Raw genomic sequence first — 144,179 nt, forward strand, 5'->3', positions numbered from 1 at the left:
AATAGGATGCATGACCAATTTCTCAGAATGAGCAATGAGAGAGTCTTCAAATACTCCTCTGTTTTGTACCACCTTTTTCTATATTTCCAGTCAGACAAGTTTCCATTCACCCTGCAGAAGCTTGATACAAAAGGTCAACCCAGATCAGTGATTTTCTGGACTCCATTGATCCATAAATATCACTCCCCATATTCATATACAGACTTCATAGACCTATTTGTACATCCCATTGTGACAATGTTGATAGGAAGCCCTCCTCCAAGAATCAGTTCAAATATAAAGAGAATCCTGCAACTCTCAAAACAATCCAAAGTGGGTGATTGGTACTTGTACCAAAACCACACTGAGATCAGGATTTATGGCTGTGAGCTAGCCCCATACAAACTACCTAAATACCTCCCAATGAGGTTATTTGCTCTGGAGTACTACAGGCAGATAATAAATTCAGATGAGGTACACTTTGTTAAAGCCAAAAAGAAAGCCCAGCTCAAGATCAAAGACCAATTAGGTCCCTTTATTTGTAATAGCAGAGAAGCTGGAAAGGAGGCAGACCTAATCCTTCAAAGATTAAATCTAAAACAGAGCTTCATATGGAGATATGATCCCTTGGACTTCATCTACAAAAAAAGGCAGAAAAACAAGATGGCTCCCTATATTCATCACCACATCCCTGAAATAGAAAAGTATGCCAACCAATTGCAATGGGTAGAAAATTATTTAGAGGACGGGGATAGTACTGAAGTTGTTGTGGAAAACACATTGATTGACCTAGAGAAACAACTTAATGAGGGTTCTTTCCTGCAGGTGCCAGAAGGATCACAGGTACCAGAAGAATCGGAAGCACCATACCTATCAGAGGTACCAGAAGAATCAAAAGTACCAGAGCAATCAGAGAAAACAGATAGACCAAAGGCCACCATGAGTACCCCTCCAGTCTTACAGACTCCTCTAAATGAGGAGAAAAGCCTCAAGAGAAACGGGGAAGGGGCCACTACTTCAGAAAGAGAAACATCACAAGCCTATGCAGAGACAAGCCAGGCTAAGAGACAAAGAGTCAATCTTGTCTCTGAACAGGAATATACAATGGAGATAGCTGAGGTTACAAGCACAGAAAGAGATGGGAGTAGGCTTGCCACTCCATCTGGAGGCACTCTAGAACCTTCCACATCACACACTCAGATGTTGGAAAGGCAACAAATTGTTGAGATATCCTCTTTCAGAATGCCAGCAGATAAAGACCAAGACATCAAAGAGAGATACAAAGAAATAAAGGCTAGAAATGAAAGGATGAAATCCCAAACCTATGCACAGTATCTGAAAATGACCCCTACCAATCAAACAAGGCTTATGTCAGCCTATGATGTTAAAGAGGGGAAAATGCAGATGACCTTCATCAAGTCAACCACTCAGCAGCCAAGGACAACAACAGATTTTAAAAGAGTAGATTTTGAAGTACTGGCAAGGGATATTCATCCCATTGACCAGATTGAGCTGCATAAGCAAACAAGTGAAATGATTTATTCTACATTGACAGGGAAAGCCATAGCAGCCCACCAATTGCAGAACTCTTTAAACAATATGTTAGCTCAGTTTCAGTTGGAGAAGGCCTCCTCACAAGCCAAAGATACAAGAATCAAGTCCTTATAGGACTTAGTGATAGAGTTAGGGCATGATCCCAAGGATGTGAAAGCAACAAAGCAGCTAATTAAAAAGAAGAATGATGACATTGTTGCACTGAAGAAGCAGCTCAAAATTCCCCAACTGCATCACCCTTAAACAATGGAAGTCCTAAAAGCACAAAAAGGACATGAAGAGCTTATGGACCTAGTCCTAAAGCTAAATGATCCGCTTAAAGAAACAGAGAAAGAGTTGGACACTTTGATTCAGTCCAAGCAAAGTGACCTGGCCACAACTTCCACAACTGCCATCCCCACAGTGACAACAGCAGTTCCTTCCACAATGGCAAGCATCATTGGCACCGCTCCACTTGCCACAGCACTACCAATTACAACTGAATCCACTACAGTAGTAGGTACTTCAACTGAGAAAACAGTAGAACTGTTAAAATTTATGGAGGAGATGTCCATCCAAGCTACAGAGCTCAAAAGATTAAATGAGAAAGTGGCAAGTTTAAAAATTGATTGTAAACTTGCCCAAATTCAGCAAAGAGAAGAAAAACAGAAAGCCATAAGGATGGGTGAGAAAATCAAAGTCCTAGAGAAAGATTTGACACTACTGAAGCCACTAGGACAGACTAAAGAGATGCTCTGGGCCAATATCATTGACTCTGTCAATGATAGTTGGCCATCAATCCAAGTTATATTTGAGTAGATAGAATTAGTGAAAGTAGCCACTGAAGTTATCCAGAAAGTAAGGGAAGAATTAGGAGATAAACCTAAGGATGCAAATCGACTCATCCACCTCCTGAACAGTAAGAACAGATATGAGCTCCATGAGCTTGGCATAGAGGATAGGACTGAAGCCATCCTAGAGATTAAAAAGGTTCTTTCCAAAAGAAACCTCATGCTCAACTTAGAAGAAAAGTGCCATAACATGCAGGTAGCCATTGACAGGTTTATGGCTAAATTTCAAATTTTGAGGGACAAAGGCCTTCCCAGTCCTATGGTCATCAATGATAAACTCATGACCCAATTGGACTATAGTGATAGACTCAGGAGGTTGGCCAAGGAACAAGCCAGCTCTTCAGGCATTAAAGCCCTGCCAACTGGAAAAGTATTGTATGATACTTTGGAGAACCTGTTTTTCCTAGAACATGAGGTGAAACATTTGTTTCTCACCAAACCAAATTTTGCAAAATACATAGAGGTAGACGAAATTTACAGAAAAATGTTGAAAATGAGATTGCCTGAGACAGAATGGTGGGAGAAAATGATAGATTTACTATGAAAAAGTTTTACACCAGAAAGTTACCACATTAAATCTGAAGGCATCCAGGTGATACAGGTAAAAGACAAATCAGCAGGGTCAAAGGGTAACAGAGTCAAAGAGTATCAATAAAAGATCAAAGTAAAGGAGATTCCAGCATAGAAATACCACAACTATCAGCCAGCTTAAAGGGCTCCAACTCAACAGAAACAGCTAGCAACACCATAATAACAGGGACAGCAAAAAGCAGTTTTACATCTGTCTCTATCTTCATGCAAGAAGATATTCTTTTTCCCTAGATTAAGTCTCAAGTTGTTTTGAGATATTTTGTAAATATTTTTGTATAAATACTTCACATTTCGAAGTATGTAGGGTGGATTCCAAGACATTTCTATAGACCTTTTCTCTCAAATCAAAATTCTATTGTATCAATGACTGGATTGGCTTGTTGGATCAAGGAATAAAGATCAAATATTTTACAGGATTCTTGTGGAAAGCAAAATACAAATAACTATTCTTCCATGTTCGATATTGTTTTTCCTTATGTTTTTTCCATAATCTTATTTGTTTTTCTAAAATCTAAATGTATAACAAGGAATGATATTTCAGAAATTGCTTGAATGCACTGTCTTGATTGTTTTACATTCTGAATGTTTTCTCCTTAACTATCTTAGCTAGGGAATTCTTAACTTCTCCTTAGCTTCCGTAGTTTTTCCTCTAGTCTATAGCAAAGGATTCTTAATTGCCCTTTGTTCATGATCACCCTTTGTTCTTCATTCTGATCCCGGTCTAAGGATTCTTAAGTGCCCTTTCACCCTGGTTAGAATCATTTCATCCATTAGACCTGAAGATTTTCCTTTTGCTTTGCTACCCTGCCCTGTGAACATTCCCTTTAATGATCTGGTCCATTTATGCTATCCATTTATTGACTCCATAGCCCAATGGCTTGAAGACCTAGCTCTATCCATCTACTCTAAGAATTCCACCACCCAACCTTCAATTCAAAACAAAACCCCATGAACACTAAGAACTAGCCTAAAATCCCATAAAAACAAAGCTAAATTATAAAGAGAAAGCCCTCTCTGGACTTAGGTTGGCTAGAACCTAAGCCTAAAAGATTGGTTTGTGGTTACCTCAGATGATTCCTTCTTTTGATAACTTCTAGGGAAAACTTCTAAGTGATAACACATGCCAAAGAAACCCTTGAGTTTTCCCAACCATCCATGAAAAATCAACGGAAGTCCATGATCAGCAATCTGCCCTACAACAAACTTTTGTTCACCAGGGTCTCCACCAATCCACTAGAACTCCCAGCCAATCTCGCTGCCAAGGCAGTCAAGACCACATCTCCATGTCTTCAGCTGAACCCTCTCCTCAATGATCTAGACACTCACAACTCCTTCTGATTTGCTTCGTTGTGCACAGTCTAATTCGCTATCCCTCAAAGTAGCTCAGAGCTGCTTTGATACCATGTTGCTTTTCCACGATCCTAGTGTCTAGGGTAGAATCTTAAATCACTGACGCTACGAAACCAAGAATCACAATGAAGTTAATTTGCACAACATAATATAAACAATAGTAAATCTACTAGCGTACAAAATATAGAAAACTCTTTACAAGTTTCAACCGAACTTCGTTATGTTAATCAACATATAATACAATAGTTTAGGGCTCCCATACTAGGGATAATGGCCCTCAAATATCCACTAGTACAAGAATAAAAAACTTGGGCTTGGTTTCAGTCCATCGAAAACCAATCTACCCTTAACAAGATACTCTGACCTTCTAGCTGATGAAGTCGACTCTCTCAGCTCCCCTCGGTCATACCCTGGACTTGCCCGGTCCTTCAGCTCCCGATCTGTAGCACCTGCCTCTATGTCCATCTGACCACTAAACCTTGACTGTAAATTTTCTCACTAGTTGATCGTTGGTCCATCAACACATCGAGACTCTTGTCGAGTTGTTTACAACTCCACTTATGAACAACTCTCAATCTGCCCACTATTTCTCTTCATCTATTCAGGGACTTCAACCCATTATGGTCTTCTTGTGCTACTCCAACGAAGACCAACATATGGCACGTAAGGCTTCCACCTATCACTACAAGGTCTCCATCTCCCACAAAGAACATGGGCTAGGAGGATTTCCCATCATCTACTATAAAATTCCTTCTCCTCATGCAAGTCTAGGGCTGCTCAACTACTCCTCTAGTTCATCAACCCTTGAGCTCAACCACTGCCACTTTAGCAACAACTTTTTTCCATCAAAGTATTGCACACCGAGCTCCAACTTGGACACTATCACGTTGTCCTCCAGTAGACCATAAATTCCCAATCACTATCCACACTTGGTCCACTCTCATGATGCCTTCCAACAATCCACAAGCGACCAATCCTTGTTGTAGCATCTGCTCCTATTTAGGGCATCCAACACCTAGGAAACCCCTCCACATGGCTGCTAACATACTTCCAAACTGTCCTATCCTAAGACACCATCCACTAGCATCAATTCAACCTTAACACATCAATCAAATATATATTAATCCTTGCTTGGCTTCTGTGTCACCCTAATGCAGTCTGCTACATGCTCGACCCTCACTCACGCTACCTACACTTGCGTTCCTACACTCGAGTTACTACACTCGCGCGTTCTTGCACTCACGCGTTCCTACACTCGAGTTGGATTTCTTGATGTGTAGACTATGAAAGATGTTTCTTGGATGTTTTAAATGACTCTCCTCCACCTTATATTTATACACAATACAAGGGCTCCAACAAATTCTTCCAAGAGGGCTTTCCAACTGTTATAAGGTTACTAAAACACTAATTCGACCTTAACTTTGTATCACAAGCCCACACAATATGTTCAAAAATTCATAAATCCACTTTGAAAATGCAAAATTCAATGATTCTCGATTTGTTGGAATCGTCTCGACATCCTTTATCATTTCCATCCATCACATGTCAAATCCTCATCATAGTTTGGGCCCAAACATCGATGGGTGAAAAACCCCAGGCTTGGGTTTCAAGCCCACAGCCACTTGTAGAGCTCCTTCCTCCAAACCCTCGATCCTCAAGGCTTGGAATACCTCCCAAGCTACAAATATAAGCACTCCCTCTTAGCGAGGGAGGTACTTCCAAGATTAGGAAGTAACCATCATCATCTATGGCAACACTAGCCCATCTGGGATCAATTACTGCATCATACCCTGTAGAATGAACCCGATAATCTCGGTAGTGCCTCTACCTCATCACATTTGAACCTGAAGATCCCAAAATCTCCATAGGGCTTTGACCTCTGAGGCTCGACTCCCTATAAGGCTACACGATCTCTACTGGCTCAGTCCTGCAAGAACTCATCCTCCTGGATCAAATACTACTCATACAAATCCCTCCAATCTCGGATATGCAACATCGCGATCTGAAGAAGACTCTATCCTGCCAACTTTTTGTCCATCACAAGAAGCCATCTCAGTCAATATGATCTCGTCTATGCGAAAAAAACCCTCAAGGTGTCCCAACCATCCATGATAAATCAATGAAAGTCCATGATCAGAAATCTACTCTACAACAAACTTTTGTTCACCAAGCTCACCACCAATCTACCAAAACTCCCAGCCAATCTCGCTGCCAAGCCAGCCAAGACTACATCTCCATGTTTTCAGCTGAACCCTCTGCTCGATGATCTAGACACCCACAACTCCTTCTGATTTGCTTCATTGTGCATACTCTGATTCACTGTCCCTCAAAGTAGCTTAGATACACTTTGATACCATGTTGTTTTTCCACGATCCTGGAGTCTAGGATAGAATCTTAAATCACGGACGCTACCAAACCAAGAATCACAACAAATCTACTTTGCATAGCGGAATATAAACAACAATAAATCTACTAGTGTACAAAATATAGAAAAAAAATTACAATTTTCAACCCAACTTTGTTATATTAATCAACATATAATACAACAGTCTAGGGATCACGTACTAGGGATAATGGCCCTCAAATATCCACTAATACAAGAATACAAAATTGAGGCTTGGTGTTAGTCCATTGACAACCAATCTACCCTCAACAAGATATTCTGACCATCTAGCTGATGAAGTCAACTCTCTCATCTCTCCTCAGTCATACCCTGTACCTGCCTGGTCCTTCGACTCCCGATCTACAACACTTGCCTCTATCAATGCTCCAAGTCCATCTGACCACTGAACCTTAGTTGTCAATTTGCTCACTAGTTGATCGCTCGTCCATCAATGAATCAACACATCAAGACTCCTGTCGAGTTGTTCACAACTCCACTTGTGAACAACACTCAGTCTACCCACTGCTGCTCCTCGGCTACTGAGGGACTTCAACCCATTATGGTTTTCCTACGTTGCTCCAATGAAGACCAACATAGGGCATGAAGGGCTGACACCTATCACTGCAAGATGTCCATCTTCCACAATGAACATGGGCTAGAAGTACTGCCTATCATATGTTGTAGAAGTCCTTCTCCACATACAAGTCTAGGGTTACTCAACTACTCCTCTGGTTCGTCAACCCTTAAGCTCAACAATTGCCACTCTAGCAACCACTTTTGTCCATCAAAGTGTTGCACACTAGGCTCCAACTTGAGCACTATCACGTTGTCCCCCAGCAGACCATAAATTCCCCATCACTGTCCACACTTGTTCCACTCTGATGCTGCCTTCCAACAATCCACAAGTGACCAATCCTTGCTGTAGCATCTGCTCCTAGTTAGGGCATCCAACACCTAGGAAACCCCTCCACATGGTTTCTAACAGACTTCCAAATTGTCCTCTCCTAGGACATCATCCACTAGCATTAATTCAACCTTAACACATCTATAAAATACATACAGAGCCTTTCTCAGCTTTTGCATCACCCTGGTGCAGTCTGCTACATGCTCAGCCCTCACTCACGTTTCCTGCACTCCAGTTCCTACACTCGCACATTCCTTCACTCGAGTTGGCTTTCTTGATGTGTAGACTATGAAATATGCTTCTTGGATGTTTTAAATGGCTCTCCTCCACCTTATATTTATACACAATACAAGGGCTCCAATGAATTCTTCCAAGAGGGATTTCCAATTGTCATAAAGTTACTAAAACACTAAGACGACCTTAACTTTGTGTCACAAGCCTACACAATATCTTCAAAAATTTATAACTCCACTTTGACAACTCAGAATTCAATGATTCTTAATGCGTTGGAATCGTCTTGACATTCTCTATCATTTCCATCCATCACATGTCAAAATCTCATCACGGTTTTGGCACAAACATCGATGGATGCAAAACCCCAAGCTTGGGTTTCAAGCCCACAAAGCCACTTGTAGAGATCCTTCCTCCAAACCCTCGATCCTAAAGGCTTGGAGTACCTCCCAAGCTACAAAAATCAACTCTAAGATTACTAGATCCTCATCTAGGAAGCTACAAATCCAAGAGGAGAAGATAGAGGTAGATGAGGAGAAAAATACTTTTAACAGGTTGAGAAGGCAATTGAAGGAGGCTCACAGAGAGATCTCTAAACTCAAGCAACATGATGAAAGGACCAGGAAGAAATGGAGTGATCTTATGGACATCTATCAACCAACCATGGATGATGCCAAATACATGTTGAGCAGATCCCTTCCACTTCACAGGCAAATGAAGAATGTATGCAGGCAGAATATATCTATGAGGAAAGAACTAAGAGCCACCAAACAACAGTTAAGGGAGTTGCAGGAGAAAGACAAAGGCAAGTTAGACCTATTGGCTGAGGCAACCAAGATTTGAATGATGGAAGGGGAAAAGTAACACAATTTTGTTTTTTGAATCTTACCAAAGTATGCATATTTATAGGGTTGAGGTTCTAGATGATATTGTTTTGCACAAATTTCCTCTAGCAATTACATCTAGTCAGAACTCTAAAGACATTTTTGAAGAAACAACTTTATGCATTTGGTGCCCTACCTAGTGTTCCGCTTTTTCGGTATGGAGTTTACTTTTTGGTATTTTGATGTAGAAAGGATTGTAGGGGGTTTGTAATATGTTCATTACAGTGTTAGCATCATCATCAATGTTCATATCTTGTCTACAAAGATCACTGGTCACTCAAACTATGAAAGGGATAGCGATGGGCTTCTAAAACTAGTGTTGCGTTGTTGGCTACATAAGGGTTGCTGAATTTTGAGTTTTGGTACAGCAAGGGAAGACTTCCAAAGGTGAAAGTATCCATATGCAGGTTCATTTGCAAGTATTGGAGCCATCAATCAGTTCTAGAACCGACTAGAAACACCTCAACCATAAAGCGTTGTGTTTCTGCGTTTCTGGAGTTTTAAGAGTTTGTGAAGTGCTGGCGCTACGTTTCTATACATGCTTCTTTTTTAGCGAGTTTACCTTTCCAAGTTTGGCTTTCAGCAACAGTATCTGACTACCCATCTTCTATGTTTCTGATGCACATCATGTGGATGTTCTATTTGAATCTGTTCAACAATGTGCAAATTCTTACTTTGATGTACATGACACGAGAAGAGAACAATTTATTGCTTATTCATTTGAGAATGACCTTGAAACTGAAGACATAGACCAAGACAAACCAGCAGTTAGGAATGAAGTTTGTCTTTCTGTCTTAGCTCATCAAAAGGAGGTGATTTTTCATGTTTTCCAGGATCCTTTTGCCAGTTTATTGTGGTCATCAGAGAAGGTTGGTTTTGTGTTATTCTCCAACATAGGGATTAGTTTCAGATGGCAGATTGAGTTGTCATGTTTCAAATTTTTATTTATGTTTGGAGGAGTTGAAAGCAAAGTGCAATCAAGTAGCCATTTATTTGATTGGCTATATTGGAAATCTGCTTTTACATGATTGGATTGATTAGCTGGATAGAGTAGGATATAGGTGCCAATAAGCTCAACACTTTGAGCATATTTTTCAGAAATTCTTAATTCAGTTTTCAAAATGTGTTTTCAGATTGAAGCAGTAGTTGTTTTGAGCATTTAGTTACAGTTTAGTTTCAATTTGGATTTCAGTTTTGGTTCTCAGGCTTGTAGAACAAGAACATGTTGCAGGATTGGGAACAGCCCAATGGATCAAGCTACTAGTCTATGGTGTTATTTGGCACCTCACAGGGAGGATGCCATCCCTATTGGAGTCAATGTTAGAGTCTTATGTTATAGTAATCAAAGTCAAACTTAGTATTTGCATCATTTTGGTCAATTTGTAAAAGTGTTGCTATGATCTCATAGAGATCAAGTCCTTAGTTTTTGTGAAGAGTGTGAGATCAAGTATTTAGTGTCAATTTAGGACAGGATATATTAAAGTTTTTGAGTGATGAAAGACATCAAGTCATCGATTTCATGAAAAGTCTAGGTTTAGTAAGTCTAGGGTTAATGTGTCATCCAAGTCATGGATAAAGGTAATAGTGGGTTTGGTTTTTCATCATTGGGACAAGTTAGTGGTGTCTTCTCAATCAGTTACATAGTCAAATCAGATTGTATGTCATATCCTTGTCACCACTTGCAAGTACCAAAGGTGTAAGGTTGTTGTTGTGCTTCTCCCTTGTGTTGTGCTTGGACATTTTTAAATGTGAAAAGTCATCATTACACTTAAAGAAAGTTTTGAACTACATGGAGGGTTATAAAGACATGTTTTGGCTTTCAAAAATCCATCGAGTTCTTTATTCATCCTCCTGAGATGCCCTGGATATCAAACGAGAGCTTGTTGCATTTATACTGCAAGGGATTTGTTGCATTCCTGCTGAAAAGGTGGTGGTTTAAAGAACAGAAAGAAACTAAGGGGTCTGAAGGTCCTAAAGAGGTTGATGAAGCTCCAGACATCATCTACAATCTATTTGGCTCAATTAAAGTTGAAGGAAATGCTCAATTTCACAAATGACAAATTTGTTGTGTTTCCACTACGTTTTTTCTCAAGAAGTGTGTTGCTGATTTTTTATTGTTTTAGCAGTCAACTTCAAGATTAGTTTTTGACAAAATGGAGATGAATTTTGAAAAACCAAAAGAGGTTTTTGTCAAACACGAGCTAAATAACAAAAACCCTCCTTCAATTTCTTCACAGGGGTAATGACTCTTTACAACCTATTTTTTAGATTTTGTCATTTCCTGTTTTAGTCATGATCTTTGGGTGCAGATTCTGAGCTGGAGAAAATTTTCGAAAACTGAGAAGTTTCTCTCAAGCACAAGCTTGTCTACAAAAATATCCTTCAACTTTGTAACAATTGTCATGATTCAAGAGATATGATCTAATCTTTGACCCCTATTTTCCATAATTTGATCCCTAAATCTTCATGTAACTAACTCTATCTTTGGGGAAATGGTTGAACTCAACCTCCTTAGCTTGGGAAATAGTTTTTCCTTTATATTTTGTAAATTTCTATGAGAAGTGAGTTGGTGTGTGATAAAGAAAAGACATTGTGCAGCTCTATTTAAAAATTTCAATGAATGATAAAGGTCGAAGTCTACTTGTTCAAGGATTCCTGTGTCAATGATTTATGGTGATGTTTATCTCTTGTTTGTGTTTTTGTTTATCTTCTGTTATGGCCATGCTTAAATGTTATGTCTTCAGTGCTTGGTTAAACAAATTTATTTCAGAATTCAGTTTCAAGTGCTCTGTTGTAAGTAACTAAACATTTTAGTGTTTTTCCTCCACCATAATATTTAAAATTCATCATCTAAATGTTTGAGATATTATAAATTTCATTATTCCTCTACTCACCTCTCTACAACGAAATTTGACAAAGACACCATAAAGGATTGCCTACCTTGCCCCTGTCTAAGGATTCTTCATTTTCCCATCATAGCACTGAAAATCTTTAGCTTAATTTGACTCCATGCCCAATGGATTTTCCCTCTCCCCTACCATCAAACTATTAAAATTATTCTACCTTGATCTATAGACCTAGCCTAAGATCCAGAAGATTTCACAAGAGAGAGCCCTCTCTGGGTTTGGAAGGGCTAGCTTCCAACCCTAAAGATTGGTTTGTGGTTACCTTTGGGTTCCTCTCCTCAGCCTGGAGGAATTACAAAGTGCTAACATAAAGCATGGGTTTCGTGCTTGGGTCATCATGTTTTTTAGATCAAAGTCCCCATTGAAGACTTATAAGTTTTATATTAAGCTATTGTACATTTTATGAGACCTTTCTTGGGCTTTTGAATCATGTAAAAAGATTATTATTTAGCAAAATAGGTCATTTGTCACCTCCACACCAAGTCGACCCTTACCTAATCAAGTCGGCCTACATGAAGGTAATTTGAACCCCATAAAAGGCTATATATACAGTGCAGTTCAATTCATTTGGAGCACTCTTTCACACAAGTTCAATATCCAAAAGGAGGAAGAATTGTTGGGAAAGCCAAGATCAAAGTTTTTGAGCCATTTATCTCTCACACGTGTGAATTTACTGGGCTACTGCTGGAAGATCTAAGTCTCTACTACTGCATCAGAGTTGTTGTTTCCATATCGAAGTTGTTGTTGTCAGGTTGAAGTTGTTGATAGGTCGAAGTTGTTGTTGAAGAGTTACCATTTGCATAAGAAGGGAAGGGTTGACTTGGTTGTTAAAGGGAGTCTGTGTCTAGGTCAAAGAGTCGTGGATTATCTCATGAAACTATTGAAGGAAGAGTTGTTGACTGGATTTTCCCCCAGATAGGGGTTTTTCCCTGGCTGTCTACCTATATCTGATGTCTTTGATCTTCATGCTTTGGTTTTAGTGATTGCTTGATGAACTAAGATAAAAGAAACATACAAGAAAGTTAATAAAAACATAAGAATATCACAAGTAATTATCAAGATAAAGAAAACCTTTCTGCCTTTCTAATTTTCTAACATGGAATTAGAGCTAAGTTGAAAAAGAAGGAAAAAGGCAGCATGAAGATCTATTGAAAAGGGAATAAGGAGTTTTTAAAGGTTGAATAAGGGTCATCAATGAAAAGGATCATATAAGAAAACAAGCCTACTATCTTCAAAAACAATGTCTAACTCATTAAAAGGAAAAACAAATTAGAAGAAGCCTCAAATTACAGGGCATGGAAAAAGAGGATAGGTCTCACCCTCAAAAAGGATAAAGTCTTGGATCTATTCAAAGGTAAAGTAAAGAAGCCAACAAATGAATCAAGTGATGTAGATAAAGCAAATTTTAGAGAGTCGGAAATATTGGCCATCATGTTTTTAGGTCAAAGTCTCCATTGAAGACTTATAGGTTTTATATTAAGTCATTAAAGTCATCGTACATTTTATGAAACCCTTCTTGGGCTTTTGAATCATGTAAAAAGAATTATTATTGAGAAAAATAGGTCATTTGTCACCTCCACACCAAGTCGGCCCTTTCCTGATCAAGTTGGCCTTCATTAAGGTAATTTGAACCTCGGAAAACGCTATATATACAATGCAGTTCAATACATTTGGAGCACTCTCTCTCACACAAGTTCGATATCCAAAAGGAGGTAACAAAAAAGTGTGAAGTTGAAAAAGGACGAAGAATTGTTGGGAAAGCCAAGATCAAAGTTTTTGGGTCATCTATCTCTCACACGTGTGAATTTACTAGGCTACTGCTGGCAGATCGAAGTCTCTACTGCTGCATCAAAGTTGTTGCTGTCAATTGCTGTCAGATCGAAGTTGTTGTTGCTAGGTCGAAGTTGTTGTTGTCAAGTCGAAGTTGTTGCTGAAGGGTTACCATTTGCAAAAGAAGGGAAGTGCTGACTTGGTGTTTGGAAGAAGTCGGTGTCTAAGTCAAAAAGTCTTGGATTATCTAGTGAAACTATTGAAGGAAAAGTTGTTGATTGGGTTTTCCCCTAGATAGGGGTTCTTCACTGGTTGTCTACCTATATCTGGGGTCTTTGATCTTCGTGCTTTGGTTTTGGTAATTGCTTGATGAACTAAGATAAAAGAATAATACAATAAAGCTAATAAGAACATAAGAATATCACAAGTAATTATCAAGATAAAGAAAATATTTCTGCCTTTCTGATTTTCTAACACATTTAACCACTTATATACCCCCATTACAAATAGTTGTTCAACTTGCAAAAATAATTCAAAAGCATTCAACAAGCATTGCAGAAACCACCATTTTTGGCAATACTTCATATCGAAGTATTCAATTAAAGTCATCATTTTTTTTCTCTGGGATAACTGTTGATACTATCATAGTTTTCAAAATCATTTTCCCTATATAATTTAGAAGGCTCAACAAAGTATATTGTTTCCAAGCTTCGAGCAAGATTTTTTCACTTCATTTGCTAACTTCATGTTCATGGATAATAGAAAGTGGAACAAATTGTCAGCAACGGAAATCTCATTGTCATTTATTAAGAGATTGCAATAAGAAGACATCACAAAGACAACCACTACAAAGCACATTGGCACCTTTAAATGATGTTATAGTACTGAAGCAAGGGAGGATGCTATCACATCAACCTGGGGACCTGCACCCTAAATCGAGCTTCTGGATTGGCAAAGCTTTCAGTTAGTATAATAGTAATAAGCCATCCCTGTCTCAATTTTGTTGTCAATGTAGTTTCTCGTTAGAAATTTACTCAAAACCCTACCATATTTGGCAGTTGCAATATTGCAGAAACACATATAACCAATGATGTAAAACATAGTGGCCGTTCATCAAACTTAATCTCAGCAATGATAAAATATTGGATCATAATCTAAATCAGCGTATCCACAAATTGAAACATTATGTGTAAATATTTATTGGATGAAAATTGACAAGATTTGTTCAGCCCCACAAGAGCCAATTTTAAATCCTAATGCTCTTATGGTTTACGTCTCATTGCAAGCATTAACTTAGAGCAGAGAACTAATATATCAATCTTAATAAAATTGCTACCCGACCTCGACTGTTGCATTTGAGTGACATTATTAACCGGCTAAAGCATCCAATGTTCTGACCTTTTTCTCCTTCACTTCAGGCTCTGCATAAAGCATACTCAGGACGAGTTAAAAGGGGCAATAGGCTTGATGTAAATAGAATGGAAATGTAGTATAATAAAAAAATAAGGTCAACAACAGCAGAAAAGACCTGAAAATACATGTTAAATCTGTGAATCTGTATCAACATGATGCTAAAATATTTGCAAGGAAAATACCATTCAATTGAAGTACAGTCAAATTCATGAAGTATAGTTTTAGCAAAATACTTGATATCAGTGCCTTCGGCCTTGTCTTGAAGAGAATTCTCTGCTTAATGATGCCCACAACTTCCAATTCTACTTTTGAACTCTTGGTTTCAGGGATGTTTAAATGAGATTCCACGACCACCCTATCAGAATTCTTTTTTCTCAGAACTAGTAGTGGTTTCTTCAGAGGAACCTTCTTTCCTTCTAGTTGATGATATCCCACAGTGAATAGATACTTGTCCTGAGACATCAGGATAACGATGAGAATAAAAAGTCTAATTAAAGGTTTTAATATTACGTTCAATGAAACCAAGATTAAATAATGCAAATGACAACCCATGATTCTAATTTTTCTCAGAGAATCATTACTCTGAGCATATTTTCTATTTAGTTTCTGTTAGCCAAATAATGTAGAAAAGTAGGTGATCAGTGTCCCAAGAACATTCAGTAAGTACAGAAGACCCGGCTGGATTCCAGCATGGTGAAGATTAGGATTGCAAGATAAAAGTTTTGGTCCTTAAAGCGGCATCCATTAATGATCCTATATCCAGCATTGTATCTCATACAAGGCTTTTGTGAGTATTATGGGATTTGAGCTATGCCTTTTAAATAGATATATTTTTCTTTGTGTCTGTTCTGTTAGCCAAAAATGTAGAAAAGAAGGTAACCAGTGTCCCAAGAACATTCAGTAAGTACAGAAGACTTGGCTGGATTCCAACATGGTGAAGATTACAACTGCAACAGCAAGATAAAAATTTGGTCCTCATAGTGGCATCCATTAATGATCCTATATCCAGCATTGTATCTTGTTCAAGGCCTTCGTGAGTATTATGGGATTGGAGTTATACAGTATACCTTTTAAATAGATATACTTTTCTGTGTCTGTTCTTTCTGTGCAGTCTTATCTTTCGATTATTTCTGTAATATTCATCCTCACTAACAAGCATGTGGTAATAGAAAGTGCATGAAATCTTTTACTGATTTTAAAATATTTAACCTGAACGCGCTATTCTGATCTGTTCCCAGATTATTAACAACAAAGATAAGTTGACATTGCCATGGCTTGGTGATTGACTTGTTACCTACCATTTTGTAGGTGACATCCATAGGAGAAATTTTTTCTCCATGATGGTCCTCAACCAGCAGCCAGCAGCCCCTTGCAGCCACCAACTAGTTCGTTGTGCCATTTCTCCGCCACCTGAGCCAGCCATGTGGTCCCTCACTCATCTGTCATGATCGTATGTTTGAAGGTGGGCCTCCCGAACCTAAAGGTATGCCTTGTCATTTGGTGATTGAGTATCTTAGTTTACTTATCATGGAAACTTTTGGGCATGGATTAGTGGAGGAATTCGGCGAAAAGAGTGGACTAGGTCTGTGCTCTTGTCCCCTAGGTCTCTTTTGGATGTTAACTTTGAACTCTACCCCCGTGGGATCACTTTTATTGACCTTTGGGCTTTAGGGATGGTACCATAGTTTTAAAACTCCGACTCGGCCGAGGATCGACTCCGACTTCGACTCCGAAACGGTAATGACTCGGCCGGCTCGATTTCAATGACTCGGTCGTTGTAAAAAATACATTAAATATTTATTTTTTTATTAAAAAACATAATTTTAAAGATTTTCATTCATGTTTCCAAACACACAGCATTATAATATAGATGGAAGACAACATATGATCAAAGTAGGCTCATGAACCAATCCATTATATCAAAATGGTACCCAATGGCAATACATAGTCAATTGTCATACATGATCAAAGACTCAAAACAAAAAACACATAACCAAGGAGGCTAGAAATGGCCTCTACAACAAAAGTAAACTGTGACCAGACTCCAGTACTAGTACTACTGGCTAGTAGCTACTGCCAGAGGAGCCAAGATCATGTCGATCAATCTCTGGATCATCATCAGAGTCAAACAAGGGGCCCCATGGCTCCTCCTCATCATCATCATCTCCAACTGCAACTGTAGAAGTGGTACCACTAGCAGGCTGTGCAACTGCAGCAGATGCAAGCTGAGATAGAGTAGATATGCGGCTGCGCTTCTGTCGTGGCTGAGCAGAGGAAGCACCTACAACTGGAGTCCTTGCTGGCTGTGAGACTAAGGTTGGTGGATTGGGATCTGCATTCAACTGAACAGCATGTTCAAGTTCAACTGATGTCTCGATATCTAAATCTAAATCAAGATCCTCATCAAGATCAAACTTTGCTGGACGACTCTCCACTACCCACTCTGATGTTGGATCAATGTCTTCCAACACAATGGGATCTAAATCAGGTCTTTTGTTCAGCAAATGGTTTCGTCTGAGCCGGAGGTTGTATTGGACATAAACTAGATCATTTAACCGTTTTTTATCCAAACGGTTTCTCTTCTTTGTGTGAATCCTCTCAAAGACAGAACAATTGCGCTCACACCCAGATGCACTGCAAGTTTGACTCAAAATACGAATTGTAAACCTTTGCAATTCAGGACAATGGCCACCAAAGGCCTCCCACCATTGTGCTGCAAAAAACATAGGAGTGTAATGAGTTAGCTCAACAAAATTACAAATTATATCTAACTTTCAAATTATAAACGATTTAACAAACTTTTAAAAAAAAGTAAAACTATTAAGAATTTGAAAATTGAAATTTTTGTTTACCTGGCTCATCTGCTTCTCTTGCAATCTTTGCTAGGTTCTTCCCAAAGGTACCTGATGCATTGTTGAAGGTTGTGACCTGTCGGTGTATCTCCAGCTGATCAGACCCCAATGGGATCATGCGATCAATGCAATCAATCAGTCCATCTCTGACCTCCCCCCTTAAAGCTCATGACTCCTTAGCTTTATAATGATACCGTGGGTTCAAAAAATACCCAGGTGCATGTATAGGTCGATGGAGTTGATTGTTCCATCTTTCATCAATGATTGCCCAAATGGGCCTATACTTTGCCACTCTATAATTGTATACCGTCTTTATTTTCTCCTTTGCTTGATCCATAGCCTCATAAATGAAACCCATAGCCAACCTTTCCCCATCCACCAACTGCAACACCTTAACTAGTGGCTCAGCAAGCTTCACAATCTCTGCTGCCTTTCTCCAAAAAGTTTCTTCATAGACTTTCCTTTTCAATTCTTTGCCTTCCAGTTTGTTAGACCAATTGCTTTGATTCCATTCATCACTAGAAAACATCTTTTGCAAGTTTCTATGTTGGGAAAGCATAGATTGCAATGTCAAAAAATGTGTAGCAAATCTAGTGATGGCAGGCCTAATAATATCCTTGCCCCCAGTGTGTTTCCTCATGAGGCTCAAAATCAATGTATGACTGTAGATAAATTTTGTTATGCTTTTGGCATGATCTATAGTGTTTTTGACCCAATCTATTTTTCCAATATCCTCAAGCATGAGGTCTATGCAATGTGCAGCACATAGGGTCCAAAAGATGGTCTTGTGTTTTTCCTCTAACAGTTTACCAGCAAGAACATAGTTAGATGCATTATCTGTGATGATTTGAACAACATTAGCCACTCCCACCTCCTCAACAATCTGATCCAATAGGTTAAACAACAAGTGGCCATCTTTTACCTTATCAGATGCATCAACTGATTTTAAAAACATGGTTCCCCGTAGGCAGAAGACAAGAAAGTTTATGATGGTACGGTTTCTTTGATCAGTCCATCCATTTGACATGATGGTACATCCTATTCTTGCCCATGGGTCCTTGAACTCTTTCAAATACTCATTAATGGATTGAATTTCTTTCTACAAACGATACCCCCTTAGCTCATGCATAGTAGGGCCTTTGAAGCCTTTTCCAGCAGCATGTATGGCATCAAACATAGGCTCATAATATGGTGAACGAGCAGCATTAAAGGGGATATCAGCATCATACCACCATCTAGCTATGTACTCACAAGCAATCTCCCTCAATTCTTTCTTCCAATGGTCATCTAAAGTGGGCTGCATTTGACTTTTACTAACTTCAGGACCATGTGCATCTGATGGAGAGGAGGGAGTGAAATAACTTTTGATAGTCACATCACCATTTTTCATTCTACCCTTTCCCTTATCTTGAACAGAACCAAAAGTGGGAGGAACATATCGGAAAGGGTTGGATGTATCAGTTTGAGGGATAGAGGAAGAACCCTCAAAATCATAATGGGGGTTGGTAGCCATCATTTTTTGTATCTCCCTCTTGCTCCCAATTTCAACCTGTATGTCTCTTTGCCTAGCCTTATCATCTTTAAATTTCTCAAAGCTGGCCAACAATTGCTTCCTAATCTCCCCAATTTCTGGTGAGGTACATGGGGTAATTTGGCCTCTAATCCCTGCCAAGTGTTGTTTCAGCCTATTAATGCCCCCAGGACCTTCCTTAATTTTCCTATGGCAAAATTTGCATTGCATTTGACTATCAACCATTTCAACATATGCCCAAGCAGGATCTCTCGCTCTAGGTGCCATTTTTTGACTAGGAAATGAAAGCAAACAATCTGAAAATGAAAAAAAAAAACATTGATTCAATGTTCATTTCTTTGACAAAAACCACTCTCTAGGCTTTCTAGATATGCACCTAAAATTTAATAAGCAAAAACAGATTTATAGAGGTGAAAAAAAAATACCTCTAGGCATAAACTGCCTCCTCAAGCTTGCTCCAAGAATCAACTCCTCAATGCTGCTCCAAATGGTTGCCTAAGAAGCTCCTCACTCCAGCTACAATGCTCCCCCAAGACTCCTCACTGCTGCTCCAAAAACAAGCTCAAGAACTACTCACTAACTCTCAAAGAAGTTCTCACTCAAATGCATGAGATTGTTGTGAGAGAATGAGAGCATTTGAGTCTGTTAAATAGGGTTTGGGAGGGGGAAATGGACCCCAAATAACATTTAGCTAATTCATATAGCACCTTGGAGTCCAAACCAATCAGAAAACACCTTAAAAATTCATTAAAATAATGTTAAATTGTTGTTTTACTTGGGTTACGGGCCGTTGTTTGTGACTCGGCCGAGTCAATACGGAAACGGTCAAATCATTCAATGACTCGGCTGAGTCATGGCTGACTCGGCCAAACGAGTCGTTTCTTCAACCGAGTCAATCCTGAGGGCAATGAAACGGATCAACTCGACCGTTTCTGTTTCGAAACGACCGAATTTTAAAACTATGGATGGTACTACATGGGAAACCCTGATTTTGGTTGCGTGGTCCCGCTTCCCAATCCATATATATCATTCCCCTTCCGCTCATTATAACCCCATTCATCATATCTTCCCCCTGGGTCCACATCCTACACTAGGTCCACAAAGAGTCAACCAACCCCTCCGCTTTGCCCACACCTTGGGTCGAGCTTGGAACGATGCCCGGAGGTTGATGCAGCTGAAAAGAAAAATAAAAAGCATAATTGGCCACATTCAACAAGAAATTGTACCACAAAATGCAAAAGATGGTCAAAACAAAAACATTTATCACGTGGGCAAAAGCCAATACATGAGCTTTACCCCATTCCATGGCTATCACCCAGGTTCCTATAGGCCCTAGATGAGTCTCCTCTATCATTCAAGAACTCACGATTGTCCCAACCCTTGGTGGGCAATGAACTACCCCACCTTAAAGGGGGTATCCATTGTTATACTTTGCACGTCACACTCTCATCCCATTGAGCCTCGAGCAGTTAATCAAAGAAAAATCATAAAAGGCAAAAGGCATATGAAGAAGGATGGAAAAATCAAGGCTCGGGTAACTCATGTACCATGATTGCTCCCTCCTACACGTTATTTACCCAAGTATGGGATTCCCTTTTATTAGTTGTTCTTGTACCATGGCATGTGACCCAAGATTTCCCCTTCATCCCCTACTCCATTCCATCACTTTATCACATGCCACCATCATTTGAAGGATGTACCATGGACATACCACTCCTTTTAGAGGCAGAAACCACCTAATAGGGTGCTTGGTTAACCCCCCCTTGGAACTTGGAGACGTTAGCACATACCAAAGCCCACTATGGAAGGGCATGCCATTATGAAGTGCCCACCTGTTTTCCATGGTTTTGTAAACTCCTTTACTTGATTTCTCTAATGACTTGGTACATTGGAAGGCAAGGGGACGCATTGGCCTCCATTTTGGGTTTAGTCTCTCCCTATACAGGGTCCTAACCCTCTAAAGGGCTACATTGGCATATGTAGGGTGTGCGTAGAGAGCCATGGGCATCCACAGCAGCAGACAATGTTTCATGGATCCCCAGAGTCATTCAAAGATTGCTCATGGTTCACCTATTGGACAAAGAAGATGCACCTGGTTTACCATGCCCAGCTGGCTCCACAGTTACACCATACACTTGGCAGATGGTCTGGGATCTATATGATGATGTGGCATCACTTATACCATCATCTTAGCCTTTGCAGATGGTCTATAGGCATCTTCAATCTGTTTGGAGACCCATGAGGACACTTGTGTACCCCCACATCCATTTGGGAGCACCACAGGTTTATTACTTGGAGAACAACGGTCCAACCCCTTGTCCACTGCTTTTGAGAGTCCTATTTCACATGATGGCACCCATGGACTTCAATAGGCCTCCTATAAGGCCCAACGACACATGTTATTGATCATCGACCCTCTTGAGAGGCTTACTCCTTTGTTATTGAGCTAGTTTGGTGGGCTTGTCACCAAAAGTTAGTGTTATTATGCACATTATTTTATTCCAAGGGCTAATTAGGCCTAATTAGCTAAATCGAATTCATTAAGAAGTGTATAAATAGAAGTGTGATGGAATCATTTGATTATCATCACTTGGATTGGAACATATCTACATGTGAGATTTTCGCTATCTTATGAGGATGAGATTTTTGGGATGAATGGATGAATTTCAATGTTTGGTTAATCTTTTTTGTCTTGGAGCTTCTATGATTGGCATATCTTGGTGATTGGATATATTCTTCTTACATGTAAGTACTATGTTAATGTTATTTTGATTCTTTATGTTGTTGCATTCATGATATTGGGATTTTCGCTATTTTAGGGTTAATTTGTTGCTTTTCTTGGAACGAAATTGTGGAAATTGAATCTCTAAATAGTGATGTATCATGTACAGGGCATGTTTGAATGAATGAATGTTCCTAGAGACATTTTGTCTTGACAAGTCACCACATATTGTTGAACGAAGTATAAAGACCTTGAAGCTCCTTCCATTAAGCCCTAGTGCCCAACGAAGTTGCTTTTTAGCCCTCCTTGACAAGTGAAAATAAATCCAAACTCTAAATCTTCCATGACTCCATTTCTCCCAAAGGAATAGGCACTGGTTCTGCATAGGTATCACCATAAATCATATTCCTTATCACCTCTCCTTCCTTTTTCTAGGCTTAAACTCCATAGGTCACCTAGGGCATTAATTACCTCATAATCTAGCTATCCAAACACTTCAATTTTTGGTTCACAATTGCGTTGGTGTGTCTCCTAGAAGCCCTCCAAATTTTAAGCAATTCCGACAGCGGGATCTTGAAATATTGCAATCCCTAGCTTGGGGACTATTTCTTGCCCTAGGATTCCCTTGGCTAATGACCTCACTGAGATCATTGTATTAACTATTAAGATTGTTGAAAATTCCTTCCTTGATCTCTTTCTCCTCCTCAATTAGGTCAAGCATACCCGTGATTGATCAACTCCACCCCCTTGACCTAATTGTGGGTCCACTTGGTCCCGTGTAGTCCCGCAACCTGTTAAAGACAACTTCACAAAGACCCCTTGGAATCCAAGTTTCCACAAAGATTTCTTGGACTAGGCCCCTCCATTACAAGTCTTCTTTGCAAACCCTAGCCCTTGAAATCCCTTGCTTTTCAGGCAAGCAAACCACAATTTGAGTCTCTCTTGTGAATAGGCCTTTGGGAATCACTCTTTCTCCCTTTACTGACTCATTTATTTAGTGATTCCCTTCATACCTGGTCTCCTCCCATCGGTGAAAGTCCGTAAAAAGTAGGGAACTCTAGCTGAGGTGACAGTGGGCTATTGCCCCATTGTTGCCCTTGACCTAGCAGTTGCCCCTCCAAGATCTCTTTCTAGGACCCCTGCTAGTTTGAGAGGTAACATGACCAAGGTCAATTTCAAGTCATCTTGATGCCTCAACCATTCCATTCAACATTGACACAACAAGTGAACTTGTGAACAAAGCATCCAACCAACAGCAAGCTCAGTCATTATGACAGTGACAGGCGTTAGTGTCAGAGGTAGTAACAGAGGTTGTTATTTCTAATTGTAATCAACTTCTTGCAATTGAAAGCTGGTCTAACTCAGTAACAACCTAATCATATAAATCTAATCCTTCACTCCAGTGGAAGCGGTTTGATATCTTGGATGGTCTTCAAATCTAATCTCAAATCATCTAAAAACACTCTCAACTGAGGTTCAAAAAAATTTAGCTTAGAAATAGATAGGCAATAGAAGATTAGAATTCAAACACGTGGTTCTCGGAATTGTAATTCCTACCTTGTAGATTTTATATTCAATTGAAAAGCTTGTGCAGCTGAGAGAACCTGAGCTCTGTCATTATACATCAGATTCTATCACTCAATTGCATTTTTTCTTTGTTTTCCTGCAAATGGTTCTTTTCGACCATATTGGTTTGATGTGAGTGTTGAATCTGCCAAGAACACACACGCACTCTTCCCGAACTATGTATCGACTCAACCCACCAAGGTTGAAGCATAGACTGCAATATCAGAAGCCAATATTGGCCAAATTTGACCACCCATCTACTATCAAAGCCCAATCCTATTACATCAGATCATTCTGTTATCAGAACCCACCAAGGTTCAGATCAGTCGGTATCCGAACAGGTTTTGAAATCAGCAGATTACATAACATTGTGAAATAAATGGCCTGGAAACGAAGTTATTACTTTGAAACTAGAGACCAACCCATGAAGCCAGAGACACCTGGTAACAGAATGCTGCGAGGAAGCATCAACCCCCCAGAAATCGTATCTAAGCTTGAAGAGATGTTCCCCAGAGAAAATGAAAATATTGAGAGCCAAGTTTATTAAGACTACAATAGAATTTCATGGACATGCAAACCTTTGTTGAAGATAAATTCAATCGATGGATGCACTTGACATTGCTGAATTTTAGCAAATGTATCTAACCACTATTCGATGGCCACAAGCAATATAGTGATTATTTTTTCTAATGATATCTCTATCCCCCTAGTCCAGTAGACAGTAGTAGTCATAACTGTGAATAAGCTTTTCGAATGAAGACCATAATCAAAAGTGACCCACTCAATGGTGATCTTGATGATCATTTGTTCTAGTTTAGGTTCTACCTCCATAGTCCAGCTGACACTGCTAGTCCTAACCACTGAATAATACTTTTAGAGCAAAGGCCAAAGTTAAAAATCCCCTTTCAGTGGCAATCTTGATGATGACAAACTCAACAACTGGCTAAGGCAACCTGAGACATATTTCAGCATACAAGGTTATATTGACCTACAAAGTATTGCATTTTGCCAAGTTGAAAATATCCAGAAGAACCCTATTGTTGTGGGATGGTTTTAATGAGCGATAACAAGAAGGTGAACTACCCATCATTAGTTGGCAGGAATTACAGCTAATTGTGAGGCAAAAATGCCATCTTATAGTGTAAAGGCGCAACCTAAAGAACACATACCGGCATGGCAAAATTCAGGCAAAGAATGTTGGAATACAGCCAAGGTTTTCATCAATACATTACAAAATTGACATTAATTGGCAATCAAGAACAAATCATGCTGAAATACATCCATTGACAACTCCACACACTAATCTAGAAATGAAACCAAGAAAAGTAAGGGAAAGAGGAACCACATTTGAAATCAACACGTGTTGACTGACGTCCACAAGTCAACCCATCTAATCAAGTTGACTAGTGCAAACAACTTGACAATGAGGCCAAAAGTCCTAACACTATAAACAAATCAAGCATAATCAAAAAACTCATTTATACGTGCATCCTACGAAGAAACCAACTAAATCCCTAGAGACACGAGTTGTCAAAGAATTGATGAAGACTCATGTTTTTAGTGAAGAGCAACCCAACAGAACAAGCACTCAACCAAAGTAAGCAATTATTTAAGATAAAAATCCAAGTCAAGAAGATGTTTATACCATATATTGTCAACCCTTGAAGTTATAAGAATTTGACTCTGATGTCCACAAGCTAACCCATCCAATCAAGTTGACTAGTGAAAACAACTTGACAAAGAGGCCAAAATTCCTAACACTGTAAACAAATCAACCATGATCAAAAAAATCATTTATATGTGAATCCTAAGAAGAAACCAACTAAATCCCCAGAGACACAAGTTGTCAAAGAATTGAAGAAGACTCCTCAAAAAGGAATTGATGCTAGCAAGAAGCTTATGTTTTTACATTTTAGTGAAGAACAACCCAACCGAACAACCACTCAACCAAAGTAAGCAATTATTTATGGTAAAAATCCAAGTCAAGAAGATGTTTATACCATATATTGTCAACCCTTGAAGTTAGAAGAATTTGATTGTAGAAACTTGAGTGAAGCAATTTAACCTAGAGACAACACCGCATTAGAGCCCATACTCCTTGGATTGGCTACACAAAGATGCAAACATGTCCATCACCATGAAGTGTCCATGGATTCTCGACCATGCCCATGGATGTTCAAGATACACATCCAAGACAACAAGATGGTGCTACCAGGTATTACTGACCCTAGAAGTTACAAGAACTTGATTGTAGAAACATGAATTAAACAATTTAACCTAGAAACAACACCACAGGAAAACCCGTATTCTTTGAAATGGTTATGCAAACACAACATTTTCCATCCCAAAAAGTGTGAATTTTGAATCTCAAGCATGCCCAAATATGCTAGCAATCAAGTGTGATGTAGTTTCACTTGAAGTCAATGAGGTTGTGTTTAGAAGCCCATACCCATAGGATCAACATGTCAAATTTAAGCAAATACTAAATTAATACAAGTTCATGAAAGATGGTAAGAGATTGTACTTGATTTGAGAAAGAAATAAAAAAAACTCAATAACTCTTATTATAACTACATAACCTAAGAGTTAATTGATGTTTACCAAAAATTAGTTTTGTTAGAGATCAAATCATATGAAGCTCGACCTATAAACTTCAAATTGTTAATGGCTAAGACTAGAAAATACGATTGATTGTCTACAACATCTATTGAAGTGATGATGATGCACAAGGAACCAACTAGGCTACCTCCAATATGAGCAATTGAGAATACCATCGATCTACAACATAATGAAGTAGAATTGAATAAAGATTACATTGAAGCTCAATATTATAGATTTCAAAAATCAAAGGATAGCAACATGAGATGATCAATAAAGGACATGTTTGTTACCAATCAAACCTTTATTTTTTGTGATAAAAGTCCTAAAGAACATGTTGACCTCTACTGGTCAACTACCCATGCAGTACACCCCCCTTTTTTGTGCAAAAAGGGGCAACACCTGATCAGCGTGTCCGTGCCATCCTGCAGTCATCAGCAGCTTAATCATTTTGATTGTAAACCCAGTCTGCATGTATGAATTGTAAATAATCTTAGCAGACATGAGTCGTGTATGTGTATTGCCTAGGTGGACCTAATTTTCTAGTGGTAATCTACGTCCCGGAAGGTTTTTCGTCTCACCGATCCATGGATCGGCAGAGTTTTCCTTCAAACCTGACCCCAAAGCCGGGATGGATTTTGTCATTAGAACTTTAGGAGAATCCTAGTGTGTTGATCTGCTAGATTATAATTGTATCGCAGAACTGGGTGTTTTGTGAGGGTCTGTATTAAGTGGGTTTGTCCCCTTGAGATGTAAATTGTAAAAAGTCATCATGAAATGTGTCTTGAGGGTTGAAAATGTTTTAAATCCCTCGTGAGTCCTAAGTCCTAGGTCCTAGGTGATGTTTCCGAAGGCTGAGTTCGATGATCCATTTAAAAAATGAAATAAAATAAATAAAATAAATAAAAATTAAGAAATTTTAAAATTTTAAAAATGAAATAAATAAATAAAATAATAAAAAATTAAAAAAATAAAGCAAAAACCCTAACTAATAAAATAATAATATTTTAAGTGAATAAATCGACGTATGAGATCAAGAGATGTCTTGATCCTCATCAACGGTCGAGATCATCTCTACATGGATCACTCGAACTAGCCATTGGATCATTTCCTTTAAATAGGGTGCTAGGGGTCATTTCAGATCATGAGATCTGTGAGTCTTAGACTGAAGAAGCTCTCTTGTAAATCTGTTTCTGGTTAATAAAAGAAGACTTTGGGGTCCATATCTTGCTGGTGTTACTCTCTTGAAATGTTGTGAGATTGTTTAATTTTCTGCATATGTTATTTTCAGCCATTAATAATAGCTCTTTTGTAGAGTATTGTGAGCACAGGTATCTTGTTCACTTGCTAGGGTTTGGGTGTTGTTAGGGTTTCTAAAGTAATGGCAGGTATCTCCATTACTTCCTGAGATCTAGCAGCATTTTTGCCCTCTTTACTGATGGTGGTTTTGAGCTGTGCAGAAAACATTTTCTGAAGGAAATTTGTGGGCGTTTGGGGAAGTTCTCGGCTGAACCAGCCAACTCCGACAAGCATTTTTTGCTGAGCCCAGTTGGATTTGATCCTGGGTCTATCATTCGGTTTATTTTTCTAATTTGCATGAGAGATTTTCTGAAGTTCTTCACAGCAATGTTTTACAACTCTGACTCCGACTCCGACTCGGTAATGACTCGGCCGGCTCGATTTCAATGACTCGGTCGTTGTAAAAAATACATTAAATATTTATTTTTTTTATAAAAAAACATAACTTTAAATATTTTAAACATAATTTTAAAGATTTTCATTCATGTTTCCAAACACACAACATTATAATATAGATGGAAGACAACATATGATCAAAGTAGGCTCATGAACCAATCCTTTATATCAAAATGGTACCCAATGGCAATACATAGTCAACTGTCATACATGATCAAAGACTCAAAACAAAATACAAATAACCAAGGAGGCTAGAAATGGCCTCTACAAGAAAAGTAAACTGTGATGGTGACCAGACTCCAATACTAGTACTACTGGCTAGTAGCTACTGCCAGAGGAGCCAAGATCATCTCGACCAATCTCTGGATCATCATCATCAGAGTCAGACAAGGGGCCCCATGCCTCCTCCTCATCATCATCGTCTCCAACTGCAACTGTAGAAGTGGTGCCAGTACCACTAGCAGGTTGTGCAGCAGATGCAAGCTGAGATAGAGTAGATATGCGGCTGCGCTTCTGTCGTGGCTGAGCAGAGGAAGCACCTACAACTGGAGTCCTACTCCTTGCTGGCTGTGAGACTGAGGCTGGTGGATCGGGATCTGCATTCAACTGAACAGGCTGAAGTTGATGTTCCAGTTCAAGTTCATCAAGATCCTCATCAGGATCAAACTCTGGTGCACGACTCTCCACTACCCAATCTGATGTTGGATCAATGTCTTCCAACACAATGGGATCTGAATCAGGTCTTTTGTTCAGCAATTGGTTCCGTCTGAGCCGAAGGTTGTATTGGACAAAAACTAGATCATTCAACCGTTTTTGCTCCAAACGGTTTCTCTTCTTTGTGTGAATCCTCTCAAAGACAGACCAATTGCGCTCACACCCAGATGCACTGCAAGTTTGACTCAAAATACGGATTGCAAACTTTTGCAATTGAGGGCACTGGCCACCAAAGGCCTCCCACCATTGTGCTGCAAAAAACATAGGAGTGTAATGAATTATGAGTTAGATGAAGGCTGAAGCTCAACAAAATTACAAATTATATCTAACTTTCAAATTATAAATGATTTAACAAACTTTAGTCTTTAATAAAAAAAGTAAAACTGTAAAACCATTAAGAAATTGAAAATTGAAATTTTTGTTTACCTGGCTCATCTGCTTCTCTTGCAATCTTTGCTAGGTTCTTCCCAAAGGTACCTGTTGCATTGCTGAAGGCTGTGACCTGTTGATGTATCTGCAGCTGATCAGACTCCGATGGGATCATGCGTTCAATGCAATCAACCAATCCATCTCTGACCTCCCCCCTCAAAGCTCCTGACTCCTTAGCTTTATAATGATACCGTGGGTTCAAAAAATACCCAGCTGCATGTATAGGGCGATGGAGTTGATTGTTCCATCTTTCATCAATGATTGCCCAAATGGGCCCATACTTTGCCACTCTATCCTTGTATGCTGTCTTTATTTGCTCCTTTGCTTGATCCATAGCCTCATAAATGAAGCCCATAGCCAACCTTTCCCCATCCACCAACCGCAACACCTTAACTAGTGGCTCAGCAAGCTTCACAATCTCTGCTGCCTTTCTCCAAAAAGTTTCATCATGGACTTTCCTTTTCAATTCTCTGCCTTCTGGTTTGTTAGACCAATTGCTTTGATTCCATTCATCACTGGAAAACATCTTTTGCAAGTTTCTATGTTGGGAAAGCATAGATTGCAATGTCAAAAAATGTGTAGCAAATCTAGTGATGGCAGGCCTAATAATATCCTTGCCTCCAGTGTGTTTCCTCATGAGACTCAAAACCAGTGTATGATTGTAGATAAATTTTGTTATGCTTTTGGCATTATCTACAGTGTTTCTGACCCAATCTAATTTTCCAATATCCTCAAGCATGAGGTCTATGCAATGTGCAGCGCATGGGGTCCAAAAGATGGTCTTGTGTTTTTCCTCTAACAGTTTACCAGCAAGAACATAGTTAGAGGCATTGTCTGTGATAATTTGAACAACATTAGCCACCCCCACATCCTCAATAACCTCATCCAATAGCTGAAACAACAAGTGGCCATCTTTTAACTTATCAGATGCATCAACTGATTTTAAAAACATGGTTCCCTGTGGGCAGAAGACAAGAAAGTTTATGATGGTACGGTTTCTTTGATCAGTCCATCCATCTGACATGATGGTACACCCTGTTCTTGCCCATGAGTCCCTGAACTCTTGCAAATACTCATTAATGGATTGAATTTCTTTCTGCAAACGAAACCCCCTTAGCTCTTGCATAGTAGGGCCTTTGAAGCCTTTTCCAGCAGCATGTATGGCATCAAACATAGGCTCATAATATGGTGAACGAGCAGCATTAAAGGGGATATCAGCATCATACCACCATCTAGCTATGTAGTCACAAGCAGTCTCCCTCAATTCTTTCTTCCAATGGTCATCTAAAGTGGGCTGAATTTGACCTTTACTAACTTCAGGACCATGTGCATCTGATGGAGAGGAGGGAGTGAAATAACTTTTGATAGTCACATCACCCTTCATTCTACCCTTTCCCTTATCTTGAACAGAACCAAAAGAGGGAGGAACATAACGGAAAGGGTTGGATGCCTCAGTTTGAGGGATAGAGGAAGAACCCTCAAAATCATAGTGGGGGTTGGTAGCCATCATTCTTTGTATCTCCCTCTTCCTCCCAATTTCAGCCTGTATCTCTTGTTGCCTAGCCTTATCTTCTTTAAATTTTTCAAAGCTGGCCAACAAATTCTTTCTAATCTCCTCAATTTCATCAGAGGGACATGCGGTAATCTGGCCTTTAATCCCTGCCAAGTGTTGTTTCAGCCTATGAATCCCCCCAGGACCTTCCTTAATTTTCCTATGGCAAAACTTGCAATGCATCTGACTATCAACCATTTCAACATATGCCCAAGCAGGATCTTTTGCTCTAGGTGCCATTTTTTGACTAGGAAAACAATCTGAAAATGAAAAAAAAAAAAAAATGATTCAATGTTCATTTATTTGACAAAAAACACTCTCTAAGCTTTCTTGATATGCACCTAAAATTTACTAAGCAAAAACAGATTTATAGAGGTGGAAAAAAATACCTCCAGGCACAAACTGCCTCCTCAAGCTTGCTCCAAAAATCAGCTCCTCAATGCTGCTCCAAATGGCTGCCCAAGAAGCTCCTCACTCCAGCTACAATACTCCTCCAAGACTCCTCACTGCTGCTCCAAAACAAGCTCAAGAACTGCTCACTAATTCTCAAAGAAGACTCTCACTCAAATGCATAAGACTGCTGTGAGATCATGAGAGCATTTGGCTGTCTTAAATAGGGTTTGGGAGGGGGAAATGGACCCCAAAAGCATTTAACAATTTACCATTACCCTTTGGAATCCATAAACTGAATTGCACTTTACCAAAAATCACAAAAAAAGTTAATTTTTTTCATCTTTAACGCTGCCCAGCCGTTGGTTCTTTGACTCGGCCGAGTCAATACGGACCCGGCCGGGTTGACCGAGTCAACTATGACTCGGCCGAGTCATTGGATGACTCGGCCGAGTCATTGGATGACTCGGTCAACCGAGCCGGGTTGCTGGCCGGGTCATAAAAAAATGGTGCTGGCTCGGTTCGAAACGGCCGTTTCCGAGTTGACTCGGCCGGGTTGTAAAACACTGCTTCACAGTGACAGTCTGAAATTTCTGTTCTTTAAAATATTTCTGTGCTTATTGATGAATCTGGCTGTTAAGGGGCCAAATTTGTAAATTAATCAGCTGTCTTAGAGTTTCAAATTTTTTTTGTTCTAGGGTTTCAGATTTTTGTTCAATTTTCATTAGGGTTTTGTCTCCTTGCAATTGCAGGACCGCTGTCAGAGATCATTCACGCATTTTCTTCCTCTGGCTGAGTATCATCGTTTCGGTTCCTTGGGTTCTTCGAATGTGTACATATCTGCGCAGTGCTCAGATCAAAATCATTTAATGTTTTGAAGGATTTTGCCAGAGGCGTCTCTGTCTACATTTCGAGCAGTTTCCACACGGGTTTCTCACGAGTCATGTCATAAGAGCCATATTTACCGCCGGCAGCAGCAGTTACGATTCGTCACCATAGTCAATCTCAGATTTTTTCCTCTTCGCTGGTGGCTATCCGCATCTCCCTCAGCTGCCTGCGGATCTCTATTCATCCTTTCGCCGCCATTGGGTGTCTGAGTTTGTAAAGCCAGCGGATCCAGTAAATAAGCATTTCAAATTTTATCTTATTTACGCCTCAGAAACAGCGTTTAAGAGTTTTACGCCTAGTATCATTGTGGTTTGTTTGCAATCTCAGCTTCTATTAGATCTATCGTTTCTGCATATAAGGTTCTGAAAATCCAAAGAACGCGTGGGCATCGAAATTTTTTTTTATATACGCCGGCAGAAGGATGTTCCATCAAGCCGGCGTATTCAAGACCACCATCACTGCGTTCTGCTGCGTGGGCGTAACAAAGCCAGTTTGCATAGTCAGTTTCGATACCATTGAATAGCGTCTGCACAGCCAAGCATTTCCGCCGACAGAAGAAACCACAAACGCATCGAAAGGGCATCTTTCAGGTGAGTTTCGCACTGTTTTACCATCGCTGCGTCTTCAGGTAACGTATTGCACAGGTGATATCTTGAAACGTATTCCTATTCTACATTTGCGTGGGCATTGAACTTTATTCACGCCAGCAAAAGACAAGAGAAATCGAAAAACCTGAGTGCATGGGCGCCATTCCAATTTACGCAGAACAGGTAATCGAATTTGGGTCTACGATCCGGAACAGGTAAATCGAGATTTTTTTTGTGGTTATATAACTCGTTTTGGGGTTTTATGTATTTACGTAGGTTTACGTTTTCCATAGGTATAGCTTAGTTTTTTTTTTTTTTTTTTTTTTTAGTTACGTATTTTTTTAGATTTTAATTCTTTAGGGTTTCTTTTTGTTAATTTCAAATTCATAAATCAAAAATATTTATGTTTAGGACTTAGCTTTTTGTTTACAATTTAATCTTGTTTAATTTAGTTTAGTTTTTACTTAGATTTTAATTTATTTTTTTTGGTTTAGTTTAGGATTTATTTTATGTAGATTTTAATTAGTCCTTAGATTTAAGTTTAGACTTTTATAGTTTTTAGTTTAGATTTTTTTTTTAATTTTAGTTTTTTTAACATTTTCATTTTTATAATATTAAAAAATTAAAAATTAAAAAAAGATTTAAAAAATTTCGAAAAAATATAAAAATTTTGTGGAAAATTTTCTTCGTCAGATCCAGTCATTTTCGGGATTTATCATCTTTCATGCTGAGATCTAAAATTTTCAAGTCGAGATGCGAATATGATATCTGGTTAATAATTCATGATTCTCATGGTGGTTTAAGGCTTTCATCTTTTCAAAATTTTCAGTTGCTGGATATCGTTTTGGTCATTTTAAGAGCATTGTGATTTAGCTGATGACAAATGATTGCTGTTCACGATTCATATTTTTATATCATTTAACAAGTAATCGTTTTAATAACAATCTCTTAAGGCACTGGTCTGCTAATTTAGTCAAATCATTTTAGTGCTTTTTATATCGTATCTCGTGTCTCCCAACCAACTGGTCGACAGTTGGTCTCATCATCTCACAGGGACTACCCCCCTTAGCCGCGGGAGACAGGCTTAAACGGAGGGACCGGGGATCAGAGTGACAGCCCCCGGTCTGAGCGTTGTCGTGTCAATCTGCGCGACAACATTTTTTGGCGCCGTTGTCGGGGATAGAGTTTTTCTGTGCTTGGTATTTCAACATCTTTTCATCATTCATCGTTCATCTGTCTATCATTCGTTTGAGCCGGCAACGACAACATTTTTTGGCGCCGTTGCCGGGGAAATTGTTTTCTCGGCATTTCAACGACAATCATCTTTATCATTTCTTATCTTTTCATCTGGCCCGGCAACGACAACATTTTTTGGCGCCGTTGCCAGGGATAGAGTTTTTATGTCCTTGGTGTTTCAACATCTTTTCATCATTCATCGTTCATCTGTCTATCATTCGTTTGAGCCGGCAACGCCAACATTTTTTGGCGCCGTTGCCGGGGACACTTTGTTCTCGGCGTTTCAACGACAATCTTCCTTCTCATTTTTATCTTTTCATCTGGCCCGGCAACGCCAACATTTTTTGGCGTCGTTGCCGGGGAAATTGTTTTCTCGGCGTTTCATCATCTTTTCATCATTCATCGTTCATCTTCCTATCATTCGTTTGAGCCGGCAAAGCCAACATTTTTTGGCGCCGTTGCCGGGGACAGAGTTTTCCTGTTCCTGGAGTTTCATCGACATTCATCTTCTCTTTCTCATCTCTCATTTGAGCTGGCAGATTCAACCTTTGGGGTTATCATTTGGATCTTTCATTGCCTTATCAGTGTCTCTTCGGTGTGTTTCTTGTTTGGGTGGCGACTCCACTTTCTCATTTTTCCCAGACAAGAAGCTTCCCTCATATCTGCTTGTGATTACTTTTTGGATCCTAGAATCAGATTCATTGTTCAAGTGGCGACTCCACTTCTTTCATCTCTTAATTTTCTTGAGCAGAAATCTCTTTCTATCATCCATCTGATCCCTTACTGTTCATCATGGATTATTCATGTAAACCATGTCATTTTACTGATAATCTCCATGATCTTCCGAAAGAGGCCATTTCTAAATTATTTAAGTTTTCGGGTGGTGATTCGGTCACTGTTAAACAGCATTTAAACATGTTTACTTGTGTAATGATCTTATATTGTAGATTTCCTCAATATAATCATGAAGATTTCAAGATGCGTCTATTTGTCCATTCTTTAGAGGGTGATGCCTTGAATTGGTTTAATAATTTTCCTAATGATTTTTTCACTTCTTTACAAGACATTCTCAATGCTTTTAAAAATAGATATGGTTATCCAAACAGCTTGCCTTCTGCCTCTAAAATTGTGCAACAGAATGAAAGTAATTTGATAAGAGGTCCAGCTGAAAGATCCCAAGACGATTCATCATGTCAGAATGTGTCATCCACCGGAAATATTGCAGATCAAGTTCATGATAGTGAAAAATCAGGGACAAATGACAATGAAAGGGAAGAGCAAAAACAAATTTTACGAAATCTAATGATGCTGGTGAGAAATATGGAAATCAATCAAACTAATTATGTCAATGATGTGAAAGCTTTATGCACCCACCTGGAAAAACGTAATAGGGAGATTGAGGTCACACAAAATCAGCATGCTAAAGAAATTGAGGCCATGAAAACTAAATATGAAACAGAAATTGGAAACATGCATAGCAAGATGTCAGTCTTAGAGGAAAATATGGTGACCATGAAAGCTGATCATGATAAGGAAATTGACTCTATGCAAAACAAGTTATTAACTATGGATGAGGAAATGACTATCATGACGTTCAATCATAATAATCAGTTGGCTGACATGCAAGCGAATCATAAAGAAGAAATATATTTCATGCAGCACTGCTTGATGGACATAGAGGAAAAGAACGATAAAGTAATAAAAGATATGCAAGAACATCATGCCAGACAAATCAATACTATAAAGGTTGAACACTCTAGTCAGATGGATGCCATTAGAATACAGGTTCAAAGGTTTCAGCAATTGGAGGATAAGAAAAACCAGGGGACATCAATAGATCAGGAGCCTTCTCATTTATCACAACAAGTTCCATCTTATTATGAGGAGGTCATTGGTTCAATAGAAAGATGGTTAATTGAAGGTGATCCGGATAGATTTAAGAATGATAAAGATCAGAGGCGGGCTAAAGAAAGACATATCACCCATACTTCATCTGATAGTTTTGAAACAGAAAGTTCCAGGTCATCAGTAAGTCAACCTGCCAGAAGGAAGAAGCGCAAAAGAAAGAAAATGAGACGAAGATTTGACGCATCAGACGGCCGCGAGCAGCTTGATTTTCGGATAGGAAAAAGTCCTACCATATGCAAAATTGGACATGGCACATCCGACAAGCAGCCGACAGATTTGCCTGAAAGCAGGCAAATGCTCAGTATGCACTATATTGAACACATCTGATGCCATAGGGCATCCTTTGTATCGTATTTCTAACCCTACTCCTTGTTTTTTCCGCATTTTTATTTCTGCTTTAGATAGTTAATAAATGAAGAGCTTTTATCTTTCCTGTGCTTAATGTATATGATGATTTTGGATGGACGCTACTTATTCTTGTTGTATGGATGCAGATTCTGGATTCTCACATTCCTGCAAGCAGCAACGTGTCCCCAAGTAGAGCCAGATGTTGACCTCTACTGGTCAACTACCCATGCAGTACACCCCCATTTTTTGTACAAAAAGGGGCAGCACCTGATCAGTGTGTCCGTGCCATCCTGCAGTCATCAGCAGCTTAATCATTTTGATTGTAAACCCAGTCTGCATGTATGAATTGTAAATAATCTTAGCAGACATGAGTCGTGTATGTGTATTGCCTAGGTGGACCTAACTTTCTAGTGGTAATCTACGTCCCGGAAGGTTTTTCGTCTCACCGATCCATGGATCGGCAGAGTTTTCCTTCAAACCTGACCCCAAAGCCGGGATGGATTTTGTCATTAGAACTTTAGGAAAATCCTAGTGTGTTGATCTGCTAGATTATAATTGTGTCGCAGAACTGGGTGTTTTGTGAGGGTCTGTATTAAGTGGGTTTGTCCCCTTGAGATGTAAATTGTAAAAAGTCATCATGAAATGTGTCTTGAGGGTTGAAAATGTTTTAAATCCCCTCGTGAGTCCTAAGTCCTAGGTCCTAGGTGATGTTTTCGAAGGCTGAGTTCGATGATCCATTTAAAAAATGAAATAAAATAATAAAATAAATAAAAATTAAGAAATTTAAAAATTTTAAAAATGAAATAAATAATAAAAAATTAAAAAAATAAAGCAAAAACCCTAACTAATAAAATAATAATATTTTAAGTGAATAAATCGACGGATGAGATCAAGAGATGTCTTGATCCTCATCAACGGTCGAAATCATCTCTACATGGATCACTCGAACTAGCCGTTGGATCATTTCCTTTAAATAGGGTGCTAGGGGTCATTTCAGATCATGAGATCTGTGAGTCTTAGACTGAAGAAGCTCTCTTGTAAATCTGTTTCTGGTTAATAAAAGAAGACTTTGGGGTCCATATCTTGCTGGTGTTACTCTCTTGAAATGCTGCGAGATTGTTTAATTTTCTGCATATGTTATTTTTAGCCATTAATAATAGCTTTTTTGTAGAGTATTGTGAGCACAGGTATCTTGTTCACTTGCTAGGGTTTGGGTGTTGTTAGGGTTTCTGAAGTAATGGCAGGTATCTCCATTACTTCCTGAGATCTAGCAGCATTTTTGCCCTCTTTACTGATGGTTGTTTTGAGCTGTGCAGAAAACATTTTCTGAAGGAAATTTGTGGGCGTTCGGGGAAGTTCTCGGCTGAACCAGCCAACTCCCACAAGCATTTTTTGCTGAGCCCAGTTGGATTTGATCCTGGGTCTATCATTCGGTTTATTTTTCTAATTTGCATGAGAGATTTTCTGAAGTTCTTCACAGTGACAGTCTGAAATTTCTGTTCTTTAAAATATTTCTGTGCTTATTGATGAATCTGGCTGTTAAGGGGCCAAATTTGTAAATTAATCAGCTGTCTTAGAGTTTCAAATTTTTTCTGTTCTAGGGTTTCAGATTTTTGTTCAATTTTCATTAGGGTTTTGTCTCCTTGCAATTGTAGGACCGCCGTCAGAGATCATTCACGCATTTTCTTCCTCCGGCTGAGTATCATCGTTTCGGTTCCTTGGGTTCTTCGAATGTGTACATATCTGCGCAATGCTCAGATCAAAATCATTTAATGTTTTGAAGGATTTTGCCAGAGGCGTCTCTGTCTACATTTCGAGCAGTTTCCACACGGGTTTCTCACGAGTCATGTCATAAGAGCCATATTTACCGCCGGCAGCAGCAGTTACGATTCGTCACCATAGTCAATCTCAGATTTTTTCCACTTCGCTGGTGGCTATCCGCATCTCCCTCAGCTGCCTGCGGATCTCTATTCATCCTTTCGCCGCCATTGGGTGTCCGAGTTTGTAAAGCCAGCGGATCCAGTAAATAAGCATTTCAAATTTTATCTTATTTACGCCTCAGAAACAGCGTTTAAGAGTTTTACGCCTAGTATCATTGTGGTTTGTTTGCAATCTCAACTTCTATTAGATCTATCGTTTCTGCATATAAGGTTCTGAAAATCCAAAGAACGCGTGGGCATCGAAAAAAAAAATTTATATACGTCGACAGAAGGATGTTCCATCAAGCCTGCGTATTCAAGACCACCATCACTGCGTTCTGCTGCGTGGGCGTAACAAAGCTAGTTTGCATAGTCAGTTTCGATACCATTGAATAGCGTCTGCACAGCCAAGCATTTCCGCCGACAGAAGAAACCACAAACGCATCGAAAGGGCATCTTTCAGGTGAGTTTCGCACTGTTTTACCATCGCTGCCGTCTTCAGGTAACGTATTGCACAGGTGATATCTTGAAACGTATTCCTATTCTACATTTGCGTGGGCATCGAACTTTATTCACGCCAGCAAAAGACAAGAGAAATCGAAAAACCTGAGTGCATGGGCGCCATTCCAATTTACGCAGAACAGGTAATCGAATTTGGGTCTACGATCCGGAACAGGTAAATCGAGATTTTTTTTGTGGTTATATAACTCGTTTTGGGGTTTTATGTATTTACGTAGGTTTACGTTTTCCATAGGTATAGCTTAGTTTTTTTTTTTTTTTTTTAGTTACGTATTTTTTTAGATTTTAATTCTTTAGGGTTTCTTTTTGTTAATTTCAAATTCATAAATCAAAAATATTTATGTATAGGACTTAGCTTTTTGTTTACAATTTAATCTTGTTTAATTTAGTTTAGTTTTTACTTAGATTTTAATTTATTTTTTTTGGTTTAGTTTAGGATTTATTTTATGTAGATTTTAATTAGTCCTTAGATTTAAGTAGACTTTTATAGTTTTTAGTTTAGATTTTTTTTTTAATTTTAGTTTTTTTAACATTTTCATTTTTATAATATTAAAAAATAAAAAATTTAAAAAAAAGATTTAAAAAATTTCGAAAAAATATAAAAATTTTGTGGAAAATTTTCTTCGTCAGATCCAGTGATTTTCGGAATTTATCATCTTTCATGCTGAGATCTAAAATTTTCAAGTCGAGATGCGAATATGATATCTGGTTAATAATTCATGATTCTCGTGGTGGTTTAAGGCTTTCATCTTTTCAAAATTTTCAGTTGCTGGATATCGTTTTGGTCATTTTAAGAGCATTGTGATTTAACTGATGACAAATGATTGCTGTTCACGATTCATATTTTTATATCATTTAACAAGTAATCGTTTTAATAACAATCTCTTAAGACACTGGTCTGCTAATTTAGTCAAATCATTTTAGTGCTTTTTATATCGTATCTCGTGTCTCCCAACCAACTGGTCGACAGTTGGTCTCATCATCTCACAGGGACTAACCCCCTTAGCCGCGGGAGACAGGCTTAAACGGAGGGACCGAGGATCAGAGTGACAGCGCCCGGTCTGAGCGTTGTCGTGTCAATCTGCGCAACAACAGAACAAGTATGAACCTAGGGGCAATAAACAAGGGCAACCCACTATCACCACGGTAGCTCATTCACACAATTTTGGTCTACTCTTCATTAGTGCGGTTGGGGCATCCCTAAGGAATCCTAAGCCAAACAAATGATAGTCACAAGGAATGGAAGGGAAAGGCTTAGGTAACAAATCTGAATTCTGACCTGCAATTTAATTAATTTCAAATTTGTAGACAGCAAGAAAGAAGTTGATTTTATCAATTTTTTAAGTGGTTGAAAGTGATATTAGTGCTTGTTACCCACCAAAAGTGGGTAACCCATAGGAGAAGATTTTTCTCCTCATTTGTCAGCCAGCCAGCTAGCCGGCAGCCCTATGATGGCCCCTAGATAGCTTTACAACAAAGCTCTCCACTTATGGTCCATTCAGTGCTCTCTCCCATACGGCATCGCTTCTCAAATAATGGTGGTCATTTATCAAAAGGTGCATTAACCATTCTTGTAATCACATGCTTTCATCTAATGTTTTGCTACATACTCATATGGATTACAGGCCCAGCTAGATAACTGACCGCTCTTGATTGTACCCTTGTTCCCATGCTTCACCTGGAAGGTTATCCTTTACCCATAGGATAGTGTGACCATCCCGAGCTCCTTCCTTCAGGAGGGGCACTAATAAGAGGCACTAATTGAAGTAGTGTGCCCAAGGTAATCCATACTTACCACATTCCATGTTTCCCTTATTATCCACATCCATTCTTTGGATTGATTGTCATTTGTTATTAGGACTAGCACCATACATCCTTATCTCTAAGTCAAGGCCTAGAAATTTTCCCTAAGAGGATGATGCAGTTGAAAGAATGATAAAAAGCATATAAAGCCACAACTAACCAAAAGAAAAATGCAAAAGATAGTTGGGACATAGTAATCCCATGAGCAAAAGTCTAGCATGAGCTCTACCCCACTCACTAGCGATCACCTAGTCCCTCAACATTTCATGCTACATCTAAAAGAAACTCTTGAATGTCTCAACCCCGATGAGCAAGAAATTGCACATCTTTAAGGGGTATTGGAAGAGCCTAAATAAAGTTTGATATCCTACTTTACGCAATAAAAAAAGATAAATCATTTAAGTAAAAGGCGCACCAAAGAGGTGGAAAAAGTGAGTCAAGTAAAGGGGTAACTCATGCCTCCACGACTGCTCCCTCTTCTCATTATAGTACTTGGAGATGTTGGGCCCCCTCTTGTTGGTACCATGGCCATGGCCATATTCCTTGAAGCCTTGCCCACTTCATCACCATCATTATCACGTACTCATGGATTGATGGGTCTACTGTGAAATGCCCTTCCCCTTGGGGGTAGGAAGCACCTAATAGGGTTGGAGGTATAATCATCTCTAACATAAGCGTGGTGACTTGTCTACAAATCCTAAGCTAAAAAGATGTTGGAAGGCAAGGATTGTATGAACTATTTTTGTGCCCCTAACCTTGAATATGGTTCACAATGATACTTTAATGGTTTTTGTCCCTAAAGATGTTGATCTCACTTGATCTTGAGGGTATGTTTCAGGTGGTTCATTTCTCATGCAATAGAGATCCTTTGAAGGATGACTTGACACTTATCCAGCACCACCATTCAAAGGACTTTTTTCCCATTGTTGAAAGTAAACATCGCCTTGTAGCCCCAACATTGCCGTCATGAGATGGACAATGAGTTTGTTGAAATTTGGTACCGGAGGACAGGTGGTTCCCTAAGGCTTTGATCTTTGCCCTAGGGAAAAGTGTTTAAAAGAATTTAATTTTTCTCCTAAAGTGAATTTATAATTTTTATAAAGTTAAATCTAATTTAAAAGTAACTTTAAGTGATAAAGTTACTAAAGTCTAATTTTAAAGTGACTTTATTAAAGTCAATGTAAAATTAGAAAGGAAAAGTGACTTTGGAAATAAATGACTAAGTGGGTCTTTATTAAAGTGGGGCGAATTAAAAAATAGAAAGTGAGATTTAAATGAGCATTTAATCTCAGCCATAAATCTAAATCTATTTCAGCCATTGGATTTAGGGATCACCCAAAAGTCACTTAGGATTAGATTAAAGGAGGAAAAGGTCATTCATTCTTTTATGAGCAGATTGGGAGAAGGAGAGCAAGAGCGCAAGAGAGATTTCTGAGCAGGGAGGAGAAGGAGACAGCAGCTTGGCACACATTCAAAGGCAGCAGTTGAGCAGATTTGTACAACTGATTCAGCACACAGTGAAAAGCAGATTTTGGCACGATTTTCGAGGAGTGGTTTGCACAAAAATCGAGGAGCAATTTGTTGGTTTTTCTGCACGCAAAACAAGGGCCGTACAGCGCATTTATTGCAGTCCATACAACGCATTTAATGTTGGCCGTACAGCAGCATTTAATGTTGAAAGTGGGCACAAAAGTCGAGGAGGCCGTACAGCATTTATTGCTGTCCTGTTTGCTGTAATTTCCAGATTGTTGTGAGGCACGGGAAAAGAGATAAGTTGTAAATTTGCTTGCTGATTTTCGCTGAATATTTCTCATTGTAAAAAGGCAATTTTCAGAAATAAAGAAGAGCTCTCGAACTGGTTTTCCCCAAGAGTTGTAGGGGGTTTTTCCAGGGTCACCTTGACCAAAAATCTCTGTGTTTAAATGTGTTTTAATCGCTGCTTGTAACTGCTGAATTTTATTTCTGCATTTTCCAGCATTCTGTAAAATTTCCAGAATCTCTGTTTTCAGCAAAAATTTAATTTTTCAGTGTTAAATGTATGTATATGGGAATGGGCATTTAACTATATGGGAGAAATAAGGTGAAACTGGAAACCGGGGTGGGAAAACAGAAATTTCTACATGGGATCAGAGCTTGAGTGCTAAAGTGCAGTTTGGGACAGCAAGGAGAAAAATTACAGCTGCTGATTTTTCACTCAGAAAATTCCAGCAAGCTGATTTTTCACAAACAACAGTTTTATATTTACTACAGCGGTGCTATTTTTTCAGTTTTAGGACAACGGAATGTCATTGGGATTGAGGGTGGAGGATAGGTTGGATGGGCATACAAATTACAGCATTTGGAAGGAGAGAATGCAGAGTATCTTTGAAGAGGCAGAAGTCTGGGATATCATGGTGCATACCACACGGAACCATGTTGTTCTGCGTACTGATGCTACTCAGTTGGCTAAATATAATAAAAAGAACAACAAGGGTAAGAGGCTGATTCTAGACGAAGTCAAAGACCATTGCATTACTCATGTGAGAGGAAATAGAAATGCCCATGAGATGTGGACAGCATTGTCCAATCTCTACCAGAGTACTAATGAGAACCGGCAAATGGTCCTGAAGGAGAAGCTGAAGAACATTAAGATGGGTAATGAAAGTGCAGCTGGATATCTCATAGAGATTACTAATGTGAGAGATGAGTTGGCAGCAATTGGAGAGGCCATTCAACCCACTGAGTTGGTGCGGATTGCAGTGAATGGCCTCCCCCGTTCATGGATGAACTTTGCTGATGGGGTTTGTGCACGTGAGACCCTTCCCACATGGGAGAGGTTTTGGGATGATTGCATTCAGACAAAGATCAGGAAAGGTCAGCTTGGGGCAGCCAAGCCAGTTGAGCAGGATGAGGATGTAGCACTGTCAGCAGGAAGCAAGAAATGCAAAGGGAAGAGGCAGGCTTCCACAAGCAATGGTGGGGGCAAAGGCAAAGGTAAAGGTAAACAGGGTGACACACAGAAGGACTATTCCAAGGTGAAGTGTTGGAATTGTCAAAAGATGGGACACTATGCAGTTGTGTGTCCGGAGAAGAAGAAGAAGAAGGGGAAGAACCAAAATGTGGCAGCTTTAGTAGAGGTTGAGGACTTTGCAGTTCATTTTGACAGAGAGTTTGGGTTCACTGCGTATGAGTCCTCTAGTGCAGGATCACCTGCCACACAGGTTCAGAGGGAGCATGCTTTTCCCTCGATTAGCGGAGCATCTTCAGGTATCTGGTATGTGGACAGTGGGGCTTCACGTCACATGACAGGAGTCCGTGAGTACTTCTCAGAGCTTTCAGAGAGTGGCACTGATATAGAGGTAGTACTCGGTGATGACAGAGTTGTTAGAGCAGTCGGGTTGGGAACGCTGACATTTCAGAGGGAGTGCAAACCTCCCTTGAAGGTGTCAGATGTTCTTTATGTGTCAGGGATGAGGAAGAACCTCATATCCGTCTCAGCTTTGGAGGACAGAGGATATGAGGTACTGTTCAAGGGAGGACAGGTGTTGATGTATCCCAGGGGCACTCCAGCTGATTCAACTAGAGTGATAGGTGTACGCCATGCAAAGGTGTACAAATTTGCATTCCAGTCCCTTGTGGCATTGAGCAGTAGTACTGACAGCAGAGCTAGCAGTTCTGAGCTGTGTGAGATTTGGCACCGCAGGATGGGACATATGTATCATGGAGCCTTGAGGACATTGCGGGAGATCACTACAGGTGTGCCAGATTTCAGTACTGATCACTTTGATACTTGCAGAGGATGTGTGATGGGCAAGTTTGCCAAATCCCCTTTTCCCAGCAGTGACGGCAGAGCGACTGGGATACTTGATTTGATTCATTCTGATGTGAGCGGTCGGATGTCTCATGTTTCCTTGAGTGGATATGAGTACTATGTTTTATTCATTGATGATCACTCCAGGAGGACCTGGATTTATTTCTTGAAGACCAAGAGTGAGGTCTTCAAGCGGTTTCAGGAGTTTAGAGCTCTTGTGGAGACACAGACAGGTAGGAAGATCAAGTCCCTGAGGTCGGACAATGGGGGAGAGTACACCCTTGGAGAGTTTGTTGACTATTGTGTGGAGGCAGGCATTAGGAGGGAGTTCACTGTTCCTTACAACCCCCAGTAGAATGGGGTTGCGGAGAGGAAGAACAGATCCACTGTAGGGGCTGCCAAAGCCATGTTACATGATCAGGGGTTGCCATTGTTCTTGTGGGCAGAGGCCTGCAACACAGTTGTTTACTTGCAGAACAGGAGTCCGCATCGTGCCTTGGGGCACATGACTCCGGAGGAGGCTTTCTCTGGGAAGAAGCCTTATATTGGTAATCTTCGTATCTTTGGATGCATTACATACTCCTACATACCCAAGGAGAAGAGGACCAAACTAGAGCCCACCACAGAGAAGGGTATCCTTGTGGGCTACAGTGAGACCTCAAAGGCCTTTAGGAGGTCACGGGAGTTAGAGTATCTGGATCAGCCAGACCCTCAGCAGCAGTTGATTCAGTCGCAGGGATCTAGTGGGCAGGGATCAGGAGGATCAGGAGGTACATCTATGAGGATGTCAGGTCCATCAGTGAGCAGTGGCTCACCGAGCCAGAGGGGTGGTGCTTCGGGCAGCATGCAGAGCAGTTCACTAAGGAGTCCACTGATGGACAGTTCACACGGTACCTCAACTTCTACAGGTTCAGGTGTTGGCAGGAGGACAGAAGACAGACAATCAAGAGTTCAGGCCCCTGATGATGATGAGGAGGAGGAGTTTCATTCTCCAGTGGGAGAAGTGCGCTCAGGGAAGAGGAAGCCCAAGTGGCTTCAGGACACCTTGAGAGATGCCACATCTATTGCTGAGCCGAAGAGGCCGGTCAAAGAGAGTAGACCACCTGAGAGGTTTTGTAGCTATATGGCAATGGTTACCAGCATCCTTGACTCTGAGCCTTCTAGCTATGAGGAGGCAGCTAGCCAGCAGGTCTAGAGAGAGGCCATGCAAGAGGAGTATTCTTCTATCATGAAGAATGATGTTTGGGAGGTGGTGGCAAGGCCTGAGGGCAAATCCGTGGTTACTTCCAGATGGCTTTACAAGGTAAAGCATGCTGCAAATGGCAGCATTGAGAAATTCAAAGCGAGGTTTGTGGCTAGAGGGTTCTCCCAGGTAGAGGGAGTTGATTATGAGGAGACCTTCGCTCCCGTGGCTCGATATACTTCGATCCGCTCCATTATATCGATAGCAGCAGAGGTGGGTTGGAAGATCCACCAGATGGATGTGAAGACTACATTTCTCAATGGCTTCATACAGGAGGAGGTGTACATTGAGCAGCCACAGGGCTTTGAGGTGCATGGGAAGGAGTCCCATGTGTGCAGACTGAAGAAGGCCCTTTATGGCCTGAATCAAGCTCCCAGAGCTTGGTACTCCAGGATAGATACATACTTGCAGGTGATGGGTTTCACAAAGAGTGAGGCAGATCCGAACGTTTACTTTATTGTGATAGGTGAGGAGCCTCTCATTCTGGTGATGTATGTGGATGACTTGGTCATTACAGGTGCAGAGAGACTCATAGAGCACTGCAAGAGAGATCTTGCGGCGGAGTTTGAGATGAAGGACACTGGCTTGATGCATTACTTTTTGGGTTTGGAGGTGTGGCAGGAGGAGGGACATTTCTTCCTGGGGCAGGGGAAGTATATTGTGGACATCCTTAGCAGATTCCACATGGGGGATTGTAGACCCATGTCAACACCGATGATCACCAACTGGAAGAAGCTTCATGCTTCGGATTCCGAGTTGGTGGATCCCACATTGTACAGGCAGCTGATTGGTTCCTTGATGTATTTGGTTAACACTAGACCAGATATCTGTTTTGCAGTCAACGCGATGAGTCAGTTTATGTGTGAGCCTCGGAAGGTTAACTGGGTGGCTGCAAAACACATTTTGCGGTACTTGCAGGGGACATGTAGAAATTTCTCATTTCCCACCCCGGTTTTCGGTTTCTCCTTATTTCTAACATATAGTTAAATGCCCTTTCCCATAACCATACATTTAACAAGCTGGAAAAAATAAATTTGCTGAAAACATAAATTCTGGAAATTTTACAGAATGCTGGAAATTGCAGAAATAAAAATCAGCAGTAATAAACAGCCATTAAAACACATTTAAACACTGAGATTTTTGGTCAATGTGACCCTGGAAAAACCCCTACAACTCTTGGGGAAAACCAGTTTGAGAGCTCTTCTTTATTTCTGGAAAATGCCTTTTACAGTGAGAAAATTTTCAGCAAAACAAATTTTTCCAGCAAGCAAACTTATCTGTTTTTCAGCCTAACAGACAATCTGGAAATTTGTTGTACGAGCTGTACGGACCGTACGGACTGTACGGACGGACCTCGGTTTCCGTGCAGAAAATCGCCTCCTCGAAATTCGTGCCCAAAAATCAGTTTTTCTCTGTTTGCTCAGCAAAAATCTGCCTTTTTCTACTTGTTCTTTCAGCTATACGGATTTGCTGAAGTGCTGCCTTGGTATGTGTGCCAAGCTGTTGCCTCCTTCTCCTTCCTGTCCAGAAATCTCCCTTGCTCTCTTGCTCTCCTTCTCCCAATCTGCTCATGAAAGAATGAATGATCTTTTCCTCCCTTAATCCAACCCTAAGTGCCTTTTGGGTGATCCCTAAATCCAATGGTTGAAATAAATTTAGATCAATGGCTGAGATTAAATGCTCATTTAAATCTCACTTTCTATTTTTAATTCACCCCACTTTAATAAAGACCCACTTAGTCATTTATTTCCAAAGTCACTTTTCCTTTCTAATTTTTCATTGACTTTATAAAAGTCACTTTAAAATTAGACTTGGTAACTTTATCACTTAAAGTCACTTTTAAATTAGATTTAACTTTATAAAAATTATAAAGTCACTTTAGGAGAAAAATTAAATTCTTTTGGACACTTTTCCCTAGGCCAAAGATCAAAGCCTAAGGGAACCACCTGTCCTCCGGTACAAAATTTCAACACTCCCTCTTACCGAGGAAGGTGTTCCTCACCACACCCATCTTGTCTCTGAAGTAGACATGCTTGCCCCGTGGTAAGGCTTTGGTAAGAATATCTACAACCTGCTCATCAGTGGAAATATACTCAAGCTTCACAGCTCCCTTCTGACATAGTCACTGATGAAATGATATCTGATCCCGATATGCTTTGACCTGTCATGAAATACTGGATTCTCCGTGAGTTTAATGCAACTCTGATTATCACAGTAAATCACTGAAGGTCTCAACAAATGACCAAATAAGCCAAACAACATCTTGCGAAGCCAGATCGCCTCACAACTAGCTAGACTGGCTGCCATATACTCTGCTTCCGCTGAACTCAGTGCTACTGACTGTTGCTTCCAGCTGAACCATGACACTACTGCTGAACCCAACCCAAAACAGCACCCTGAAATGCTCTTCCTATCAGAAGCACAACCTGCCCAATCAGAATCAGTGTATCCTGCCAATCTCACTCCATCCCCCTGCCTGTATTCCAGACCATAATCCACTGTCCCCTGCAAGTACCGCAAAATGTGTTTTGCAGCCACCCAGTGAACCTTCCTAGGCTCACACATAAACTGACTCATCGTGTTGACTGCAAAACAGATATCTGGTCTAGTGTTGACCAAATACATCAAGGAACCAATCAACTCCCTGTACAATGTGGGATCCACCAACTCGGAATCCGAAGCATGAAGCTTCTTCCAGTTGGTGATCATCGGTGTCGACATGGGTCTACAATCCTCCATGTGGAATCTGCTAAGGATGTACACAATATACTTCCCCTACCCCAGGAAGAAATGCCCCTCCTCCTACCACACCTCCAAACCCAAAAAGTAATGCATCAAGCCGATGTCCTTCATCTCAAACTCCGTCGCAAGATCTCTCTTACAGTGCTCTATGAGTCTCTCTGCACCTGTAATGACCAAGTCATCCACATACAGCACCAGAATGAGAGGCTCCTCACCTATCACAATAAAGTAAAGGTTCGGATCTGCCTCACTCTTTGTGAAACCCATCCCCTGCAAGTATGTATCTATCCTGGAGTACCAAGCTCTGGGAGCTTGCTTCAGGCCATAAAGGGCCTTCTTCAGTGTGCACACATGGGACTCCTTCCCATGCACCTCAAAGCCCTGTGGCTGCTCAATGTACACCTCCTCCTGTATGAAGCCATTGAGAAATGCAGTCTTCACATCCATCTGGTGGATCTTCCAACCCATCTCTGCTGCTATCGATATAATGGAGCGGATCGAAGTATATCGAGCCACGGGAGCGAAGGTCTTCTCATAATCAACTCCCTCTACCTGGGAGAACCCTCTAGCCACAAACCTCGCTTTGAATTTCTCAATGCTGCCATCTGCAGCATGCTTTACCTTGTAAAGCCATTTGGAAGTAACCACGGATTTGCCCTCAGGCCTCGGCACCACCTCCCAAACATCATTCTTCATGATAGAAGAATACTCCTCCTGCATGGCCTCTCTCCAGACCTGCTGGCTAGCTGCCTCCTCATAGCTAGAAGGCTCAGAGTCAAGGATGATGGTAACCATCACCATATAGCTACAAAACCTCTCAGGTGGTCTACTTTCTCTGACCGGCATCTTCGGCTCAGCAACAGATGTGGCATCTCTCAAGGTGTCCTAAAGCCACTTGGGCTTTCTCTTCCCTGAGCATGCTTCTCCCATAGGAGAATGAAACTCCTCCTCCTCATCACCATCAGTAGCCTGAACTCCTGACTGTCTGTCTGCTGTCCTCCTGCCTGCACCTGAACCTGTAGAAGCTGAGGTACCGTGTGAACTGTCCATCAGTGGACTCCCTAGTGAACTGCTCTGTGAACTACTCTGCATGCTGCCCGGAGCACCACCCCTCTGGCTCGGTGAGCCACTGCTCACTGACGGACCTGACATCCTCATAGATGTACCTCCTGATCCTCCTGATCCCTGCCCACTAGATCCCTGCGACTGACTCAACTGCTGCTGAGGGTCTGGCTGATCCAGATACTCTAACTCCCGTGACCTCCTAAAGGCCCTGTCCTCCTCGAACTTCACATCCCATCTGACAACAACTCTCCTCTGTGCAGGAATGTAAATCCGAAAGGCCTTTGAGGTCTCATTGTAGCCCACAAAGATATCCTTCTCTTCGGTGGGCTCTAGTTTGGTCCTCTTCTCCTTGGGTATATAGGAATATGTAATGCATCCAAAGATATGAAGATGACCAATATCAGGCTTCTTCCCAGAAAAAGCCTCCTCCGGAGTCATGTGCCCCAAGGCACGATGCAGACTCCTGTTCTGCAAGTAAATAGCTGTGTTGCAGGCCTCTGCCCACAAGAACAATGGCAACCCCTGATCATGTAACATGGCTTTGGAAGCCCCTATGATGGATCTGTTCTTCCTCTCTGCAACCCCGTTCTGTTGGGGGTTGTAAGGAACAGTGGACTCCCTCCTAATGCCTGCCTCCGCACAATAGTCAACAAACTCTCCAAGGGTGTACTCTCCTCCATTGTCCGACCTCAGGGACTTGATCTTTCGACCTGTTTGTGTCTCCACAAGAGCTCTGAACTCCTGAAACCGCTTGAAGACCTCACTCTTGGTCTTCAAGAAATAAATCCAGGTCCTCCTGGAGTGATCATCAATGAATAAAACATAGTACTCATATCCACTCAAGGAAACATGAGACATCCGACCGCTCACATCGGAATGAATCAAATCAAGTATCCCAGTCGCTCTGCTGTCACTGCTGGGAAAAGGGGATTTGGCAAACTTGCCCATCGCACAACCTCTGCAAGTATCAAAGTGATCAGTACTGAAATCTGGCACACCTGTAGTGATCTCCCGCAATGTCCTCAAGGCTCCATGATACATATGTCTTATCCTGCGGTGCCAAATCTCACACAGCTCAGAACTGCTAGCTCTGCTGTCAGTACTACTGCTCAATGCCAAAAGGGGCTGGAATGCAAACTTGTACACCTTTGCATGGCGTACACCTATCACTCTAGCTGAATCAGCTGGAGTGCCCCTGGGATACATTAACACCTTTCCTCCCCTGAACAGTACCTCATATCCTCTGTCCTCCAAAGCTGAGACGGATATGAGGTTCTTCCTCATCCCTGACACATAAAGAACATCTGACACTTTCAAGGGAGGTTTGGACTCCCTCTAAAATGTTAGCGTCCCCACCCCAACTACTCTAACAACTCTGTCATCACCGAGTACTACCTCTATATCAGTGCCACTCTCTGAAAGCTCTGAGAAGTACTCACAAACTACTGTCATGTGACGTGAAGCCCCACTGTCCACATACCAGATACCTGAAAATGCTCCGCTAATCGAGGGAAAAGCATGCTCCCTCTGAACCTGTGTGGCAGGTGATCCTGCACTAGAGGACTCACATGTAGTGAACGCAAACTCCCGGTCAAAACGACCTGCAAAGTCCTCAATCTCTACTGAAGTTGCCACGTCCTAGTTCTTCCCCTTCTTCTTCTTCTTCTCCGGACACACAACTGCATAGTGTCCCATCTTTTGACAATTCCAACACTTCACCTTGGAATAGTCCTTCTGTGTGTTCCCCTGTTTACCTTTACCTTTGCCTTTGCCCCCACCACTGCTTGTGGAAGCCTGCTTCTTCCCTTTGCCTTTCTTGCCTCCTGCCACCAGTGCTACATCCTCATCCTGCTCAACTGTTTTGGCTGCCCCAAGCTGACCTTTCCTGATCCCTGTCTGAATGCAATCATCCCAAAACCTTTCCCATGTGGGAAGGGTCTCACGTGCACAAACCCCATCAGCAAAATTCAACCATGAACAGGGGAGGCCATTCACTGCAATCCGCACCAACTCAGTGGGTGGAATGGCCTCTCCAATCGCTGCCAACTCATCTCTCACATTAGTAATCTTTGTCAGATATCCAGCTGCACTATCATTACCCATCTTAATGTTCTTCAGCTTCTCCTTCAGGACCATCTTCTGGTTCTCATTGATACTCTGGTAGAAATTGGACAATGTTGTCCACATCTCATGGGCATTGCTCTTTCCTCTCACATGAGGAATGCAATGGTCTTTGATTCCGTCTAAAATCAGCCTCTTACCCTTGTTGTTCTTTTTATTATAAGCTGTCAACTGAGTAGCATCAGTAGGCACAACAACAGGATTCTGTGTGGTATGCACCATGATATCCCAAACTTCTGCCTCCTCAAAGATACTCTGCTTTCTCTCCTTCCAAACGCTGTAATTTGTATGCCCATCCAGCCTATCCTCCACCCTCAATCCCAATGACATCCTGCTGTCCTAAAACTGAAAAATAGCACTGCTGTAGTAAAGATAAAACTGCTGTTTATGAAAAAAATCAGCTTGCTGGAATTTTCTGAGTGAAAAATCAACAGCTGTAATTTTTCCTTTGGATGTCCCAAACTGCCCTTCAGCACTCAAGCTCTGATACCATGTAGAAATTTCTCATTTCCCACCCCGGTTTTCAGTTTCTCCTTATTTCTCCTATATAGTTAAATGCCCTTTCCCATAACCATACATTTAACAAGCTGGAACAAATAAATTTGCTGAAAACACAAATTCTGAAAATTTTACAGAATGTTGGAAATTGCAGAAATAAAAAGCAGCAGTAATAAACAGCCATTAAAACACATTTAAACACTGAGATTTTTGGTCAATGTGACCCTGGAAAAACCCCCTACAACTCTTGGGGAAAACCAGTTTGAGAGCTCTTCTTTATTTCTGGAAAATGCCTTTTACAGTGAGAAAATTTTCAGCAAAAATTTCAGCAAAACAAATTTTTCCAGCAAGCAAACTTATCTGTTTTTCAGCCTAACAGACAATCTGGAAATTTGTTGTACGAGCTGTACGGACCATACAGACGTACGAACTGTACGGACAGACCTCGGTTTCCGTGGAGAAAATCGCCTCCTCGAAATTTGTGCCCAAAAATCAGTTTTTCTCTGTTTGCTCAGCAAAAATCTGCCTTTTTCTGTTTGTTCTTTAAGCTGTACAAATTTGTTGAAGTGCTGCCTTGGTATGTGTGCCAAGCTGCTGCCTCCTTCTCCTTCCTATCCAGAAATCTCCCTTGCTCTCTTGCTCTCCTTCTCCCAATCTGCTCATGAAAGAATGAATGATCTTTTCCTCCTTTTCCTCTCTTAATCCAACCCTAAGTGACTTTTGGGTGATCCCTAAATCCAATGGCTGAAATAGATTTAGATCAATGGCTGAGATTAAATGCTCATTTAAATCTCACTTTCTATTTTTAATTCACCCCACTTTAATAAAGACCCACTTAGTCATTTATTTCCAAAGTCACTTTTCCTTTCTAATTTTTCATTGACTTTATAAAAATCACTTTAAAATTAGACTTAGTAACTTTATCACTTAAAGTCACTTTTAAATTAGATTTAACTTTATAAAAATTATAAAGTTACTTTAGGAGAAAAATTAAATTCTTTTGGACACTTTTCCCTAGGCCAAAGATCAAAGCCTAAGGGAACCACCTGTCCTCCGGTACCAAATTTCAACAGGACAGTGGATTACGGTCTGGACTACAGGCAGGGGGATGGAGTGAGATTGGCAGGATACACTAATTCTGATTGGGCAGGTTGTGCTTCTGATAGGAAGAGCACTTCAGGGTGTTGTTTTGGGTTGGGTTCAGCAGTAGTGTCATGGTTCAGCCGGAAGCAGCAGTCAGTAGCATTGAGTTCAGCAGAAGCAGAGTATATGGCAACCAATCTAGCTAGTTGTGAGGCCATCTGGCTTCGCAAGATGTTGTTTGGCTTATTTGGTCAGCCGTTGAGACCTTCAGTGATTTACTGTGATAATCAGAGTTGTATTAAACTCACGGAGAATCCAGTATTTCATGACAGGTCAAAGCATATCGGGATCAAATATCATTTCATCAGAGACTGTGTTCAGAAAGGAGCTGTGAAGCTTGAGTATATTCCCACTGATGAGCAGGTTGCAGATATTCTTACCAAAGCCTTACCACGGGGCAAGCATGACTACTTCAGGAACAAGATGGGTGTGGTGAGGAACACCTTCCTCGATAAGAGGGAGTGTTGAAATTTGGTACCGGAGGACAGGTGTTTCCCTAAGGCTTTGATCTTTGGCCTAGGGAAAAGTGTCCAAAAGAATTTAATTTTTCTCCTAAAGTGACTATAATTTTTATAAAGTTAAATCTAATTTAAAAAATAACTTTAAGTGATAAAGTTACTAAAGTCTAATTTTAAAGTGACTTTATTAAAGTCAATGTAAAATTAGAAAGGAAAAGTGACTTTGAAAATAAATGACTAAGTGGGTCTTTATTAAAGTGGGGTGAATTAAAAAATAGAAAGTGAGATTTAAATGAACATTTAATCTCAACCAAAGATCTAAATCTATTTCAGCCATTGGATTTAGGGATCACCCAAAAGTCACTTAGGGTTAGATTAAAGAAGGAAAAGGAGGAAAAGGTCATTCATTCTTTCATGAGCAGATTGCGAGAAGGAGAGCAAAAGAGCAAGAGAGATTTCTGAGCAGGGAGGAGAAGAAGACAGCAGTTTGGCACACATTCCAAGGAAGCAGTTGAGCAGATTTGTACCGCTGATTCAGCACACAGTGAAAGGCAGATTTTGGCACGATTTTCGAGGAGTGGTTTGCACAAAAATCGAGGAGCAGTTTGCTGGTTTTTCTGCACGCAAAATGAGGGCCGTACAACGCATTTATTGCAGTCCGTATAGTGCATTTAATGATGGTCGTACAACAACATTTAATGTTGAAAGTGGGCACGAAAGTCGAGGAGGTCGTACAGCATTTATTGCTGTCCTGTTTGCTGTAGTTTCCATATTGTTGTGAGGCACGAGAAAAGAGATAACTTGTAAATTTGCTTGCTGATTTTTGCTGAATATTTCTCACTATAAAAAGACAATTTTCAGAAATAAAGAAGAGCTCTCGAACTGGTTTTCCCCGAGAGTTGTAGGGGGTTTTTCCAGGGTCACCTTGACCAAAAATCTCTGTGTTTAAATGTGTTTTAATGGCTGTTTGTAACTGCTGAATTTTATTTCTGCATTTTCCAACATTCTGTAAAATTTCCAGAATTTGTGTTTTCAGCAAAAATTTATTTTTTCGGTGTTAAATGTATGGATATGGGAATGGGCATTTAACTATATGGGAGAAATAAGGTGAAACTGAAAACCGGAGTGGGAAAACAGAAATTTCTACAGAGTTTTGATGACACTCCACATGGTTGTATACCCCTTGCTACACTTCCAAGCGCTGAAATGTTGTACCAAGGAGCCAAGGTGCTACCTTATTTGACGATGTGCCCAAATGGACCAAGGATGCCCCCAGGTTGGCCTTGATCCTATTTGATGGATGTTGCCTTGTTCCAGAACCCAGATGAGGATGGTGATCACTAAGATGACTTGGGAGAGCTAGCACATTATACCTAGATGCCAATGCTTCCCTCAAAACATGCCACAACATCTTTAAATGCCTTAGAAGGGTGACGTGAGCCTTCTTGAAAATCACATCAGGGTGGAGGAGGGGATATTTAGAGTCATACCCATACACAGTGACGATTTCTTGAAGTGAGGAGAACTTGAGCCATTTATCACTTGCTTGATGGAGATTGTCCACTTTGAGAGGATGATGTCATCATCGAGCACAATTATTCCCACATGTGCGGGAGATATTGATGTATTTGATATGTTTAAAACTATCTTAAGGTTGTCTTGTGACCTTTAGGCCTAGTTGAATGCTCCAACAAACTTCTAGGGTTTTTACTTGTAAATTTATGAAAAGTGACTTGGTTACCCTCCTAGCAATAGAGGGGAGTCACTCTCATTTGTATCATCACACATTCATAACACTTCTCTCTCTCTCTCTCTCTCTCTCTCTCTCAAGAAGTGTGCACTAGCTCTCTTGTCTTTTTCTCTTGGTCGCTATGGATGAATAATGGAGCAAATTGTCTTGGGAGGTGCTGCATTCAAATTGACAAAGTTCAAGGGAGGCGGAAGTACCAACTTTTTCAACACAATCAGATCACATATCAGCAATCCATGTGTCATGGTTGTCTCATTCTGTAAGTTATGTAATGTAAATGATCTTAGTAAAACCTTGAGTCTATGTAACAACCTAGGTAAGCCTATAATTTTGATGACGAATTTCATCCTAGGAGGTTTTTTAACCTCCCTGATTACCTGTGTTTCTAAACACGGCTAATCAGAAGAGTTTTTTCCCTCCAGTTTACACCCCAAAGCTAGGGTGAAATTTATTGTTGAATTATTGTGTTTTTAATCGAATCTGATGTAAAAGTGGTTCAGGAATAATTTAAGCTAGTTGGCTTAATTATTTTATTACAAATCACTTGGTTTACTAGATCATATTGTGTCACAGATGGGTTATGTGTCTTGAGGGTCTAAGCCAAATGTGTATTCCCTCTTTGAGTCTTGTAAATGTAAAATCTTATGTATTAGAGGGTCAGAAAAATATTAAATCCCCTCATGTGTAAATTAATTAATTTTTCTAGAAAAATAAAATTAAATCCTAAGCCAGAAAAATTAATTAATTAGAGTCAAATTTAAATTGTCTTAGGAAAATAAATTCTCCAAATGGAAAAATTCGTGGGTCTTAAAAGAGTCAATTTTTAAAGGTCCTCCACCAAGGGAATATTGTATATTTCAAGAAAATTTGGACCCTTGGACCTTGGTGGTTAAGTCAAAGTCAAACTTTTTAGGAAATTAGCTCAAAATTAATTAGAATGGAATTAAATGATAAATTCGAAAATTCTTCGAAAATAAAAAATCAAGGGCCAAGATTAAAAAATCTTTAAGTGTTTATCAACAGCCAAGATTATTTTGACAAAGATCAAAGAAACTAGCCATTATTTTTCCATTTGGAGGATTTATCTATAAATTAGAGAGTCATTTGAGTCTCTAGCATCTTGATCTCTGGATAAAACATTGTTGTTGAAGCATTTTTGTAAACTATTGTCCCGCTATGAACTATTTTTTTGTTGTAATAAAAGACTTTGGGGTGCAACTCGAGGTGTTCTTGCTTGTTGATCTGTGGTATGTATTGACTACAGGATTCCTATGTTGTGCTTTACGTGATTATTTTTAGATAGTACATAGTGTTTGCAGGTACTCAATCCTTGGTCTCCAAGTTCACGGACTATGGGCAAGTATCATTTTGCTTGGATCCTTAGTTTTTATATAGTGGATTAAATCTTCGCTACGACTATAGTGAGCATAAATTTTCTGAAGCATTTTTTGCCATTCATCAAAGGAAAAATATTATAAAAATTATTTTCTCACTTGGGTTGGGGTTTTTAGATTTATTTTGTATATTTGGGGTTTGGATGTTGTATTTTTATTTTTGTAGGTTGGATCCAAGGATCAAGTGAAGGAAGAGCTAGATCTAGGCCCTTGAGGGTAAGATCTAGCCTCTTGAAAATTTTGCAGGGCTATTCACTGAATATTTCACAGCAAAACTCAGATCCGAGGAAGAAAAAAAATTCCAAGACAAGGGTTTTCATATTTCGCACCTCCCGAACCTAGATCTAGCCTCCTCAGCCCTTGCGTCAGCCTAATGACCCCCTGCGTCAGCATTTTTCAGCTCTTTAGTGCTGTTTGTAAGGCCTAAAGGCCTCCTCCTTCTCCCTCCTTCCATGCACAGAGGATTTTAGCCCTTCTCAAGGCTAGTCGTAGCCCTTTGGGGCCTCGGCCTCCCTCTGGAAGGCTAGACGGCTACCCTTGAGGGTTTTTCGTGACCTTTTGAGGGCCAAAACCTACGTTACCGGATCCGACAGCCGATGGTCACAGATCTCTTTATCCTCGGATCTAATCCGGATACAGAGAAATACGTGGAAAATACGGCACGTGGCGGATGGCAATTTTTGGAAACGGCTCCTCCTTGCCAGAAACGTATGCCTAGTAGAATGCCAGAACCCGCATAACTTTTGCCTAAATTCTGAAACCCGAAAAAGCGAAAAAGTAAAATCGCTGTATGCGTTGGAGTTTAGGGTTTTTGCTTTGTACACTAGTTAAAGTTAGGTGGTCCCCCTTTGGTCGGCAGTGCACCCAACAGGCGGAACAGAAGCGTTTGGCGTTTAGCTTTCAGTTTTTTGGCGTTTAGCTTCAGGGGGCCCAGCGTTCAAGTTCAAGTTTCAACGTGTGTCGGCTGGACCAAAAAACCGCGCAAGGTATTTTAAGTTTTTTATGTTATCGCCATTGGAATGTGTTGAAGCCTGAAATCTTTCCCACGACCGCATTGTTTTTATATAACCACAGCCGCATTGTTATTACCAGAACAATAAAATATTAAAACCTCCCTGTAGCAGTTCGAGGGTTCCAAGCGACAGTTTGAGGGTTATTACCAGGACTGCGATATAACCATAGTTATAATTTATCAGCATTGTTACGGTTTACCACAGCCGCGTTATTTTTTTTAATTATCAGCGTTTACAACTTTACGGTTTACCCATAGATTTTATAAGATATATATTATTATTATCTGCGTTTAGTAGTTTACCCACGGGAGCGTTTATTGGTTCGGACAACGATGATGCTTGTTTGATTTGAGGGAACCACTGGACCTTGGGGATGGGCACATTTACATAAATAAAAATATTATCCTTGTGTACATTAGTATTTGTCTAGTGGGATTTTCTTAAAAATCTCTTTCTCATACTTTGTGTATGGAGTAATTTATTTTTCCAATTTTTATTGATTTTATTAACGTGGACTTCTATTTTTAGTATTGGTTGATTTGTGGCTTTAATTTACATCTCTTCTGGATGACACATTGGGCATATCGAACTGGCCTTTGTATTTACTCTAATAAGCTTTAGCAATATGTTTTTAATGAATAAACAATATTTTTGTTGTTTGTTTACATTGATTTTGTAGTTTGGCAAAAGTTTCATATTGTACAGAATGATTGAAACTAGTAGATAAATACACATTAAATAAATTGTTGTTCATATATTTCATTAATTAGATCATGAATTAACAATCGAGGAGTTTGCTCTTGAAGGTTGCAATTTGTGAGCTGCCCTTCCATCCGATTAGCTCAGAGACCATAGGAGGTGTTGGTGGAACCGTATATATAATATTATCAGCGTTTATAAATTATTAATTTATTACTATCAGTTTGATAAATTATCAACGTTTATAAATTATCACTATCAGTTTGATATATATATGTAGCTTTCAAATGAATATTTAATTTTTTAAAATCTCATATATATTTTAGTTTTTGTCTATTGATATATATATTAGTTATTTAATTCAAATTGTGTATGGATAATTATTAAATTTTAATACATTATATTTTGAATTTTATATGCAGTTGTGAGTAACGTAATCTATATATCATTATGGAGCCATCACAGCGCGAGCAGAGTGAAGGGGAAATCATCAAGACAGACCCAAAATCTCCTCTATGGCAGTATGTGGAGATTATTGGAAAAAATCCCGGAGGTGGTTCATTTAAATGGAAGTGCAATGAATGCCAAGATATAAAAAATGGCTCATATACTAGAGTGAAGGCCCATCTCACTGGTCAAACTAACACAGGGGTGCAAGCTATGTTGCCGGGGAGCGCCCCCCCCCGGCTCCCGCTCCCAATCTGCGCTCCGGCCGGGAGCGGGTGGGGAGAGCGCTCCGAAAATCACTCCCAAAAATGGAGCGATTTCGGGAGCGCGCTCCCTAAAAAATTTTCGCTCCCTGCCTTTTCAGGAGTGTTTTGCCTTTTTTGCATTTTTTTTTGTAGTAATGTTCAAAATGCAATTTTTTTTGAAAGAAACATATAGTTTTTGAGTGGGGCAGCTTAATGATCAAGTCTAGGCCCTAGTATTGATATGCTATTCATGGTAATGTTAAATTCTTAAAGTAAAAGTGACATTCTCCTTAATCTTCATTTTCATCCTTTTACTTAAATTTTTAACATTACCATGAAATGACTCAAGATGTTTGAGAGTGGTTTCGTCCTCATTGGATTTCATATGGAGAAAGTAGAATTTTAGATTTCATTCAAAATCCAACAGACTTATCAGTTTTTCAGGATTTCAGGATTGGGGGATTGCAATGTTTCCATTGAATTTTGTCATGTATTAGGGTATGGAACTCGTATTTAATCAAGAGCACCAATCCCTCTATGTACCTTGATGTTAGTGACATTGGTTGTTGAACTCCTCTATCATGACCCTCCTAAAAATGTACGCATCACTCAAACAAAATCTTGACTTGACATGCTATGCTTTTTCTATCTTATGTTAATGCTTAGAAGGTGATATTAATGACAAAGATCTCTATACAGATACAAAGGTAATGATAAAGATACCTCTGGATATTAATGCTTGGAGGGTGATATTAATGACAAAGATCCTGATTTTGCAACAAGACAAAAAAAATTAGACATTTTTGGTGGTGGCAAGAGGCCCAAGCATAAGAAATAGATAACAGATTTACTTCTCTTTTCTAGTTTCTAGTAGCTTTTATAACTATTGACTCTTTCATATTTATTATGATATTTATTTAAACAATATATGACAATTTAAGTTTGAAGTTGGCAATTATAACTCATTAGTAATGAATTATGAATATAATGCTTCATGAAAGTTGAAAGTTGTTTCATTTCATTTCATTTTATAACATTTCATTTCATGTTAGATATTATTTGTTGTAATGGTTACACTTAGCTTACAAGTACAACTTTGGTGATCAATGATGATAAATGTTATATATTGAATTTTGAAAGCTTGAAACTTTAAGATTGATGAATCATGAGACTCAATATGTTGTATGTTACTATGTTACTAACTTGCGGACGTGGTTGATGAAGATTATAACTTTTAGATGATTGTTGTTATATGGTTCAATCTATGTTTTTTTATGTTTTTTATATCTAATTCATCATTCTACATGTTTTTGTTGACATATATGTATCAAAAATTAAAAAATATAAAAAATATATATATTTTTAAAAAATCGCTCCGAGATTCGCTCCCAAAACGGGAGCTTTTGAAAATGGTCGCTCTCGCTCCCGTTTTCGCTCTTGCTCCCCACTCCCGTTTTTGCTCCCGCTCCTGCTCCCAAGTAACATAGGGTGCAAGTATGCACCGGACCAAAAGATGCAAATGGCAAACTTGGCAAAGGTTTGAGTCCTGGAAAAATGCAATTCTATGCATCTTTGCAAGACGTTGCTGATAGGAAGCATGCTAAGGGAAAATACCCTGTGCAAAGCTCTACAACTAGGCCTCCATTGCCATCTAGGCCTACTGCCACAACTAATAAAAGGCCCACTCTAGGCCCTCTTGAAGCAGCATTCAATAATCAAGGTAGAGAGATAGCTGATGAACATGTAGCTCGTTGCATCTATGCAAATGGGCTAGCATTCAATTTGGTGTGTTCCCCTTATTGGCAACAAATGATTAAAGCAGTGAATGAAGCGCCGAAAGGGTACAAAAGCCCTAGATATGAAAAGGTCCGCACTACTTTGTTGGCATCAGAAAGACAATCTGTGGATAGACAGCTACAAGCAATCTGGGATACATGGGCAGAAACAGGGGTGTCCATCATTTCTGATGGATGGAGAGATCAAAGAAATCGTCCATTAATTAACGTTGTTGCAGTATGCCCCCAAGGGGCAATGTTTTTGAAGGTTGTTGATTGCAGTGGAATAGAGAAAGATGCATCTTTCATATCCACAATTCTTATTGAGGCAATAGAAAGTGTGGGGCCACATAATGTTGTCCAAGTCATTACGGACAATGCACAAGTTTGTAAAGCTGCAGGTTTGATTGTGAAGGGTCAATATGATCACATCTTTTGGACTCCATGTGCAGTACATTCACTGAACCTTATGCTTGCCAAGATTGGTGAAATTGAATGGATTAATGAAATATATGTAGCAGCAAAGGAAATCCAAATGTTCATAACCAATCATTCAATGTCCCAGGCCATTTATAGAAGTTTTGCAAAGTTGGAGCTACTAAAGGTATTTTCTTTTAATCAATATTATTTGTATTGGAAATTCTTTTAATTGCAAATTTATATATGATTTCTCATTTCAATTTGAGATTTGTCTTTTGTACTTTTTGAAACTTGTAGGTTGTTGAAACTCGTTTCGCCTCCCACACTCTTGTCATAAAGAGGCTTGTGGAGGTGAGACAAGCATTACAAGCAATGGTCATTGACCCTCTTTGGGAATCATGGAGGACTTCCACTTCTGATAGAGGGCAAAAAATCAAGTCCATCATTCTTGATGATGCATGGTGGGACAAGGTCCAATATCTTCTACGGTTCACTGAACCAATCTTGACCTTGATCAGGGCATTTGATACAGATACACCTTGCTTGGGGAAAGTTTATGAAAACATTGATAGTATGTTAGAGAGGATAAGGGAAATTATCAGGGAAAGTGAAAATGACCCTGATGAAACATTCTATTATTTAGTGAAGGACATAGTTACAGAAAGGTGGAACAAAATGACCACACCATTACACCTTCTGGCATATGCATTGCACCCTAAATACTATCATTCCAAAGTTTTGTCTTTACCAGGTAGAACAGCACCAAACAAGGATGCTGAAGTAGTACAAGGATACAAAACAACTTTGAGGAAAATTTATAGAGATATGGGAGTTGCAATGGAAGTCCGCCAAAAATTTGGAGGGTTTGTACAGTCTACAGGTAGCTTTTCAGATCCAATAGCTATGGACGATCGAGGACATCTTAATCCTATTACTTGGTGGGGCTTCCATGGTGGGGATAGCATTCATCTCTCTACTTTAGCCACCAAGTTAGTATCACAGGTTGCTAGTTTGTCATCAGCTGAGAGGAATTGGAGTACATATGGCTTCATCCATTCAGTGAAGCGAAACAGGCTGGGAGCGGCAAAGGCTGAGGATCTTGTTTATGTTCATTCCAACCTCCGTCTTCTATCACATGTTGAACCAGAGTATAAAAAAGGTCCGAGCAGGATGTGGGATGTGGAGCCTGAGATCTCTGACTTGAACCTGACACTAAATGCCATGACTCACCTCAACCTACTTGAGGATATTGTTCCACCACCAGTCCAGCCTACTGATGCAACTTCCTACATTCCAGGACCCCCATCATCTATTCATGATGTAGAGTTGCAATATGCAGAAGATAGAGATCCATTTGAAGATATGTAAATGTATTTACTATTATCATTTATGATATTATGATCCTTTTTGTTACTTTGTATGACGGATGATGCATCATTTCAGTGTTTCAGTCTTCCTATTCATAATATATCTAATGGTTTCGGTTCTAAAAGTGTTTGATGGTTCAATGGAGTATTTGATTTTTGAACTCTAAAGTGTTTTTTTAAATTTTAAAAATATTATTATATTTTATTTTTTTGTACGTGACGTATCCTTGCCGTATCCGGATCTTGGATTTTCAAAAAACTAGCAGATCTAGATCCGGATCCGTATCCGTATCCGTATCTGAATCCTGGTAACTTAGCCCAAAACCCTCAGTGTCCTCCCTTTTGAGCCTCAGTTACCCCTGCATCAACCCTTTGAGGCTCTTTCTCCCCCAGCGTTGCCTCCTTTCGGCCTCCTCTTGCCTTTTCTACCCCGATCTATCATTCTAGCCCCCTTATCCCCAAATGTTGGCCTTCTTTGGCCTAGTGTTGGCTTTTCTTGGCCTCTTTTGCCCTAATATGCCCTAAAACCCTCTGATTTTTCAGCATTGAATACTTGGTGGTTTTGCAAGTTTTGAAGCTCAAAAATTCTATTTTTTAAGTGGCAACTTGTTAAATTTTGGTATGTTCTATGCTTAGAGCAATATACTTCAATTTTTCATATTAGCCCTATAACAATATTCAGATTGGCAATCACATCAGCATGATAATAAAGTGCAGATAGAACATAAACATAAACAGCAGAAGACAAGCCAAGACAAGAGAATGCAAGATGTGGCACCAGCCAAGGACAAACCCCAATGTGGGGAAACCCTTGATCAATTCTTCTTATATTCTTCAATAGTTCAAGAGAGAGAGAGATAGTACAAATACATTTGAAGTCAATACTTGACTTGCCAAAATAGGAGATCAGACATCAGAGATCTTCATCATGAAGATGATACAATGAGGTTGTAGATCTGATGACAAGGACTGAAGATATGCAGCAGATGATAGGCCTAGAACAACTCAACTAATTACCCAAAATACTGAATCTTTCCTTCCATAAAACTCTTCTTCCTTTGTTGCTTCACTGTTCATGACAGGGTTGCCCATCTAGCAACTTGTATACGTTGTAAGGACTGAAGCATATCTTGGCAAACCTATTTACTAACAAACTCAGTGTGCTACAACACCTACAACACACCCCACAGTCCACCTATAGTCAGTGACTAGCCTTCATACAGTCGTCCAATGAAACACTACATTATAGGACTGCTTGCCTTATGAACGCAGCTCCTAAAAAAAGGTCTCCAGCTGCTGGCTATGGCCTGCGGCCTAGCCCAGCAGTGGACTGTAACTTTGATCCCTTCAAATAGCGACCCAATCAACTGTTAAACTACAGTCCATTGCTCCTTTCAGCGGCTTCTTCTGCCCAGCTTACCGAGTTCAAGAATAGCTTGATCATGCCCAAAACAGTGCACGTTGTCACCTACAACAATGTGACTTTAATGCTGATGAAATACTTCCTTTTGTTGTAGCATAAGTCCACTCTTCTTGCTACATCTTAGGGTCCCTTGTAAGCTGTGATAAGGGCTCTTCTAACTGTGGCTTAGGTCTTTATATGTTGTTGATTAGAGCCTCTTCTGTTGCGGCTAATAGGACTACGTATAAGGCTTTTTCATGACAGCAAATAGGAGCTTCACAAGACTTCATATGGGTCTCTCTTAACAATAGATTTGGGCTGCCAATTAGGTCTCTTGTTGCTGCGGAATAGGGCCTGCATTTAGGACATTAGGACACCTCTAAGACAACGGTTATGTCTCCCCCTTTAGGATTGCGTTTAGAGTAGCATTAGCCCTTGCTTGACAATGGATTAGGGCACAACTGAACAACAACTATGACACTTGTTTGGACTGCGGCTAGGGTTTGTTAAGGCCTTTATACAACGTATAAGGATCCTCCTTGACTGAGTCTAGATGTCTCCTTCATAACTGTAATTTAGGGCAGCGTATAAGACTAGGGCACTCCCTCTAAGACGACTCCTTTTGGACTGCGTCTAGATCTCATTAGGGTAGCGTATAGGTCTCTCCATGGCTGAAGCTTGATCTTCATTAGGGCAGCGTAGAGGACTCTTTCATGGCAGCATATAGGGCACTCCCTTTAGATCTTTCTTTCACCAAAACCCAAACAAATGTAGAGAGAGATCACAAGAGGTGTGTGTACAAAATGACTTGAGGTCCTCTTTTATTTATAATAAAACGTTGAGGATAGGTTGGGGTAAACTGGATTGTTGGCCAACCTTGACGAATTGTCACATAACACAAATAAATTCATATCTCCATGAATACATGTCGGAATCGGATGATCTTTAGATCAATCCTACACCTCTCGATGAGAGGAATCCAAGAAAAATATCCGCTGCCATAGATAAGAAGACCCACATGGAGTTTGACCCTAGTTGCCAATTTTAACACTCCCTCTCAACCAATGTTTTAAAACTTCGACTCGGTCGAGGGTCGACTCCGACTTGGTATCGACTCGGCCGGCTCGATTTCAATGACTCGGTCGTTGTAAAAAATACATTAAATATTTATTTTTTTTATAAAAGAACATAATTTTAAAGATTTTCATTCATGTTTCCAAACACACAGCATTATAATATAGATGGAAGACAACATATGATCAAAGTAGGCTCATGAATATATCCATTATATCAAAATGGCACCCAGTGCACTGTCCAATGGCAATACATACATGATCAAAGATTCAAAACAAAAAACACATAACCAAGGAGGCTAGAAATGGCCTCTACAACAAAAATAAACTGTGACCAAACTCCAGTACTGCTAGCTAGTAGCTACTGCCAGAGGAGCCAAGATCATGTGGATCAATCTCTGGATCATCATCAGAGTCAGATAGGGGGCCCCATGGCTCCTCCTCATCATCATCATCTCCAACTGCAACTGTAGAAGTGGTAGCACTAACAGGCTGTGCAACAAATGCAAGTTGAGATAGAGAAGATATGCGGTTGCGCTTCTGTCGTGGCTGAGCAGAGGAAGCACCTGCAACTGGAGTCCTTGCTGGCTGTGAGGCTAAGGCTGGTAGTACAAGTGGATCAGGGTCTGCATTCAACTGAACATCATGTTCAAGTGATGCCTCCCTGTCTAAATCTAAATCAAGATCCTCATCAGGATCAAACTCTGCTGGATGACTCTCCACTACCCAATCTGATGTTGGATCAATATCTTCCACCACAATGGGATCTGAATCGGGTCTTTTGTTCAGCAATTTGTTTCGTCTGAGCCGGAGGCTGTATTGGACATAGACTAGATCATTTAACCGTTTTTGATCCAAACGTTTTCTCTTCTTTGTGTGAATCCTCTCAAAGACAGACCAATTGCGCTCACACCCAGTAGCACTGCAAGTTTGACTCAAAATAGGAATTGCAAACTTCTGCAATTCAGGGCAATGGCCACCAAAAGCCTCCCACCATTGTGCTGCAAAAAACATAGGAGTGTAATGAGTTAGCTCAACAAAATTACAAATTATATCCAACTTTCAAATTATAAACGATTTAACAAAATTTAAAAAAAAAAACTACTAAGAATTTGAAAATTGAAATTTTTGTTTACCTGGCTCATCTGCTTCTCTTACAATCTTTGCTAGGTTCTTCCCAAAGGTACCCAAGGCATTGCTGAAGGTCGTGACCTGTCGATGTATCTCCAGCTGATCAGACTCCAATGGGATCATGCGATCAATGCAGTCAATCAGTCCATCTCTGACCTCCCCCCTCAAAGCTCCTGACTCCTTAGCTTTATAATGATATCGTGGGTTCAAAAAATACCCAGCTGCATGTATAGGGCGATGGAGTTGATTGTTCCATCTTTCATCAATGATTGCCCAAATGGGCCCATACTTAGCCACTCTATCCCTGTATGCCCTCTTTATTTGCTCCTTTGCTTGATCCATAGCCTCATAAATGAAGCCCATAGCCAATCTTTCCCCATCCACCAACTGCAACACCTTAACCAATGGCTCAGCAAGCTTCACAATCTCTACTACCTTTCTCCAAAAAGTTTCTTCATTAACTTTCTTTTTCAATTCTTTGCCTTCCAGTTTGTGAGACCAATTGCTTTGATTCCATTCATCACTAGAAAACATCTTTTGCAAGTTTCTATTTTGGGAAAGCATAGATTGCAATGTCAAAAATGAGTAGCAAATCTAGCGATGGCATGCCTAATAATATCCCTGCCCCCAGTGTGTTTCCTCATGAGGCTCCAAATCCATGAATGATTGTAGATAAATTTTGTTATGCTTTTGGCATGATCTACAATGTTTTTGACCCAATCTAATTTTCCAATATCCTCAAGCATGAGGTCTATGCAATGTGCAGCACATGGGGTCCAAAAGATGGTCTTGTGTTTTTCCTCTAACAGTTTACCAGCAAGAACATAGTTAGAGGCATTATTTGTGATGACTTGAACAACATTAGCCACCCCCACCTCCTCAACAACCTGATCCAATAGCTGAAACAACAATTGCCCATCTTTTACCTTATGAGATGCATCAACTGATTTTAAAAACATGGTTCCCCGTGGGCAGAAGATAAGAAAGTTTATGATGGTACGGTTTCTTTGATCAGTCCATCCATCTGACATGATGGTACACCCTATTCTTGCCCATGAGTCCTTGAAATCTTTCAAATACTCATTAATGGAGGCAATTTCTTTCTGCAAACGATACCCCCTTAGCTCATGCATAGTAGGGCCTTTGAAGCCTTTTCCAGCAGCATGTATGGCATCAAACATAGGCTCATAATATGGTGAACGGGAAGCATTGAAGGGGATATCAGCATCATGCCACCATCTAGCTATGTAATCACAAGCAGTCTCCCTCAATTCTTTCTTCCAATGGTCATCTAAAGTGGGCTGCATTTGACTTTTACTAACTTCAGGACCATGTGCATCTGATGGAGAGGAGGAAGTGAAATAACTTTTGATAGTCATATCACCATTTTTCATTCTACCATTTTCCTTATCTTGAACAGAACCAAAAGAGGGAGGAACATATCGGAAAGGGTTGGATGCATCAGTATGAGGGATAGAGGAAGAACCCTCAAAATCATAATGGGGGTTGGTAGCCATCATTTTTTGTATCTCCCTCTTCTTCCCAATTTCAGCCTCTAACTCTTTTTGCCTAACCTTATCTTCTTTAAACTTCTCAAAGTTGGCTAGCAATTCCTTCCTAATCTCCCCAATTTCTGGTGAGGTACATGGAGTAATTTGGCCTCTAATCCCCGCCAAGTGTTGCTTCAGCCTATTAATGCCCCCAGGACCTTCCTTAATTTTCCTTTGGCAAAATTTGCAATGCATTTGACCATCAACCATTTCAACATATGCCCAAGCAGCATCTTTCACTCTAGGTGCCATTTTTTGACTAGGAAATGAAAGCAAACAATCTGAAAATGAAAAAAAAAACATTGATTCAATGTTCATTTCTTTCACAAAAAACACTCTTTAGGATTTCTAGATATGCACCTAAAATTTAATAAGCAAAAACAAATTTGTACAAGTGAAAAAAAATACCTCCAAGCACAAACTGCCTCCTCAAGCTTGCTCCAAGAAATCAACTCCTCAATGCTGCTCCAAATGGTTGCCCAAGAAGCTCCTCACTCCAGCTACAATGCTTGCCCAAGACTCCTCACTGCTGCTCCAAAAACAAACTCAACAACTGCTCACAAACTCTCACTGAAGTTCTCACTCAAATGCATGAGATCGTTGTGAGAGAATGAGAGCATTTGAGTGGGTTAAATAGGGTTTGGGAGAGGGGAATGGACCCCAAATAGCACTTAACCAATTTTTAAAACAACTTGGAGTCCCCAACACTCAGCAAAATCTTAAAAAAATTTAAAAAAATATAAAAAAACGTTGTTTTTGGGGTTTACTGGCCGCATGAACTGACCCGGCCGAGTAGTTACAGATCCGGCCAAGTCGGCCGAGTTATGACTGACAAAGACATTTGAAGTCAATACTTGGCTTGCCAAAATAGGAGATCAAACATCAGAGATCTTCATCATGAAGATGACATAATGAGGTTGTAGATCTGATGACAAGGACTGAAGATATGCAGCAGCTGATAGGCCTAGAACAACTCAACCAATTACCCAAAATATTGAAGCTTTCCTTCCATAAAACTCTTCTTCCTTTGCTGCTTCACTGATCATGACAGGGTTTCCCATCTAGCAACTTGTATACACTGTAAGGACTGAAGCATATCTTGGCAAACCTGTTTACTCACAAACTCACGGTGCTACAACACCTACAACACACCCCACAGTCCACCTATAGTCAGTGACTAGCCTTCATACAGTCCTCCAATGAAACACTGCATTATAGGACTGCTTACCTTATGAACGAAGCTCCTAAAAAGGTCTCCAACTGTTGGCCATGGCCTGCGGCCTAGCCCAACAGTGGACTGTAACTTTGATCCCTTCAAACAGTGACCCAATCAGTTCTTAAACTATAGTCCATTGCTCCTCCTTTCAGCGGCTTCTTCTGCCCAGCTTACCGAGTTCAAGAATAGCTTGATCATGCCCAAAACAGTCCACGCTGTCACCTACAACAATGTGACTTTAACGCTGATGAAATACTTCCTTTTGCTGCAGCATAAGTCCACTCTTCTTGCTGCGTCTTAGGGTCCCTTGTAAGTTGTGATAAGGGCTCTTCTAACTGTGGCTTAGGTCTTTATATGTTGTTGATTAGAGCCTCTTTTGTTGCAACTCATAGGGCTACGTATAAGGCTTTTTCATGACAGCAAATAAGAGCTTCACAAGACTTCGTATGGGTCTCTCTTAACAATAGATTTGGGCTGCCAATTAGGTCTCTTGTTGCTGCGGAATAGGGCCTGCGTTTAGGACATTAGGGCACCTCCAAGACAGCGGTTATGTCTCCTCCTTTAGGACTGTGTTTAGAGCAGCATTAGCCCTTCCTTGACAGCGGATTAGGGCACAACTGAACAGCAACTATGACACTTGTTTGGACAGCAGCTAGGGCTTGTTAAGGCCTCTATACAACATATAAGGACCCTCCTTGACTGCGTCTAGATGTCTCCTTCATGACTATAATTTAGGGCAGCGTATAAGACTAGGGCACTCCCTCTAAGACTCCTCCTTTTGGACTGTGTCTAGATCTCATTAGGGCAGCATATAGGTCTCGCCATCATTGAAGCTTGATCTTCATTAGGGCAGCATAGAGGACTCTTTCATGGCAGCATATAGGGCACTCCCTCTAGATCTCTCTTTCACCAAAACCCAAACAAATGAAGAGAGAGATCACAAGAGGTGTGTGTACAAAATGACTTGAGGTCCTCTTCTATTTATAATAAAACGTTGAGGATAGGTTGGGGTAAATTGGGTTGCTGGCCAACCTTGACGAATTGTCACATAACACAAATAAATTCATATCTCCATGAATACATGTCGGAATCGGATGATCTTTAGATCAATCCTACACCTCTCGACAAGAGGAATCCAAGAAAAATATTAGCGACCATAGATAAGAAGACCCACATGGAGTTTGGCCCTAGTTGCCAATTTTAACACAACTTGATCCCAAAGTTTCAACACATTTTGACCAAATGATCTTCAAGGCCTTCGGCCTAGGGTTTGACCTCTAAACCCTAGTTTTATCTATGTTTTATTCCAGCAATCAAATCAGTAATAACGAAGTCCTAAAATCACATGTTTAATGGTTAGAATCACCTAAAATTGTAAAATCTAAATTTTCATGAGTTTTGGCCACTTTGGCATCTTAGATCAAGCCTAGATCTAATTTTATGCTTGCTGGAATTTACTGCATAACTGAGAGTTTCGGACCTGGAGTTTTTTAAGCATACACTTAATAAAGGTCAAAAATTTTGAATTTTCAATTTCCCGCAAAATTTTACCATTTTTTGGCATTTTGAGCATTGTGCTTAGTATTGATAGCTTGTTGATCTGTCCTCTGTTTACTGCTGTAATAAACATATCAGTTCTGAAATTCGTTGAATCATACTCTCTAAAAGCCCTACAAATTGAAAATTTTCAAGTTTCAATGCATTTTTGTTATTTTTGGGCATATTGATCATTTATTTTTGGCATCATTAGCTTGTTGATCTGTGGTTATTTATTGTTGTAATTAAAAAATCAAATCTGAAATATCACTGAATACATCATCATAAAGTGGGATTAACAAGTTAGATTTCATTGGCTGGTCATCAGAAAATTTAATATTTCATGTGTTGGGCAAATTTCATGATTTGAAGTGGTTTCCTTATTGCTGTCATAACATTAACAAAATCTGGAATCTTCTAAGTATTATTGCTGACTAAATTGTCATAAATCTGAAATAGGCTTATCTCATCTTTATCTCAAAGGTTATCTAACTTTGCAATTAAAATCGGAAGTTAATCTTGTTGATGAATAGAGTTAACTTGGACTTCTAAGTTTAAATTGACATAATATCTTGTGTTGATAATCATTGGTGGACAAGTTGATTTACTTAAGCATCTTGTGGATTGACCTATAGTTGAATTTTGCACTTGTATCCATTAGCATTTATCTTGTTTAAGATTTTCACCTCAAATATTGTCAAGTACTCTTGTAATAAGTTGATTCTCAGTGCATACTTAAGTAACTTAAACAATCTTAATTCAAGATAAATTTGACTCGTCATCTTGCATTAAGCATCCTAGATCTAGCTTGCATTGATTATTTACCTCCTAGCATAAGTTGGGTTGATAGAAATATAGGGCAACCCTTCTCACCTAGCTTGAGGGGCTTGGCAACTCTTTGGTTATTAACACGGTAACCTTGCAATCATCAGAGCCAGAGTCTCTGTAGCGCCAGAGGCATCGGGTGATAGGAGCACAACAGAAGGTATCGTTAATCAGGCCCTATCCTGCTTCTTGTTGGCCTCCTTCACACAACCTACCTTGGAGCCCAGCTTCAAAATAGTTAAGGGAAGGTTAAATTTAGCCGGGGCATATAATCTAAAACTAACCAAGATCCTTACACTTCATGTAGATTTTAGGACTTCATTGTTTACCTAACCCTTGCTTGTCTCTTGGTAGCCTTTGCTCCTTTGTTGATCTTATCATTAACAAGCTATTTCTCACGTTGTTTATGCCATTGTATGCCCTAAATCTACATATCATAAAAAACCTAACTTATAATAAATTCTAAATCATAAAGGTCTTAGGAAAGTGTACTTGAACTTTTGCAACTCTTATCTCAATCCTTCCAAGGTTTGGTCGATACCTTTCCCTTCAATCATTAGACCTTCCATCACCTTTGAGCCCTGGTTTGATGAATATCTTGTTGGTCATTTCTTTAGGGAATCCTCCGTTGTGGGATGACATCCACCACTAAACAGCTAGAGAGAGGCCATTGAGGCAACAATGGTGGTTATTATCTTGTTGTCGTAAGACCTAGGTCACCTAGTGAGGCTTTGCACTAGGCCTACTAGACTTTGCAGTAACAGTGCCTAAATTATTATTGGGCATATGGAGTCTGAAAAGCAATAATTTAATAAGTTTTTTCTGTAGTAATAAGGGAATACCAACTGGAATGAACAAGCTACAACATCCTTATCTTGTTGTCCACAAGTATAGAAATTGATCCCAATAACATTGATGGAGGATTATCAAACATCAAATGAGGGTATATTACAAATGTAGATTCCAGCCACTTAGAATTAAAAAATATGGCTTTCATTAAAATCTCCAGTAGCAAGCATAAAGAACTTAGAAGGGAAATCTACAACAAATAAGTTCTTCCAGACATGGAATAAAGTTACCCCAATTAAGCCCTCATAACATATTTGGAAAGATAAAGTTTCTAGCATTCATCTTTAGTAAGCAACATCCAAGTACATAAGCCTCAAGCTCCAAATAACCTTCAAATTATCTCAAGCTATAGTCTCAAGTGTCTCCACAAACTTTCAACAAACCCAAAACAATAGAAAGAGCTTCTCTTATATAGAGAAGAGAGCCCAAAACCTCTTTTACATAAATAATAATATCCATATGTGAGATCCTAGATCTCTCTTAGGAAAACATAAACAATAGTATCTCTTAATAAACTTCTAAGTGACAAGTCAAACAAATAATAACAAATGCTTAGTGGGAATGTCCCATGTCATATTCTCCAAGTGGGACGTCCCCTCCTCAATATGTCCATAAGCTTAATCTCCATAATGTAACAACCTTCAAACCAAGTGTCAGCTAATAGATCCATAGAATGAGGAGTTAATGAATCAATATGCTACAATGACTCTAAATACCTCAAAGTAAGCTCTAGATCCCAATAGTAGGGAGACAACACCACCAAAATATGCAATGTGAAGTGGTTAGGCCTCAAATATTGTGCCAAGGAGCAAGGAACAAGGGAGCACTCCACACATGTATATTCAACCACCCAAAGTTCATATCTTTGTGCTAAAATAGACACATAATCTAGGGTGCACCTCCATCAATGAAAACAATGTATAAAATATGCACCAAGTAGCCTTTGGGAGGCTACATCTCATGAAAATAAATGCCAAAAGGAGGAGCACTCTCTCAAGTGATGAGTAACCATGACAAGTGTGCCATCAAGTTGCCATAAATGCCCATATGTTCTAGGGCAATGGCTACATCAACATAGAAGATTGTGCCAAGGAAGAACGACCCAAAGCCATGTGCAATGTAACATCCTCGTGCCTCCAAATATGTGAAAGATGGCCAAGGAGGTGGAGCACTCCATCTCCTCAAAAGGTTGATCACTAGGAGAACATCAAATCACTATCCTTTAAGGTGCTTGTTACCGCCAATGTTATTAGAACCGAACAAGTGATCGAACCGAAAAACCTTGTAGACCAGGAATTGGTCAAAACTGGTAAAAATCCAAAAAAATCATGCTACAACAAACGCCTACATATCATCAAAATCATTACCTATTATACTGGGGTCTTCGTCATCAATATAACCATTTAGGCATTAAAATAAGATAGAAAAAACGTAGCATGTCGTGTCAAGATTTTGTTTGAGAGATGGGTACATTTTTAGTAGAGTCATGATAGAAGAGTTCGACAACCAATGCCACTAACATCAAAGTACATAGAGGGCTTGGTGCTCTTTATTAAATACTAGTTCCATACCCTCGTACATGACAAAATATAATGGAAACATTGCAATTCCCCCAATCCTGAAAAACTATTAAGTTTGTTGTGTTAATTTTAGGTATGTTCTATGCTAGAGCAATTTATTTCAATTTCTTTTCCACATTAGCAATCACATCAGCATAAAGTAAACTACAGATAGAACATAAATATAAATCGCAAAAGACAAGCCCAAACAAGAGGACACAAGATGTGGCGCTAGCCAGGAACAAACCCCACAATGTGGGGAAACCCTTGATCAATTCTTCTTTTATGTTCTTCAAAGTTCAGCATAGAAAGTGAGAGAGATAGTACATTTACAATAGAAGTCAATCACGTTGACTTTTGATATCGTCATGAGATCAGTTGAAGACATATTGCTTCAATTGATTCTCTAAGGTGACTCGTTCACCTATCATAGTGATGCATCTCACCTATTTGTTGCACGTTACCGTGTGACACCTTGCTATACTGTCACATGTGTTGAACCTTGATGACTGAGCTGCTTTCATCTTCATGTTGCTCATCATGCTGCATCTTCCATGGTCTTATTCATCATCAAGCTGCCCATGCTCATGATCTCATTCATCATTATGTTGCCCATGCTCATATCATCATGCATCATTATGTTGCCCATGCTCATATCATCATGTTGCTTATTATGCTGCCCATGATCTCATACATCATGTTGCCTTCCTTTGGAGACAGATGCTCCGGCTGTTTCGGCAGTTCCGGATTTTCCAGCAGTTCCGTCAATTCCAACATTTCCGGCTTTTCCGGATTTTCTGGTATTTCCGGCTTTTCCGGCAGTTCTGGCTTTTCCGGCAGTTCCGGCTTTTTCAGCTTTTCCAGCTTTTCCAGCAATTCCGGCATTTCCGACTTTTCCAGCTTTTCCGGTATTTCCGGCTTTTTCGACTTTTCCTTAGGATCTCTCCTCCTACTAAAACCCAAAGACAAGTAGAGAGAGGAAGAGATCCAAGTGTGTGTAGAAATGACTTGAAGTCCTCTTCTATTTATACTAAAACGTAGAGGTTGAATAGACATGACTGTTGGGCTTCTGAGCCTACATAAGTTGCTGGCCAACTTAACAATTTGTCCATAACATAAATAAATTCATAACTTCATAAATACTTATCGGAATCGGATGATCTTTAGATTAATCCTACACCTCTCAATGAGAGGGATCCAATAAAAATATCAGCTGCCATAAATAATATGACCCACATGGAGTTTGGCCCTAGTTGCCAATTTTAACACTCCCTCCCAACTAGGGAGAACTCCATCCGCTGATCCATATGTCCAACTGTACTATCTCTACCATCAATACCCTGCACTGCTCTGCTAGCTCTACGCAGCTCTACTGGCTCTACTTTGCTCTGCTCATCTCTGCTTAGCTCTGTTGGCTCTGCTCTGCTCTGTTGGCTCTGCTCTGCTGGCTCTGCTCTGCTGGCTCTGCTCTGCTCTACTATGCTCTACTAACTCTGCTCAGCTCTACTGGCTCTGCTCTTGCTCAACTTAGCTCTGCTGAACCATGAAGAAGAAGAATTGATCGAGAATGTGTCATACCATTCTCCACTGACCCGAAGTCAATCTCAGAGTGTGTACCACTGGTCCCAGACCAGTCCTCAACCGACCCGAAGTCAGTGTCATAGTAGGTACAACTCCTACCACTGATCCCAGACCAGTACTCTACTGACTCGAAGTCAGTCTCAGAGTATGTACCACTGGTCCTAGACCAATCCTCAACCGACCCGAAGTCAGTGTCATAGTGGGTACAACTCCTACCACTAGTCCCAAACCAGTACTCTACTGACTCGAAGTCAGTCTCAGAGTATGTACCACTGGTCCCAGACCAGTGCTCAACCGACCCGAAGTCAATGTCATAGTGGGTACAACTCCTACCACTGGTCCCAGACCAATATCATTGATCCCAGATCAATGAAGGTCATCCTAGCATAGGGAGTACGGTAGATACAGCGATGCGTCCATCGGTACTACTATGGTCCCTATCCTCATTTCCCTGCTCATTGATCAGATGAGAGGTACTTCCCATGAGTCCCAGACTGCATGGGTAGGATGCCTCAACAGGAGAACTTAATCAATCATGTCCTCACAGGAGAACTAATCATCCTGCTACACAATCACCATGGAGAACACATCATCCAGGCCTCACAGGAGAACTAATCATCCTGCTACACAATCGTCATGGAGAACACATCATCCAGACCTCACAGGAGAACTAATCATCCTGCTACACAATCGTCATGGAGAACACATCATCCAGACCTCACAGGAGAATTAATCATCCTGCTACACAGGAGAGCGAATCATCCTGTCCCACAAGAGAGCGAATCATCTTGTCCCACAAGAGAGCGAATCATCTTGTTCACAGGAGAGCGAATCATCCTGTCCACAGGAGAGCGAATCATCTTGTCCACAGGAGAGCAAATCATCCTGTCCATAGGAGAGCGAATCATCCTGTCCCAGTGTGCACCACCAGGGGAGGGTGAGTCACCCTGTGGTCGTATGTTGCTCCAGTAAGAACCGCAAGCCCCCAGAGCTCCCAGAGCTCAATGTATGCAACATGCAGGACCCTTTTACAAGGGTCTCTCGACGACTCCAAGTCGTTCAGGAAAATCACAAATTTGATCTTTCCCCGGGGCTCTGACAAAGTGTAGCGACCTGTACATCATCTCAGTGCGATGGAGCCTCCTTGCTCATCGACTTACCATATCCCAGATAAGGCAGTATCTGATGTCTATCTGCTGGAGCAATCATTGAATACGAGATTCCTCAATAATTGAATCCCACCTCTGGTTGTCACAGAGAATCACAGTGGTATTCATCATGTGTACTCACTAAAGAGTTTCCACAACCAAGCAACTTCATACGAGGTCATACTCGTAGTTATGCATCCGATCTCGATGGTACTTATAACAACCAATTTTTGCTTCCTGCTCATCCATAATATCGAAACAGAATCCAAAGAGAAGCAGCATTGAGAAGTGCTCTAGTGATCCTCCACACTGCCTGCCCAGTCAGCATTCGAATAATCATGCAACTTTCATATTTCTGGCAGTGTATCTCAATCCATGAGAGATTGTGCCCTAAAGATATCTCAGAGGATTCTTGGCACCAATCCAGTGAGGCTCAACCAAATATGAGCTCACCATGCTAACTGCAAAACATATGTCCAGACGGAAGTTCACCAAGAACATCAACGTGATTGAGTTTATGAAACTCAGAGGCATTTCCCAAATCTGGTCCGACATTACTACCATATAACTTCTGAAAGTTAATATCCTCGAGGTAGTCACAGGCTTGCAGTTTATCATTCCACATTCGGAATCCAACTCCCTCTTACTTCTGCAAATGAGAGGGTCTGCACCTATCAGAAATAGGTCGTCCTTATGAGGTGCCAGTATGAGAGGTCTATCATCCACAACCTTCGAGTAATGGTTTGGATCGGTTTCACTCCTAGTGAATCTCAGCTTCATCAAACAGTTATCAATCCTCTCATACTACGCCCGGGGTGTTTTGCTTCAAGCCATAGAGGGCTTTCTTCCACCTGTATACATGAGATTCCCGTTCATGAATCTCAAACTCCACAGGTTGTTCCAAACCTGTGGACCTGCTACATGAAGGGAATGGTCCCCTTGTAAAATTTTCCTTCGGTATATCTCAGACATGTACCTTCATGCTCTTTTTGAATTCAGGGATCTCGATCACCATCTGACTCACAGACCTCCGATGCTGAGTCAATGGACATGGTCCCCAGTGGACTTGATACAACCCTAAACTCTAAAACATCTTTGAAAAATCTATTTTCAAACACGTACCTTTCCATCGATGAGTGCCACCCTGAAACCTTAAACTTCCATTTCCGAGATGGACACCAGGTTCTTCTTGCGATCAGGTACATAAAAGAGATTTTGGGGTTCCTTGCTTTCTTTGAAGAGTCGACCATTTCCTTGATGACCTGCATTACTTATCATTCCTCTAATCATTGAAGATGTCCCTGGAATGATTGTTATCTTCATCAAGAAATGTGTCTCTGCTATTCGAAGACTCCTTTGCATGATGGCCGAACTTATTGCAACCAAGGCATCTGCCTTTCCTTCCACCCTTAGATCTGAACTTCCCAATGAAGTGATCTTCCGCTCTACCATTCTAATAATATTCTCTGCTTCCACTTCACCCTTAGCGAACTTAGAAGAGAGATGTGGAACTCATTGATCCTTTTGTCTTGTCCATATTGTCTTTGGTGATTGCTCTTTCACTCTTGCTTGGGCACTGTCTTCACCTCAGCTTTGATACCATGTCAATTTCTTTTCCACATTAGCAATCACATCAGCATAAAGTAAACTGGAGATAGAACATAAATATAAATCGCAGAAGACAAGCCAAGACAAGAGGACACAAGATGTGGCGCTAGCCAGGGACAAACCCCACAATGTGGGGAAACCCTTGACCAATTCTTCTTTTATGATCTTCAAAGTTCAGCAGAGAAAGTGAGAGAGATAGTACATTTACAATAGAAGTCAATCACTTTAACTTTTGATATCGTCATGAGATCAGTTGAAGACATATTGCTTCAACTGATTCTCTAAGGTGACTCGTTCACCTATCATAGTGTTGCATCTCGTCTATTGTTGCACATTACCGTGTGACACCTTGCTGTACTGTCACATGTGTTGAACCTTGATGACTAAGCTGCTCTCATCTTCATGCTGCATCTTCCATGGTCTTATTCATCATCAAGCTGTCCATGCTCATGATCTCATTCATCATTATGCTGCCCATGCTCATATCATCATGCATCATTATGCTGCCCATGCTCATATCATCATGCTGCTTATTATGCTGCCCATGATCTCATACATCATGCTACCTTCCTTTGGAGACAGATGCTCCGACTGTTTCGGCAGTTCCCGGTAGTTCCGGCTTTTCCGACAGTTTCGGCTTTTCTGACAGTTCCGACATTTCCGACTTTTCCAGTTTTTCCAACTTTTCCGACTTTTCCAGAAGTTCTGGCTTTTCCAGCTTTTCCGACAGTTCCAGCTTTTCCAGCTTTTCTGGCTTTTCCGGCAGTTCCGACAATTCCGGCATTTCCAGCTTTTCCGGTATTTCCAGCTTTTCTGGCTTTTCCGGCTTTTCTGGCTTTTCCTTAGGATCTCTCCTACTACTAAAACCCAAAGACAAGTAGAGAGAGGAAGAGATCAAAGTCTGTAGAAATGACTTGAAGTCCTCTTCTATTTATACTAAAATGTAGAGGTTGAATAGACATGACTATTGGGCTTCTGAGCCTACATAAGTTGCTGGCCGACTTAACAATTTGTCCATAACATAAATAAATTCATAACTTCATAAATACTTATCGGAATCGGATGATCTTTAGATCAATCCTACACCTCTCAATGAGAGGGATCCAATAAAAATATCAGTTGCCATAAATAATATGACCCACATGGAGTTTGTCCCTAGTTGCCAATTTTAAAAGATTTAGAGTGAAATCTAAAATTCTACTTTCTCCACATGAAATCCAATGAGGTTGGAACACTCTCAAACATCCCGAGTCATTTCATAGTAATACGAGGGCCATAGGCTTGAATATTAGGCTAGCTTAGGGGAAAATTAAAAGTGGGTCAACCAACTAAATAGTAAAAAAAAAGGCATTTTTTTAACGTTGGCCTACATAGGTACAAATTGCATGGAACCGGTCCTGAACCGGTTGGTTCTATTCGGACCAGTTTTGGGCCAAAAACAATTGGACGGCCAGTTCCACCGGTTCCGGTCCGATTCTGATAACACTAGTTACCGCTCAAACTTTCTCCTAGAGGGATATGTCCTAACCCCAACAAGAGAGCCTAGAGGCAACTCTTAGACAAGCGACCCACTATCACCTCAATGGCCTTGGCCCACTCTTTAGGCTGAAGTAAAGGGTCCGAGTTAAGGGGGGAATCCTTGAAGGTCAAGTTACGTCAAGCCATTGAGTAATCAAGGGGAGTTCTAAGGCTTGGCTTGACTAAGCCACGAAGTAATAAAGAGGAGTTCTAAGGCTTGACTTGATCAAGGGTTTTGCAAGTTAAGACTACCCACTCTCAAGGTAAGGTTCAAACATAGGTGTATGCGAATAGCACATCAATTTATCAATTACCAACAAGCTTAAATGTGTTTAGCTTAGACAAAAAGTACTTATTCAAAGTGATGCTTCGAAAATGTAAAAATTGAGCATTGTGAATTTCCACACAAGTTTTCAATTGCATCATGAAGCTTATAGCAAGAACGGAACATGTATCCAATGGAAAAATAACTCTAATTTATGTCCAAATGAAAAAGTCATAAATCATTCATTCACCATAGTTGTAGACATCACCATATACCAACAATGTTTGTTTCAAGGCAACAAACTTGTATAAAAGTTATACCAAGAGAAACATTGATCCACATGTATGTTTAGAGTATAATTATGATGTTGAAGAATACTTAGAACCACAATGAAAAGTCATTGCCTAAAATGCACTTGACAACAACCATTCAAATCAGACCATAACCAAACAGATCCCAAATAGTGATGAATTAATCACACTTGCAGCAGTTATGATATGCCATCAACGAAGTGCTTGTATATGTGCATGATTTTAGAGTAATTGTAACCAATGGGAGTTGTTACCACTCAATCTAGCTGGGGTCCTAGGAGGGGTACCAAGGGACAACTACTATACCAAATGTCAGCAATGGGACACAAACCCACTGTCACCTCAGTCTTGTCCCCTACTCTTTACAGAATTTCACCGATGGGAGGAGTCTCGTTATGAAGGAAATCACTAATGGTGATAGGATCAACAATTAGGTGCTATGTGATTTCCAGGGCCCATTCAAAGGAGAGGCTCAATTACTTTGACGAAGCTTAGTGGCTCTACAAGAAATACCTACAAGAAGGCCCAAACCTAGGAGGAAGGGTTATTCAATTATAAGGGATAATCCTAGACCTAAGGCTTCCTAAAGAGGCAAGCCCTCTCTAAGGGCTTTATAAGATGATTACCATATAACGTTTTAAGACAAATAGAGAGACCTAGGGAAAAATCCAAACAAGGCCTAGCGCTTTGAATGATTGCAAGAGAATGATATTCAATGTAATTACTAATTCAAGCGAGGAGAAAGGGGAAGGTCGAAATGATTAACTTCCTTTGAGTTTTCAAGTGCAAGTGACTTTCAATGCAACCACTAACCATAGAAGTTCAAGGATAAGATCAATGTTGGAGCTAGGGCTCAAGATTTCTCTCAAACTAGCCACAAGAATTGTTTTAAATTTGGAGGAATAATAAAGGACACAACTACACAATAGCCTACCAGCTCGCTCTCAAAAATACCCCTCCTAAGGCAATCCGCACAAGGCCCTAGTTGACCTTCTAGGGTTAGGGCAGAATTTTGTAAAGGATGAAAAGAAAATGGTTTAAGGTTGATCACCTAGGATTAAGACCAGTGCCTAGTCCTTTTGGGAGAATTGGAGTCAAGAGTTGCTTTGTTTCAATAATTTCGCTCTTCCAAGGAGACCTATTGCAGCTTTGCTAACCCTAAAGAGAAAGCTTGAAGGTTGTTATAGATTTTTATACTTTATTGACAATGGTTTGATGGAGTTTCGAGAATGCAAATGCATAATAACCCTCTAGGAACATTCATTCAACATCATCTATGAATAATGCATGTAATACTTCCATAATCTTAGTGTTCTTCACAAATTCGCATCAAATTAGGACAAAATCAAGATTAAGAAATGACATTCCATACATTAGACATTCATCAAAAGAAAAGAAAAAAGTACATCATCAAAGTACTTACAAGACAATGAGAATATATCCATCCATCCACAACATGCCAATAAAAGCTCCAGGAAAATAATGCGAAATAATCCAAGTGTCAAAGTGCATCTAAACTCCAAAACTTGTCCAAAATTGCAAGTCTGAATACTCAAGAAGAGAATTTGAAATCCAAAAAATGATCATCCAATACAAAGTGAGGCCTCCTTTATTTATATGAGGCTCCTCAAGTTCGATTTGTCCTAATTTAGCCTAATTAAGCCCCTACTAGTATTTTAATATGCAAATAACATCCCTTTTGGTGACAAACCCACCAAATAGCTCAATAAGTGAAACATATGCCATCCAAAGCTAGCCAAAATGATAGAACAATGACCAAGATGATTGTTGGAAGGCCTAAATGAGTCCTCAAAGTGTCATGATGAAGAGGAGGGCTCCATAAATGATGATCAAGGGGGTGGCCCTTTGATTTCCAAGCAAAACATGTTGTTGTGCTCCCAAGTGGTTGTGGGGCACAATCAATGGTCACATGGGTCTCCAGTGGCTCAATAACAAGCCGATGCTCCATAAGTGAGGGCTAGAAGATGATGCTTGTTCTCCTGTATCTCTCTGGATGAGACAAAACCCCATCTAGGCCCTAAATTAGCTGCCAAGTGTTGGGTGCAAGTGTGTGGCCAGTTGGGCAACATGGTCCAAGTGCATCACCATCTTTGTATGGTTAGGGCACGAACAAGCAATGTGTGGTGCTGAAGAAGCCCATGGTGTGGCAATCAATGCTCTGTTATGGTGGAGGCCCATTGCTCTCTATGCTCACCCTACAAATGCCATTATGACCCTCTGGAGGGCTTTGATCTCATATAGGGAGACCAAGCCCAAGATGAAGACCCACCTATAATCTTGTGTAAGATCAATGTGTCTCCTTTGTTGATTTGGGGTAGCGTCGGATGTGCTCTAGCCACGAATTTGGTGGAGAGGTTGGGGCACATGAGATCTCCAATACCCAGAAAGGGTTTTGGCAGATTCTAAACAGATCAAAAGATATTAAAATAATTAATATTTTTAATGGAGTCCCTAAGTCTAAACTTAGGGAAAATAAAATATTAATGTGTATTAATATGAATCTGTGTTAGATTGGTCCAAAAGACATGGATCAAGCCAAATCTAATCTTAGCCGTAGATTAGGGACTTAATCTCGACCGTTGATATGTCAACAGGAAAAGTATAAAAGGAGGCTTGAGGGTCACTTGGAAAATACACCAGAGTGATCAATCATTCTATTCTCTATAGTGGGGTTTGCTAAGAGAGATAGAATCAGTGATCGGGAGAGCAGCTGAGGGGCATTGAATACAGAGAAGGCAGAGATTGTGCCGAGAGAGCAACACAGCAGCCAAGGAGAGTGATGCAGAGCCAGCAAGGGCTCACACAGGGCCACGCAGAGGAAGCCAAGTGCTGCGCAGAGCACTAAAGAGGCCAGTGTGTCTGACACAGAGGCCCAGAAAGCTGACGCGGGGCCTCCTGGGCAGTGTTGCACGAAGCGCCCCCCCCCCCCCCCCCGGTTCCAAGCATCCCGTACGGAAGCGCCTAGGAAGCTTGGCCGGAAGCGGCGCTTCCAAATTCGGAAGCGCCGCTTCGGCTTTTTTAGCCGCTTCCTGGAAATTTGGAAGCGCTGGCGCTTCCGAAGCGCCGAAGCGCGCTTCGTACGGCGCTTCCCAGACGCTTCCCAGACGCTTCCCAGACGCTTCCGTACGCTTCCAGAAAAGCTTCCGGAAAAGCATTTAGAAAATCGTTTTTTTTTTTTCAATTTTTTTTTAAAATTTAGGTGAGTTTGCTTGTTGGGGGTGGGTCCACCTTGGGTTAGGGTGACAAATGAAAGCAAAAAAAAATATAAATATAGCAGATGCTCCCTCATGGTAGTGTTAAATTCTTAAAGTAAAAGTGACATTCTCCTTTATTTTTCATTTTCATCCTTTTACTTAAATTTTTAACATTACCATGAAATGACTCAGAATGTTTGAGAGTGGTTCCAGCCTCATTGGACTTCATATGGAGAAAATAGAATTTCATATCCTATTCAAAATTCAGCAGACTTAACAGTTTTCAGGTATTCAGGATCAATGGGATTGTGGCATTTCATTAGATTATATCAAGTATGAAGGTATGCGATTAGCATTTAATCAAGAGCACCAAGCCCTATATGTACCCTGGTGTTGGTGGTGTTAATTGTTGAACTCCTTTGTCACGCGACACGCCCTTAGCAAAAAATTACCTTTCAATCAAGTCAAAATCATCGATCAAACATGTTAAGCTTTTTCTACCATATTTTAAGTCTTGAATTAGGTAGTTTGATCAAAATTGGGCAATGTTGACTAATATCCCTAGACAATCGAGGTAGAGGCAAAGGCTAGACAAGAGGAGAAGAATCTAGATTCTAGATCATTAATGTACAATGGATGTTATATCTATCTTGATTTATGCAAAAATATGCATGTTTTCATGTCTTCTACAATTAATTTGGTATTTGGGATGTTTGTTTTGAGTATAAATGCAAAAAAATATAAAATATATATATATATATATAGCAGACGCTTCCGCGGACGCTTCGCTTCCTAGATTTTTGGAAAATGACGCTTCGGCGTCCCCGCTTCCAAAAAATGCTTCCGCTTCGCTCCCGCTTCGTGCAACATTGCTCTTGGGGCTGACGCAGAGCCAGCATGAGACAAAGAGGGGCTGACGTAGTCCAGATTGAGCAGACGCTGGTGTTGCAGAGCAGTTTTGTGCTGAGGAGCTGCCGAAAGGATTTTCCGGGTTTCAGCCAGGAGATTTCTCTCAAACTGTGAGGTATAGCTGCTAAGGAAATTCTCTGTTGGGTAGGCCAGTTTCGGCACCCAAATTGTACTCTGATATTGCTTAATAAGAAAACCCTCAGATAGTTGCACCAGTTTTTCCGCATTGGGTTTTTCCGGGGACATTGGTCCAAAAATAATGGTGTCATGTGGTGTGTTTGTTCTTGTTTCTTTTAGTTGCAGATCTGTAATATGTTGAGCATGCACTGGTGTTTATTTTCAGTATTTACTTTGTAAATAACTTGTTAAAGAAAAATAACAAGTAGGTAGGAATAAATCAGAAACTTCAACATGGTATCAGAGCGGTGATTGCAAATCACAGGAGGACTAAAAGACATCAACCGAGCGGAGCAATAGCAACAGAAAACAGTTGTCCCGCAGGGACGAACGCTGTTTCTAGCAGCGCAAAAGCCATGAAGTGTGACATAGAGCCAGCCAGAGCCATGCAGAAGAAGCCAGGAGTTGCGCAGAGCCTCAGAGGGGCCAGCGTTGTTGACGCAGTGGGCCAGAGGGCTGATGCAGGGCATCCCAAGGCTGACGCAGACCCATCTAGGGTGATGCAAAGACAACGTGAGGCAGAGAGGGGCTGACGCAGTTCACAGAGAGGCAATTGCTGGAGTCTAGAAGGCTGCAAAAATATTGCGAAGTGGAGTTGTTGAGGTACTATAGTCAGAACAGTACCTGACAGAGCAGGGCCAGAGGAGTTGTTACTGAGAGTTTCCAGCCGAGGAACCTAGATCAGCAGTGCAGTTGCACAAGACGATCACAGTAGGGGGCATCTCGACAAGCAGCAGAAGGATTTCCAGGAGGGAAATCAAGACTCAGAGGGAGTCCAGAAGAGAACTTCCAGACAGGAAGTAGAGGCTCAGAGGAATCGACAGAGAACTTCCAGGAGGGAAGTAGAGGAGCTTCATGGCACTACACGGGGTGAGAGACCAGAATAGACTGGACGAAGCATCGAACTTTGCAGTCTGGAAGGCCAGAATATTATCAGTGCTTGACAGGAATCATGTCAAGAACTTCACCTTGAAGGTTATAGCTATCCCAGTCGACCCCAATGATAACGACAAGTACGAAGAGGCGATGGCGAGGGCCAAGTGCATTATCGTTGACGGGGTCAAGGATCATGTGGCACCACATATAGCCAAGAAGGAAACAGCAGTTGAGAGTGGGAGGCTCTCGAGAACCTGTACCAGCATACTTCTGTGCAAAGCAAAATGTTGCTCGAGAACCAGATGAGGTCGTATCAGATGAAGAAGGGTCAATCGATTGACACCTTCCTCGGAGGATTGAATGAGATTCGAGACCAGTTGACTGCTATAGGAGCGACACCGGATCAAGAGCTTATGGTGAGGACAGCCACGAATATTGTCTCAGAAGATTGGGAAGTGTTTGTCCAGAGTATCCTGGGCAAAGGGACTCTCCCACCTTGGGACGAGATGTGGGCATATCTTCGCCAAGAAGAGATCAGACGAAAGTCGAAGATAGGTAGCAACAACAAAGGGATCAAGGTCAAGCAGGAGGAGGAGGATGTGGCCCTAGCATCTGAGGGAAAGCAGGAGAAGCGGAAGAAGAAAGTCTCTCCAAGATCAAGTGCTTCCACTGTGGGGAGATAGGGAGTTCCCAAGGAATAAGAGTAACAGAGAGTCTTCCGAGACTAAGGCAACGCCAGCACGGGCAGAAAAGGAAGTTTTAACAGACGATGATTGTGCCATGAGTGCTCCGCACCACTTGAGCGGAAGTGGGGAGACATCAAGTTGTAGTCAGGTGAGCTACAGGCGATTAGAGGCAGGATCCTCGAGGTACCCAACCTCTTGGGTTAGACCTTGCTACAAGAGCCCCATCAAGGAATAGAAGGACTGGCTGAGTCAGGTAAAAACGGATACGGATGGAGCAGCAGACAGAGCTACAGTGCAGGAGTCCCGAGACAGCGCGAGGCTAGCAGACTGCAGCAGTGCGAGAGGCATAGGAGTGTTGCACCAGTGCAAGACAACACAAAGAGGTGTGCAACGGTGCAAGATGCAGGGAATTGTTGCAACAGCGCAGAGGTCAGAGAGGGAGCACTTGTCAGCGGCAGAGGGAGCTTCAGCATTAGTGGGTGTTTCTAGCCCAACAGGGAGGTCAGTTGGGAGATCAGTTACTTACTTCTCAAAAACTGAGTTGCAATGCAGCAGTGGGCAGCACGATGCAGCATGATGAGAGGAGGTGCAGTGCTGGGAGAAAGGACCAACGGCGGCACGGATGCAAAGGGAGTTGTCGTACAAATGCAGCAGTGGCAGTGGCAAAACCATGGGCGACAGTATAGGATACAACAATGCAGAGGATGTTGGGCAGGAAGGCCTAGCATCAGCATAGGTACCGATGTCGGATGATCAGAGTAATGCTCAGTGAGGAGTATTACTAGAGCACAATCCTCGCTAAGAGGGAGTGTTGATTTGGGGTAGCATCGGATGTGCTCTAGCCACGAAATTTGGTGGAGAGGTTGGGGCACATGACATCTCCAATACCCAGAAAGGGTTTTGGCAGATTCTAAACAGATCAGGAGATATTAAAATAATTAATTTTTTTAATGGAGTCCCTAAGTCTAAACTTGGGGAAAATAAAATATTAATGTGTATTAATATGAATCTGTGTTAGAAGGGTCCAAAAGACATGGATCAAACCAAATCTAATCTTAGTCGTTGATTAGGGACTTAATCTCGACCGTTGATATGTCAACAGGAAAAATATAAGGAGGCTTGAGGGTCACTTGGAGAATACACCAGAGTGATCAATCATTCTACTCTCTAGAGCAGGGTTTGCTAAGAGAGATAGAATCAGTGATCGAGAAAGAAACTGAGGGGCATTGAGTACAGAGAAACAGAGAAGGCAGAGATTGTGTCAGGAGAGCAGCACAGCAACCAAGGAGAGTGACGCAGAGCCAGCAAGGGCTCACGTAGGGCCACGCAAAGGCAGCCAAGTGCTGCGCAAAGCACCAGAGAGGCCAGCGTGTCTAACGCAGAGGCCCGGAAAGCTGACGCAGGACCTCCTGGGCTGACACAGGCCAAGAAAGGCTGATGCAAGGCCAACGTGAGACAGAGAGGGGTTGACGCAGTCCAGATTGGGCAGACGCTGGGGTTGCAGAGTAGTTTCGTGCTAAGGAGCTACCGGAAGGATTTTTCGGGGTTTCAGCCAGGAGATTTCTCTCAAACTGTGAGGTATAGCTGCTAAGGAAATTCTCTGTTGGGTAGGCCAGTTTCGGCACCCAAATTGTACTCTGATATTGCTTAATAAGAAAACCCTCAGATAGCTACACCGGTTTTCCCGCATTGGGTTTTTCTGGGGACATTGGTCCAAAAATAATGGTGTCATGTGGTGTGTTTGTTCTTGTTTCTTTTAGTTGTTGATCTGTAATATGTTGAGCATGCACTGGTGTTTATTTTCAATATTTACTTTGTAAATAACTTGTTAAAGAAAAAAAACAAGTAGGGAGGAATAAATCAGAAAAAGTGCATGAAGGGTTTCTTAACTAAGTAAACTTAGAAACTTCAACATCCTCACCTTCCAGTACAACATTCCATTAGTGCAATTGAAAAAATAAGCTTACTAATCATGGACAAAAGTGGACAGTTCATAGTGGCATGCCCTTCCAAATGGGATTTAGAAAGTACAGGCGTTACCTTGCTCGACAAGAGAGGTTAATAAAGGACTCTATTAAGTGGTTTCAACCTCTAAGTGAGTGACAGGTCCATGGTACATCCATCAAATGGCAGGTGTCATGTGAAGTAATGATGGAATGAAATGGAGCAATATGGAAGGCTCCAAGCCACATGCCATGGTACAAGGGTAGTTATAATGAGGGAAGACCACACATTGCGCGTATGGATGTAGGAGGGAGCAATCATGGAACATGAGTTACCCTGGCCTTTGTTTTTCCACCCTTCTTAATATGCCTTTTGCCTTCTATTGATTTTCTTTCTTTTACTGCTCGGGGCTCTAGGGGATGAGAGCATGATGTGTATCATGTAGCAGTGATTACCCCCTTAATGTTGGGGAGTTCATCGCCCACTAGCGGTTGGAACAATCATGGGTTCCTTAATGATGTAGGAGGCACTCATAGGGACCCTAAGAACTAGGGTGATGACCATAACGACAAGGGGTAGAGGCTCATGTTTGGCTTTTGCCCACATGCTAATTTTTTATGTCCCGACCATCTTTTGCATTTTGTGGTACATTTCTGGTTGTAAGTGGCCAAATTATGCTTTTAACTTTCTTTTTAGCTACATCAACCTCAGAGGCAACGTTCCAAGGCCGACCCAAAGTGTAGACAAGGGAAGGGGGAGGCTAACACCTTGTGGACCCAATGGACAAATGTGGACCCAGATGGGTCAAAGTGTGAAAAAGGGTTATAAATTATAATGATCGGAGGGGAGTGAGTCTGGGTAAGAAAGCTCATGCAATCAGAAAAATAGCACCCTTGTGAGGATGTCTCTAAGGTAGTTACCCCTTGGGGGATAACAATGCTCATATGTCAAACCCAAATATCATGCCACACCAATGCCAATGTGTCAATCCCATCTATAGTGCTCCCCTACTAAGTAAGAACATGTCATGAATAACGTACCACCATAATCACCAAGGGACTAGATCACCATTTATGCATGGAGTACTTATCTAGGATGGCTAAGAACCATGATAATAAGACAAACATGAAGAGGGTAGATATCACCAAACAAAAATGCCAATAATAAAACACTAAAACAATCCCCTCATGGTGATGTACTATAAGGGATAGCAAGAATAAGCAAGAGTGCACTAGTTCACATTGCACTACTGGTGAAGTTATCCAAGCTTGTGATTTGGGGGGGGGGGGTCGAGAAAATAGGGTACTTCATACAAGATGAACACTTTCAACACCCACTCACACAACCAAATCAAAAATCATAACACCAATATTTTTACGTGGTTTAAACCCAAACACTCCATGGCCCCAGCCAACAAGGCCATTTGGGGCAACTTTATTAATGTAAAAGAAAATTTGTACATAAGAGAGTTTTTCACAATAAATCATCGGCAATGACCCTCCGTGGTCTTTAATAGAGATCATGGACCAATTGAGTGTTAAGCTACTAATCCTAAGTCGTAAGTATTGAGGAGAATATGAGTCGTTGGTTCACTCTATGTCTAGAAGATATTGTGATCATCATATTACAATGCAACTAATGCATAATAATGAAACAAACTTTTACTTAAAGACACATTAGACCAAGTTGAAATTAACTAACTCCCAAGTGTCTAACTATCATAACAGGGGGAATGTCTGTGAGTCCCTAGAAAATCACAAAGTTCGAGACCACCTTTTTCTGAGTTGTTAACCTTTTCTACCAATGAGGAGTTGTCATTATCCAGTGATGATGCATTAGTGAGATCTAGATCTAGAGGTGGTCAACTACATGTACTATAAATTGACATCATGGGATGAATACATGTGTAAAATATGGCTTAAAGCTTTTGCCACCAAGTTCTTGTCTTGTGTCTTCTATCCTATTTCCTAACAGTAAATAATAACTACACAAGCATGTCCTGAGAATAGAAGTAGAAGTACCAAACGATGAAAGCCACACTAAAACCAATGTTAAAGTCCACTCTTCTTTAAGTGTCCAAGCTTAAAATGCACCCATATTCATGCTATCCACAACATTATAAGCAAGATTAAAAAATTTGAAAACATCTCCAACATTTGACCAATCTTTGTTTCTTTTATTAATGCAATAATTGAGACCCCCAAATTCTCTATCATTACACTCTCTAATAAGGTTATTTTTGGTAAGAAACTATTAGAAACCAAGAAAGAAAAATAGTGAGTGCATGCCTTTCCATTGATAGATTGAATAGCCCTCCACTTGCATATATTAATGCTCGAGTGGATATCTTAAAAATGACAATTGGTGTGCACCATTCTCATTGTTAACGTGCAAAGGTGCAAGATATCTCTTTGGTCAATATAGTCCATGTTCCTATTATAAACCCATCCTCTCATAATAAATACTTTTCTAAAGGTTCTTTCCCATCTCCTAGAATGGCTTTTGGGGCCTTTAGTATTTGGAGAAATCAATGATTAAAAGAAATTTGTCATTGTATAAGGCCATGCTTATACCTCATTCCTCAGCAATCGCTAGGGTGTTACACCAACTCTCTAAAAAGGCTTTTTATGGCCTTTTTGTATTAGGATAAAATAGTTATTAAAAGAAATCCACCATTGTACAAGGACACGTAGAATAAATTAGTTATTAAAAGAAATCCACCATAGTAGAAGGACATACTTGTACCTCCAAAATTACTAGGAATTAGCCCAACCAAATTTTTCAACAAATCCATCCCAAGAGTTTTACGTACAATTTCATTCATGTCAACTACAGTTCCAGCATGTCATGATAATAAAGAATTGTCTTTATATATCTATGTACCTTGACCATTAATATAGTTTTTAGTTTTTGTTTAGATTCTAGAATAACATCCTAGGGGTCTTGTGTATCCACTTTTTCCACTTTTCAAGTGGTCTTTTGTTACAATCCACACCTACAACATAAGCATAAACAAAAAAGGAAAATTATGGTGATTATTAGCATGCAACACATGTCAGTTCGAGCAACTATGGGAATGCAATGAATAAACCTTGCATTATCAACAAAATGAACAATCCTTGCACCGGTGAGGTAGATTATGTGAAACTCAAAGCTTCAGCAACGATCCTCTTCCAAAGATCAACGCTATAAGATCATACCCTACCACCCATAGGACAAAGCCGTGACAAGTATTTGTAATGTATGGCCCCACCCAAAGACCATAAAAACATGATGACTATGGTCTATCCTTGGCATCTCAGTGCAGCTTATTCACTAAGGAGTAAGGATAAGTAGGGTTGTAGACAAAGTTCACTGAGTAAGGATAAGCAGGGTTGTAGACAAAAGGCACCGCTACTCCCTTGAACATAGTTGGAATTCCCATTGCTCCTCGTGTAGAAAGCTTAAGCAATGAAATCGATGTCGCAAGATGACATCCCTGGGCAAAAGCCTAGTTGATCACAATTAAAAATATAAATGTAAACCAAGAGTATATCATTTTAACCAGCCAGGAAGCAAATGTGACTAGGATTGACCTCAATATGATTGACCTGCAGAACTATGGCTCATGCTGATAAACATGTCCGTGCAATAATTAGAGCTGTCGTATGGTAATCATGATACCAAAAGCAAATGCCACATAAACATCATTATGCTATTAGCCATGCTCATGGACATGGATAACAGACTGGAAGCATACTATATCAATTACCCAAATCGATCCCACTTGATCAGTGGTGAAAAACGTAGGTACAAGATGAAAGTTATACTTTTTCAAATAATGTTTTGGGTTCTGGTTCCGAATCCAGACTCCACATCGAAGCTCGCATTTTTAGGGCGATATTAAATTCATAACTCGATTTGAAGCCCTGAAAGGTCTAAAGCCCATAGCAAAGGATTAGTGCTGCAAGGTCTTACTCGGCTAGCTATAAGGGTTGGACCTGGTGTTCCCTGATGTTAGGATCTAGACCAAGCCCTTGAGATCTTTCTTCCAGGACAGTACTTCCCACCTTTCATAACCAATTCAACCCAGTGAGACCTTTACAAGCAGGACACAGATTAAAAACAGCCTATCGGACCTTAATCAAAGTTACTCACGCACTTGTGTTGATGTCTTATAATCCACGATCTCTGTTATTGACTTCCAAGACTCATTGAACTTTTCGGTTCTCATTAATTGCTGAAGAAAACTGTAATATGTTTCACGGTAAGGCAGCCCGTTAGAATGGGCAGTGCATAGTTCAAACCAGAAACCGTAAATCCTGGAATAGTCCAATAATGACCACTTTAACCGTTTTTTGGCCCCTAAACTACGGGCGGAGAATGGCTATTCGGTGCATCGTAGGAGGTGATTTTCTCAATCTAAAATTCTAAACGATTTAGAAAAATAACAACAGAAATACAGTTAATGGACGGATGGAGAGTGAATTGATGTGGAGATGAAATAAACATACCTGGGTGGACGAACGACAGAGGTCTCCGATATGAAGATTTTGCAATTGATTTTGTAATTCTGGCTGTACTTCGACCGTGCCTTGAAGCTCCAGAATGGCCCATTCCATGCATTCCGCACCATTGATACTGGTGCAGCCACATTTCACTTGTATCTGCATTGTAATTGAATTATACTTACATGGGGCATATATTGGCTGCGTATATTTTAACGGTTGGACGGAGTTTGTAGGCTTTTCAGTGCGAGAAGCGAGTGGCGGGAAAGCTACAGAGATGGCACGCGGAGTTATGCCTCCCACTTATTAAATTTTTTTAATTATAGGGTGAATCTGTAACTGCTAGGCTTAAATCTAAGGGAAATTTAAGATCAAATTTTATAGCTCACTATAACACTAAAAGCATAACTAACCATCTATAAAAATCTGACCATTTATAAAAATCTAATATATTAAGTTCCTATAATTTTAGGAAGAATAGACTTACGGCCACCAAAACAGAATTGAGAAAGTAAAAATGAACTTGGTATAAACGGGTCGGCGTTCTCTCTACATTCCATAAAATACATGTTCTCAGGGACTCTTGTAACCAGTGGAATCCATTGTGTGTGTAAGATACATCACTCTTGTAAATGTGGCATTGTTCATAGGTAGAGACAGTGGTCGTTAATACCACACGGGTAAGATGCATCATGTTCATTACCAAGTAGGGAGATGGTGGTTGTTAATGCCACTCTAATATGGGCATGGACAATGTGGTGTCATGTCACGTAGCTTATGATAATTAATGGATAATTGTTTATAGTTTGTGTTGTTCTTAAGACATGGTGGTGTTTTATTTGTTGACTGGTTTTGTATGTTATAATTTTCAAAGGTGTGGTGTTATTTCTATGGTTTCATTATAATATTGGCAGCTTTTTATGGGGGTGCATTGAAGATTTTGTGATATATTATTATTTTTATTGTATTTGGTTTTTTAAAGGTAGTGATCGAGGGTAGTAAATTGCATTTTTAAAGTGTTAATGATATTTATTTATTTATGATGACTCAGTAATTTATTGGAGTAATATGGACGAGGCCTAAAATCAAATCTAGTGGTTGCCACCATAACACCAAGAGTATATTTAACAATCTCTGAACTAGATATACCAGGAACTTATGACTTTAACGAGAGTCGAGACTCTACAAGGGTGGGGAAGCCTACTCCTTGAGCCTTATCATAATAGGCCAAAGACGTGTCCCATGGGATTTGATATTGAGTGGAGGGGATAACATCTCATTGTGCGAAACACTTAGTTGTCCCACGAGGAGACAATGATACTCTTGATTATTGTGAGCTTGTAGTGGTACAAATACTTGTGGTATGTCTTATACACAATGTGGTTATTTTCAAATGCACTTGTGGTATCTCAAAAGGGTTGTTGCATCCAATGCATTTATTTGATTTTACCATTTTTTATCATTTCAACCAGTGATCTAGGTGCTCTTCATTGTCATCGTTGTTTCCTCTAGCGATACTCACAGATAAAAAATAAAAATAAAAACAAGGGGTTCAACCTAACTTCCATGTGCACAATGCATGTCAAGGTTGTAAATGCAATTGTGTTGACCAGTATATTAATGGACGATAGTTGTACATGCCATTGCAGTTAATGGCAAGTGGCTTAGTTGTAGGTTGCATCCTTAAATCACCTTATACTCTTTCCTTGCTCTTTAGGTTTGGTAGTGTTGCACTAGGTTTATAGTTCATTATGGTTTGCATTGAAGGTTTAGTGGTGTTTCACTTGTTTCCTTGCATTCTTTGTTGCTACATGGATATTTGTTGACTTGGATACCAACTTGGTGTTCTTAATTAGGGTCATGACTTTTGTTGGTAATATTGGTTGAAGCTACATTTAAGAAGCAAGTTGGTATTATTGTTTTTCACATTGCTTGTGGATTAAGTAGCCATTTAATGGGATAGCACATGTGGTTGTTATCTCAAATACATCGAGATTCTTCGTTGTTGTGCTTCGTTTTGTTGGTGATTTTGCTTTTATAATTGGGTTTATAAAACAAGTTAATATTGTTGCCTTCGTGCACGCTATATGAATCAAGTGGTAGGTTGTTTTATGCATGTTAATTTCAATGTGTGCATAGACCTTTCAAGTTGTGTTAACAAAGAGGTATTCCTTAAATATTAAGCCCTAGACAAAGCCTCATGTAAAGCCTAGATATTGAGTTATTACATTATGATTGTGGTAGTAGTGATGTCGGTTATACCCTTTAATGGTAATCGTATCCCTTGTCACTTAGTGGAGAGGCTTTTATTATTATGCAAGGACCAGTAGTTGTTATAGTACTGGTCCCACACACCCATCAAAACATGACAAAAAAACATTCATAATTTAAACATAAATAGATAATAGTAAGGAACTTATATAAGTTATTAAATTCTGTCCAAAATCGACCCATATATTGATTGGGCTTACAACTCTTAAACACTAGCCTTTAGTATCAAAAGTTGATAAGACATTATGTCCCAACTACCTCCAGGTCTGATTTAGAAAATAAGACAAAACAAACTTGCAAACATTCCATCCAGTACTATCCAATAGTACACTTATCGCATCATACCAACCCCAATAGATCTCCATCGAAGCACTTCTGACTAAGGTTTATTAATAGTTGCATAAGAATAGGGAATGTTTGTGTCAGCCATAACTACATATATGTTCATCAATGCAACCTGCTCAAGGTAATAAATGACACCAACCCATTTAATTCAGGAATTAAACACAGGAAAGCACAAGGATCAACCATAAGAGTTTATCAACCATTGGATCACATCCAAATCAATCCACAACACACATTTGAATTTGAAAAATGGCAATCCATGTCAATCCTCCCTACCAATCAAATTCAACAACAAAAAACTATAAAACAACCTCAACCCTTATTGAATTGCATTTCAAACTTTCATTCTACTCATTTGCAGTTGGAGACATACCATCAGAGACTATGTGCACAGTGTAATCAGGTTTGAACACTTCAATTTTTTTCTTTCTATTTTTTTTCAATCTTCCATTAATTTACAGTATGAAGCTATTGTGTGTGAAATTGCAAACAAAACTTAATCATTCATAATTGTTTGTCTTTCTATTTCCTACTAAGCTTGGGTTCTAATTTCAATCTTCCATTTATTTACAGTGTAAAGCTACTATGTGTGTGAAATTGCAAACAAAATCTATTGTGTGTGACATTGAAGTTATTATTAGTTTTGAATCAAAAATTATTAAAGCATGATGTGTAGAAATATTTATGAGAAAAACATAAAACTATAAATAGTTGGTTCAGAGGATGCATGTAGTAGATCTGGCTCTGATACCACTTATAATATATCTGATCTTTAAATATATGATAAATATAGAAATATGCCCAACAATTGTAGAGAATTACAAACACAAAATATAGAAATGCTTCTTTATTGATCAAACCCTTGAGGTAGGGTAACACCATACAATCACTCTTTAAGGAAGGAGAACACTCCACAAGCCATATGTTTGCCAATACAATAATCTTTGACATCCCTCAATGGGGAGTCTCTAGCCTCTATATAGGATTCATACATACAATACCATGGGTCATTACCATGGTTCTCTCAATACCATATATCTAATATAATGGGCTTATCACATTATTGCTAACTACTAGTGGTCCCTTACATGATGCGGGTTAACCACTTTATTTATTAACTATGGCCCATCTCAATATTACATTATTCCCTCGAGTACCTCCCTCTGTACCCCATATTATCCCCCCTAGGTATACTACATTCCACCCCCCTAAACATGTTTCGTCCCCAAAACATAAGAAAAACACAAATAATAAGATCTACTCAAAAGAGTAGTCCACCGATACCATGCACGTGCATCTAGCCATCCCAGAGACAGGTGATTACTCGATCTAGCCAGTGCCTCGCTTGCTTGAGATGGGAGTTGATCCTGGCGGTTCCTCCGTGTTGATGTGTTGTGGTTGGATCTTCGCATCGCTCTATCTGTGGTGTGGGGGTTATTGTTCTTGTGGCTAATTTGTTGCCATCTTGTTGGTTGTTTTCTTGCTGGGTGATGTGGGTGGTGATATGTTGAAGTTTTAACCAATGGTGTATCTTTCTTTAATTCACCACCTAATGGAACCTGATTGGTATCTGGTACCTGTTGTGGCGCCTGCGGTTGTTGCTTATCTTCCAGTATTACTTCAACCACGGATTCCTCATCTGACGTGTCAGTACCTGCAATATCTTCTGCTTCAGCCTCCTTGGACTCTACCTATTTATTGATGGAAATATCTTATAATGTAATTTTCTTCTTTTTATACCAGAGCTTCAGGAATTTATTCTGCAATTAATATTGATAGTACCAAAAAATTCCATCCAAGGGTATCCCAAAACAATATCCACATTAGTCATATTTGAATCATAAAAATCAGAATGCAATACATACTTATTCATAGAAATCTTCAAATCTTTATAAACTTGCACCTGCTCATTATTAACCTGTGTGTGCTCCATTTGTTTGTCTAGGACTTGCAATCTTTTAGCCAAATGAACATTAATAAAAATATACTTACAACTAGGATTGGTAGCCACAATTATCTTCTCTTTCTGAATACATCCATGAACTTGTAATAACGAGATACCATCATGAAATAACCCCTTACATGTCTCACTCTCCTCTTTTCTAGCATGAGACCATTTGTCTAAAAGGATTTTTTCAAACTCTTCATCAGGAAGGCTTAAATGTTTCTCGCAGTCAGGTGATTTCCACCATATGGCAACCTCACCTCTAAACTTAAACCATGCCAAAGGTCGCCAAAATTGCCCAACTTCTCACTTTGCCCATTTTATGAATTCTTCAATAGTAGGGCCATCATCTTTTCCTGTAAAAATAAAATCCTTGCTAGGTTTTTTGGTTTCCTTCTTTTCAGTATGAGACCATTTGTCCAAAAATAGTTTTTCAATTTCGCCAGCACGACATAACTTCAGAATCTCACTGTCAAGTGATTTCCACCATATAGCAGTCTCATCTTTCAAATGATACCCTATTTTGTCCTTCCAACACCATGGGAAGTCACATTTCTGAGATTCTATAAAAATTTCAATAGTCGGCCCATCATTTTTCCTGTAAAAAACATCTTGCTAGAAGCCAAGAAGAGGGTTTTGAAAAAAGTCACTTACTTGGCGAAAATTTAAAATGGTCACAGTTCAATCAATATTGCTCAAAATCCTTGTTATGACCTGTTTTCAAAAATGGAACAGTCATTCTGCATCTTCCCATGCCATAGAAATCCCAGTCTAGGAACTCTGAAATTTCATATTTGCGCTGCAACTGTCTCATCGTCACAAAAAAATCTAAAAAAAGAGTTGATTTTAAATCAACGCTATCTCCCTCATCCGGACTTCGATTTGACCGATTTTTTTTTTGTTGAAATCCGGTAATTTTTCAAGAGGCTCTCATATATGCAATTAGTTTCTCAAAATTCCCCCACAAAATGACAAAAATTAACTGGAAATCCGCCGTCCACGAATTTTCGTCAAAAAATTTCTACAACACAATTGATTTTTAAAACAACGATATCTCCTTCATCCAGACTCTGATTCGGCCGGTTTTTTTTTTTTAATTGGGTACTTTTTCACAAATAATCCAAATCTACAATCTGATTATGCAAATTTTGCACCAGAAGTTTCAGATCTGATCCGCAAACTCGCGGCCCCAAAAATTTACTAAAAAAAAAAATCTCCACTTTGCCAAGAAAGTGCTCTGATACCAATTGTAATGGATCTGGCTCTAATACAACTTGTAATAGATCTGATCTGCAAATATATGATAAATATAGAAATATGTCCAATAACTGTAAATAATCTCAAGAGAATTACAAAACAAAATATAGAAATGATTCTTTATTGATTAGACCCTTGAGGTAGGGTAACACCACACAATCACTCCTTAAGAAAGGAGAACACTCCACAATCCATATGTTTGCCAATACAATAATCATTGACATCCCTCAATGGGGAGTCTCTAGCCTCTATATAGGACTCATACATACAATACCATGGGTCATTACCATGGTTCTCTCAATACCATATATCTAATACAATGAGTTTATCACATTATTGCTAACTATTTGTGGTCCCTTACATGATGCGGGTTAACCACTTTATTTATTAACTATGGTCCATCCCATTATTACATTATTCCTTTGAGTACCTCCCTTTGTACCCAATATTATCCCCCCTAGGTATACTAAAATGCATATCGAAATAACTTGAAAAGAATTCATTAGAGCACACTTATATCAAATCTACTCAAAGTTCAAAATGTATGGATGAAAAGCAATTTATCATGCTCGAACCACAATTTAGTTTTATAAAAAGTCCCTTATAGATCTTCAACAAGTTGTTCTATTTTGTGTCTGTAGCTTCATGCTATAGATCTTCAAGAAGTTGTTTTAATGTGTGTAGCTTCATACAACAATTAATTTATAGTATCTTCATACTACTGTGTGTGAATTTGCATTTAGAAATGAAACATTCAGAAATTTTTTCAAGTTAAATGGCAAGCACAAGCAGAAGTTTATTCAATTCCTAACCAGTTTTAGCTCAAGACCAAGGATGGGAATAAACCAAAAGGAATCTACCATTGGAATAAACTATCAATTCAAAAGCATCATGAACTCATGGAATCTGCCAGAAGGAATTCAAATTTCCATCTTAAATAACATTCATTGTTTTTTTTTCATGAGAAAAAAACATAATAAGCTTCATTAATTAGAGGATTTTACAATATCAAAGGTCTTAACCCATAGGGTCATGCTCGCTTGCAGCCAAACATGAATTCAGCGAAAAATAACTAGCCCAAACAGAAGCCAAATTCAGTGAAGTACAAGGAAGGAATTAAAAAAAACACAACTATCCCAAAAATCTAGGGCCTAGGACCACATGCAAGCAATCCTAGATTGGAAATATATACCTAAAGGATATCATCCCATGGTGCCTACTTAGAAAAGAAATCATACACAGGAAAACAGAGACAAAAGTACCATAGTACAAAGCATATAGGCAGGGGATCCCGAGAAATTAAATCTCAAAAGAACCATTACCATAGACCGAACCATTAATAGATATTCAAATAACATTCTTTGATATGCAAAATAAGACTGAGTTTCTATTGCTAAAACAACATCCACTGACACAAATAAATTTTACCAATATGTAGGTTGTTGCAGCCATGCCATGAGTTTCAATTGCAGATCGTATAAGGAGGGACCAAGAGTGCCCAACTATGATGCACTTAATCATATGAAAAAATGGTGGATGATGTGAATGCTCCCAATGCTCCCAGCAATAATGTTGATAATTCTCATGTGGTGGCAAATCCTATTGTCCCATAATCTACCACAGAGCCACACTCAACCACAATACAAGGTGCAAGCTCAACGAAGAAGATCAATGCCATGAGAGGGTGGACAAAGGAAGACATGTTAGCAGCAATTGATGACATAGAGTTTAGGGGATATTCAGTACGTGTATCTGCAAAAAAACATGGAATTGTGGCCTTAGGCGTACATTATTGGATTAATGGGCTCACTCATACGAAGTGTAGAGGGCATGTTACAGTTATGACTGGAGAGGAGGAGGCTGAGGTGGTTGTGTGGTGTAAGAAGATTGCCCAATTGGGATGTGGGTTAGAATTGATACAACTCAAATGCATAGTAGCTCAAATTTGTCAAGGGAGGCCAAACCCCTTCAAAGATGGATTTCCAGACAAATCTTGGTGGAGTGGGTTTAAAAAAAGTCATCCAGACCTTGAGTTATGTACAGCAAAGGGCTTGACAGAGACAGGGCTTTAAATCTACATTCTGCAATTGTGTCTAAGTTCTATGACACCCTTTCTTGTGCATATGAGAAGCACTCTTATGCCCCAAACCATATCTAGAACTGTGACGAAACAGGCTCACATGCTAGAAGGAATTGTGGCATGCGAGTAATTGCGAAGAGAGGGAGCATAAATGTGCCTAAAATTTTGGCTAGGAGCAGGGAGTGGATCACTATTCTTGGTTTTTGTCACTGTATATGGCTATTCAATCCCGGGCTTTTATTTATTCAAAGGTAAAACTCAACTTAAAAACTATGTACAAAATTGTGAACCAGGTGCATGTATGGTTGCATATCCCCATGCATGGATGATAAAGGAACTCTTCTTGAATTGGATTTTTTGCTTTGTTTCATCTGTGTCAGGTGGTGTCTCACCTAAAAATAGACACCTACTATTTTTAAATGGCCATGGAAGCCACATGGCTATGCAAACAATCGAGGAGGCCAACCATTTGGGCATTGACCTATTAACACTGTCAGCACATAACACTCACAAATTGCAACCCCTTGATGTTAGCGTGTTTGGGCCTTTCAAGAACTATTTCAGGGTAGAGCGAGCTTCATGGATGGCAAAGAATCCACGGGTGGAGGTAAAAAGGTTTGAGCTAGTTGAGTTTGCAAACAAAGCATTTAAAATGGCTTTGACACCTTCTAATATCAAGGTTGGATTTAGGAGGACTGGAATTTGTTCATTGAATGTTGATGCTCTTATTCACGATACTAGTTGTAGCCAATCATTTGATGTGGAAGTTCAAGAAGAAGAAGACTGACATGACCAGGTTGATGCCCAAGAAGATGTGGATTGGCAGGAAGATGTTATTGTTGTTGAAGGTATGATATCCCTTTCTCAAGGGAACTTCTATGGTGATGATGATGAACATGTAAGTGAGACACAATTCAGTCATGAACCAATTGTCAATAACATGGAGGATGCCACACCCACTGAACCACCTGCCAATTTTGCATGTGATATTCCAAATGAGGTAGTTGATCATGCAAATGACACGTGGTTTTAAATGACAATGTAACAAGAATCAATAATGACCAATTGAGCATGTGACCAACCCGAGTAACCCCACCATCATGGTTGGTAGAGGCCATGATGAATCACAACAAACATAATGTGTCATCCACCAATGAGGAAAGCATGGCCATGCCTTCACAACCAATAGAGTTCAACACTGAACTTGTTAATTATTTTGTGGACAATGGATCACTGGAAGAAGAGTATGTTCAGAATGAAGTACCAAACGAAGACAAAAATGGGGTTTCCCTAAGGTTGAAAGGAACATGTCAACTCATGAGGAGCATGTGACAATGAAGCAACCAATACTTGGTAGGTTCCTAAAGCTACCAATAGAGAGAGTGAAGGCATCATCAACACACTCAACAACAGACTATCTTCATTTAGGGAGGAGTTCACTGTTACTCACCTTTGAAAATTATATGAACATAATGTATAAGTCTAAACGTAAAACTTGGAATCCAAGAATCTAAACAGAGAAAGGAGTTGACCAAGGAAAAGAGAGATGCAAGAATCTTAGCAGTAGAAACTCCAGCAAAGGAAAGGCTCGAAAGACAAAAATTAAGGGAAGAAAAGGAACATAAAAGATAATTGGAAAAGCAAGAGAGGGAGGCAAGAAAGGCTCAACAAGAGTTGGAAAAGGGAGGGGTGACAGACACGGTAGAGTATGGTGTAATCCAGTTGGAGGAAAACAAGATGATGTCCAACACTTTGGACCACATTGTAGATCATACACCATCATACTAAGACCTGATTAACATCCAAGTCCCCCGCTATAAACCAAGGGTTATACCCACCTCCTATACACCTACAAGTGTAGGTGTAAATCCTATGTATTATAGGACACCTCCACTTAGTGTTAGGTTTAGTAACGCAAGTGAATAATTCGGCTACTCAATCCCTCCATCGCTACAAGGAGAAAACTGGACTCAAGCATATGGCAGCAACTTGACTCAAGCAGGCAACTGAATATTGGGAAATGCAAAAAATGGAGGCCATCAAGCATAGGGGTGGCATGCCTTTTTTATTCATAAACACATTACAATGTGGATTTTGTAAGGACATACTTGCCTACATGCTACATGGCCATTTTGGGTATAGTTCCATAGTGTATTTGGATACAGTTCAAAAAATATTTAAACATATGGTTTAATATAATAGTTAAATATACACTATGTTCAATTATGGTTTACTTATGATTTATTGTGCTTGACCTTTGATTGCATGTGCTTGTTTTGTAGTTGCCAATTGAAAGTAGTGAGTACATACATTCATGGATACATATACCAGCAAACACATACAGAGAGATATTTTCATGGTTGATTACACATAGAGTTGTAGTTATGCCTTCACATTCATGGTTGATTACACATACAATTAGTTGGAAAACATACCATAAAACAAAAAGAATACAAGTATTGATTCATATATGAAGCACGATCCTAGAAGCTCAACTAAGGACTCGTCATATACCTCCTCAACTTCTAGTTGACAAGGCCATTGAAAAGTATGAACAATAAAATAATTGACTGCTTATATTAGATTTAAATGCAACAATGACTACACAAGTTGATACACCAAGTAGATGAGGTTATGATCAAATCAAAGAGATAAAGCTCCATTTGCATCTTGATCTAGGTTAAACCCTTTCAGTTTTATGTAAGGATCCAAAAACTACTATAGTTGTGCTTAACATAAGTGAGAGAAATGTCTTAGATGAGAATTATGATCCATTGACAATGCTAATGACACATGAACCATTTGACGAGCCCCTCTGGAAGACCTGACATTCTAGAACCATTAACCAGTTTTTCAAAAGATAAGTTGAGGAAAAATAACTCTAAAAAAATAATAATAAAACAGTGAAGCAGTCACATAGAACATAGTCTAAAACACATAGTGATGATCATCATAGAAGTTTTATGTAATAATCTAAAAACTACTATAATTTTTCTTAGTAGAAGTGAGAGAAATGTCTTAGATGAGAATTACGATCCATTGACAATGCTCATGACACATAAACCCTCTTATGAGCCCACAAAGTGGGAGATTAAGTAGAATCCCATAAGTATAAACCCTCCTCGTGGTGGATTCAAATTAGATGATCCCAACCAACAATTCCAGAAGACATTTTTAATGAGTATGAAGGATTTTTAAATGGAAGACCTGACATTCCAGAACTATTAACTAGCTTTTCAAAAGATAAGTTGAGGAAAAATTAACTCTAGAAGGATAAGGATAAGGATATATATATATATATATATATATATATATATATATATATATATATATATATATATATATATATAAAAGCACAAGAAGTCACATGAAACAGAGTCTAAAACAAGTAGTGATGATCATCATAGAAGTTTTATGTAATTATCCAAAAACTACTATAATTGTGCTTAGCAGAAGTGAGAGAAATGTCTTAGATGAGAATTATGATCCATTGACAATGCTCATGACACATGAACCCTCTAACGAGCCCACAAAGTGGGAGCTTAAGTAGCAGCCAAGAGGTATAAACCCTTCCTGTGGTGGATTCAAATTATATGATCCCAACCAAAAATTCTAGAAGGAATTTTTAATGGCTATGAAGGATTTTTAAATGGAAGACCTGACATTCCAGAATGATTAACTAGTTTTTCAAAAGATAAGTCGAGGAATATTAACTATAGATATAGATTAAAAAAAATAAGCAAGCACAAGAAGTCAAAAAATCTTTAATCAAAAAACATAGTTGATCTCTTTGCAATAACATATTAGTTTATGGAACATCATAGTAATCAACCATTCACTATATACATAATTAGTCGCAATAACCTATGCATCCAATAACAAACCCTAGTAGCCAATCCCTAGCATCAAACCCTAACTTAAATGTCAAGCCATATTCACTGTTCAAAAATCAACATAAAAAACACTCTCTCACTTAGCCCATGCCAAACCTATTGGTATGACTCGCCATTTAACAAGCTTATAGCAACAATGCATCTTGTCACCCTTACTTTAACCAATGAATTTTAGGTCATTGATCAATATAATTTTTTTGCCAAAACCCTAATGACTCAATACATGAATTGGCACACTACACCCCTTCACAATGAGTGAAGACCTTCCCTGCAATCACTACATATTTGCATAGTAAAATAAAAAACAAACTCAAAGTAACATCTTCATGAGGACAATATATCTACAAAACTTAATGGAAACATCGACCATTCAACATGCAAGACATAGCAATACTTAGTAAGTTAGAAACATCAAGCAATATTGCAACATAGCAAAACTCCTTATCAGAATAATCCCCTTAACTTCAAGAAACAACATTCCCTGTGCTATATCATATGGAAATCTATATTGGCTATTTTCATACAACCTCAATGGACAAGCAACAATATAGCAATATCAAGTTCATTATGTCAAGCAACACCTTTGTCCAAAGTGCTAATTTATGTGAGATGTTAAACATATGTCACTGCAATCCATTTAATACAAGATCATTAAAACATGAAGGTCAATAAGAGAAACAACAACATTAGATTCATAAGAAACTTCTATCAAATAAGCTTTTGTTCACTCAACTCTGCATACACAAAATTATGCATCTAATTTCTAACAACATCAAACATAGTCTATTCAAGTATGAACCAAGTAGTATTGTATGTAGGCTCTGCCCTGCATACTCAACCTCTTCTACATGTCAATGGAAACCCATATCAATTTGTCAGCCATTCAATGAGAATTAGAACCCTCTGTAACATTCATTTAGGTTACAAACTCTTGTCAATGTAGCAAACCAAATTATTGGTCATTTTATTAAAGTTTTTCAATTATTGTAGTTTCCTCTCAAGGTACTCATCTCATATCTTGAAATTACCAATGTGCACATTAGAACTATGGATCTACCTTTGCCCATAAAACCCTTTAACAAATGTAAAACCCCCAAATTTTATCTGAACCTAAGCCACAAATTCGGGTAGCCACAAAAGTTATAAAAGAACACCAAATCCACAAAAGCCACAGAAAAAACCCAAAATCCCAAATATCCCATAAAACCCTTTAACTAGTGGAAAACCCCCAAATTTTATCTCAACCTAAGCCACAGAAGCCACAAAAAAACCCCAAACCCAAAATATCCCATAAAACCCTTTAACTAGTGGAAAACCCCCAAATTGTAGGAATTCTAAGTTATCGCAAAAGCCCAAAGAATGATGAAACGAAAAACATAAGCATACTGGTGTGAATATCGAGCAAATTGATTTGTTGACAAACATAGTTGTAGGTATGGATGGCTAGATGAATAATCCTACTAGAGATTGACGACGCCATTTCCTCCAAACTCTTGCTGCGAAGAGTCGAGCATTACGTCAAGTGCCAGGTCGAAAAGGGTTGAACAAGGGGGTGAAATGGAATAAAGTTCCCTGCAATTCTAAACCAAATTGCAGAACATGGAAACCTGCAACAACGTCGTGCCACCCAAGAATTGAAACCCTTCACGGCGCCCACACCCCACCTCTGTGGTCGAACAACACACCTCTGTAGCCCAACAACAAGACATTACACGCATGAAATGGGCACCACATACATAGGAATTAATAGAGCAAAATGAACAAGTTTCAGGCTTGAACAAGAATGAACGGGGAGGCAAACACCCTCTAGGAGTTTCCCAGTGAGAAACCCTAAATGATGTGATGTGACGGAGGTGGGTTGCATGATGTGAAGTAGATAAATGATAGATTCAAATGGTATCCTATCGTACAAGTGATTTATCTAGCCAGGTGTCAAATAAGGTCCACGTAGGGAGGCCACGCAACTACTAGCCTCCATCCCATATATACACCAAGAAGATATTTTTTGAATTATCTCATATTGTACATTTGTTTTGTTGTAAAAAAAGGTTGTCTCCTAAAATAGGTTTGTCTTTCATTCTTTTATCTAATTCTCAAGACATGGGATTAACTCTCTCTCTATTTTTAGGTTAATTTGGTGTTATCCAACATTTGGTGTCAGAACATATGATCCCAGGGTTTTGCTCTTTAAATAATTCATCTTGGAATTTTCTCTATAACACCTTTTTCTTGAAGTTTTAGACTGTGAAATTTTTTAGAGCCTTAAGGAGAGAGAGCAAAGTAACTATGGTTAAAAAAATGGTTTTAGTTTGCTATACTTTATGAGATATACCATGTGAAAGTTAGAATTTTGACTAGTCCTAAAACTAGCCTCAAACAAACCATCTTGGTATTTTCTCTATAACGCTCTTTCCATCACAAGTTTCAGACTATGAATTTTTTGAAAATTTGAGGAGACATAGCAAAGTGCATGTGGTAGAAATTTTAAGTTTTGTTTTTTTATAATGTCAATAATACAACTGATGTAAATTGAGGTTTTTTACTAGTCCTAAAACTAGTCTCAAACCAGCGTCCTTGGTAAAACTGTCATATTCAAAACTAGAACAATCCAAATTGAATGCGACCAATTCAGTTGAAAAGAAATTAGGCCATAGTAGTCTAGATCCAAATTTAATTATTATATCAGGAATACTAGACATATGGCATTTCGTACAAGTTTGCTCTCTAGAAAGGGCAAAAAATTAATAAGTTTTGGAAAAGTTACCACAACTTTCACTTGCCACATCATCTTTTTGTCAAACATGTGGCATTTCAAAGAAAACATATCATAGTATTATAAGCCCAGATTTAAGAGATACATCAAGAGAAAGGTCATCGAACAAGACAGTCTCCAAATCAAAATTTTGAAGGTACATAACTTACAATTGGCATAACTTTTGATTAGAACATTCATTTTTTGTAATTCAAAAATTTGAGATAGAGAGAATAAAAAGAGGAGTATTGTTGTTATTCCTAATCCAGGTGGATATTGGGGGCCACCCACCTATTCCACTGGATCATGATACAATTTTCTATTTTTGACAACTTTTTCTACAGTTTTTAGGTCTCGAACTTTGGGAGCTATTTTGAGGCCTTAAACAATGCTTTTTGGGAAAATGAGCCTATGTCAATCAAACATTTTTTATGGCAGTCAAAAAATGTATTTCTCAAATATAACTTTCCAATGGGCTATCATGCGTGCTAAGAAAATATCATATGCCAAAGTTACAACCCCGGGAAGTTGACGTTCCAATTTACCCCAAAATCCTTTGTTGCTTCATTTCCCACGGTTAGGTTTTTGGATGTTTATGGCTTTGCATTGCTTCTTTGTAATAAAAATGCCTTTGAGTGTCATTGTAACACAGTTCAACAAAGGCATGTAACTGTCACATCTCTTCTCGAAGATAAGCTACCGACATTCGAGCTAGTTTGTTTTCATTTTGCATTTATGCAGTTTCAACATTTTTCCATTTATTAATAGAAGTCAAGTTTCATTGTATCTTTGTGTTTTGGTTATAAATTTGTATATAATTTCCTTCCATTCACAAATTTGGATCAATCCCATGTGGGAAAGGGTATTTCAAAAAACATTACACCAATTAACCTATAGAGAGCTCAGCCATGACTAGTGAAGAAAGTGAAGAAATGAAGAACGGACAATCCAAATCATAGAACCACTTTAAGGAAATGGGTTACACTATATTGAAAAAGGTTGATTTGTCACATGTGAATGAAGTACTTAAATGATAAATAAATCAAAGGATGGAATGGTTACAAAATTCCATGGAACATTTACAAAATTCTATGGATCAAAAAATGGATTAAAAGATGGGACAACTACAAAATTCCATGTCATCCAATATCTTGCATACCTTGGATGAGATATTCCCTGAAGGAGTTATCGAGATGCAAGTAAATCACTAAAATGGGGAGAACTATGTGGAGAACATAATATTGAGTCCCAGAATCATGATTATTCATCGCGTCAAGATCAGACTCATCGAGGGTTCAACTCAACACCAAGGAACTACTTAATCCATAATATTGATATGAATAAATTTGATTGTAAAGATACTATAACATGTATATTCCAAATGGAGCCATTGTTTGATTTGCACCAAGTGTCAGGTTTATAAAATGTAACTCTTGCATCCTTCTATTTAAAACCTAATCAATTTGTTTGGTGCCAATGGTTTTGTGAATGAAAAAAAATAGAATTATATTGTTTCTTCGTCCATTGTTACATGTGAATTGTTAGCACATTATAGGGATATTAATAGTAGTACATTATTTAGCCTATTGATAAATGTGTGACAAAGAGACCCAATTACATAGCACCTTCACGTATCCCAAAAACTAAGGCTCATGGTAAAGAACATTCCAATAAATAATTTGTTAGATCTCTTATGATGAGCACTTTAAAGGAGAGCATTCAACATGAGGTGCATCTCTTCAAACCTAAATCCCTATAACATGTTTTTAATATAGTAATAAAATTTGAAAGGAAAAACATGACTACCAGGAGAGTGGCCCCTGACAACTATAGAGAAAACCATGTCCCATCTTCCAACCTCGATCAACCTACAAGGTTGACATCTCAATAAATGGATGAAAGAAGAGCATAGGGACTTTGTTTCAATTGCGAAAACGAGTACAATAAGAGGCATAGATGTAATGAGAATTATTCTACATAGAATATGAAGAGGAAGAAGATAAAGAATCAGAACCATCCAATAACTAGAACTAGAATATGCTACTCCAACTACATCACGACATGCATTGGTTGGCATCGATACTTTGCAAATACTCTGCAAACCCTCGATATAGAAGGATATATCAAAAAGAAAAAGGCAATAGTGTTGATTGATTATAATGACACTTGTAACTTTGGTAATTCAAAATTAGTGAAACTTATCAATTGTTTTTCATTTCTAATACCAAGGTTTCATGTAATGATTGCAGATGGAGGTACCATAAATTTTTCATGGAAGTGTCATAGTATTAAGTTCAATACAAGGGAGTATTTATTGGATACTCCCATGATTGCAATCTAATTATGCGGTGTTGAAGTTGTATAAGGGGTCCAATGGTTACAATCATTGGGAATAATGTCTCTTAACTTTCATGAGATTTTCCTCAAAAGGCAAGGAAATTGAATTCGAAGTTATTAAGGGGAAACCCTCTAAAGGGACAAGCTCTAACAACATGAGAGAGTTACAAAAAAAGGTACACACTGTGTAATTACATAATTATGCCCATTTTATGTTCAAACCTCTAGATCCTCCACTCTAATGGATCTCCAAAAATTCATCGACATTCATTCCAAGGTATTTGGAGAGATGCTTAAGAGTCTTCCACTCATTTGAGATCATAACCATGATATTCATTTACAACCAATAAGTTCACCACCTACCATTAGGACTTGCAAGTACCCTTATACAATAAAGAGTGAGAAAGAGTTTATGACTTCAAAAATGTTAGTGGTCAAAATCATTCAACCTAGCCAAAGTGCTTTCTCTTCACCAAAGGTAATGGTTAAAAAAGGAAGGTTCATGGCACATGTGTCTAAATTATAGACAACAAAATGACCATTAAATATGAATTTCCTAATAATATCATTGACAAATTATTGGACGAATTGCATGAAGCAGTTTTCTTTACTAAGTTCGATCTCCACCATGGATATCATCAAAATTATAATGAAGTGTGAAGACAACCCATAATAACCTTTATAACACATGAAAGTCATTGTGAGTTTTTGGTGATCCTATTTGGCCTTAATAATGCACCTTCAACATTTCAAAGCTTACTCAATTCTATTTTCAAACCCTTCCATAAAAATATTATCTTAACATTTTTTTTGGCAATATACCGATCTATAAAAATTCTTGGGAAGAGCATGCACATGTTGACATAGCCTTGGAAATATTGGAAGAATAATAACTATATGAAAAGTCTTCCAAGTGTGCCTTTGGGTTAAAGAAGTTGAATATTTGGGTCACATTGTGTAACACCCTTCTCCCACATCTACCCAAGTAATCGACCAACCAGGGTAAACATGTGACGAAGAGTTACTATGATATGATTCAACTCCCTATGTATAAGTTTAAGAAAGTGGAACCAACGTACACAACGAACCTGACCTTCTACACATGCAACAGAACCCCATGAGCCATCCAACCCATCCAGGTGACCAACCCATGAGACAAACTGACATTTTGCTGCATTAAAGCCTCAGTCACTCCCTTGACATGGGCATGCATGTGACTGGGAACCTTTAGTGGCTCCCACAACAAGGCATGCCTGAAACTGGGGACTTTTCCAGGTGATTTTGTGTCAGTGACTCCGGATTTTGTGCCACTTTTTTCAGGGCTAGGACTTAGGCCACTGCCCATAACTCCATGAAACTTCCATAAATGAAAAGTAACATCAAAACAATGATACAAATGAAAATACTTGAACAAGGACTTGACTGGAACCCTACTAGCCATGACAAACATTTTGTCAGACATGTCACAAATATGAATTGTACAGGTTTAAACAACATATTTGAGCATAAGGGTCTCACACTTATCTCAGAATCACTAAGAAGCATTGTTGCCTCATCACAATAATGCATTACCATCTATTATGTCATATATTCATTGTACAATCAGTGATTAACCAAAACATGATGAGAGGCATACATTTTCACTGTCATAAAACTCACTCATAACCAGCATATAACCAACAAAAATATCAAGGATATAACAACCATATAAGCCACATATAAACAAGAATATTTACCCATAAAATACCAAGTAGGAATAGCTCATTGATGATTGTATAAGTCGACTCGGTATGGGACTTCCACGAACCACCCGACCATAGACTAGGTTGAACCAAATCCTTCTTTCAACCAATCACCCTCGTGCCATATTCCAAGCATGAATGTAGGATCTCATAAAACAAATCAATCAAAACCAAACCAAGGATTCCATAGGCTAAACCACCTCAACCCTCAACTAGTGATTCCACTTCATAGTCGGACATCACTAACAATCTTCAGATTGGTATCTACCCAAGTTGTCTAGGGCTTCAAAGTGTTTGTTCCAACGAGGGCTTCCAGGACTAGTAACTCAACCCACAAATGTCGTTGGGCTTCCAGAGCGTTTGTCTAACGAGGGCTTCCGGGACTAGTAACTCAACTCACCAAGGGATTCTAGAGAATTTGTCCAACCAAGGCTTCAAGGACTAGTAACTCAACCCAAGCTGTTACAAGGCTTCTAGGAACTAATAACTTAAACCACAGTCAAAGGAACACGAGAACCAACCAGAAAACAAAAGTACAACCCACAACACCATGGCTATCCAAGAAATGGCTATGCTAGGCAAAACCACTATCAATACAGGCAATCCTCCATGCCAATGACAAATCATAACCAAATAACCACATGCATATGCCATGCATGCCAAAACTAGCAAGGAAATCATACATGCAACGTTGTACTTGCAAGCAAAATCTTTTGTAGTTGTTGATCTCATTGTCCTCTTGCACTTTCTTGCTTTTCCTTTGCCTTCTTGCTCCAAATCCCAAGTATGCCACACTCCTCCAAGAGTGCTCCAAGAAAACTCTAAGTGTCCAAGAGTATGAGAGAGAGAGAGAAGAGCTCCAAAACTGAACTGATCAAGAAGCCATGAATTGATCCTTAGAAGACTTTTTGTTAATGAGGCCTCTATTTTCTTCATTTTTCATTATTTCCCCCTCATTTTCCTCCTCACATGCAATCTGTGACCTTTCACCTTTCTTTTCTCTAAATTTCCATCATTTTCATAAATAAAAGGCAAATAATGCCTCTTTGCCTTTCCAAAGCCTTTGTCATTGCCTTTGCCAAGTTCCATAGCCATTAATTAACCAAATGAACACCCACACTAGGATGTTTTGCCCAACATTCAGCTTGGAATATGTGTCCCATGACCAAGGTCTTATTTTACCTTTATTAATTTTTACATTGATTTTTTTAATTAGGGTTGTTACACATTGTATCTCACAAAGGTGTTAAAGTGGACCTCAAAAAAAAAAATATTTGATGGAATTTCCAATTCCCAAAGCCTTGGTCAAAGGATATAAGCTCGAGTGGTTTGGTGAACAATTTCCTTCCCCAGTTGGATGGCTTCAAGTCTTCATAGACATGTTGTAACTAGCTCATTTGTGGTATTAATGAAATGGTTGTATGTGGTTTAAAAATGGCAACCAATACTTCAAAGTTACCGATTCTCCAAATCCTCTCTTCTTAAAAAGACAAAGCTCAAAACCTTGGAAATCCTTAGAGGATTATTAAGAAAGATAGGCTATCACCACAAGTATGCCAAAAATTATGGTCCAACAACAACACTTCCAACATCATTTTTGAAAAATGAGGCATTTCTTTGGATTTGAGAAGCAACCAAAAACATTTTTGAAAAACTTAAGGAGGCTACATATATTACTCTTGTTGTAGCCATTCCTAACATCACAAATACCTTTTATTGTATAGTTTGATGCCTCAACACGTGGCATTGGTATGGTTTTGATGCACATAAGAAAATTTTGACCCATATATGATCCGATTTGGTTATCCTGCATATACTATGATCTTCTTCCCTTTGCCTACAATATCATAAATATGAAATAAAAAACAAATAGGTGTCCCACTAGGGAGTATTATAAGCACTTGGGTTATACTATGTAGTATTATAAGCACTTGGGTTATACTATGTAGTTGATAATAAAAAATATTTTTGATATTATTGATTTCAATGAGGACATAGCTATATGCATGTGCAAATAAGATATGGACTTGAGGGCACATCTCTTATTTATTTACCTGATTAATTATTAATCTGTAATTGTTAAAAGATTCATTTCTATGATATGATTTGATGGCCATGCACCTTTATTTACATAGATATTTTCATTTCATGGGGCTTCGACTTTGGGGGATTTGAGGGTTTAAGAAGAAGAGAGAAAGGTCAATAGGATCCTTAACTTTTTTCGAGCTACAGCTACTACAATGCTCTCTGGCCAACTACCGCACACTCCCTTGCACAACAGAGGATTTTTGCAATGAAGCAATCGGGGATTATTGGCTTAAATCTATAAAAACTCTTGTAAATCATATTGAAAGAGTGAGTACATTGATTCTCCGTGTTTTGATCCTGCTGATCTAGTTTTTTATGACGTCGTTGTCTTTGGATGAGAACATTAAGCAAGGGTTTTTTTAGGTCGGTTGGAGAAAACCCTGGCCACAGAGGAGCCTTGCATCAAGCGCCCGGTACTAGGGTTTACAATAGGGTTTCAGTGCTAGTCACCATGGAGGGGCGAGGAGGGGGGAGTTCCACTCCCTCTTATAGTCATTTAGTTTTGAACCACTTCAAGAAATCAATGGAGGTAGGAGCAGGGAGTATCAACATCGAGAAACAGGGAAACATCGGATCATAGGAACACGAAGAGAATCATGAGGAAGTCAGAAGAGAAAAGAGAATGGGAGGAGGTAGTCAGAGAGATGAGCACAAGAAAATGACAGGAATCTGCAAACCTAGGTCAACCATCACACCTCGGGTTGTTTTAAGTGACCCGACGCTTCAGGTGCACAGAGATCACATGGCGGCTTATGCAGTAATATGCAAATTTATGGGGATATGGCCAACGGAGAAGGCTTTGTATGCTTGGATAAAGAACCATTGGAAACCTAAGGGAGAAATAAATCTTCACCTTGGGTCCAAGGGTTTCTTCACAGTAGTGTTCACAAACTTAGAGGACAAAGACAAAGTGTTCGAAGGAGGACCATATTTTTACGCTGCTACAGGCCTCTATATGCGACCATGGGTGATGAATTTTGTCCCGGAATGAGAGACATTCACATCAGTGCCAGTATGGATAAGACTCTACTCCCTACCTTTAGATTATTGGCTGCCAGAATCCTTAAAAGCCATAGGCAATAAACTAGGTCATTTTTAAAAAATATCAGATGCGACTCTGCGAGGGAAATACACCTCCTTTGCCTGAATATGCATAGAAATGGACCTATCTGGAGCACTTCTGAACGAAATCATTCTAGAAGTTTATGATGAAGAATGGGTGTAGGCGGTGGACTATGAACATGTCCCATTCAGATGCCGCAAATGTCATGAACACAAGCACCGCTTTAGAGATTGCCCATTAAACAAAATGGAGAACAATATTAAAACCAACTCAGGCAAAGACACTGAAGGCTTTACCAAGGTGGGAGGCAGAGGGAAAGGAGGGAAAAAGAACCAAAAGAAAATCAGCGAGGAGTAGCAACCAAGTTATAACAACTTCAAAATATTAGAAGAAGAAGATGGGAACAATGGGACGAACCAGGTAATGGAGGATAGTCCTGAAAAAAGTGAAAAGAGGATACACCTAAAAATAGTAAACTAAAGGAGGATCTACCTAGCACTATGGAACTTGACAGGGACCATGAGATGACCCCAAGCGAGGTTGGAACAGAGGACCATGAGCTGCAGGAAATTCTTGAAAGGGAGAATCTCGATCTAGAAAAGTTCCTGGAGCAGGGAACCACCAAAGGGGTTGATTCCCTACCACAAGAGGAGTATGACAGAGTACAACAATTCTTCCTTTGGAGATCTCAAGCAAAGGGCTTTGGAGTCAAAAGAAACCATGATAGCCAGGAAAACAAAGGGGTTAAAACGATGGAGGCAACACCGGGACACGCTCCCAAGAATCTAGGCAGGAAAAGAGGAAGAAAAAGATAGAATGAGCTACTGATAGAGTGTGGGAAACTCATTATCGACTCAGGCAAGATAAAAGATCTTACCAGTTACTCTTTTATAAACATTTCTTAATTAAGCTCACAACCTAGAATATTAGGGGACTAGGAAGTAAAAAGAAACAAAGAAAGCTTAGCAATAGAGTAAAAGAAGAAAAACCAGATATGATGTTTATCCAGGAAACAAAATGTTCAATAGATAAAATAAGAGAAATACACAGTAAATGGCTCATCAAGTATGAATATCTAGAAGTTAAAGCAGACAACACAGCAGGAGGATTTCTTACGCTTTGGAACCCCCAGAAACTTGGAATCCTAGATGATGAAGCATCCAGGAACTACCTATCGATGGTAATCCAACCTTTGGGTGACAAGGAAGTCTATTTGTTCACAAATGTCTATAGTCCTCAAAAACTTGAAGACAATCTCAAGCTTCTCATCTCACTAGAGGAGCTAAGAGAAAGATATCCTAATATGCCTTGGATTCTGGGAGGGGCCTTTAATATGATCAGATCTCTTACGAAAAAAAGGTGGGACCAGAACACTAGGTAGAGACTCCATAGCTTTTCAGAAATTCCTAAATGACATGAGGCTAGTGGATACGGAGACAAAAATGGAACCTTTACCTGGAATAATAAAAGGGGAGGGGCTTCTCAAGTTGCCTCTAAGCTTGATAGATTCATAATCTCTGAGGACCTCATTCTCACAGGCCTTGACTTGTCTGCTTTAATCCTCCCTTTTGGAGGCTCGGATCACTAGCCCATCCAACTGGAAGCTTCTTTTATAGGCACTCCGAGAAACAAACCTTTTAGGTTTGAGAATATTTGGCTCACCCACCTTGACTTCATCAACAATATTGAAAAATGGTGGATAGAAGATATGCTTGTTCAAGGAACTAATATGTTCCTTCTGCATCAGAGATTGAAACACATCAAACTCAGGCTAAAAGATTGGAACAAAAATGAGTTTGGCAATATCTTCAAAGCCAAAAAAGAAGTTGAACAGAAACTACAGGGAATTAACTAGGTCCTCATCTCAGATGGTTTTACCGAGGAAAGGAAAATACAAGCTGACTCTCTCCAACAGGAATGGGAGGACAAATGCAAGCAAGAGGAGATCTTTTGGAGACAAAAATCAAGAGTGCAATGGATAAAATAAGGAGAAAGAAACACAAAGTTTTTTCACAAGTCAACCATGGAACACAGGTCTCATAACAGGATTTCAAAACTCATAGATACTCAAGGAAAACAACTTAGCACCCACAAAGAAATAGAATCTGCTCTGGTACAACATTTCCAAAGCATAATAGAGAAGCCTCTCGTAGACAGATCACATTTTATCAATAACTTCACAAAGCGCATTCATAAGCTGGTAACTAGAGAAGACAATTACAATCTTAACAGGCTAGTGACTGAAGAGGAGGTCAGTAAAGTCATCAAAGAGATGCAAAGTGGGAAATCTCCAGGGCCGGATGGGTTTAATGTAGACTTCTTTAAAGCATGTTGGGAAACAATCAAACATGATATCCTTGATGTAGTGGAGGACTCGAGGAGAAACAAAACTGTTTTGAGGGCGCTCAATGCCTCTTTCATAACTTTGATTCCAAAGCAGGAAAAAGCTATGACACCTGATAGATTTAGACCCATAGCTTTATGCAATGTGGTGTACAAAATTATATCCAAAGTAATTGCAAACAGGCTCAAGCCCCTTCTACCAACTCTTGTGTCTGAGGAACAAACTGGATATGTGGAAGGAAGGAAAATTCTAAATAATATCATTCAAGCTCACGAGGTGGTACATTCTCTCAAGAGCAATAAGCAAGCAGGTATGATCATACAACTTGACCTAGAAAATATTATGATAAACTAAGCTGGGCTTATATCAGGGAAGTACTAAAAGCATATGGCTTTGACCACAACTGGATAAGATGGGTAATGGCCCTTGTTACCACAACTGGATAAGATGGGTAATGGCCCTTGTTACCACAACTATTTTTTCAATCCTGCTTAATGGCTCACCATCCAGAACTTTTAGGCCTTTCAGACACCTCAGACAAGGTGATCCGCTCTCCCCTTTCCTCTTTATTCTCATGATGGAAGGTTTAGGTAATGCGATCAAATCAGCTAAAGTAGAAGGAAAAATCCAGGGTCTCAAACTCACCACGAAGGGGGATGCCTTGACTCACCAATAATTTGTGGATTACACTATGCTGCAGGGTACACCCACAGTCAAGGAAGCTAAAGCTTTCAAGAAAATCCTGAACAACTTTGCTATGGTTGCTGGGACAGAGGTAAGTCTCACCAAGTCAAATATTTTCTTTTTTAATACTGACATTGCTATTCAGAGAAACCTCACCAGAATTCTCGAATTTCAAAGAGAATAGCTCCCCTCCAAATATCTGGGTATTCCCCTAATGGACAAACCTCTGAGCAAGGCTGTTTGGGAGCTAGTCACTAATAAACTCTAGGACAAAGTCCGGAAATGGACAAATAGGTCTTTGAATTTAGCAGGTCAGCCAGTGCCAACAAAAGTTGTCCTACAAACTGTTCCCATCTTCATGTTTTCAGCCCTTCCTGCTCCTAAAGGAGTTGTGCAACATATCAGAAATATCCAAAGAGACTTTCTTTGGGGCAAAGGGGAAGAGAAAAAGAAATGGGCTTTGGTAGCATGGGATAAGATCTGTAAACCTAAGACACATGGAGGTTTGGGACTTCATGACCCTGAAACCCTAAGCAGAGTTTTGGGGGCAAAACTGTGGTGGAGATGGCTAAAGGAATCGGTATCCCCATGGGCCAAGATCTGGAAACAGAAGTATGCAAATATTTGGCAAGAAAGGGATCTCATTCGAATGTCTGGGCTCATCAAAGGCTCCCACATTTGGAACAAAGCATGGGAGAATAGAGCCATTGTTTAGAAACACAGTTTTTGGGAGATCAGAGATGGAAACCTAGCTTGGTTTTGGGAGGACAACTGGCAACAGGAACCTATTCTGTTAAGAGAAGAACTAGCCAATCTCAAGAATGACACTGACAATAAAGGTCTACTCAGGGTAAGTGACTTCTAGGATCAGGCCAGGAACAAGGGCAAATGGAGAACATGGAAGGACCTGGTTTATAGTGAAGAGACCCCTCTGAAGGCCCAGGCAGAAGCTCTTGCAGTGATCTTGGAACAGAGAAAGATTTTGACATCAACATCGTCAGACCAATTGAGATGGGGAAGAAACAATGAAGGCAACTTCAACCTTAAAGAAGCCAAGAGAATGACCCTAGGGCTTGACTTTCCAAACCCTGATAAGGTATGGAAGGACCTATGGCAGAACCCGCACTGGATGAAAATCAAAATGTTCATGTGGTTGGTGCAACATAAGAAAATTCTGACTTGGGATAACCTTTGGAAAAGAGGTGTAGTAGGTCCATCTAGATGCCAGTTATGTGAATTACAAGAAGAAACAATGGAACACCTACTCAATCTCTGCCCTTTCACCTCCACCTTGTGGAATTGGGTGGCTTCAATCTTCAGACAAATGGATAGGGACATTTTCAACATCATTGGCACTTTGAAGAATTGGAGGAGAAACTTCTCTGATTATGAAATAACCAACAAAGCTTGGACTCTGGTTCTAGGCTTTCTAATCTGGGATGTTTGGAAAGAGCTCAGCAATAGGAATTTCAAGAACAGAATGGCCTCATCCTAGAGCATCATAGCTCAGATCATTAGACAGCTCAAACAGACAGTAGGCACCCTTATAAAGAAACCGCCTCAGAACCCACCTCAAGACCAGGATGTACAAATACTTTTACATCTGGGTCTTCAGGTGCCTTTCACCCAGGGCATAAGCAAGATTGTTAGTCATATAACAGCAGATAAGGACTTCTGGCAACCTCCTCCTCATGGATTTTTGAAATTCAATATAGATGGAGCCTCTAAAGGAAACCCTAGGGTGGCTAGTTATGGCGGAGTCATAAGAGATGAGCAGGGATACATAAAAATCATCTTTCATAGTTATTTGGGGAAGGCCACTAATAATATGGTGGAACTCATGGCCCTAGAGCAATGCCTAGAAATCTTAATTGAATCAAATTTACATAACACCATCATCGAAGCTGACTCTGAATTAATAATCAATTCGGTCAAGAAAATATGCAATGGCACAACACCAAAAAGAGTTTCGAAACACTGGTGGTTATTGCAGGTATATCAACGTATCCAATCCCACCTGAGAACAGTGAGAACCCTCAATTTTGTTCATGTTTGCAGATCTACTAATAGGCTAGCGGATCATTTGGCAAATGAAGGGGTACTCTATTCAAAAAATAATAGAAGATATAACTGGATGTCGACTCCCCCTGGAAAACTGCGCGAAGACGATCATAAATAGGCTACCATAGACGAGAGTACTTTCAAAGCATGAGAAATAAGCAAAGTGAAGACTAATGGAAACTAAAGAAAGAGGACCTTTCACAGGGAAGGAGCAGAAGGTAAATAGCGGGCAGGTTGGCAGGTACCTGACCAAAGATTGCCCGATTCTCCATCATCTTATGGATTTCGGGCCGGTAAATTCGCGTAGGTTAACCCCACAAACGGACCAGAAAAAATATAGAATTGGTGGCCTATTCATTCTTCGGGTCCGAAAGAGAAGTTAAAGGGTGGGCTATTTATCGCGATCGCTGCCATCCTATGAATTTTGGGCGGAAATCTACTCGATATTTAATTTTCATAACGGACCCGAAATATTATAGTGAGGGGGCTTATTTATTTTTCGGGTCCATAAGGTAGGTTAAAGAGGGGGCTAGTTGCTGTGATCCCTTTGGTTCTCCTCCATCCTATGGATTTCGGGTGGAGAAACTGTGCGATGGTTAATTCCTCAATCGAACCCGAAAAAGTTTAGAAAGGTGGCCTAAGGTCCTCTTTGGGTCCGTAAGAAGAGTTAAAGTGCGGGATAGGTGTCAGCTCGAAATCAACGCGTGACCGTTGGATCTTGGAAGGTTGGATCGCACGGTCTTCGGGTTAACAAGTTAAATAAAGATTAAGGTTGGTCTTTTGTTGAAGTTTTGTGGGCCATCGGATCTGTGGGCCCCATCCTCAAAGGCGTTCAGTTTTTTATTTGATGCACGACAGTTCGAGTAGCCCAGCTGCCTGTTGAATTTTCACAGAGTTGGTGCTACTCTATGTACATTATGTATTTTTCTAGTTTAATAGAAGGTCCCACTCTTACTTGATCAAGAGAAGAGAACATTAAGCAAGGAGTAATAAAATTTTAGCACGGGCTCGAAGATCATATCGACGAATTCCTAAGTGGCAGAGCTCACAAGACTCCATCTAAAGACAATAGTCAACTCGATTTTGTGAACATCACCAACGATCCGAAAGCGCGTTGCAAAGCAAGGCTTGTTATGGCCCTTAGAATATAAGCTTTATCTATCTCTGTTTAGTGCAACTTGATAGGAATGCATTAGTCTCCTCAAATCTGTGCATGTTCAAATCTTAATGCTTTCTCCCTCTGTTACGCTCAGATCCTAGTAGATATAATTGAAAAAAAACCTTGCTCTCCTATGTTGGGGTTGGTGGGAAAGATAAAAGAACTAGATATGGTCGAGGTTGATCAGAGCAAGGTGAAAGTTTTCCATATTTTTATAAAGCTATGAACGAGACCTTGATCTTGTTCTCGGTCTCAAAAGATGGGTATATGGATAATCTAATGCAGATCTGAGAGAAATGGCTAGGGATCCCAGTAACCATGTAGCGGATTCTATGTGAAGGGAAGTAGTTGCAGGATTTTTCTCATATGTGTGGTTATGACATAACTAGGAACTCCACTATTTTATTTCTTTCGAGGTTGTGTGGAGGTGTTTCGAGCTTTAGGAACCCAACTACTTCAATTTATTACAAGTATGCAGCTCATGGGAAAGGTCTCATTGCAACGGAACAACCACAGTTGAGTCCAAGACCTTATATTTTTGAACAATCAGAACAAGTTCCAACTCTAGACATAGATCCAAAAGAGGTAAATAAACTCTTTTTGTTTCTTCAATAAAAGGTTGTGATTTGAATATTTAACGATTTTTGGCCAAAGTCTAAAGCTTTACATCAATGGGTTTTTATGGCATGTCCAAAAATTATGATATTTACCTCTACTCAAAAGGTTTTTTCATTGTTTAGTTTGATTCCCAAGAAGATTTGGAGAAAGTTTTGAAGGAAGGGCCTCAATTATGGGGAAGAGCAGTGCTTGTCATCACCCCTTACTTTCCAAATTTTGATTCTTCAACAATGGTGGTAACAAAGATACCAATTTGTGTAAGGTTTCTAAACGTCCATCTTTCATTTTGGCATCATAAGGTTCAAGAGGTTGTTGGGAACACTTTGGGTTCCTTTAAAAAGATGGATGTTGAAAGAACAGAGAAATGTTTATTCACCTTTACCCGTATATGTGTAGAAATAGACCTGAGCAAGGGTCTACCTAACCTTATCCTGCTAAAACATAAATCCTTCAAATGGGATGAAATTATGGACTTTGTAAACACGATATTTAGATGTCATACATGTTTTTAAACAAGACATCTTTAAGACTCATGTCCCTTGGTGAAAAAGCCACCAAACAAGAAAAAGGGTCAAGCCACTAACAAAAAAGGTTGGCAACCTTTTAATCCTATTTTTCCAGAGGAAAAGGGAGGGGAATCAAGGAGGATTTTTCAAAACAAGAAGATAGGAATAGTCAAGTTCGTGATGGACATGCACCTCATATGCAGAACAACTTAAAATTAGAATTTATTCATGCAGAGGATCATCATGAAGTGGTGGTTGGAAAAGAAGATGGGATGGTGGGCACAAAGAGAGTTAATGTTTCAAAAAGCTCAGATTCTGACAAAATACATCCAATAGAGGTAACCAAGAATGATGTGGTAGTGGTTCCTATTCACCATCCTACAATGGGATGACAGAAGTTTCAGAGAAAGAAAGGAAAGAAAGAGAAGATAAGTGATTTTTACTTTTGATGGCCAATAGAAAATCCAAAATATGAATGTATGAAATATGAAAAAAAGGATGTATGTAAGGTGGTAAAATAAAGAACAATAACCAACATGTATGATGTGATTAATAAAGAGAATGCATAATAAAAAGAATATGTTGTAGCTCATCATTTGGAAGAAGTGACATCACTGAAGAGGTATGCAATTGTTCTTTGTTGCATTATTTTGAAGAACATTGATGTTTATTATTTGGTATTGTAAAGTTCTTTCTCTGCTATGGACATGGGCTATGTTGTCCATTTTTTTTCCTATGTATTATAAATTCAAACTCATTCCTCTAAGCTGAGTTATAGATAAATTACAAGCTCAATACAGTCATATTCAAAATCTAATTACTCACATTCACAAGCTAGGTTTAACCTTTATTACAAAAAATTGTTGGCTAGCATGCCTTGGTGCATGCACAATGTCCCAAAACACATTGGGCAAGGATTTCAAGATATTACAACATGTTTGTGAAGAGTTACATAGTATCCGCTCTAGCAAAATTATTGAAGAAGGAAGCATTTTTTAACTAAAGAAGCAACCCAAGCTTTTGAAGAACTTAAAGAGGCCATGTGTACAACTCCAATATTGGAAACACCTAACTTCACAAAAATCTTCATTGTGGAGTGTGATGCCTCAAGCCATGGCATTGGGGAAATTCGATGCAAGAAGGAATGCCCCTTGCCTTTGAAAGTGGTGAACTTAGAGGAAATAACTTACATAGACCCATCTATGAAAAAAAATGTTGGCCATACTATGTTAGGACCTATAATACTAGTGTATCCCCCTTATTGTTATCGTTGTGCCCATGTAGCCCCCATATTGTTATTGGTTTTCCCCATAGAAGCCCATTATTGTTATTTTTGTGCCCTTATATTTTTATTGGTTTTCCCCATAAAAGCCCACTATTGTTATTTTTGTGCCCTTACACTATTATTATTATGTAGGCTCTGATTATATTGTGACCCCTTAGATTCCTATATATACAAAGGATGTCTTGTCATTTGTAACATCAAAGAATTGTTCATTTATGTAATGTAAATGAGGTTTCCCCTTAGAAGAGGATAATTTTTAATTCATTGTTCTATCTTTTAAGTGAGTTGGTTGCATAACATTTGGTATCAAAACTTTGGATTCTATGGTTTCGCTTCTTTTTATACGAGGCTTCAGAAGCTAAAATTTTGACCACGTGATTGCAGCTCCATAATTCATTCTCAAATAGGTGACCTAGGGAAAATCATCATAACTTTCGTTTCAGGCATCATATTTGAATTATGTAAAAAGTGGTTGAAGGTGCATGAATTTTAGTTTTTCATGTATCAATTTCAGGGCTGAAGGTTGAAATGGTGACACATGGCATCCCGTATAACTTCGATATACTAAACTAGTCCATAATCAGGTCATCATGGAAGATTTGGCATAACTCTTTCTTGAAGAATCCAATATCGATCATACTTATGGGGTTGGAAAGAAGACTCAAAGAGATACCATAAAAATAAATTTAATAACTTGGAGATCCGAAATTACAAAGTTACAACCGTTTCAAGATCGAGCTCCTAAAAGCAAGAAAAAAGTGTGTATTTTTTATTATTATAAAAATTGCATAACTTTTGTTTGAAAAATTAGTTTTAAGTGATTCTAAGGGAACATTGAAGCATAGATATCACTATTGGGTTCTAAAATGCCTCCTAAGAAAAAGAATTATACACCCATTAAGCCCTAAAAAAGATCTATTATGACGCATGAAGAGGAAGAATTGCAACATGATATATCAAAGTTACAGGCCCAAGTGCAACAAATTTCGTTGTCACAAAGAGCAACCAAAGATGAACTAAAAGGTGACATGGATGGTTTAAAATGTGACATTGATGGTTTAAAAGGGTACATGAATCGTTTAAAAGCAAACATGGAAGGTTTGAAGGAAGGTTTTACAAAGTTGTTGCAAGGAAGGCTTCCCGATGGTGACAAGGTAATCCATGAAAATTATGATGAGGACAAAAGGAATATGAATTGTGATTTTAGAGACTCCAATGTGGGGTTTACAAACTACCACATTTCAAAGATAGATATGAAGAAGTTTGATGGAAAGTATCTGTTAACATGGATACTACAGATGGAGCAATATTTTGATCTATAGGATGTGTAACCCTCACAAAAGGTATGTATAACATCTTTATATTTAGAACCCAATCAGTTTGTATGGTATATATGACTTTGTTCGCATAAACCACTTGTCACCTGGTCAATTTTTACGGAGGAAATGATCGAACATTATGAAGATACAAAGAGCAACACCTTCTTTAGCCAATTGGTAAATCTCAAACAAAAGGGTTCAATGGCGGAGCAAATTGAATATTAGGGTAACCGATATGCCAAAGGAATATAGGATTGATGCTTTCACAGGGAAATTAAAATATAACATCCAACACAAGGTTCATATTTGGGAACTTGATTCATTGGAGAAGGCATTCAGGGTGGCAAGAAAAGTTGAAAGCAAAATTATGGCAACAAGGAATTCTACCATTCACAACTATAAATATGGAAGTGTTGTTGCTCCTAGTCTTCCACAACCTACAAGGTTGACACCACAAAAATTGGAGGAAAAAAGAGAAAAGTTGCTTTGTTACATTTGTGATAGCAAATCCACTAAAGGTCATAAGTGTGTTGAGAAGAAATTATTCTACATAGATTGTGAAGAGGATAAAGAAAGGGAACAAGAAACATCAAAATACGAGGATATACAACAGGAAATAACCCTAGAGAAAGAAGAAATGAATCAAACCATATTTTGTAATGCATTGGTAGGAATTACCACTCCTCAAACTCCCAAGATAGAAGGATATATCAAGAAGAAAAAAGTAATAGTGTTGATTGATTCACGTAGTACCGATAATTTTATTCATTGTAAGATAGCCAAGGAATTGAATTGCTTCCTATATCCAGCACCAGAGTGTCTGTTATGAAACCAGCTCACAAAAAGATAGATAAACACCTTCAAAATAAGCCTCTTTGAGGGGACAACCTCCTTTACATTACACAAATGACAAAGTCTCCTTTCTATATATAAGAGTCTAAGGGGACATAATAAAATCAGAGCCGACATAACAATAATAATGTAAGGGCACAATAATAACAATAGTGGGCTTTCATGGGGCACAATAATAACAATATGGGGACTACATGGGCACACCAATATAATAAGGGGGTTGTACTAATAACAGTAAGGGGTTAAACTAGTAGTATAAGGACCTAACATGCCCCTCTCCTTCAAAAAGTGGTGTCCTCAATGCTTTAGTAGTTTTGGATGATCTGGTATAAAATTCTTGTCCTCCCATGTGGAATCTTCAGCGGGTAAGTTCTTCCACTTGATGAGATACTCTGAAATTGATCTATTTCGTAGCTGTCGTTTTCTTGGTTCTGTTACTGCTTTAGGTTCCAATATGAATTTTCATTCCTTGTCAAGTTTTGGCAATAATGTTTTAACTTGGATCTTCTGCAACTTTTGAATGAGTTCCCGCCCTGCTTAATCATTCTTCCATTCATCCCTTGCTTTGTTCATTGAATTTGGTTGCATAATTCTACCAACCACTAGCATTTCGGTAACCATAAATTCAATTTTACTCCTTTGGGAATATGGATATCTGTAGGGCTTGATGTTTGGAGGAACACTTCCTGGAATCAAATGAATAACATGATCATGATCACGAATAGGTGGGAGGCCTTTGGGAGTCTCAAATACCTTGGAATGATTGTCCATGACTTTTTGGAGATCTGGAGAAATAGATGATTTCGATGTGGGAACCTCTAGCGAACCTAATTATGTAATTACGCCTCTTTGTTCTTTATTTAGAAGATTTGTCATTCTGTTAAAGATGATTATCTTTCTCGGTTTCCCTGTGATACTCCTTAATTGAACTTCATTTCCTTCCAAAGAAAATTTCATGAAAAGTTCTTGAAAATTAAAAGCTATTGTACCCAAGGATTATAGCCATTGGACTCCTAGTACAACATCAACACCACCCATTGGAATGGAAAGAATTGGGATATTCAATACATATTCTACCATGGATAGCTTGATATTATGGCACTTTCTAAAGCAATTTATGGTTCCTCCATTTGCAACCATTACTTGATACTCTGGTGCTGGATATAGGAAGAAATTCAATTCCTTGGCTATCTTACAATGAATAAAATTATGGGTACTGCCCGAATCAATCAACACTATTACCTTTTTCTTCTTGATATGTCCTTCTATCTTGATAGTTTGAGGAGTGGTTATTCCAGCCAATGCATTACAAGATATTTTCGAATTCATTTATTGATGCTCGACGTGATCTTTCGCTTCTTGAACCTTTTTCTTCTTGATATGTCCTTCTATCTTGAGAGTTTGAGGAATGGTAATTTCTGCCAATGCATTACAAGATATGGTCTAATTCATTTCTTGATGCTCGATGTGATCTTTCACTACTTGAATCTTTTTCTTCTTGATATTTCCTTCTATCTTCAGAGTTTGAGGAGTGGTAATTTCTTCCAATGCATTACAAGATATGGTCAGATTCATTTCTTGATGCTCGATGTGATCTTCCACTTCTTGAACATTTTTCTTCTTGATATGTCCTTCTATCTTGATAGTTTGAGGAGTGGTAATTCCGGCCAATGCATTACAAGATATGGTTGGATTCATTTCTTCTTTCTCGATGTGATCTTTCATTTCTTGAACCTTTTTCCTCTTGATATGTCCTTCTATCTTGAGAGTTTGAGGAGTGGTAATTCTTGCCAATGCTTTACAAGATATGGTCGGATTCATTTCTTCTTTCTTTGGGGTTGGTTCCTGGTGTATATCCTCTTCTTTTTATGTTTCTTGATCCTTTTCTTCCTCCTCTTCACAATCAATGTAAAATAATTTCTTCTCAGCACACTTATGAGCTTTAATGTATTTGTTATCACAATTGTAACAAAGTCCTTTTGCTCTTTTTTCTTCCAATTGTTGTGGTGTCAAACTTGTAGGTTCTGGAAGGCGAGGAGAAGCAACACTTCCATATTTATAGTTGTGAGGGGTAGAATACCTTGTTGCCATAATTTTGCTTTCCACTTTTCTTGCCAACCTGAATGCCTTCTCCAATGGATTAGGTTCCCAAAGATGAACCTCATGTTGAATGTTATGCTTTAAAGTCCCTATGGAGACATCAATCCTTTGCTTCTCTGGAATATAATTTTTCCTTATATTCAATTTTTGAAAGTCCTCAATGTGCTCTGCCCTTGAACACTTTTGTTTGAGATTTATCAATTGGCTAAAGAAGGTGTTTCTCTTTGTATCCTCATCATGTGCTATCATTTCCTCTGTCAAAATTCACCACGTAACAAGTGGTTTACGAGAACAAAGCTCTTTATACCATAAAAATTGATCCAGTTCTAAATATGAAGATGCAATACATACCTTTTGTAACAGTTGCACCTCATGTAGATCAAAATATTTCTCCATCTGTAGTATCCAATTTACCGGATCCTTGCCATCAAACTTCCTCATATTGCCTATTCTTGATTTTAGGAGCTCGATCTTGAAACGATTTTAACTCTGTAATTTCGGATCTTCCAATTCTAAAATTGCGACCTGCAGTAGCCCTCTGCGTCCTCTCCCCAATGCCACTAGTTTGATTGAAATTGGATTCTCTAAGAAAGAGTTATGCACAATCTCCCAAGATGACCTGATTATATACCTTTTTTGAAGAGTGAACTTGTATGAAGTGCCACGTGTCACTGTTTTGATCTTCGGATATGAAAAATATATACAAAAAACTACAGTCCATCGTCTTTCTGTAACGTCTTACGAAATTTCAATCTGATGCTTAGAGAGAAAGTTATGACGATTTTCCCAAGGTCACCTATGTAAGATATAATTCGCGAGTCTGCAAAAACCCTTACTTCCTCAGATCATATATCCGAAAATATAGCAAGACAAGATTTGAAATTCGGACTCGAGGTTCAGACCGCTTTCTTCTCCAATGGTTTTTTTTTTTTTTTTTTTTGTTAGCTTCTGAAACTTCATAAAAAACAAGTTATAGCGAAGCTTCCACGATGACCTGTTTTAGATGAAATTCTGGAGCTTGCAAAACCCTAACTTCCTCAGATCGTATCTCCGAAAATATAGCGAGACGAGATCTGAAATTCAGACCCGAGGATCAGTGAGATTTCGTCTCAAAAGGGTGTTTTTTTGGCTTCTGAAACGTCGCACCAAAAAAAAAAAAAAAAAAAACTAGTGAAAATTCCACGATGACCTGTTTGGAGCAACAAAACCCTAGAATCCAAAGCTCTGATACCAAATGTTATGAAACCAGCTCATAAAAAATATAGAAAATATAGATAAACGCCTCCAAAATAAGCCTCTTCGAGGGTGCAACCTCCTTTACATTACACAAATGAACAATTCTTGGATGATACAAATGACAAGGCCTCCTTTCTATATATAAGAGTCTAGGGGGACATAATATAATCAGAGCTGACATAACAATAATAATGTAAAGGCACAATAATAACAATAGTGGGCTTTCATGGGGCACAATAATAACAATATTGGGACTACATGGGCACAACAATATAATAAGGGGGTTGTACTAATAACAATAAGGGGTTAACTAGTAGTATAGGGACGTAACAGTGTCAAGTGATGGTTGAAAATGGAGGAACTATTAATTGCTCTAGAAAGTGCCATAATATCAAGCTAACCATGGGCGAATATGTATTGGATATTCCAACGCTTTCCATTCTAATGGGTGGTGTTGATGTTGTACTATGAGTCTAATGGTTACAATTTTTGGGGACGACAACTTTCAATTTTCAAGAACTTTTCTTGAACTTTTTTTGGGAGGAAAAGGAAGTTGAATTAAGGGGTATTGTATGGAAACTAGAAAATTTAATCAACTCTAATGGCATGAAAAATCTTCTGATGAATGAAAAACGAGGTGTAATTGCACAATTATGCTCACTAGGGGTTCAAACATCGAAATCATCTATTTCTCCAGATCTCCAAAAAGTCTTGGACAATAATTCCAAGCTGTTTGAGACTTCCAAAGGCATCCCACCTATTCACGATCATGATCATGTGATTCACTTTATCCCAGGAAGTGTTCCTCCAAAAATTAGGCCTTACAGATATCCTTATGCCCAAAAGAATGAAATTGAACGTATGGTTGCATAAATGTTATAGGTTTATATAATTCAACCTAGTCGAAGTTTTTTGTCTGTTCTAGTAGTATTGGTGCACAAGAAGGATGGGTCATGGTGTATGTGTCTATATTATAGGGATCTCAACAAGCTCACTATTAAAGGTAAATTTCTCATTCCTATCATTAATGAATTGTTGGATGAATTACATGGAGCAATTTACTTCACCAATTTGGATCTTCATTCAGGGTATCATCAAGTTAGAATGAAGACTGAAGACATTCTAAAAACAACATTTAGAAATCATAAGGGTCATTATGAATCTTTTGTCATGCCTTTTGGCCTTACTAATGAACCTTCCACATTTCAAGGTTTGATGAATTCCATTTTCAAACCCTTCCTTAGAAAATTTGTGTTAGCATTTGTTGATGATATACTAATCTAGGCTTAGAGTGAAATTGTTGTAAATAACGATCTAAATTACTAGAAGTTTGTTCTGCAATCTGAACTAGGGTTTGGGTTAGTGTTTTATCGCTGGTAACCATGGCGGGACGCGGAGGAGGGAGTTCTACTCCCTCCTACAGTCAAGTAGTTGCGAACAGAAGCAAGGGAGCTGGATTGCATCACTTCAAGAAACCAACGGAGGTGGCAACTGAGGCTATTAACATAGAAAATCGAAAAATATCAAACCTCATGGACAAGAAGAGAATCATGAGGAAGTTAGCATGGAGAAGAGGACAGGGGGTAGCAGTCAGAAAGATGCTCCTATGAGTGCGACAGGGGTCTGTGAACCCAAGTCGACCATTATTCCTTGGGTCGTTTTAAGTGACCTAGCGCTACAGGTGCACAGAGATCACATGGCGGAATACATGGTTGTATGCAAATTTATGGGGATTTGGCCAACGAAGAAGGCTTTGCATGCATGGGTAAGGAACCACTGGAAACCAAAGAGAGAAGTAAACCTTCACCTTAGGTCCAAGGGCTTCTTTACAGTGGTGTTCACAAGCTCAAAGGATAAAGACATAGTGTTCGAGGGAGGACCCTATTTTTACGTTGCTACAGGCCTTTACATGCAACCATGGGTGATGAATTTTGTCCCAGAACGAGAAACGTACACATCAGTACCGGTATGGATAAGAATTTACTCCCTTCCTTTAGATTATTGGCTGTCGGAGTCTCTAAAGGCTATTGGCAACAAGCTAGGGCATTTTATAAAGATATCAAATGCGACTCTAAGAGGCAAATACACTTCCTTTGCCTGGATATGTGTGGAAATGGACTTATCTGGGGCACTTCCGGACGAGATCATTTTAGAAGTGTAACGAAGAATGGGTGCAGGCAATGGACTGTGAACACGTCCCATTTAGGCGCCGTAAGTGCTAGGAACACGGGCACCTATACAGAGACTAAACAAACTAGAGAGCAACACGAAAAACACCACAGGCAAAGATCCCAAGGGTTTTACTAAGGTTGGGGGTAAAGGGAAAGGAGGAAAGCGGTACCAAAAGAAAATTAACGAGGACGGGAAACCGAGCCACAATAGTTTCAAGATCTTAGAAGAAGAAGTCAGAAACAATGGGACAAACCAGGAATCAGAGAATAATCCCACTGAGAAGGAAAGGGATGCTAGCATGGAGGATATACCAGAGAACAACCAACAAAAGGATGATCTGCCGAGCATTATGGAGCTTAGTAGGGACCATGAGATGACCCCAAGTGAGGCTGGAACGGAGGGCCATAAACTGCAGGAGATTCTAGAGAGGGAGAATTTATATCTAGAAAAGTTTCTGGAGTAGGGAATCACCAAAGGGGTTGACTCCCTGCCAAAAGAGGAGTTTGACAGGGTTCAACAGCTCTTCCTTTGGAGATCTCAATCGAAGGGTTATGGATTCAAAATAAACCATGATAGCAAGGAGAATAGAGGGGTGAAAACGATGGAGGAAACACAGGCGCATTCTTCCAAGTACCCGGGTAGGAAAAGAGGAAGAAAAGGACATAATGAGTTGCTGACCGAATGTAGGAAACTCATGATTAACTCAGGTAAGATGAGAGATCTTACCAGTTACTCCTTTACAAACCTTCCTTAATGAAACTTACAACCTGGAACATTAGGGGTCTAGGAAGTAAAAGGAAACAAAGGATTCTTAGCAGTAGAATAAAAGAAGAAAAACCAGATATGGTTTTTATTTAGAAACACAGTGTTCGCAGGGGATTTCAATATGATCAGATCTCTTACAGAGAAAAAAAGTGGTACCAGAATACTAGGCAGAGACTCCATTGCCTTCCAGAACTTCATAAATAACATGGGGCTAGTGGATACTGAAACAATAAATGGCACTTTCACCTGGAATAAAAAAGCGGCGGGGGAGGGGGGGCTTCTCAAGTTGCCTCTAAACTAGATAGATTCATAATCTCAAGGGACCTCCTTCGCAGAGGCCTTGACATGTCAACTTTAATCCTTCCCTTTGGAGGCTCGAACCACTAACCTGTCCAGCTTGAAGCGACTTTTATGGGTACACCGAGGAACATACCTTTTAGGTTTGAAAATGTCTGGTTCTCTCAACTGACTTCACTAGCAATATTGACAAATGGTGGATGGAAGATATGCCCGTTCAAGGCACTAAAATGTTCATGCTACAACAGAGACTTAAACACATCAAATCTAGGCTTAAAGATTGGAACAAAAAAGAGTTTGGTAATATTTTTAAAGCCAAAAGAGAAGTTGAGCACAAACTCCAGGGGATTAATCAGATCATCATCATAGATGGTTTTACCGAGGAGTGGAAAACTCAAGCTGACTCTCTTGAGAAGGAATGGGAATATAGGTGCATGCAAGAGGAGATTTTCTGGAGACAGAAATCGAGGGTGCAGTGGATTAGAGAAGGGGAAAGAAACACAAAGTTTTTTCATAAATCAACCTTAGATAACAGGTCACATAACAGAATTTGAAAACTCAAAGATTCTTAAGGGAAAGAGCTTGTCTCCCATAAAGAAATGGAATCTGTCCTAGTTCAATACTTCCTTAGCATAACAGAGGATCCTCTCGTCGACAGATCTCAGTTCATTAACAATTTCACAAAGTACATTCCTAAGCTTGTAACCAAGGATGAAAACCACAATCTCAACAGGCCAGTGTCTGAAGAGGAGGTCAGTCAAGTTATCAATGAGATGCAAAATGGGAAAGCTCCTAGCCCGGATGTGTTCAATGTGGACTTCTTCAAGGCAAGCTGGAAAACAGTCAAACAAGATATCCTTGATGTTGTGGAAGACTCAAGAAGATCCAAAATGTTTTTGAAGGCCCTTAATGCCTCTTTCATAGCTTTGAATCCAAAGCAGGAAAAAGCTATGACACCGAACATATTCAGACCCATAGCTTTATGTAATGTGGTGTACAAAATTATTTCCAAATTGATCGCTAATAGACTCAAGCCCCTTCTTCCAGCTCTTGTCTCAGAGGAGAAAACTGGTTATGTGGAAGGAAGACAGATTCTCAATAACATCATACAAGCTCACGAGGTGGTACACTCTCTTAAGAGCAATAAGCAAGCTGGTATGATCATACAGCTTGACCTAGCGAAAGCTTATGATAAGCTAAGCTGGTCTTACATCAGGGCAATGCTAAGAGCTTATGGCTTCGACCACAACTGGATAAGATGGGTTATGGCCCTTGTATCCATGGATACTTTTTCAATCTTGCTTAATGACTCTCCCTCTAGAACCTTTATGCCTTCTAAGGGTCTCAGACAAGGGGATCCGCTCTCCCCCTTCCTCTTTGTTCTCATGATGGAAGGGCTAGGCAGAGCGATCAAAATGGAAAATGTTGAAGGAAGAATCCAGGGTCTGAAACTTACCCCGAATGGTGTTGCTTCTACTCATCAACAATTTGTGAATGACACTGTGTTGCGGGGTATTCCCACGGTCAGGGAAGCCAAAGCTTTCAAACAAATCTTGAATGACTTTGTTATAGCCACTGGTACAGAGGTAAGCCTTGACAAATCAAAGGTTTTCTTTTTTAACATTGACATTTCTATTAAGAGGAACCTCCCCAAAATTCTCGGGTTTCAAAGGGATCAATTACATTCCAAGTACCTTGGAATGCCTCTTACGGACAAACCTCTGAGCAAGGGAGTGTGGGAACCGGTAACCAACAAACTTCAAGACAAGGTTAGGAAATGGACATGCAGGTCTTTGAATTTGGCAGGGCACCTTGTGCTTACAAAGGTTGTCCTGCAGGCTATTCCCATGTTCATGTTTTCAACTCTTCCTGCTCCTAAAGGAGTTATGCAACAGATCGAGAATATTCAAAGAGATTTTCTTTGGGGAAAGGGGGAAGAGAAAAAGAAGTGGGCTTTGGTAGCTTGGGACAAGCTCTACAAACCTAAGGCCCATGGTGGTTTGGGGCTTCATAGCCCTAAAACCCTCGGCAGAGTTTCGAGTGCAAAAATTTGGTGGAGGTGGCTTAAGGAATCGGCAACCCCTTGGGCCAAGCTTTGGAAACAGAAATATGCTTGTAATTGGTATGAGAGGGATCATATCCGAATGTCAGGGCTCATCAAGGGCTCCCACATTTGGAATCTTGCTTGGGAAAATAGAGCCATTGTCTAGCAACATAGTTTCTGGGAGATCCAAGCTGGGAACCTGGCACGATTTTGGGAGGATAACTGGCAGCAGGAACCAAACTTGTTTAGGGAAGAACTAACCGCTCTTAAGAATGACACTGACAAAAAAGGTTTACATATGGTACGTGACTTCTGGGATCAGGTAAGGAACAATGGTAAATGGAGAATATGGAAGGATTTGGGTTATAGTGAAGAGATCCCTTTGAAGGCCCAGGCAGGCTCTCTTGCTCTGGACTTGGAACAGAGGAAGATTTTGGTATCATCCTCGTCTGACCAACTGAGATGGGGAAGAAACATAGAAGGTAAATTTAACCTCAAAGAAGCTAAACGAATGGCCCTAGGGTTTGATTATCAAAACCCTGATAAGGTATGGAAGGACCTTTGGCAGAACCCGCATTGGATGAAAATAAAGCTGTTTATGTGGTTGGTTCAACAAAAGAAAATTCTAACTTGGGAAAATCTTCTAAAAAGGGGTTTTGTTGGCCCATCCAAATGCCATCTATGTGGCTTACAAGAGGAGATGATGGAACACTTACTCAACCTCTGCCCATTCACCTCTACCTTGTGGGATTGGGTGGCCTCAATCTTCAGGCAAACTGATAGGGACAAACTTAGCATCACCAACACTTTGAAGAATTGGAGGAAAGACTTCTCAGGCAATGAAATCATCAACAAAGCTTGGACTCTGGTTCCAAGCTTTATAATTTGGGATGTCTGGAAAGAACGCAATGGCAGGATTTTCAAGAACAAAATTGGGTCGACCCAAAACATCATTGCACAAATATTACGACAGCTCAAAGACACCGTTGGAGCCCTTTTGTGGAAACCTCTCGAGGACCCTCCTTTGCCTCAAGATGCTCGCATACTGCTGTAGTTGGGTCTCCATTCGCTAGTTCCCCGGGGCATAAACAAGGGTGTGAGCCAAACAACTGTTGGTAAAGACTTCTGGCAACCTCCTCCTCATGTTTTTTTGAAAATCAATATAGACGGAGTCTCTAAGGGCAACCTAGGGATGGCTGGACTTGGTGGGGTCATAAGAGATGAGCAGGGGTGCATAAAGGATATCTTTCATAGTCATTTGGGGACTGCCACTAATAACATGGCGAAGCTCATGGCCTTACAGCAGTGCCTGGAAATCTTGATCAAGTCAAATTTACACAACGCCATCATTGAAGCAGACTTTGAATTGGTAATTAATGCGGACAAGAATATATGTAATGGAACGACACCTAGAAAAGTTTCGAAACATTGGTAACTATTGTAGGTCTTTCAGCGTATTCATTCCCAATTGCAAACCCTGAGAACGGTTAGCTTTGTTCATGTGCGAAGAAAAGCCAATATGCTAGCTGATCGTCTGGCGAACGAAGGAGTGCTTTGTGAGGAATGCATGGGATTCAACACCCTCTGGGAAATTGCGTGATGATTGTCAAATACAGGCAGCCAAAGACATGGAGCACTTCCAAACCATGAGGAATGAGTAGAAGGAAGACTAGTAGAAGCAGGAGAGAGTGGAAGAAGAAGTCAATCATAACCGTTGATCCCACAAAGAATGCTTAAGACAAAGCTAATTACAGGGGAGGAGTACTTGGTAAATAGCGGGCTAGTTGGAAGGCCGCCGACCATAGATTTTGATGGCCTTCGTCATTGAATGGCTATCGGGTTGGAAAATGATCGAAGGTTAAGTCTTCAAGCGGACTCGAAGATTTATAGATCAGTGGTTTATAATCTTTATCAGATCCATAAAGAGGGTAAAGATCGAGCTAGTTTCCGATCCGATATCTCGGAAGACCGTCAGATCAACAGGGGCTTGATCGTATGGATATCAGGTTTTAAAAGTGATCAGAGGTTAAGTCTTAGACCGGACCCGAACTTTTATAAACCAATGGCTTATAATCCTTATCGGATCCGTGAAATGGGTAAGAGGTGCATGTTGCTGGGGCGATATCATTAATGACCGTCGGATCTTACGAGATCTTGATCGAAAGGATATCGGGTTTCAACATGGGAGGAGGTTAAGTCCAAGAACGAACCTGAAGTTTTATACATTAACAGTTTATTTTCTCTGTCGGCTCCGTAAAGCGGGTAAGGGTCACGTAAGTTTCCGATGCGATTTCTTTAAGGATTGTTGGATCACTGGGGTTCTTATCGAATGGCTATCAGGTTGGATAATGGTCAGAGGTTTATGTGTAAGCTTTATGTGTAAGGTTTCAGGTTTTGTATTCGGTTTTATTGACCCTGTTGACGGTTAATCATCAACGGGTTTGTCTCTTGTTGGTCTTTACACTTGTAAAGACATGTAACATATGTAATCTTTCTTGCGGTTAATTGAAGGCTCCAGACTTAATTGACCAAAAAAAAAAGATATACTAATCTACAAAAAGTCTTGGAAGGACCATGTTCAACATGTTGAGATGGTGCTCAAACTATTTGAGGAGAAACAATTATAAGCAGAAACCTCCAAATGTTTCTTTGGAGTACATGAAGTGGAATATTTGGGTCATATTATATCTCAAGGGAGTGTTAAGGTAGACCCTAAAAAAAAATATCCATTAAGGAATGGAAAATCAAAACAACCATAAATCATCTTCGAGGTTTTCTCGGGTTGACAAGGCATTATTGTAAGTTTGTTAAGAATTATGAGAGAATAGCTGCACATCTAACATCATTACTGAAGAAAGATGCATTTTCTTGGACTCCAGGAGCAATGAAGGCCTTTGTACAGCTTAAAGAGGCAATGTGAAAAGCATCGTCTTATCTACACCAGGCTTCACAAAATCTTTTATTATGAAATGTGATGCTTTAGGAAATGGAATTGGTGTTATTTTAATGCAAGAAGGAAGACTCATTGCTTTTGAACTTCATCCAATCAAAGGAAAGTATTTACACAAACTTATATGAGAAGGAAATGTTGTCAATACTACATGTACTAAAGCTATGGCGACCTTACCTAATGGGAAGTCACTTCAAGGTAAAAACATATCATGATAGTCTTAAATATTTTTCGAACAAAGATTATCTTCAGAATAGCAACAAAAATGGTGAAAAAGATGTTGGGTTATGACTTGGAAATCATCTACAAAAAAGGGAAGCAAAATGTTGTTGTAGATGCACTCTCAAGAAAGGTTGAGGATGTGGAAGCACTATCCTTCATGGATGGGTTTTTTGGGTATAATCATATTTAAATTTGCCATACATATCAGTATAAAATAACCTTCACAACCCCACGGGGCACATTCGCATACCGAGTCATGCCCTTTGGTTTTAAAAGTTCTGGCACCATTTTTCAGTGGGTCATGAATTATATCTTCCATGATCTGGCTCATATCATCCTCTCCTCTTTGGACAACCTCATCGTACGATAGAAAAAGCACACAGATCATTTGGAGGATCTTTGCATAGTGTTTCAAAGATGTCGAAAATATAACCTACGCTTGAACCCTCTCAAGTGTGTTTTTTGCATTAACGTATGGATAATAATTGGTTTCATAGTTTCCCAACAAGTTATTAGAGGCAACCCACACAAAGTCTAGGCCATTAAAGAAATCCCACCTCCAAAACCTTTAAAGCAGTTGCAAAGTTGATAGGGTAAGGCTAACTTCTTACGTTGATTTGTTCCCGACTATGCCACATATGCACACGACTTCTTGCGCCTACTTCATCACGATATTCCCTTTCATTGGGATGAGGAGGGAAAAAAATCATTTGAAGCCCTAAAAGATGCATTATCTCAAGCTCCATTGATTAGTCACCCAAACCACAACAAGGACTATACCCTTTACTTGTCAGCATTTGACGTAGCCATTGCTGGGGTATTAGTCCAAGAAGGACCTAATAATAGAGAGCACGTAATCTATTATATCAACAAGAACCTCTCTGGGCTTGCCTTGAAGTATGAGCCAACAGAGAAGACCGCCTTAGCTCTAGTACACTATGTACAAAAGCTTTCACATTATATTATCTTATGGACCACCACCATAATAGCAAACATCAACCCCATGAGATATTTGATCACTTGTCGCGTGATGAACCACAAGTATACTTATTCTTGCAGAGTTCATCGCAAATCTTCCTACAGAGACGCAAGGGTGCCCCGTCAATGATGCTTTCCCTAACAAACATTTGTTCTTTGTTTGAATGAATGACCCTTGGTATGGCAATATTATCCTCTTTCTACGAACCCAAAAGTTCAAACCTCAGCTGACTAACGACGACTGGAGACACATTCACCATCAACCCCTCTCGTACCTCCTCATAGGAGATGTCCTCTATCGTCGGGGCATTGATACCATCCTATTTCGATGCCTTACCCTCAAGCAAGCTGAGAAGGTATTAAATGATTTCCACATCAGAGTCTCCGATGACCACCTCTCAGGGATGGCTACTACTTAGAAAATACTTCACGTCGTTTATTTCGGGCCCTCCCTATTCCATGACTGTATTCAAGTAGTCAAGATATGTGAGCGCTACCAAAGATGCCTTCATAAGGCGCGAGGTTCACCATCTCCCCTACACCTAGTCATTGTCATTGGCCCATTTTGTAAATGGGGTATAGGCTTCATGACCTACAACCCTCCATCTTTAGGTGGCCATAAATATATTTTGGTCATCATTGACTACTTCATCAAATGGGCAGAGGCCATGCCCACATACAATAACACCGTCGACACTGCAACACATTTCTTCTTTAACCATGTCATAACACAGTTCAATGTTTCCAAGGAGTTGGTATCTGATCATGACAAACACTTCGAGAACGAGATATTTCAGGATTTATCCCAACACCTTGGTTTCTCTCATGAGTTTGCTTCTCCATACTACCCTCAATCCAATGACCAAGTAGAAGTTGTTAACAAAGTCCTGAAAACAATGTTGTCGCATATGGTGAACAACCATAAAACCAATTGGCACCAGATGGTGTTTTCAGCATTATGGGTGTACCGCACTATGGTCAAAGTATCCACGGGATTCACATCCTTCCAATTACTCTATGGGGTTTAAGTTGTCCTCCCGTTGAGTGCAAGATCCCTACCTTACACTCGGCCATCGAACTCCTCTCTGATACCACACCTTTAGAGCAAAGGTTGCTACAATTGAACATATTGATGAAAATCGACGAGAGTCTCTCGAGGATAATGAAGCACACAAAAAGAGGACTAAAGCCTCTTTTTGATCGCATTGTCACCCCTAGATTATTCACTGAGGGGGAGCTAGTCCTTCGCTATGATGTTGCCAAAGAAGGTTTAGGAACAGGGAAATTCGAGACCTTATCAAAGGGCCCATACATCGTTAAGCATTTCCTCCTCAAGGGGGAATACATCTTAGTAGAGCCAAATGGGACTTTCCTTAAAGATCCCGTAAATGGACTCTACCTCAAAAAATTCTATCCATAACACTTAAAAGTAGCCCTAGACTATAGATGTATGCACCATGACTTATTTTTATGACCGCCTCACCATGGATGTACACTAAAATCACTCTCTCATCATGTGTTACAGATGGATCGCCCACGGGCCTATCATCATGGATTCGCTGATGGTGATTCTCGGTGGTAACAAAACCTTGCTGCAGCAGCCTCGAACATATACTCTCTTGACTTGACACCTCTCCACCACAATGGGATGTGTATCGGGTCAACCACCAATAATCAAGTAGAATATGATGTCTTTTGTTTTCACTTGTAATACCATCTTATATTTGTGTTAAATGGTCTTATTTTTCATCCTTGGTGTAGAGAAGGACAAGTGTTATCTAAATATGCTAAAGGGAAATGAAAAGGAAGGCTGAAATATCGGAGGCTGAAATCAGAAGGGGGCCTGATATTTAATTGGGAGCAGAAATCAAATGGTAGAGCCGAAATTTAGGATCCAAAATCGTATCAGAACCCGATATCGAAAGGACTGGTAGGAAACATATTGGGACTTCGGGATATCGGAGGTCAGATCATAAGGGACCTCGACAATCTATTTAAAAGGCAGACCCGAAAGTGAATGTCAGAGCAGGCAGTACGAAGAAAGGCACATCGAAACCCAAATTTCAAAGGGTCAATCATTTCGAAGCTTCGAGGATCAGAACCTCATAACTCTTTAAAAATTGGAATTTTGTTATAAGCACGAAGTGTGAGGAGAAAATAAATACAAAGGAAATCATTGCAAAACCAAGGACCCTAAGGACCCTTTCTCTCTCCTTTGAGAATACACATGACAACAGATAATTGGCTTCGAGAAGCTGATGAGGCAAATGACGTCAATGTGACATGGCTATGTAGTGGACACGTGGTAGTCATTTTCGACATTTTTGAGGGACTAATGGGGAAAATTTTGGTGACAGGTGTGACCACTCAAGAGGTGCCACGTGGAGATGATGACCTCAACATGATGTCATCTTAGAGTTTAACATTTCAGAGGAAGGATATTTTGTAACCCCTATTTAAATTATTTTATAAAAAGTTTTGATCTGATGGAGGGGCTCTAATATTAAGTGGCATTTGGTCATGAGGACTTATAGGACCAAGGGCATAGACAAGGCGAAGCAACTAGGTGCTATGGAGAATATCGGAGTTCGTAGTTTTCAGAATTCATTTGAAATTTCATTTTAGAAAAGGTTCTAATGAGAATGGATTCTAATGTGTACTGGCACATGGTCGTGAGAGATCCAAAGAACCTAGAGTAGAGAGGAGATTTAGAACCTAAGTGTTATGAACCATACCAGGATGTGAATATCAGAACTCCTGTTCAATTTATTTTTGAAAAAGTTATGATGAGAGGGGCTTCCAATGTGTTGTTGGTGTTTGGTTTCGAGGGTCCAAAGAACCAAGGGCGTGGACCAAAGGCAAGCACCCAAGTGTTATGGAGCTCATCGAGAGAGGGAGACATTATAACTTTGTTTTAATTTTAAATTCGAAGAACTTCCAATGAAAATAGCTTTGATGTGTTGATGGCTCATGGTATTGGGAGACTTAAAGGAACCAAGGTTGGAAGGGAAAATACAAAGGGAGATAGGCCCCTGACAGGAGCTCAAAGGCCTTAACACACAAGCACTGAGCCTATGGTCACAACTTTTTGATTTCATAACGTTTATTTTAAATAGTGTTATGATTGATGAAGGCTCTAATGTTGCAGCACCTAAGTGCTATATCGGTGGTCACAGGTGTTGGTTCTATGGTGTGTGACCAATAAGGAGCTAAGCATAGAGGGGATAAAGGCATTAGATCTTTGTGTTTTTGTAAAGTCATTTTAAATAAAGTTATGATGTGTTTCAACTCTGAAATTGAACTATGAAATGAAATGTTAAGAGATGTATTGGGCTAGGATAATGTAAAACGAAGGTAATAAAGGGTTGGATGGGTTGGCAGCTATGTCAATGGGCACCTTCAAAACCACCACACCTGATCATGGCTAGCTCTAAGAGGGGAAATCAAATAGTTAGAGAAAGAAAGCCACAAGCAAATTGGCCAATAATCATGGAGGAATATCATAACAGAAGTATGGCCAGATCATCAACCCACCATTAATCCAAACACTAGAGCCTGAGTCCATGTAAGGGAATCAAAGGAATTGGCATGGAGATATTTTTCTATGTCAATCATGACACCTCATGTTTCTCATGTTTTGTTAATTTTTGCATTTTCAAGAAAAGAATAGGATTTGTTATGTAATCATCAGGACAACTAGAACATTTGCATGCTCAGACAGTTGTAGCACTTTGAAGATATTTTGTAACTATTGTTTGATCTCCCTCTCTCTATAAAATGGAAGAGGAAATCAGTAGTAAAGGTTCCCAAATTCTTCTCTCATAAGTTCTGAAGTCTATGTTCAAGAATTTTGAACTCTATTTTCAGAGGAGGTTCTAAGTTTGGTTCTAATTTCTTGTTCTTGTTTTTTCAAATTTTGCCAGTTTCGGCCTGTGATATGTTTTTCATTCTGGAACATTAATGAAAAAGTTATGTTGATTCCAATAATTTGGGATATGAATTCTGCGTTCTTTCTCTGTATGCCATTTCATGTGTGTATTTTCCTCTTCAGAAATTATGTAATTGTAGCTGTTGGATTTACCCTTAAGTCGCACATTTACTAATGTTATGTGATAGCAGCAGATATCTTTGAGATTGTAAATTTATCTATGTTATGTAATAGCATATGGTACCTGTGAAATTGCATATTTACCTATGTTATGAAATAGCAGACAATACCTATGAGATATTGAGTTGAAAGCCTTAAAATGCGCTCCATTATTTCTGCACTCTATTCCTTTTATCCTTTCATGATTTTATTGGGTTTTGTTGCATAGGATTATGTGTTTATCCAACCCTTTGCACTAGTTTCCTCTCTTATATTTCTCTTTTCCATATTTAATCCAATGACAAATTTAAGCTACATTCTCTATGTGTCAGCCACCAGACCTGAAACATTTATTCTTCGGAATGATACATTGTTTATGTGAATCCTAAATCTGCCTCTGAGAAAGGAAATTGAACCAAAATCTAAATCACTTTACATTCATCTCTCGAGATGCACCGAATTATATTCAAGAGAGACTAAGATGTCCTAGGCACTGACCTCTCCTCAACCCGACGGTGTTTCTCTAGGGGCTACAACATCTTCTTGCATTGTTTTTGGGGAACGAATCAAAATATTTTTCCCTAGGTACGACACTTGTACACACCTTGGTTAGGTGAGAAAGAGGGGGTGTGGGTTAAAGATCTCTCACCTCGGCGACTCCACTGTTTAAATCTTCATTGGATTGTCTTGGCTTTCAAAAGGCCTCATACTCGCTCTGACACTTCTTGACAAAAAACTCCCCCTGAATTCGACCCTGAGATCTCCCACCTAAAGAGGTTTTCAAAACAGCTCTTCCTGCATTCTTGGCCAACATATTTTCCCCATTATATTTACCTTCCATCGTTGGTTACCCCCATCATGTTCCTCCATTTCCATAATGGTCTACCTATTTTCCTAGATTCAATGGAAGCACAAATGGAAGCTCGAACCAACACCTTAAGGACTTCCATGAATGCATGAAGAAACATGGTATTGTTCATGAAGATGTGAAAATGCAATTGTTCATGTATTCTTTAGATACAAATTCTAGGGTTTGGCAGAACACTACCTCATGGCAACATATCTTCTTCGAAGAGATTTCACATAACATATAATTCTTAAAAAAAAAGATTATATCCACCGGCTTCTTTGTTTAAAGATTGTTGTGAATATTTAAATGTTGAAAATATTTCCAAGACTAATTATGTTATTGAAGATATTTGTGGAGCTCAACTCAAAGAAAACATATACTTGCATCAAGGAGAATTGCCCAACAGTCAAGAAAAGGAAGAATGAGACATTATTAAGTTGCAAACGAACTCCCAAAGATCATATTTTTTTGAACTTGATGGTTCTCCTTTATATGATTTGTATGACTCAAATGGAGAGTTGGGTGTTGCACAACCACAACAGTCCCAGTCATGGGAAGCTGCACAAAAAGAGGAAGTTGACAATGGGGTTAACAAAGAGGCTCTAGTTTATGATTTACATCCTTCAGATGGAGAACAAGGTATTAGCATTTTTCCAAGACAACCACAAGAAGAAAACGATTCCGAGCAAATAAATTCAACCTCTTTTTTTGAGTATATATTAGCGGTTGTCGATCAATTTTACTGGCCCATGTTTATACCTACCTCTGTTTTTGAAGTTCAAGAAGCTAGTAATAAAGTTGATGAAGATTCTCTAATTTATGATTCATATGATTCAGAGGAGGATGAGATTGTTTCATATTTTCAAAGGGATTTTCTTACCAACAAGTGGGGAGAAGATTACCAGCAAAAAATTCTTCAAGAAGAGCCCAAAATGGAAGAGACAAGCAGTGTCTTTTGCTGCCTTTTGCAGAAAGATTCCTGCCTGGAAACTATTTAAGAAAAAAAGGTGGTTGTAAATTTTTCTCATCAGTTCGATGATCCAGTAGTTGACTATATGGCATCTTTGTTTTGCCAACAACATGTCTCAATTATGGGGTATGTATTAAATTTTTTACCTGAAAATTCCACATGGTGCATTCCTGTTTTAATTGTTAAGTTTCTAGAGAATAATGGCATAAGGTCCAGTACTTAGATGTTGGGCTGGTATCACTGGAAGGTTGACTTCACTTGGGTGAATTGAGCCTTGGACATAAGCAGGAGATGTACATAAATAAGCTCACTATGTGAGTATTTAATTTCCAGTTTTTAGAAGCTGCGGTTCTGCCTTGAAAGTATTATGAGGAAATTACTCCCAACAAATAAAGTTCGAGGGAGATTTTCCAGTTTTACAAGTTCCAAATATTTTGGACTCCATGCCCAATGGTAAAGGCTACTAGTCTACAGGTTCGTAACACCTTGCTAGCAAGGCACTGTCCCCAACTGGAGTCGATGTTGTCACCTGTCGTATTGTTAGGTCCCTATACTACTAATGTAACCCCTTATTGTTATTAGCACAACCCCCTTATTGTATTATTGTGCCCATATAGTCCCCATGTTGTTATTATTGTGCCCCATAGAAGACCACTATTGTTATTGTTGTGCCCCTACAATATTATTGTTATGTAGGCTCTGATTGTATTGGGACCCCTTAGACCCCTATATATAGAAAGGAGGTCTTTTAATTTGTATCATCCAAGAATTGTTCATTTCTGTAATTTAAAGGAGGTTTCCCCCTCGATGAGGTTGAGT

At 39.5% G+C, this 144,179-nt stretch overlaps 1 protein-coding gene across 1 annotated transcript; it reads right to left on the reverse strand.

Annotated features, from left to right (window-relative positions):
- Positions 1 to 14,475: 14,475 nt before the first annotated feature.
- On the reverse strand, positions 14,476 to 92,431 carry LOC149197536 (chromosome transmission fidelity-like protein). The gene is made up of 3 exons (XM_089405877.1): positions 92,095 to 92,431; positions 15,029 to 15,248; positions 14,476 to 14,803 (listed from the first exon to the last, which is right to left on the reverse strand). The coding sequence occupies exons 1-3, from the start codon at positions 92,251 to 92,253 to the stop codon at positions 14,751 to 14,753; spliced, it is 432 nt and encodes a 143-aa protein (XP_089262003.1). The 5' UTR covers positions 92,254 to 92,431; the 3' UTR covers positions 14,476 to 14,750.
- Positions 92,432 to 144,179: the final 51,748 nt, after the last annotated feature.

Source organism: Pinus tabuliformis, chromosome 2_2 (assembly GCF_031772625.1).
Source record: "Pinus tabuliformis cultivar Carrire ecotype Pingquan chromosome 2_2, CPIR1, whole genome shotgun sequence".
Lineage (NCBI taxonomy): Eukaryota > Viridiplantae > Streptophyta > Pinopsida > Pinales > Pinaceae > Pinus > Pinus tabuliformis.

What these genes read in the sequence shown, in the direction of transcription:
- LOC149197536 (XM_089405877.1), bottom strand. Translation starts at nt 92,253, where the DNA reads ATGCAGATACAAGTGAAATGTGGCTGCACCAGTATCAATGGTGCGGAA. An exon ending in TCTGTCGTTCGTCCACCCAG is followed by an intron (nt 15,249 to 92,094) that starts GTATGTTTATTT and finishes CTGATGTCTCAG; the next exon opens with GACAAGTATCTATTCACTGT. An exon ending in GCCGAAGGCACTGATATCAA is followed by an intron (nt 14,804 to 15,028) that starts GTATTTTGCTAA and finishes TGCTTTATGCAG; the next exon opens with AGCCTGAAGTGAAGGAGAAA.